The sequence below is a fragment of the Megalobrama amblycephala genome, linkage group LG11, assembly GCF_018812025.1.
Source record: "Megalobrama amblycephala isolate DHTTF-2021 linkage group LG11, ASM1881202v1, whole genome shotgun sequence".
In the NCBI taxonomy this organism is placed as follows: domain Eukaryota; kingdom Metazoa; phylum Chordata; class Actinopteri; order Cypriniformes; family Xenocyprididae; genus Megalobrama; species Megalobrama amblycephala.
This window is the reverse complement of record NC_063054.1, coordinates 25,422,465-25,566,643: the sequence shown is the minus strand read 5'-3', so window position 1 is coordinate 25,566,643 and position 144,179 is coordinate 25,422,465. Positions and strand designations below refer to the sequence as shown.

The window sequence follows — 144,179 nt, the reverse complement described above, 5'->3', positions numbered from 1 at the left end:
GATCGTTGCCCCGTACCTATGAGAAAAACATAGGGTTTATGGTCAACATTTAATTCAATAAATGGCAAAACAGTTGACACATTCGGATAACTCAAAGAAATCAATGAAAAATTATCAGAAGAGGGCTCAGTCGAACTCAGTCATTGTTGCCAGGAAATGGGATACACTGGATTTTGTCTGTCAGTCTTTGCAGAAGGGAGCGCAAGTGGGGGCTTTTGCTTCAAGCCACCACCAGAGCCCTTCTTCTTCTGCTTTTCTGACCTCTGCCTCAAATCCCAAGCCTTTTTCCTACAGTCACGTTCCAGATGTCCTGGCTTGCCACAATAAAAACAGCGTCTCACATTTCCAAATTGTTGGGGATTCACAGCACCATTCACTTGAAGCATTGCAGGAGTTTTGCCCCTGGAGACATCAAAAGCTCCAGCAGAGGAAAGCTCACGCAAGCGCCGTCCCAATTCATCAACAGAAATGGTAGTAATATTCGGAGTTGTTATACGAATTAACTGCGCAGTGTCTTTGTTCATATTATTTAGGAACGTATTTAAGAACAATGGACAATTTTGTTCAATAGGAATCGCAGATTCCTCAACCCATGCATGTTTAAATCTGTTAAAGAATGCAACAGGGCTTTCACCAGTTCTCTGTTTGGTATTGGCTGCATGCGAGATGTCTTGTTTAGCAGAAGACACTTTTAACAAAAAAGCAGTCAATTGCTTGAAAAAATCTTTAAGTTTACCTGAGCTGGCCCAAATCCAATCATATTCCTCTTCTTCATCCTCCGAATCAGTAATTAGAAGCACTCGTGAAGGTTTAGACAAATCAAGGGGCTTAGAATCTCCTGCTTTCTGAGATACAACACGACGAACAGGCGGTGTATCGTAGATGGGGGTTAAGTAATAAACTTCTTCAATCATTTCCTCCTCTGTGATTTCCGCAGGCAGTGTTTTAGTCAAAATAAAACGATAATCTCGTCCCGTCAATTGACTGTAGGCAGTTAACCGTTGCAGCACTGCCACAAATTGATGTGGTGACCTAGCCGGATCAGGCAGATCTTTGCAAATAGCCACTGCCTCCGTAACACTCAGAGGAGTAATTTTGTAACCATCTGGAAGCTGTACAAATGGAAACACTTCAGTTGTGGACGGCAACTGCGGATACAATCGATTGGTCAAGGGCTTTGGAATTTCAGCAGAAACAACACATTCATATGGGGGAAGAGACGCATCAGGTTTCAGCTGAGACTGAGAGAGAGAGCTGTCTTGTTTTTTCAACTCTGGACCCTTATCCCAATAAGTTTTCATCTTCATCCAAACTTTATACGCATCTTTCATATAATCAATTGGCCATCCTGGGTCACCCCAAGAACCAAAGATCATATCTTTTGCAGCACGCATATCTTCATCTTTAAAAGAACCATCGCGGGGAAACGGATCTAATTGTATTTTCCCTTCTGACCATCCCACGAGATTAGAGAGATAGGGTTCTGTAAAAAACGCTTTATTATTGCGATTCATGAAATCCCTCGGGGTTTCCCCCATCAACGGTCGACTAATCGTTTCACCCATTTAAAACAGCCAACAAAGATCTCTCCTTTGCTTAAAGAAAAGCCTTACAATTTCAGAAAATGGCCAAACAAAATACAAATTAAAGTCTGCAGCTTTATATTAACTTTTTAGTATTTTTGGCAAAAAGAAAAATTTTAAATTCAGTATTATTCATTCAACTGCCAACAAGGACCTGAGGATATCATCATGAAATGGACTAAGAGAGAGAGAAAAATTTTCAACTCAAACTCATCTATTCCCTTCCCACGTATATAATCCGTGAGGATAACACCAAAAAATGAAAGGGTGATCAATCCTCTTTCACTCTTCCCGCATTTATCAAAATACGAGGATATCCACTTTTAACAAATATGAAAAAGTGCGGCACAAAAATACAAGGATCAATTTCTCAACAGACAGTAAGATGCATTTAAGCATTTTATTTCTTACCTGTCTGGAGAAATCCCGACGAGCCCCCAAATTGTTAGGTTTTTGCTCCTAATTCGTGCCTCATCCCAGACCTCTTATTTGGCAATTGAATGAGCAATCACTCAGCGCTGAGGGAGAATATAGTCTCATTTTATTGATAAGAAAAGAGAGAATATATAGAAAGAGTACAAGGGGTGTAGTATAGTTTCAGCCAATGAGAAAGAGAATACATCATATAGATCATGGTATAGGAATGTGATACATATAGAAAAACAAGTCTAAATATGGTCATCTATTGGTCAGGTACCCATGAGGTCCCTTAAAATCCCAAGGACCTTCTCCTATTCTGGTGATGCAGAAAAGCAGGGACCATTCCCTGTTTCACATTCACTCCTAGTAGAGCCTTATATGGAAATGGTTCTGGTACATAGAAAACCATATGTTAAAACATAGTATACAACTTTGACAGAGGAAAAAAAAGGAGCCTCAGTCCACATACTTTCAATGCTGAGACCAACATAAAATTTATCAATGGCTTTGCTACTTAAGGGGAAAACTTAATTTTATTAAAATTACATAAATCACTTTTGTGTTTTGTTTTTGGGTTTGATGGATCTGAATTTGCTTGATTCATGCAACCCAGTATAGAACTGTGTAATGTGTATTATGTACTATGAAAAAAGGCTCATTCTGAATGCTTAAAAAAAACAACAACAAAAAACATTTTATTTCATTTTTATGAGCATTTGAAAAAAAAAAAATTATAAACTTTACTAGATGTAGTTAGTTATTGCACCATCACAGTATTTGAAAAGAAACGTGAGGAGAGTCAATTGCTGCATGAGGAAAGTGAGTCGCCGGCTGCCTGAGTAAAGTGAGTCATCCGCTGTGTGAGGAAAGTGAGTCGCCAGCTGAGGAAAGTGAGTCGTCTGCTGTGTGAGGAAAGTGAGTCACCAGCTGAGGAAAGTGAGTCGTCTGCTGTGTGAGGAAAGTGAGTCGCCAGCTGAGGAAAGTGAGTCGTTCGCTGCGTGAGGAAAGTGAGTCGTCCACTGTGTGAGGAAAGTGAGTCGCCAGCTGAGGAAAGTGAGTCGTTCGCTGCGTGATGAAAGTGAGTCGTCCGCTGTGTGAGGAAAGTTAGTCGCCGGCTGAGGAAAGTGAGTCGTCCGCTGTGTGAGGAAAGTGAGTCGTTCGCTGCGTGAGGAAAGTGAGTCGTCCGCTGTGTGAGGAAAGTTAGTCGTCCGCTGTGTGAGGAAAGTTAGTCGCCAGCTGAGGAAAGTGAGTCGTTCGCTGCGTGAGGAAAGTGAGTCGTCTGCTGTGTGAGGAAAGTGAGTCGCCAGCTGAGGAGAGTCAGTGGTAAGCTGTGTGAGGAAAGTGAGTCGTTCGCTGCGTGTGGAGAGTGTGTATACAGATGCACCGCCGGCCTATCAGTGGTAAACTCAGTGGCTACTGTCAATTATATAGTGAATTCCCGCGACAAGTCGGTAGCCATATTTTTGGACCTTCCGGTCCGCCATACACCCCCAGCCCATTACAGACCTCCTGGTTCCAACCATCTTCGCTTCAGAACCTGTCTTTGAATTCCTCCCAGATGTTATTGAGTCCTTTTCAGAGTCCATCTCAGAATCAACCCCAGTATGGCTGTCCACTCCAAAATCCACTCCAGAATTTAATCCAGTTTCTAAGCCCTGTTCAGAACCTGCTCAACTCTTTGAGCTTAGTCAAAGATGTACATTTACCTCTTCTCAAAGGAGATGGTTGAGGAAGAAGAAACCGTCCTCAGCACACCCTGCCCATGAGCCTGTTCCTGTATGTTCCTCTGAGGCCATCCCTAAGCCTTGTCGCAAGATGGCCGCCACTCCAGAGCCTCATCGCAAGATGGCCGCCACTCCAGAGTCTCGTCGCAAGATGGCCACCACTCCAGAGCCTCATCGCAAGATGGCACGCCGCCAGAATGAGACTCTTTCCAAAATGGCCGCCCTGCCTGAGTCCTCTCCATAGCTAATGGAGGGCTTATGGCTGATTGACTTCTGGTCAGAACCTGTACCAGTCCCTAACCAGAGTCCAGTGATGGCTCCAGCCCCTGAATCCACTCCAGTGTCTTCTCCAGCCCCTGAATCCACTCCAGTGTCTTCACCAGCCCCTGAATCTGCTCCAGTGTCTTCTCCTCCCCCTGAGTTCACTTCAGTGTCTTCTCCAGCCCCTGAATCTGCTCCAGTGTCTGCTTCAGGCTGTGACCAGAGTCCAGTACTGGCTTCAGCCCCCGACCAGAGTATAGTGTCAGCTCCAGACTCTGCTCCAGTCCCCGAGTCATCTCCAGCTCACAAGCCTGCTCCAGTCCTTGAACTCAGCCCAGTACATGCTCCTATACCAGAGAGCATTGCAGTGTCCCTAATGGAACTAGCAATTGTGTGTGGCCACACATACAATCGCTCCAGCCCCTGAGCTCGCTCCAGTCCCTGGGCCCTCTCCAGCCCCTGAGTCCACCCCAGTGGCATATACCCATGGCCCTAGTGGCCGAGCCTAGGGTCCAGACCAAGGCTACGGAGGCTGAAGGCCAAGGCGCCCTGAACTACCTGATCCGCCATGGCCCCTGAACGGTCGGTACCACCCTGGAGGCATCCTACCTGTATGCACCTGCCCATGGACTCTTTCTGACGCGAGGTCGCGCCATCCGGGAGGGGGGAGTAATGTCACATGTCTGTCTGTTTTTCACTATGTTCTTGTCACATGTCTCCCTTTGTTCAGTTTCCCGCCTTTAGTTAGTTGCCTTGGTTACTCATTTGATTAGTGTCCTTGTTTCAGGTGTGTCTTGTTTATTATCTCATTAGTTCCTGTATAAGTACTCCTTGGTTTGTTCACTCTTTGTCCTGTTACTGTTATGTCTTGGATGTGTATTGCCTACCTTTTGAGTATTTTGGAAACCTGCTTCTCCTGCTTTCTTCTGCCTGTGGTCACATACCGTTACAAATACATCTATTTTTGTCTTAATTTCTAAATATTTTATATGTATCAATATATAGCCATACATGGCCAATGCACATATTGCAGTATCGAAAAAATATATGCACTAGTTTCCCATATATGGAACTGTATTATGTAATATATCGCATTATATTTTGCAGTATATTCGCATATATTTTTGTTCCATAAGAGAGGGCCTTGAGGGAGCTGGTATAAGGATTTCAAATTGGTCTGCAACCAAATCAGAGGTTCAATAAAATTTGCCTTTTCCATGCCACTCCAAATTAATCGTTCCCAAAGCACAATCCACAAATCAATGTGGAGATTCCCAAAATTTAAAAAATCCTCTATTATACCATGAACTAGGTGATTCACAAATACATAATAAATAAAATTTGATTTGCACATAAAATATAAGACATTTTTATAAATACAACATTTGACTTGCATTTGTGGATCACAGCATGCATTTGTGGATCACTTCTTTCCTGTGCATTTGCGAATCACCTTTGTGGATTTAGAAACATTTAGTGTCAAGACATGCACACAAGCTGAACTCCTTATGACGATGTAGCTTTAATTTTGTATTATAAATTTAATTTTGGTGAATCTCTTTACATTAATTTGTGTATCATAATCTGTTTATTTTAAAATATGCAAGAAATCTAAACCAGTTTTGCATATCTCTATATCCTTATCAATCATTAATAATCCATGCACTGTGTTATAAACATAAGAGAGATCTGGATGTTGTGCAGCTAATTTGAAATACAAATGGCCAAAGATGTTCTTATACTGTAGCTTACCAACAACATCCAATCTGTGATAATTGCCAGTTCAATATATTAATTACATTTTATTTGAAATGAAATTATGGCTGTGTGTTTAGACTCTGTCAATAGAGATCATCTTCAAGCTCTAAAGGAACAGTCTGCTTATGTAGGACTCTTCTGTACCTACCTCAGTCCAGCTGGCGTCCTGCAAGTCTAAAATGACCCCAAAATGATTTCTCTAGAGTCTTGATGTCTCTATCCAACGAATTCCCTAAGGTGTTACATAAAAATGTAACAGCAGTGCTCTGGTGCATTGTGATTCTCTCATGAGAATGACATCTCACATATTCATAGGCCCATTTCAAACAAACAGTGTATACACTGTAAAAAGTCATTCTGTGGGTTTGTAGATTTCATGAAATGTAATAAGTAAACTTTATTTAACAAAATTAATTTTTTGGACAGTTTTTTTGTTTTAAAATTAATTAAAATTGTCTTTAACAAAATCTACTCAATTTTGATGTTAAGGATTTATCTATTCTTATTGAGTAAATCCAAACAGAGAGAATATTGAATAAATCCAACATGATGGAAATGAGTTGTTTTCAATTGACAAGCATTTCCGATTGCAGTGCGTGCTTTTAAGAGTTTCACGCAGCAGACAGTGTCTATTAAATCAGTGGTTTCTAATGGCACTCTTTTCGGGGGCTTTGCTTAGTTTTGTGTTAATATTAACAAAGAAGGCTAAATAAGCAGCTATAAGCCTATTGAGTACTGCTATTGAATGGTTTATGTTCACGAGGCCTGGCTTTAATGGATTCCCGCTGACAATGTGGAGGCTGATGACGATGATGATCTGACAATGCTATTTTTCAGCTAATTCTTTGAAAAAGGTAAGGAAGATAATTTAATTTATTCCTTAAAAACTGTTGTTAATTATCCAGGTTGTGTGTTATTACCACCAACAAAGTAGGAAGTCGTGTTTTAGACCGATTAATGGCTAAAGCAGGTAGGCTAAAATTATTAACCTATCGCTACATTTCAACAGTGTATGCTTTTCCAGCCCTTATAATTATCATTTCAACATTTTGTTTAACTCTTACAACAAACTATGAACATAGATACATTTGGTTGCACAGTATAATTAGGTATTAGAGTCACAAAAATGATTTACAGTGCAGTTAACTGTTAAAACGTCTAAATGTGTTGTTGTTTTTTTCTCTCGTGTTTTTTAATAGTTGCAACATAATGAGATGGCGGTGTAAAATCTGCAGATAGCAACAATGGGTGATCTTTTACATTACAGACTATAACACCAGTCATCTGAAAATTGGGCATTTGTATTGCCCAATTTTCTGGTAAATAAAGAGTTCTTAAACTTTGACGTCTGTCTCTTATTTATACTTAAAATCTGATTTAATTCATTAAAATACATTTAAATAATACACTTAATGTTATTAATAATATTAACTTAATTTTGTGTAATGTCAAAATAATTTAATTAAGTAATATTCATTAATATATTCTTTTATCCAATGAACTCAATACTTTTGTTTAAATTTTACTTAATTTTTTTGTGTGCTATTACAGTTACTTATTTTAAATGGTTCACTTTTAAGGAGCTCATTTGATTAATTTTAACTCAATTCTTAATTTTATTGAATTTAATTAATAATATTGCTTGTAATCTGTTGCCACAATTATTATTGAGTAGTATTATTTTTTACGGTGTATATCGGTATATGGTGGAGGTCCACTGTTACTACAAAGCGTTCGGAGATCCAGAGAGAAAGCATTTGAATTTGCCGCAGTATTAATAACAGTTCAGTAAGATAGAAGAACAATGGTACATTTAATAAGAGTAGAATATTTAAATTTTACCTTTAACAAAATTTAATATGGAAAGATTCGTTCCAGCTAAATATATCAAAAGCCCTTGTGCAATGGTGTAAATTAAATAAATTTTGTAGCTTTAAATCTTTTTTATGCATTTTTGAATGAATCACAATAACAGAGGCAGATTTAGCATGAATACATGAGTGAGCCTATTTTCTTTTCTTTTTTTTCTTTTCTTTTTTTTTATTAGAAATACATGACATAGGGGTATAACATCAGAAATACATATATTCTGTTGGGCAGCATAACACAAGCCAAATATACATGGCCTCTTGTTCTGCATGCAAACAACATCAAAAAAATAAATAAATACAAAGTATTCACTGTAACATGACATTTTTAAGCATTTGCCTCAGTAAATGACCAACTGCCACCAGGAAAAAAAAAAAGGTAACACTTTATTTAAAGGTGACATAGTTACACATTACATGTACTTTCTATAGTAATAACAGTAAATTATGCATAATTATATGTAACTAACCCTAAACCAAACCCTAACCCCAACCGTAAATCTATAGTAATGAAGTTAATATTAATCAGTACATACTCGAGTATGTACAATGTAACTACTACTACTACTATTACTACTACTTTATTATTATTATTATTATTATTATTATTATTATTATATTGTCTGTCTTTATTACTGATATGACATAAAGTGATAGGAGAGGAGAGAGGGGAACATGATCAGGAATCAGTGACTTGAACTTGGGTTACCCAAACGGCTGTTGCACTAGATGTTGGAGAGCTGCCAACAAGGCTATGGCTCTGACACCAAATTGGTGTTTGTTTAAGCCATGTGACTGTGACTGTGACAGTGGCAGTGATCCCCACATTCTAAATCCAGCTGCCAACTTTATAAAAGAGTTTGCTGAGGAAGTATGAACTAAGCATAAGACTTTTTAAGCCCACTAAGCAAATTAGAATGTTCTGAATTTAAATTAATGTCACAAAGCCTCATGAATTTAAATTTGTAGACAACAAATTTGATGTTAAGATCTTTTTTAATCATACAGGGCAATTTTCTATATTTCTCTTTCAGCATATATATATATATATATATATATATATATATATATATATATATATATATATATATATATATATATATATATATTCTGTATATTAAATCAGTGGTTCTCAACTGGTGGATAAACACCCAAGGTTGCATGTTTGTTCTGACCTACAGGTTACAGCTTAATACATAGATAAACAGAATTTGTGCAGACCACAAAATTACTACAGTTCCTGAAAGGGTCCTGAAGGAAAACCAGCTGAGAATGAGTGTATTAAAACTATTGTTGCTAATTTTAAAGTAGAGAAACAATTATAATCAACAAAAATATTGAGCAAATGGGAAATTTAAAAAACAAATTAATTTAAACACCTATCCATTTTAAGCATGTAAACACAGAGTGTGGGACATTTCGGAAAGCTGTAGACTTGGAAAGTCTCAGAGTAAATAGTGGTAGTGAGATTGATGGCATTTTATTTGCACCTGCAAGATCTGACAATATTCCAAAATGTCTGGCCAGCCATTCAGTAAATGCAACAGACCAAACATTTACATTCTGCTCAGGGCAGTTGAAAGCATCACTGTGCCCAAGGCAAAAGAGAATTATTGTTAAAGTTATTATGAAAATGAGATTTACACAAAACTAAAGTAGCATTCACACATCTTTAAAAAACAAAACAAAAAAAAAAAACAACTAAATCCATTTACAGGACATGAATAATGCATTCTGGAGCAAAATCTTGAAAAAATCCTGAAAATTGATTCTTATTTTCTTAATACTCACTATCTGCAGATTAGTGCAGATGAACTTTCCAAATACATAATCCTTCAAATATGTTAGTCAGGTGTTAATAAACACCTCAGTCCTTGCAATCACAATTGTTCTGCAACCCTTCTCCATTTTAAACCATCCCAGTGTCCTAAACAGACATACAGGGAAAGTTTATGTAAAGAATTAAAACACAAAAATTCCAGTTACATAAAGCCAGCTGCAGTCTTCATATTACATTTAAAGATTTTACACTTTACGATGTTGAAAGATTACATATATAGAACATAATAATATAAAGAATGAAAATGCTTGGCTAATTGCTGGCATGATTTTGGTGTGTTACACACCTATATTTTTCAGTGCCAGTTTGCAGGGGGGAAAGGAAGTTGCTGAGCTAATTTATGACCTCTGCTTGTCAAGCTCTCACTTTGTATCAAAGAGGTCAAGGTAAACTGTGAGTCAATGGTTTACCTGCTGACATCTGGTGTCATTGCTCTATATCTGTTCAGGCTCAGCATCCATGCAGGTTTCCCATGGATTTCTAGGCATCTGTGGCATGGAGACGAGCAGCAGACCAATTCCACTGAGGAGGAGCAGGACAAAACCCGTGCACGCACAGGCAAAAGACCAGGAATAGTAATACTCGATCCAGATAGTAAACTCACTTTCTATCATCCTCTTGACTGACTGCCGCATTACCTCTACTGAGATGATAGCACACAGACCTGAGGACAGAGAAGATATGAAAAGGTTTTATTAAAGATTTCCCTATAGCTTTTTCCACTAATGTAAAAAGTTGTAGAATCATAGAATTGATCTAGAAAAACAATGTCTATCTATCTATCTATTTTTGTTTCAGATAAGGCAAAGAAAGCTGATTAGATGTTCCATCATACCTGCAAAAGCAAAGAACATGCCAGCAGGCTTGTACAGATAGTCCTTTCCCTTTCTGAGGGAACCCAACACACACAATGTGCCCAGAATCATGAAGGCAAGACTGAAGATGGCTATGGCAGCTGCTGAGATGTTGTATTCTGAGTAAAGAAGTTAGGAAATAAATAAATAATTAAATAAATAAATAAGAAAGAAAGAAAGAAAGAAAGAAAGAAAGAAAGAAAGAAAGAAAGAAAGAAAGAAAGAAAGAAAGAAAGAAAGAAAGAAAGAAAGAAAGAAAGAATCAGCAAGAGCTACATGTTGATTTCAAATATGACAGTGAATCAAATGTCTATGACAATGACTTTCAAATATGATATGACTCATGCTTTCCCTAAGCCTTTATGAACAGTTTCTATACTCTGCACACTCTGGTGTTTCCTCCAGAAACGGGGTAACTGTCCACTATACCTGTGATGCTTTCCCATTTCATCATTCATATGTTCCTTCCACTGCTTCCCCCTTACAATACATACCGCATAAGATATTAATGTGCACAAAAGCATTCTTCAACCAATAAAGTATAAAGTCAGTCCAGGCTAGTATTGGTTTCACTGAACTTACCTCTCTGAGTTTTAACTTCAAAGATTTCAGAATCTTCCCCGGGTGTGAAGTGTCTGAAGTAAGAGCAGTTGATTTCTGAAAAGAAAAAGAAAAAGCATTATTATTATTAACTTAATTGAAATTATACATACAAAAAAACAACAACAACAACAACAACAACAAAAAAAAACAAAAAAAAAAAAACAAAGAAATGTTCAAAGGGAAATTTATTTTTCATTTGGTGACTACTTTTGATGATATGTGTATAATTAGACTTGGGTTAATCATACTCTCACAATAATTCTTGTGAGTTATTGCTGAGTTATTTGACAACTGTAAATGACAGTTGGCTCCTTGAGGCTGCCAGTATGACAAAGACTGTGTCGTCAAAGCATATCAATCTTTGCCATCTGCCTAATGTGTTCAATCACTATTTAAAAAAGAGAAAACAGATTAAAAACAAAATCTTACAATCTGATGCTGTTTACCTGGAATTGTATTGTTTTATTTACAGAAATGACTTATGAAGTCTGGTTTCACAACTACTTACAGCTATAGTTCTGAGTGGCATGTTGAGCTACCCTTACAGTGAGTGCCACTAAACAAGCAGTATTAAATGAATAAATGAAATGAAAGTTGAAAGTTGATACTACAATGTTGCAGTCTCATTTCTAATATTTTTTACAAAATCCCTGAAACTGTCATGGATCTAAGTTAAAAGTGATGGAGTGTATAATGTCATGTCTTACAGCAGATGTGATTGTACATGTTTCCAAAGTAACCCTGTAATTTTAAGTCAAATCTAACTGTCTGTTGTTAGTTACACTAATGCTCTCATGTTTAAATAAAAACAAAGCTTCTTTTTGAACTGTTTTGCAAATAGCGCAAGCTTAGGTAAAGAAGGGGAGGAAGAACAAAATCTTGATATGTTTTCAAAAACATGTCACCATAAGTTTCTGGTTACCCTGTTACCAAACAAGGTACCAAGGTAACCATAAGTTTCTGGTTACCCTGTTACCAAACAGGGTACCAAGTTTTAATTTTGCCCTATAGGGTCAGTCAGAGGGGTATTATTTGAGGGCCAATACTGCTCTCTCAGATGTGACCATCAGTCATATAAATGGAATTGCACCACACTTAATTTAAGAGTGTCTCCTATCTTGGGACAGCTGACTATTTACACAGCCTATTTATAAATTTTACTGACTGCATTTACAAGACCAGTCACACACGTACTCACAAAGCTGGTTATGTTTTAGCTTGTGTTAAAAACAATAAAATTAAGTGTTTAAATTCAGCCTTTTTTAATAGTTTTTTTTAGGAAACATGTCTTAAAAGGATTTGATATAAATCAAGCTCAGAGCAGAGTCTGGGATCAAAAACTATTATTATTTAGAATTTACACTTAGTAGCCTTGTTGGCAAAAGATATTTACACTACATCCATCCACCATTGTCTGGTTGAGACAACAAAATTAAAAAAAAAAAAAAAAAAAACAGAAGCAGTGAACAGTAAGGATAGTGGATATAGCTTTTGACATGACTGACACAAGTTCAAAACCACCTTATTCCAGTCATCCTTTCTCCCCTTTCCCATTGCATATCAGAGCGGCTGAAAAAAATAAATTAAATAGATAAAATTGCAAAACAATCCTGTCTTGTAACAGTGAAAGAGCAAAGCAATGAAGAGTAAAGGTAGTGGACATAGCTTTTTACATGACTGACACAAGTTTGAATCGACTTTTCTCATACTTTCTTCCTTCCAGCTCGGAGAAGCATTTATTTAAGACAAGTTTAAATAAAGTGCCTAACTGGTAATTAACAGGCATATAATTGAAATTGGATGTGGTGTCCTCATGATAACTTGACAAGGTGACATGTCGACTGTGTACAGCTCATATTGTGAACATATTCAAAACCATGGTTGCTTTCCTGGACCTTTGAGGACATTTTTACAAATCAGCAGGTTTAATATGATTAGGGTTAAATTTAGATGTAGGTGTATGCCTGGACTTTAGGGATAGGGTCCAAAAAAAAGCAGCATTATTGTTATTTTGTTAAAAATGTGTTAAAATGTGTTATGGTATTATAGCTGTAGGGCATGGCATTGTCACTTCTTGTCTTTCAGATTAAGAGTCACTGATAGTCCACACCTGGTAGGTACTTCCTGTCATTCTGCTTAACAGTGATCTCCATAAAAGAGCTCTCATACCACCTAAAACGTCACACAGACAGAGAATGGGCCTGACTGAGGGCCAGATAAATATATGGAACTCACTCTGTAAAGACACTGAAAACCTCGGATTATCTCTTGGTTTTATAATTACAGTGGATATGCATTTTTAGAAGAACAATTTTTTGTGAACAATATATATACTCAGTCAAAGGTTTGGGCATAGCTAATGCCTAGATTACAGCTCGAAACAATCTAGACATTTATTTTTTTTTTTTTTTTTTTTTTTACAAACTTAATTATCTAATGCTTTAAGGTGGCTTTAAAACAGTGCCTTCCATTTGTAATGTGCAAAGGACTTCCCATAATGCTGGGTTAAAAACAACCCATATGGGTTAAATATGGACAAACTCAGCAGGTTGGGTTAAAGGGCACCTATTATGCCTTCTTTCACAAGATGTAATATAAGTCTCTGGTCTGGTCAAGTTTCAGCTTAAAATACCCCACAAATTTACCCCTATTTGGGGGTGAGCAAAAACATTCTTTTTACTATATTACTATATTGCTGGCTAAAAAAATAAATCCAAAATTGGTTGAAAAAAAATGGCTGGGTGAAAACAACCCAATCCCTGGGTTTGTCCATATTTAACCCAGCATTTTTTAGAGTGTGTATGCTAGGCACTCTATCTGTGCCTTTTCATCCATGTAAAAACAGACCTTTAGATAAACATTTTTTAAGATAAGGGGCCCTATAATACACCCGGCGCAATCCGATGCAAGGCGCAGCGCAAGTGTGCTTGCTAGTTTGCGTCCGGCGCCGTTCGCGTTTTCCCGTTCAGCGCCACGTCCTTAAATTAGTAAATGCATTTGCGCCAGTTAGTGTGCCCACGTGCTGGTCTAAAAAAGAGGTGTGTTCAGGCGCATTGCTGGCGCATTGCTATTTTAAGGAGCTGAAAATAGACTGCGCCATAGACCAACTCAAACCTGGTCTAAAGTCTAAAGTCAATGGCGCAATGTTTTTTTGTTAGAGTGCGTTGGTAGAAACTGCGCCTCTGGGCGCGTCCACAGTGCGCATTGACTTTGCTTATTACACACAGGGATGCGCATCACACAAACATGCCAAATATTAAAAACAAAAGGATTACAGTGTAAAAGAATATTATTGTGTAGGCTACATAAATATAAAAATGTAACTTCGTTTAACTTCTAACTAAACGTTTAACTTTGCGCACGAGCAGATCGGTTTCTTCGCTTGAAAAGCGTTCAGCTTTTCCGCCAACAAATTCCGCCATGTAAATAGCAATCCGCCATGGCGCGAGCGCATCTCGCTCTTAAAGGGAATGGGAGATGACACTCTGATTGGTTTATTGAAAGTTGCGCCCATTACTCATTAAGAGAATAGGGACAACCCATTTCAAAAATGCGCCCCGGCGCACGGACCATTTTTCCGTCGTTAAAATAGCAAAAGTGGATTTGGACACGCCCTGAGTGCACCTGCGCCGTGCGCTTTACACTTTGTGTTTAGATCGTTAAAATAGGGCCCAATGAGTAACAAGCCTAATCCTGTGCAGACCCTGCATTTCAACCCTAATCCTGTGCGGATCCTGCATAAATATTGTATAATTCTTGTGTAACAGTTTGATAAATAACATAACATCAATAACATTAACAAACATAATCATAATACAAAGAATACAAAATACAAATACATAATACATAATACAAAGAATTAGAAATGTAATTAACTTATATACTTAACTTATAATAACTAATAATAACTATATACTTATATTATAATATTATATTCATATAGAAATGTACATGTATATATTGTGATTTGTTACATTATATATAAAATTATAATATATAAATAATATAAATAATATATGCTAATAAATGACAGTTTTACCTTTTTTCTAGCAATACAGTGGTAGAGCATTATATTTTACACTGTGTTGTAAAATAAAAAATCAATTTCACACTTTACAGATTTGGGGATAGGGACTATATACCAATTAAAAACAACCAGATAGATTAAGAATTAACCTTTTTTTTATGCTGGAAAATTCAGCTTAAAGCAATTCACCTTATGTCCTGCACATACAGGAGTAAAACAAATTTTAAGTCTATGTTAAGATATGCTCTCCAACATTTAACCTTCAAATACACCTTAAAACACTGAGATTTACTTTAACTAGCTTTAAATGCTTTAAAAATAATTTCACCTCATATAGTGAATGCAAAGGGAAAAAATAACAAATAAAAAACAACAAATAAAACTATTAAATAAACTTTATGCAGGATAAAGGTTATTGGACCAGATATTCAGTGAGGCCTGTATATCTGATCAACATTTCTCATTTTGTCACTTACCCCCTGGTAAGCTGATAGGTCCACAGCCTTTACCAACAAGTTCCGCATCCTCAATATAGATGAATTTCTTACAAAGTCTCCAAAGGCCAAAGTGGGCTGCCTCACATGTTGTGTTTACGTTCTCCACTCGAGGACTCAACACAGCCCAGTGGTCTGTCACCACTGCTGTTAACATGGACACTGAGCCAACTAATATTATAAAAAACAAGATTTTTGTCTTGGTTTCCTTCTTCATTTTGTCCTGTATCCAATGCTAATCAACAGATAAAACGAAAAATGACACGAGAGCAATTCTTTCAGTGAAGAAATCACTGAATATATGGACAGTATAGAACAGAGACCTGGTCCAGTTCTTGATTCTTAAAGGCTCAGTGCAGAACTTGTGCATGGATAAAAGAGGCTAAATGGCACTGTCCTAGTATTTATGCTGAGAGGCCAGGCTCAAGTCGCAGCTGTTGGGGCTCGTCAGGAAAGTTGATGACCAAACTGGCTTGTCTGACAAGAGGTCTGTGGGGGATAAGTTGGGCTTCTATAAATGTGTGTTGTGAGTCTAATGTCTGGCTGTTGACATATCATTTACCACCTGCCATAACTAGGGCGTGTCCATTCCATGACAAGTTGAATTATAGCATTAGGTATAAGTGGTATTGAATATAATATGAGAGACAAGATAGACTAAATTTATAAACTATTAAATTTCATTAAAGTGATTATTGAAGTATCTTTAAAATGTAGGACAACTGATTTGATTCTGCCCTTTGCTCCAAACAGAAAAGTAGTCAAATATGAAGTACTGTGGTAAATAGACATTAAAATGTATGAATAAGAGCTTTCAAAATAGTATCAGTTGTTGTACACTGAAATAAAAAATTTTGTCCAAAAACTAAAATTCTGATTTTTTTTTCTTTTCAAAAACAGCCAAATCTACTAGATCTTCCTCAAAGTTATGGGGAGTTGGGTAACTAGAGCATTTGCAGCCACAATAAACCACACCATCAGCATATGATGAAGTGTAAAGACTTCTGACCAGACATTCAGGAGAATGATGTTTGTAAATTTGTGCATTTTACATGGTTTTGTTGTGTGCGCAGACTGTCTACATGCAGTACAAATATATAGCTCAGTCATGAAACTCTTCCGAGCAGCTGATTGGTTCAATTAAAGACAATGGGTCATCTAATCGTTCCATTTTGTCTATCTACATAACCTATTTATTCCTTGTGATGATATTTGATTGTTGTTACTTAAGAAAGCCACTAGATGGCACTGTGTTAAGTTATGTGTGGAGTACTATACAATTAAAATAAAAGAGAAGAAACCTAGCACATGTAAAAGCAAGAAATAAAAAGACAGACATGTTGTGACTGCACAGAAGACTCTTTATTAACAATGTCAAACAGAACATGGTACCAGGAGTGATGAGAACTGGAGCAAAAAGGCTACAGTTATGCAAGAAGTAGCTCCAAGATCTTATACGGTGAAAACAGATGATGGACAAATCCTCAGACGTAACAGACGTGATCTGCTAAAGACTGAGAAAGAAGTAGAAGACTTGGATCAAAGCAATGCTGTGTCTGACTCAACTGCGCTGTCCAAAACAACTGACCGCAAAACTGATTTGCACACAGATACTCAAACATCAAACAGTCACACAGTTGCACTTAGAAGATCTACAAGACATATTAAAAAACCTGATAGATTGAACCTGTAAGAAATTGCTTTAAATATAGGAGGAAATGTTATTATTTTTTTTTAGTTTATAAGTTTCATTAGCTGTTTAATAAGTGCAAGTTTGAATGTGTTATATAAATACATTAAGTTTATTTTTTGATGTTTTCTTTAAAGAAAGGGGGATGTGATGATATTTGATTGTTGTTACTTAAGAAAGCCACTAGATGGCACTGTGTTAAGTTATGTGTGGAGTACTATACAATTAAAATAAAAGAGAAGAAACCTAGCACATGTAAAAGCAAGAAATAAAAAGACAGACATGTTGTGACTGCACAGAAGACTCTTTATTAACAATGTCAAACAGAACATTCCTGACTTCAAATTGGATCAGTTCATTGCAGCACAACATGGGATTTCACTTGCCCTCCACCTTCCCCAGCACCACCTGCCTAGATCTGCTCTGGGGGTTCTCCCTAGGTTTCCTTGCAGCAGCCTAAATTCACTTCAATGTTTTCATGTGCATTTTAGATGTATTCTCACTCATCCAACAGCAGCAGCAGTGTAGCAGATCTAGTCCGCCAAGACCAAACCTATGTACATTCCATGTATATTAATAAATGCTGTTTAAATACATTCCGAGAGTTGTCATGATTGAATTATTATATACGGAACTCACATAGCTTTCATAGGCTACTAAATTAGAAATTGTGTTCATTCCCTTAAAAATGTGACCAGTTTGAACTGGAGCTTAATCCCCTTTATAAATTGACTCTATAAATGTACTCCTCTTCCTAACAAGACTCTGGGGCCGCTGGGAGTTTTATGGGAGTACTTTTTATAGGAGTATTTTTACCTTACTTCATCTGTTCTTTGTCAGAGTATTTTTATTTTGGGAAACTTTTACTTCACTACATTCCAAAACATAATTGTTTGTTGTTTGTCTGTGTGCAAGGATTATGTGATTGCTGCTATTGTAACAAATATTATTTTCTGTGAAGGATTAATAAAGTATCTATCTATCTATACTATATTACTTTTTACTCCACTACATTCCATAAAAACATGTCATTCCTCATTATGTTGAACTGAAGAAATCATTAATAGTGGTGTCCAATTCGTGAGCTGATTTTCAATGAACCTGCTAAATTGGTTCACAAATCCCACTGAACAATACATCAGTGAACTGGACCGATCCAATTGCACTCATTGATTCAAATGACCTGGTCAGAGTGAGACTTCAGTTAACAATTCTGTTGGAGTCAAAATGAGCCAAGAACGGGAGATCCTTGGAGCATGAGTGAGAGCGCGATTGATGGTGCAAAAAGTAGGCCTAAGCTACTAATGCCAAATTTTAGGATTTATTATTGTAAATAAAAATCATATTTAGGTCATGACTCCCAGTTGTTTATAAACTATATATGCTATAAAAGGGAGATCTGATTAAGCACATATGAAATACTTGTGTATTACCATCAGAACGGGGTAAGTTTTAGGTAAAAACTAAACATATTCAAAATATGCAAATTAGTGTCCAAGCATCTTCCCCAAAGAAAACATTTTGCCACCCCCGAATTTGTATACTTCATTGACCACTGGGACTTTGAGATGGACAAGAGGCTTGCCATACAGCTCATGACCCTTATAAACCCCTAAATCTAACAGCAATTGACGGCAGTCCTCTAGGTTCAGGACGGGTCAGTCAATGTAGCCCATCTCTCCATCTACACGTGGGGGAATACCAGGAACAGATACAGCTCTTCTTGATTCATTCTCCAAAGCTCCCTTTAATCCTCAGCTTCCCATGGCTGACTGTTCACAACCTGCACACTGACTGGTCAGGAGGGTTTGTTAAAACATGGGGAACTAACTGCCCGGTCTCGGACATTGCCTTCTGTCATTCTCCTGAGTTACTAGAGACATTCCTAGAACCTTTGCCAGAAATCCTCAGGTGGAGCTCTGTCTCTGTGCCAGAGACCCCATCCATGGATATCATGGCTGTTCCCAAGTTGGAGCCAGCCACAACCAAGTCTCTAGCTCATCCTCCCTAGTTATCCAGATTTGTCTAGCAATACACAAGATTTCAGTGTGTGGACCTCCATGAAGTCTTCAGTACAGCCCAAACTGTCACACTGACTCCTAGATATTATGACTGCACTATTGAACTGCTGCCTGGTACTTGCCCACCTCATGGAAGGCTCTATTCTCTCTCTCCAGCCACGAGAGATTAGCCATGTACAAATACCTCAAAGAAACCCTGGACAGCGGGTACATCTGTCCTTTCACCTCATTGGCAAAGGCCGTTTTTTCTTCTTTGAAAAGAAGGCCTCCAACATAGACTACTGGGGTTTAAACAGTATTACCATCAAGAACCAATACCCTCTTCCTCTCAGGACCACGGCTTTCGTGATTCTGCAGGGTGCCACCATCTTTACTAAACTGGATTTTCATAACACATACCATATATTCAGGATTTGTGAGGTAGACAAGTGGAAGTCGCCATTCAACACCCCGATGGGCCACTACAAATACCAGGTAATGCCATTTGGCCTGGTCAATGCCCCAGCCATATTCCAGGCCTTTATTAATGATGTTCTCTGAGGGATGCTGAATACATTTGTATTAATTTATCTGGATGACATTCTGATATTCTCCCACGACTACCAAGAATACGTTCAGCATTTCCGTCAGGTCCTGACTTAGCTACTGAGGAATAAGCCCTTCATGAGACTGAAGAAGAGTGAGTTTCATGTTCTAGCAGTCTCTTTCCTCAGCTTCTGTTTGTTCAAGGGCAGCTTCCAGAGGGATCCTGGCAAGATCCAGGCAGTCTTGGATTGGCCCCGTCAGACTTTGTTTCTGGGCTGTTTCAATTTTTATTGTCAGTTTATAAGAAACTTCAGTTCTGTTGCAGAGCCTCTCTCCACACTAACAAGTCTGCCAGGCTGTTTGTGTGGACAGGCAGAGCTAACCAAGCCTTCAACAGATTGAAGCGACTCTTTATGTCCACCCCAATCCTAACTATCCCTGACCCAGAGCTGCCCTTTGTGTTGGAAGTAACACCTCAGACATGGGGGTAGGAGCTGTCTTTTCACAGAAAAGTAAGAGAAATATCAAGCTTCACCCATGTACATTCTTCTCTCACTGGAATCTCAAGAATCTCAGTTTAAACCACCACAGGGTGAGTCCTGTTTGAGTGCCAATATGGCTTTCCTCTCCCTCTGTTTCCTGGACAGGAGTCAGAGGATGACATCCCAGCCACCACACACCAGGTAAAAACCAGGACCAGACACTGAAAGAGGGCTTGTGCATATTGTAAGTGCTATTCATGATTGCAGGTAAATGAGTGACAGATGCACATGATTATGGTCCTGGGAGAACACACGCTGAATAAGAAACTACATACTTTATAGTAGGTACAACTAGGGATGCACCGATACCATTTTTCAAGGACCGAGGTCGAGTACCAACACTTTTTTTCTGGTACACGCTGATACCGATATCGATGCCTATACATTTATTAATTCGGTAACACTTTACAATAAGGTTGTATTAGTTAACATTAGTTAATGCATTAGTTAACGTTAACTAACCATGAACAACACCTCTGTTCAGCATTAGTTAATGTTTGTTAACGTTAACTCACGCATGTATTAATGCATCTATTCATGTTAACAGCGCAATTAGTTAACATTAGTTAATGCATTAGTTAACATTAACTAACCATGAACAACACCTCTGTTCAGCATTAGTTAAACTTTGTTAACGTTAACACGCATATATTAACGCATGTATTCACGTTGACAGTGCAAGTCGTTAACATTAGTTAATGCATTAATTAACATTAACAACACCTCTGTTCAGCATTAGTTAATGTTTATTAACGTTAACTCACGGATATATTAATGCATGTATTCATGTTAACTGCACAATTAGTTAACATTAGTTAATTCAATTAGTTAACATTACCTAACCAACAACACCTAGCTGTTCAACATTAGTTAATCATTGTTAACGTTAACTCACACATATATTAATGCATCTATTCATGTTAACAGTGTTAAGTAGTTAACATTAGGTAATGCATTAGATAATATGAAATAATGGGCAATGTCTGTAAATAGCCTTAATGTTTTAAGGTTAACTTACTGTGCATATTTACATTAGTTTATGTAGCGGTTGACACACTAAGAGTGATCATTTTTAACTCGTCTACGCTAAAGGTAAAAATGCCATTGTGTCTATATTAACAGCACAAGTAGTTAACATTAGTTAATGCATTAGATAACATGAACTAATCATGAACAATGCCTCTTATTTAGCCTTAATGTTTTAAGGTTAACTTACTGTACTTACATTAGTTTATGTAGCAGTTGACACATTTCTAACTCTCCACTCACTCACACTAAATTAAGGTAAAAAATACCATTGTGTACCTTATCAGCATTATTTATTAACACGGCATTGATTTGGGCTGTAAATATAATTCTGAAGTGCAAACCATCTGAACATTAACATGAACGTTCATGTTTATATGCATTTTACTATCATTACTTACATTCAACAATGCATTTATTAATGGAATATGTGAACCTTATTGTAAAGTGTACACTATTTCAACATTAACTGATGTGTTACTAACATTTGTTGACCCTTTATTAACATGAATTACCATTAACAAAGCATTCATTAATGGAATTTGTGAACCTTATTGTAAAGTGTACACTATTTCATCATTAACTGATGTGTTACTAACATTTGTAGATCCTTTATTAACATGACTTACCATTAACAAAGCATTTAAATGAAAAATAAAATGTCTGTAATTGTTTACCCATTTTGTAATATTTAGTTTGTTTGCTGTGAGGCGTTTTCTCCTATGCAGTGACTGACAATGCATAAGACACACCAAAGCACAACATAAATTCACAAATCACATCAACTTTTTTGTTCGCTGTACTCCAAATCTTTATAATCCATATGTTTGTAAGGAACATATCCAAATTCTGCATTTTTTCCGTCGTTCTTCATCTTCATTCTCAGCAGCGACCGTCATAGTCAAAGCCCGCACTCGCTATGATTCAAATTTTAAAAAGTCGCGCGCGCCCACGAGATCCGTTACGGCATGGTTTACGGCACTGATATCAAACGCTCATTGGTTCTCACCTGCTTCGTCACAGATTGCGACATGCCGTGTTTCAGTGGATTGACATTTGAGTGCGCGCCTTCACGGAGAGAAGCCGGATTCATCATATTTTCATGGATTATTATCTTAAATTCTGCTCTGTACCCTATTAAAACTATTACCGCCAGAGAGGACTGCGACTGCAACTCATCATCATTTGAACTAACGTACTTTCGGTACAACTTTTGACATTTTTGCAAAAAAATAAATTATTGTGATTACGCTTGTCTCTTATTCTTTTATTTATAACTGTACGGAGATTTAAGAAATGGTTATGGGTAGGTTTATGGGTAGGTGTGGATTATTGGCTCAAAATATCGTTTAATTTCATTAATGAATGCTTTGTTAAGGGTAAGTCATGTTAATAAAGGATCTACAAATGTTAGTAACACATCAGTTAATGATGAAATAGTGTACACTTTAAAATAAGGTTCACAAATTCCATTAATGAATGCTTTTTTAATGGTAAGTCATGTTAATAAAGTGTCTACAAATGTTGGTAACTCATCAGTTAATGATGAAATAGTGTACACTTTACAATAAGGTTCACATATTCCATTAAGAAATGCTTTGTTGAATGTAAGTAATGATAGTAAAATGCATATAAACATGAACAACATATCTGTTAATGTTCAGATGGTTTGCACTTCGTAATTATATTTACAGCCCAAATCAATGCCTTGGTAATAAATAATGCTGATAAGGTACACAATGGTATTTTTTACCTTATTTTAGTGTAAGTGAGTGGAGAGTTAGAAATGTGTCAACTGCTACATAAACTAATGTAAGTACAGTAAGTTAACCTTAAAACATTAAGGCTAAATAAGAGGCATTGTTCATGATTAGTTAATGTTATCTAATGCATTAACTAATGTTAACTACTTGCGCTGTTAATATGAATAGATTCATTAATATATGCATGATTTAATGTTAACAATGATTAACTAATGCATTAACTAATGTTAACTACTTGCGCTGTTAACATGAATAGATGCATTAATACATGCGTGAGTTAACGTTAACAAACATTAACTAATGCTGAACAGAGGTGTTGTTCATGGTTAGTTAACGTTAACTAATGCATTAACTAATGTTAACTAATACAACCTTATTGTAAAGTGTTACCATTAATTCCTCTCTCTCTCTCTCTCTTTTGGGGGGTGATGTTGCAGTTTTCCAAGCACAACACAGTAAGACTAATGACTAATGTTGGACAGCTTCTTTATTATTACTCTAATGAAAAAAGTAATAATTTTTATCTGCTTGTCACAAACTTAAAGAACAAAAAATTCACAGTGTCCAATAACCTTCAAAGGGCATAATTACCAATATATATAATTGTTGTTATATAAAAAGAAAATTACAAACAAATTACAAACAATACAACAAATACTATAGAGATAAAAAATTAAATAAATTTGTTTTTCAGATACAGTAGGCTTCTTTACCATGTATCCATTTATTTAACATCTTTAGTTGTTTTATTAACATTAATGACAAATAGGCTATGGTCCCTTTAAGACCAAATCCATGGATACTGACACATATCCTGTTTTCACCCAAATGTTTACGTCCACTTAAGCCATAACGTCTAGGTTACTAGTGTAACCCCCGTTCCCAGAAGGAGGGAACGGAGACGTTACGTCGATACTGACGTAATGGGGTCTCGCCAGGGAGCCCAATCACCTCCAAGGATACAAAACAAGCCAATGGGAATTGGCCTGTGAGATTTACATGCCGGGCCCCTCCCCCGACATCCGGGTATAAATAGGGCCAGCATACTCACCTTCATTCATATTTTTGCTGAGGAGCCGAGATGGTATCCGGCCGCTCAGCGGTGACCCAAAGCTATGGCAGGGGAACGTAACTAATGTAACCCCCGTTCCCAGAAGGAGGGAACGGGGGTTACACTAGTAACCTAGACGTTCCCATTCAGTCAGTCACGTTCGACGTTACGTCGATACTGACGTAATGGGGTCCCGTGGAAAGCGCCATAGCAACTGAACCATGTTACGAGTTTTAGGGAGGCAGGTGCTGGCAGGCTGAGGCGTGCCAATGCAAGTGCAGCCCATACTTGCAACCCTCCAGCGCCCAGAGTAAGCCCAGGAATGTCTTCCATACCGGTGGGATGGAGAGGACGGGGCGTTACCGTGGAGAAGCTGCTGTTCCTACCCACGGGGAAGAGTGCTTCGGAACTCGATCCCACGTTTTTCAGCAACGACAAAAACGCCAGGAAAGCGTTCCCCGAGGAGGGGAAAGCTACGGAGACCACACCCTGCCCGAAGGGAGATAATGTGTGGAAAACACATATGGACTGGTCTGAGAACAGTAACGCATATGGAAGATCTCTGATGTAGGTCTTACCTTCCGGGAGGAACGACTAGCAATCAGAGATAGGGCAAAACGAAGCCGCCCAGGGAAAGACACGGGTTTACCAACAGGGAAACCTTACCATGGACAAACACATATGGGATTACCCTAGGGGAATCACAGCATATGGGCATCTAGCCCAGTACAAGGGCAGACCAGCTGGGCATACACACGAGTACTGGACCTAGCGCCGGACGCCTCCGCCACGTCTGGCTGCCGCAGGATGCAGGAGGAACTCCCCAGGGTTCGCCGTTACGGGGAACTGAACTGAGGAGCGGGAAAAGTGCTCGCATTCCCTCTCCCGAGGGAAATGGCACAGCAAGAGAACACCCATGGCTATCTACGAGTAGAAAGCACACGGGTGGACACCGGTTCCACTCTGAGATTATAATACCTCGTGAATGTGTTCGGTGTCGCCCAGCCTGCAGCTCTGCAGATGTCTGCAACAGAGGCGCCGTGCGCCAACGCCCAGGAAGAAGCAACACCCCGAGTGGAGTGAGCTCGCAACCCGAGGGGGCACGGCTCGCCTTGGGACTGGTACGCCAAGGCGATGGCATCCACTATCCAGTGGGCCAACCTCTGTTTGGAGACAGCCTTTCCCTTCTGCTGACCTCCAAAACAGACAAAGAGCTGCTCAGAGCTTCTGAAGCTCTGCGTGCGGTCCACGTAAACGTGCAGAGCACGAACGGGACACAGCAACGCAAGGGCTGGGTCTGCCTCCTCCGGGGGCAGTGCTTGCAGGTTCACCTCTGGCCGAAGTGATGGTGTCAACTACCGCGGGCGGTAGGGCACTCAAGTCTGCCGCGTCCCGTCCAGGAACCACACATTGAGGTTCCAGAGATCGGGACGCGGGTGCCATATGGTGCCCTGCCCCTGAGAAAGGAGGTGGGATGGGCTGTCGCGAGGAGCATGAGTTCCGGGAACCAGGTCCGGTTGGGCCAATATGGCGCAACTAGCAAGACCTGCTCCTCATCCTCCCTGACCTTGCACAGTGTCTGTGCAAGGAGGCTCACTGGGGGAAACACATATTTGCGTAGGCCCCGGGGCCAGCTGTGTGCCAGTGCATCCGTGCCGAGGGTCCCCTCGGTCAGCGAATAAAACAACTGGCAATGGGCGGATTCCTGAGAGGCGAACAGGTCCACCTGTGCCTCCCCGAACCGGTTCCATATCAGCTGGACCACCTGGGGGTGGAGTCTCCATTCCCCTGGGAGCGTGAGCTGTCGTGAGAGCGCGTCGGCCGCACGATTGAGCTCGCCCGGGATGTAGGAGGCGCGCAGCGACCTGAGTCGGCGCTGACTCCACACGAGGAGATGGCGGGCGAGTTGCGACATGTGATGGGAGCGTAGACCACCCTGGTGGTTGATGTACGCTACAGTCGATGTGTTGTCCGTCCGGACCAGTACATGCTTGCCCTGCAACAGCGGTCGAAACCGGCGCAGCGCAAGGAGTACTGCCAGCAACTCGAGGCAGTTGATATGCCAATGGCGATGGGGTCCTGTCCAGGAGCCAGACGCCGACTGGCCACTGCATATGGCACCCCAGCCGGTGGTGGAGGCATCTGTTGTGACAACAACATGCCTGGACACTTGTACTAGGGGCACACCGGCCCGTAGAAAAGCAAGGTCAGAGCGGCGTGACCGCGGCTGCGGATGCCATATGCCCCAGGAGCCTCTGAAATTGTTTCAGTGGGACCGCTGTTTTCCACGAGAACGAATTCAGGCAGTTCAGCACCGACTGTGCACGCTCGTTGGTGAGACGTGCTGTCATGTTGACCGAGTCCAGCTCCACACCGAGAAAAGAGATGCTCTGCACGGGGCAGAGCTTGCTCTTTTCCCAGTTGACCCGAAGCCCCAACTGGCTGAGGTGACTGAGCACCAGGTCCCTGTGTTCGCACAACTGCTCTCGGGACTGGGCCAGAATGAGCCAGTCGTTGAACGCCCACTTCCCTGAGCGGGGCAAGGGCCCCCTCTACGACTTTGGTAAAGACGCGAGGAGACAGGGACAGCCCGAAGGGTAGGACCTTGTACTGATATTCCCGCCCCTCGAACGCAAAGCGTAGGAAGTATGCGTCCTTCAGGTCTATTGCTGCAAACCAATCCTGGGCGTGAACGCACGTGAGAATGCGTTTCACCGTGAGCATCTTGAACGGGAGCTTGTGAAGGGCCCGATTCAAGACACGCAGATCCAGGATTGGTCGTAACCCCCCGCCTTTCTTGGGTACTATGAAGTAAGGGCTGTAAAACCCAGACTTCATCTCGGCTTGAGGGACAGGCTCTATTGCGTCCTTCGCCAAAAGAACCGCAATCTCCGTCCGCAGGACAGAGGCGTTGGGACCTGTCACCGAGGTGAACAGAACGCCACTGAACCTGGGGGGACGCCTGGCGAACTGAATTGCGTAGCCGAGTCTGATTGTCCGAATGAGCCAACGGGACGGGTTGGGAAGGCGTAGCCACGCCCCCAAACTCCGTACGAGTGGAACCATCCGGACAACAGAAGTACCCACGGGACTGGGCGGGGGGCGTCGCCTTCCTGCGGGTGGCTCAAGGAGGATGGGAGGGTTCCGATCTCACAGGAGCCGGAGCCGCAGGAGGACGCCCTCGGCAAGGAACAGACGAAGGCACAGCCCGTGGCGGATTGGTGGCATCATCACGCCTGAGCAGGATGTGCTTGATGGCCTCCGTCTGCTTCTGCTGAGCGAAGTCCTCGACAGTGTTGCCGAAGAGGCCGGCCTGGGAGATGGGGGCGTCAAGAAAGCGAGCTTTGTCAACACCCCTCATCTCAGCCAGGTCCAACCAAAGATGCCGTTCCTGGACCACCAGGGTGGACATCGTTTGACCCAGGGCGCGCGCCGTGACCTTCGTCGCCCGGAGGGCGAGGTCGGTCGCCGTGCGTAGCTCTTGCAGCAACCCTGGCTCAGCACTACCCTCGTGCAGCTCTTTCAGAGCTTTCGCCTGATGGACCTGCAAGATGGCCATGGCGTGCAGGGCAGAAGCCGCCTGTCCAGCGGCGGAGTAAGCCTTGGCCGCGAGAGCGGCCGTGGTCTTACCTGCCTTGGACGGGAGACGCGGACAGTTCCGCCAGGTGGCCGCGGACTGCGGGCACAAGTGCACCGCAATCGCACGTTCCACCTGCGGGATGTCCACGTACCCCCTGGCGGCTCCCCCATCGAGGGTAGTGAGAGTGGAGGAGGCAGAGGACCGTAGTCTGGCAGTGTGAGGTGCCAACCAGGTCTTCTGGAGCTCCTCATGCACCTCCGGGAAGAACGGCACTGGGGCGGGACGCGGCTGAGCACCGCGCCCCGACCCCAGAAACCAGTCATCCAACCACGAGCGCTCGGGACACGGTGGAGGGTTCCACTCGAGACCGATGCCCGCGGCGGCCCGGGCAAGCATGGCTGTTAGTTCAGAGTCCGCCTCCGACTGAGCAGCCACCCCAGAGGGCGGAAGCTCGGAGTCATCGTCGCTCCCTGAACCATTCAGCCCACTCCCCGATGCAGCGATCGACATCCGATCCTCCTCCGGAGCGCCGAAAGTGACGTGGGGCACCCCCGAGGAGGGCCCCGCGACAGCAGGCGGCAGCTCGACGGCACATGGTGTTGTGGAGGAGTGGGAGGTTCGTGGGGATGGGCTCGACGAAGTGGCTCCCACTGTGATCCTCAGATCTCCCAGAGCACTAACCGGACCGGCGGCCGCTACAGCCGCCGGCGCTGGGGTAGCGACAGAGGGGACTCTCACTTCTGTGTTAAAGAAGGAAAGTCGCGATCTCAACACCAACATGGACATGCCCTCGCAGTGAGGGCATGTACCATCCACGAGCGCTGACTCAGCGTGCGGTCTACCCAGACACGTGAGACAGTGGTCGTGGCCATCAGAGGAGGTCAGGAAACGACCGCATCCAGAAACACACGGACGAAAAGACATCTTGAAAAAGACGCTGATCGCCCGTGCTTGCTCTTTCAGAAAACCTCACCAGCCACCGGAACAAAAAGACGATAGCAATTAAAATGGCTGTTTTTCAGGATGATCCTGTAGCAATTATAATTGCTGTTTGCTCTTTCAAAGAAATTTGCTCTCTTTTAAGAGGTGAAAGATGACCGAACTGATCAGCTCCGAAGCAAAAGTATGAATGAAGGTGAGTATGTCGGCCCTATTTATACCCGGATGTCGGGGGAGGGGCCCGGCATGTAAATCTCCCAGGCCAATTCCCATTGGCTTGTTTTGTATCCTTGGAGGTGATTGGGCTCCCTGGCGAGACCCCATTACGTCAGTATCGACGTAACGTTGAACGTGACTGACTGAATGGGAACCGACTGTATTTACGTGAGATACTCCACACGATGGACAATTTGACAACTATTTGTGCATTTGACCAATCAGGAACAAGGAGAACTGATCACGCGCTGTCTGAGAGAACTGTGATTGCGCGCAAGAAAGAGAGAGAGCGCGTGTGAGAGAGAGAGCACTTCTGGTCTGTGTCATTCAGCGCGATTCCGCCTATCCCGCTTTCACTAAAGGCCCCGATATACTTCAAACGAAATCGAAGAATGAACTGATGTGACATCATTTCGAACAAAATCAGGGCGAAATTAAGTTTGTTTTGTGTTCTTTTTGGAAGTTCGAAACGGCTTACCAAAGCAAACTTTCCGGAAAAGTTCGTTTGAGCTGCAAAACACCTTCAGCTGCAAAACACCTAGCTTTCATTAAAAATGCTTGCAGTTTTCTCATTTTTGTTGTGTTTATTTTGTTACTGAGAAGAAAGCGTACAGCACGTATTTACATAATCATCTAACCATCGCTCTCAGCAGTGTGGGCGGAATCAGATGTTCGATTACAGTATATCGCTGGTCACGCATTTCGAACTTCGTTTTACTCCTAAACGAAGAACGAAAAAGAACTTAGTTTGAAGTACATCGGGGCCTTAATCGATAACGAATTCCATACCTCTGAGGCTGACATTGTTTATGTTGCTGCCGCCGGTGTCTGTGCACGGAAAATTCTGTCGGTTATGTAACATAAGGTATTGGTCTTTGGTATCAGGGGTATATTTATGAGCTTTACAAGTACACAAGCTTGGTATGGGGCCCGATACCGATACTGGTATCAGTATCGGTGCATCCCTAGGTACAACATTTGGTTTGAAACTTTCTTTGCTACCTTTAAAAAAAGTATGTTCTAGATAGCATGAATGTGTGTAGTATGAAAGAAATTTGAACATACTACATCTGTCTCTGTCATGTGACTTATGTCATCAGTAGTGTTGCTTAACAGCCATTCACAACTCCTCTCATGGGATATTGTAGTGTTCAAAGGATGCACTCATCAGAAACAGAAGGTCATCTGGGTAAATTTCACCTACTGTGTTATGAATACTATGAATTCAGACATGTTACTTTAAGGGACACAAGTATATTTAGCTTAAACGGAATTATTAATTTATTTATATGGAATTTTAAGAGTCACTTATTTTACGACCGAGCAAATGAATCATCCAGCGTTCAGTTGAACGGGCCATAACTATAAGCTCTTTTGTGGATATGAATATCCAAACTATCGTGAAAACACTATTAGCAAGGTAACATTGGCAGTTTAAGACATTAAATTCGTAAGCACATAACACAAGACAGTCCTCTTTAAAAATACAAATGAGACTTTTTTTTTATTATTCTAACACATGAACTAAAATCTAACACAAACCTTGTCTCTTAATTTCCCTGCTATTAGCAGAGAGTACAGTTTAGACATGATTTCTATAAAAAGAATACGATACATTTTACTCAGATTTCATTCAAGCCAAAATTTGAATTATGAATAGAGATTTAGAGATTCATACCAAACAAGGCACACTTTCAATAAACCATATGTATAGTGTGTAGACAAGATATAGAATTATGCAGTGGAACGGTGTTTGATTACAAATCCATCTAGCATTGTTTTGGAACAATTTGATGCAGTTCATATAAAAATATATCTGTGGGTTTTTCTGTGGATTTCAACTCTGTGTCACTCAGAGGTCACTCAGAAGAAGAAGGTCTGTATCTATGTTTCAGGATCACACAACCTCTGGCGTTATCTTCGTGGGGCTCAAGCTGTGAGTTTCAATGTGTTGTCTTTTCGAATATTAGTCTTGGGTTTACTGTCCCAAGTTGACAATGTTCTTCCTTAGTTAGGATGCGTGCATGACCATAAAGTACTTAGCTGAGGGTTCCTAGACTGAATGGAATATCCTCTGATTTAGGGTCCTGAGTGTTGATTCAGAATTCTATTAAATATTCTGTTTGAATGGATCATCTGCAAGATTAATTTGTGTCTGGTTCGCCCTCAAATCCTACACTACTCAGCTCACATATTTTTTTAATGGAAGTAGGCTGGATAAATGGATATTTGGACACAGGGGCAGAGTGGAGATGGTTGGGAAGAGCTTGGTGACAGTGTGAATTTTTAAAACAACCTTAAAAAATAGTTCACAAAAAACTAAACCAAATGAATACAACATTTGGGGAACATTCTGCATTTGCAAGAAACTAGGGCAGTATTAGTCTATACATTTATTTTATTTTTAGGCTTTTATGATATAAAATAACAGAAAAAAACAGAAGAGTTAAAAATAGAAGCAGCCTTTTTTGTTGTTGATTTGAGACATTTCTGGGGTTAGTGATGGTACTGTTATGGTACCATAGCAAAGTAACTGTATCCAGATAGTAGTACCATGGAATTTTCATACTACCATACTAAATGATAACCATATTCAGGTACCATGAAATGTATTTTCACTCTTGTTACAGACAAATTTTATTCAAATTAGTGGACGTTGTGTGTTGAAAAATAACATTTCAAATAAAAACTAACAAATTCTATGTTGCAGTCTCTTTTGTAATTATACAAAGATGAATGTGATGTATAAGTACATTCATTGTGACAACACTGAAAACAAAGCACACACTTTACATATTAAATGACCACAAAATGATTTTACATTATAAAAAAATGATGGTGAGGTGCTTGCTACTTAAACGGGTTAATAGATGGACAAATACATTAAGTTTTATCAATGTCAATTTTACATTTGTAAAACAAAATTGTAAAATTGCTGTAAAAAGCAATGAAACTTCATGAGTACTGAGTGCTTCATGAGTATATGAGGACTTAAATACAGAACTAAGGGTAAGCACATGACAGAAACAACTAATGACAAAACAGTTGTGGAGGTGGGTCTAGAACATGGCATGGTGGCATACCTGGGCCGTGAAGCAGAGGCAGGTCTGGACTGTGGAGCAGAGGACAAGATCATGTAGAGTCAGTTTCCATGGCCACAGCAGAAGAGGCATGGGTGGCCACCTTGAATATAAGATGGCAGTAACCATCACCGGAAGCACTGAAGTCAGGCCAAGGACCTCTGGGACCACCAGACTTGGGGAAACTACCAGACTTGGGACGCTGGCGTGGCAGCTTTGATGGGAGAAGACTCTGGCGTGGTGGCCTTGACCTAAGAAGATTCTGGTGTGGTGGGTAGTATGAAATAATCTGCAATTCCCACAGTAAACAAGGAACTGCTCAGCAGCAGGGCATAGTCAATATTAGGCTAGAGCCATAACAACACTCTCAGGCATCAAGTAGTTTTACAAGTCATTTAAGCAATTCCGAACACTGTCTTACAAAGCCACATCATTAAATCACACCTGGTAGAACACTCCACAAAACTCGTCCACATAATCCTCATTGGGACTAATTACTGATGTAGATGTAGTAAAGCAACTGCTGGGTTCATGGTGGGCTGGTTGTGTATTCTGTAATGCAGCTGGCATGAAGCAAATGAAGATGAGGGTGTAGAGAACTCAACTGCAGTTTTATTTTCAATGGTGATGATCCAAAAACATAAACTATGAACTTAATCTAAGATGTGAAACAAAAAACTGAACAATGAGCTAGACAATAAATAATATGGAACAGTGTAGCATACTTCAATACACAACAAACAGCCTCCTTGCACCTCAGAAACTTCGCTAAGCTATGGAACATGTTATCTGTTTCTGATGCAGAAAAGTTAGTTCATGCATTTATGACCTCTAGACTTACTAGATTAGATTACTGTAGTGCATTACTAGCTGGTTGTCCTGCATCCTCAATAAACAAGCAACAATTAGACCAAAAGGTCAAGAAAGTATGATCATATAACACCAATTTTATCATCTCTACACTGGTTACCTATTAAGTTCCGTATCAATTGTAAAGTACTGCTACTGACCTATAAGGCCCTAAATAGTTTAGCTCCTGTGTAATTAACTGATCTTCTATAGCCCTACAATCCATCAAGCTCTTTAAGATCACAAAACTCTGGGCTTCTAATAGTAACTAGGATATATCCAAGTCCACCAAATGAGAGAGAAACTCTGGAATAGCCTGATAATGTTCAAGGTTCAGACTAAATCTAGAGACACATCTCTTTTGCCAAGCAGTCACATAATGTATCACATATCCTTGTACTCCAGTTATATCAGATCAAATGCACATGATTATCTTTGCTTAATGTTATGAACAGCAGCTACGCTAATTATTCTCCATTTGGTTTTCTGTTTTATGCCCATCTCGAGGTAACTAGAGAGTATGTCAGCTCCAGTTTGGATCCAGCCTTTTATGAAGACTTCAGATGCCTCAACACTTGTGAAGAGATGTCACCAACTCCTGCGAGGACTTCAGATGATGTAAACTCTGGATCACCATGCACCATTCAACATTTTGCTATATATCCATTGACAACGTTTACGTGTGCACTAATAATGCAATTATTTCCCAGAATCAGAGTAAGGTCTTAATCACAGTAAGATGTTTACATGACAAGAGAGAGAACAAGAGAACTCTTCACTCCAGTTTACATGCACTTTTCAATACTCTGATTATTTGCTAATAAGTATGGTTATACCACACTCAAATAGGCATACAGTATGCATGTTACTGGCCATTGTTTTCATCTACTCGCATCAAATTCAAAATACATTTTTATGGACATACTGGATATTATTTGGAGCCGTGATGAACATCGCAATGCCGGGTTTGCCTGTGCTTCCGTCATGGCTGTCTGGATGAAGATACGGAGCAGAGACTGTGCAGTGAGTTGTGTTGACAGAATTTAGTGATTTGCTGAAGAAAAAAATTCAGAATAATGTTACAGAGTTCATTCATAAAGTTGTGTGAATAACACACGGCATCTGAGCACGTGCACACTTTGGTCAGAGCGATAATAATGAGATTAAGGTGTTTACATGCCTGTTTATTGCAATTAAAATCGGCATACACCACCAAGTTTAATGCGATTATGGTTACTACGATTAAGAGCTTAATTGCATTCGTTTGATTGAAGCATTGCGTTTACATGAGGTGAAGTTTAACTGCAATATTGTCAAAATCCCATTATAATCACATTATGAGGGTGCATGTAAACACACTCATTGTTTAAATTACTACATTGTTAGCTAACTGCGTGATTTGTATATGTATATTTCTGAAATTACATAACTTGGACACACCTCTGATAACAGATTAGGCCTACTCTAAATTGTAATGCTGACATGCATTTTCTATATAAAGCTGCTTTGAAAGATATGTATTGTGAAAAGCCCCTTACAAATAAATGTGAATTGAATTGAATTGAATTGAATTGAATGAAACATGGCAAACATGAGTGCTTAAATACAGGACTGTGGGTAAGCACATAACTAAAACAACCAATGACAAAAATGAACTGCTAAACAAGATAAAAAAACAATGAACCAATTAAAACATGACATGTGAAACAAGCAGGAAAAACATCACAACATGAAACCATGAACAAGACAGTTATTTTAAAATAAAAGACATGACTAGAAAAACATGAACTGAAAACATGAAACATGAACAAAAATCTAGACCAGGGGTGTCCAGTCCTGAACCTGTACAGCTAATCAGGGTCTTTGTTATCACCAGAAGCTTCCAGGCAAGTGGGTTGGAGCAGGTTGCAGATCAGTTCTGCAGGACATTGGCCCTACAGGAGCAGGATGGACACCCCTAATCTCCCTGTTGAAAAAAAAAAAACAGCATATGCTTGTTAGGTATGTTTTGAAGCATGACAGCTGGTTTGAGCTGGTTTAAGATGATCCTGAGCTGGAGCTAGTAGCTTAGGACCAGCTTAGGACCAGCATTTGACCTGCTTAAACCAGCTAATGACCAGCTAAGGGCCAACTAAGGAGCAGCTTAAACCAGCTCAAACCATACAAAGCCATGCTTCAAAACATACATAACCAGCATATGCTGGGTTTTTTTTTTTTTCTTTTTCTTCTTTTTTTTTTCAACATGGCTAGCAGTTGTGACAATCATCAATTCAGTGAATTTGAATACGTTAAAGTGAATGAGAGTTGGGAACTAGAGAATCCATCATGCTTCTCTTACAAGACCTCAGTGAAGTAAATATAAATCTGAACATGTTGTTTTAATGTTGCCTTTACATTATAAAATGAATACTTATGATGCAAGTCATCCATGACACATTAGGAACCAAATGAACAAGTTAACTATATGTGACAAAGATTGTTTTCCTAAGGATTTATTTTTAATTTTTTTCATGATGAACAATAATAAAAAAATAAAAAAAAAATCCAAAGCAAAAAATCCAAAGCAAAATTTCAATCCATTATAGCAGTATTGTTACTGTTTTTAAGCTTCTTTAATAGATGCTAAAAAGAAAAAAGATGGCTTATTCAAAATCCTAATAAATCAACTGAATTGCCTCAAAAAAGTCTGTCCCGTGTAATAAATTCTATATTACAGTTTTTATTAATTGCTTTGGAACGTTTTCTTAAACAGTCTTGGTTACACTTCATTTTAAGTCTTAACATTCATATTAACATTCTCTAAACTATAAGTGCAATTGTCACAACTGTTTTATTTGAATATCACAACTTTTTCACAATATCACAAGTTTTTAATTTTTTTATCATAACGTGAGCCTTACTGGTCAAAATGTTTAGATTGTAGATAACCCTAGGAATGTTTGTTACATACAAATTTAAATTTTGTCCTACTTCTTTTTTGACACTGACTGTCCGATTTGTCTAACTTTTTAGATCCAGTTTTCAACAATAGGTAAATGTTTACTGGGAAAAGTCAATACTGTATGTAGGAACAAATCAGCTCAAATGAAATAATTAATTTATAGGGAATTATAAAGAGTCATTTAGTTTACAACCGAGCAACTGAATCGTCCAGCGTTCATTTGCTCGGGTCGTAATAAGCTCTTGTTGCGGATATGAATATCCAACTATTGTGAAAACACTAATTAATAGCTCTGTAACAAGATCGACAGTTTAAGACATTAAATTTACAAGCACAAACACAAGAAGCTTTCTTTTAAAATCTACAGGAGGCTTTATTGATTATTAACACAAACTAATCTAACACAAACATTCACACACACATAAACATTCATACATGTTGCAGAAAGAAAGGAAATGAGAGAAAAATAGTTTTAAGAGAGGTAATGAAATGATGAGCATTTCTAGCAAAATATACATTTTGTAAGACCTGACTTGAACAAACCATGAATCACAGTAATTTAATGCTCCAGTTCAGCTTTAGAATCTGGAGGTACTTGCTTGTCGACTTTAAAATGGGGATCTCCTTGTCAGCGTCCTTGGCTTGGAGAAAAGTGTTTTTCCGAGACAATGATTTGTTGCAGGATCTTTCAGGTCCAGATTGTGGTTAGGTAAAACCCAATCACGTTTGAGCGTGCTGCAATTAAATGAAGTCTCTTGTAGTGGCTGGAGTTTAAAGTTGAGGCGGCAAAAGTCGTTGGTTAAACTTTGCAGCAAAACTTAACTTAGAACCTGCTTAGAACACGAGACTCTCAATGGAAAAGAAAGTAAAAAAAAAAAGAAAGTGAGTAAAAGTTGGATGGCTTGAATGAGCTGCTTGTCTGTCCTTTGTCTTAAGCCAAATTCTTCTTTGTTCAAGGATTAGTTACTTCTCTGGTCCCAGTCTTCATCTTAGTTTTGTCTTAGTCTTCTATTGTCTTGTGATATGACTATTTAAACTTAGGTGTTTGTCCCACCTCTTTGAGGAGTTATGACCAATCAGGTATCGTCTTGTTTCAAAGGTGGCTTTTCTCCGCCCCAATCATAAACTGTGTTACCTCGGGCCTCTGGAATTGCCGGCCTCGGCAGAGAGTACCATTTAAACATGATTTCTATTAAATGGAATATGATACATTTTACACAGATTTCATTCAAACCATGATTTGAGTGGAAAATAGAGATTTAAATACATATCAAACAAGAAATACTTTCATTCAACCATTCAATAGTTATACAGTTACATGAGTTGTGGGTGTTCTAAAACATAACTGGTCACATGTAGCATATGATATAAAATTTATGCAATTAAAAGATGTTTGATAAGTCCGTTTCAAATTGTTTGGAACAATTTGATACAGTTTGTGTCTTTGTGGGTTCTCCTGTGACATTCAGAGGTCACTCAGAGAACAGGTCTGCAATGTCTCAGTCTCTTTTGATCTGGAGATCAGAGACTCTTTATCCTCTTGGGCTTAAATTGTGTTGTCTTTTCGACCATTTGGTTTCTACAAATGGCTTAAAAGTTTGCCACCTTTCCTTGAGTCAGGAAGCATGGGTGCCATAAAAGTACCTAGCAGGAGGTTGTTCTGTAGATGGACTGGAGCTGAAAATTTGGTTCTCTGAGCTTGGGTTTCTGGAATTATGTTTTGAAAGAATCATCTCAACGATTAACTTGTCTGGTTCATGAACGGTTCCCACATGTAGTACACAGAAAAAAAATATGCACAGTTGTAGCAATCCATTACATGTAAACCAAAAACATTCAATGTTGTATATATTTATGTGAAATACATGTATATCTGATACATTTTGATAATTAAATGGATTATGCTGGCTCATATGATGAAAAAGAAGTTGTGAGGAGTGTGACAATTTCAATAAATCAACTCATCAGTTTTGATCAGCAAACCATGTGTATTTAGTTATTGTGCATATTGTAGACAATTGTACCTATGTGCCAAAAATGCATGGAATTTGGTTAAATGAATTAGAAATTCACATCTGGCGTGAATAAGAAACTAGAGAGAGAAAAAAATGAGTATTGAGCCAAAAACAATTGCGAAAAATGGTAAATGCGTGACATAACTGCATTTTTTACACAGGAGTTATCTTGTGATTCAAACTGTCCTTATCCTTAGGGATGTTGTTGTGGGCTTGCAAAAAGTTAGGATGTGAAAGATCAGTGTAATAAGAGGCCAGAGCACCTGCCTTGAATGGATGTTCTCTCCCCAGCATATACATTGAAATGTCCCCCAAAGGTAGTGAGGAGCTGGTGACCCTAAGTATGGCAGGGGAAGTGCTTTTAGATGCATCTGTGGATTGAGAACAGGACTGGGACCATTGTTTTCTGTAATGGTAACTTGGAATGCTGGTGTAGAGGGAGGGTGAGGGGGGAGGGGCAGTTTTAATAAACTCAAAGTGCTTGAAATTAACCTCTTTGTTCTTTTCAATGTAGATGTTAACTACCAACACACCTATGGCCTCAGCCACAATGAAGGAGAGTACACCTGAGTAGAAGGACCATCCATAGCTGTATAAGTTTTTCTTATCTTCTCCTTTCTTGTCACTAGGGTCTCCGGCATTACTAGAGATGAAAACGATGATGCCGATGATATTGCTGAGACCTGATGAAAGGTAATAATAATAAGCTTCTAATTAGATAATCCACATTGCCATCACCTGGTCAAGTCATAACTAAATGTTTTCTCAATTCCAAGTTGAGAATCATTAATTCTTTTCTACTTGAGAATCATCAATTCTCTTCTGAAAATGTCTCCTACAATCATGCAAAAGATCCGTTTTGAAAATCCATCATTGTAAAATTTTAGTGAATTAATGTAATACAAAAGTATGACAAATTAATGGAGCATAGCATTAACCAATCAAGTTGAGAAGTGCATGTTATTGTAACATTTAGTCCTCAGGATGAAGATAGAAGAAGTAATTTGAAGTAAATAGATACAATGTTTATTAATCCAAGAGACAAAGATAATCCAATAGTGAAGAAACTCAAATGACACAGCAATGTAAAACACAACAATACTGGACAATGAATGGGAACTAAAGAGAGGAACATAAATACACAGTGATGAACTCAAAGACTAAAAGTTGATCAAATTAATGAGTAACCATGGTGACAAATGACTGGCAGAAACAAAGAAACACAGGAAACAGGTAACAAAATAAGCAAACTAAAAGTTCTTGAAAATGAAACTAAGACAGACTAAACTGAATGTAATTGTGACAGAACGCCCCCCTCCAAGAAGGCGCGGCCTTACGCCATAATATGATTTTAGAGGTGGTTCAGTAGTAGCCAGGATAAAAGCCCACAGTGGAGTCAACAGAGGGAGGAGCCATGGTGGAAACTTTGCTGACAACACCCGGGATTAGAAGCTGATGGTAGTGGAGCCCTGGGTGCAGACAGAGAGTAGATGGGATCAGGTGACATGATGGCCCAGGAGGCCGAGGCGGAGCCGTATTGATGAGCGACTGAGGTGGAGCCAGAGTGGCTGAGGGCCAAGCGGAGCCGGAGGGAAGTTGGAGCCCGGTGCAGCCGAAGGGGTGGAGAGACGGAGCGGGAACGAGGGAACCCGGTGGAGCTGGAAGGACGATGGTATCTGGTGGAGCTGAGAGAGGGAGGAACCAAGGTGGAGCCGACAGGTCGATGGACCAAGGTGGAATAACGGGATTACTGGCTTGAGGCGGAGCTAAGGATCCACCTGCCTGAGCAACGCTGGAGACCGGAAGACCTGAGGCTTATCCACACAACAGAATGGTGTTAGAGGAGAAGTCAATGGGCTGAAGGGAACCAGCGGTGGAGGGGTTGACAGACTGAATCAGGATGTGGTGGCAAGGGAAGGGAGGCTGGGTGGGATCAATGACAGTGACATAGACTTGATACAGGGCAACAAACCAGACTTTATGCTGGGCAGGACCAGCGGCAATGAAGACACAGATGATTTCGATCTGGGCGGGACCAGCGGCGACGATGAAGACTCAGGAATCTTGGTGGACCAGTGACGATGACAATACCGCTTAGTGCTGGGTGGGACAGGAGACTCAGGATAACATCCGTATCTAAATGATCATAATAATTATATTCCATACCCTCCTATTCCACTAAAAATCCCACTGCGATGCACGGTGGCGGCTCATACACTTGGTCAGACTCAAATTGGGGCGCGGGCTCTGTCCTTGTTTCAGAAGGCAGTCTGGCGGAAACTAGATATTTTACTTAATAACTTGTTAAATATTGACATTTTTTTACAAAACACATTGCTTTGCTTCACTTCAGAAGCCCTTTATTAACCCCCGGAGCCATGTGGAGTACACGTTTATGATGGATGGATGTAGATGGAAGCACTTTCTTCAGCTCATACTCGTGACCCGTTCACTGCCATTATAAAGCTTGAATGCATCAGGACATTTATTAAAATATCTCCGATTGTGTTCATCAGAAAGAAGAAAGTCATATACACCTAGGATGGCTTGAGGGTGAGTAAAGCTTGGGGTAATTTTCATTTGAAAGAAATGTCCGTGCTAGGGGTTGATGGCTGGCTGGGCTATGGATTCAGCTGTGTGAGGTCCACTGGAGGATTTTGAGCAGGCAGGGTTGGGATTATTATAGCTGGTTTGGAGCAGGCTTCCTCCTTTACAATAAGTGGAGAACCAGCCACACACAGGGCATACTCGATATATAGAAATAATGAGCAGTTGTCGTTCCCCACAAGCATTATTTGGAGCACTTCATCATTAAGCCTGCTCCAAAAATGCATTTTTTAAGTGCACTCGTCCCAACATACCTGATAGCATAGTTCAAGGAATTCATCCACAAAATCCTCCAATAGCCGTGCTCCTTGATATAAGGACTGGAGTTGCTCCACTGCATAATCCATTTTCTTTTTTGATCCAGTATTCTGTAACGTTTAGTCCACAGGATGAAGAAGATAGACTAAGTAATTCAAATAGAAATTATGTTTATTAATCCAAGAGACACAGGTAATCCAAGAGTGAAGAAACTCAAATGGCACACCGTGTAAAACACAACAACACAACAATACCGGACAATGAATGGGAACTGAAGAGGAACATAAATATTAGGGCTGCACGATTAATCGCATGAGATTGTCATGCGTGTCTCATCAGTAAAGCCGGTTCTGTGATTAGCGGTAAATGTCCATCACCTGCTTTCAAATGGAGCGGCACTTAATATACAGAGCCGTAGTTCGCGGACAAGCTACGCAATATCGCGTTCATAATCGCAGATGAATCGGCTTCGATTATGAACGCGATATTGCGTAGCTTGTCTGCGAACTACGGCTCTGTATATTAAGTGCCGCTCCATTTGAAAGCAGGTGATGGACATTTACCGCTAATCACAGAACCGGCTTTACTGATGAGACACGCATGACAATCTCATGCGATTAATCGTGCAGCCCTAATAAATATACAGTGATGATGAACTCAAAGACTAAAAGGTGATCTAATTATTGAGTAACCATGGTGACAAATGACTAGCAGGCACAAAGAAACAAAGAATCAGGTAGCACAAGATGAGCAAACTAAAAGTCCTTGAAAATGAAACTAAGACAGACTAAACTGAATGTAAATGTGACAGTTACAGGTATGTATATATTTTTGATCATCACAACATATGCAGAAAATGAAACTGGAAAAAATGATTAAAACTAAAATTGGCAAAATATGTTTTACAACATTATAGCATTCATGGCAACACTGCTTTTTCAATTAAAATACATAAATATGCTTTGCTAAAATTATGATTTGTGTTTGGAGACTCATCAGGGATTCTCTTCTGAAACAATAGAACTGGCTGAATGTTAAGGTTACTGGCAAGCATTGTACCTGCAGATACAAAAAGGATTCCTGCACTCAGAGTAATGTTATTTCTGCTGCTGTAAACGTGGCCCACCCCGACACAAAGTCCCCCCAAGAGAAGCAGGATGGTACTCAGGATGGGGAAGAGACTGGATGCCCGCACCAATCCTGCAACACACAAAGGCATCTTACTTTATGTAAACAGACTTTTAACCTGAAATGTGCCACCAGCTTCTCATTGTAGATATGCCTAAAATGAAAGCAAAGTTTCATATATGTACATACACTAGCCAACATTATTATAGAAATGTCATATTGAAACAACTGGGCTAAAAAATAATAATATATATGACATATATAATCATAATTTAATCTTTGGTGGAATTTAATCAAGTGGTGGAATATTATTTTGAATCGTTCTTTGAATGTTATAAAGAAAATGAACTCACGGAGGATGTACTCTGAACTGTCGGTGTCATAGTCATTATCCACAGAAAAATGATTGATCCAGTAGCAGCTCCCATTGTTGATCCCTGTGCCAAACATAAGTGCTGCTGAATTTTATATAAAGATTGCATTACCTTATAAGATCAATTTTAAGTTAATTTTCTTCCTCGTTTTTTTTTTTTTTTCTTCAGAATTAATATTCAAAAGCTTAAACTAACTTCCTTCCTTCAGTACTAAGAATATATTATATATTTTATGTGCTTTCTCTTTTGCTTGACCTTACTCTAAAATATCCCTTAATGTATGCAAATTTACATGTAACTGATAAATATCTGTACCACAGGTATAGTCTTGTTGAGGTCTTTAAACCATCATGTTTTATCATCCATTGCTCATGCTTGTGACATTCTTTAACCCTTTGAGCAGTACGGTCCCACATATGGGATTTTTATTTCTGTGCCCCTGGGCGTACGGTCCCACATATGGGATTTCGAACGTTCAGCGACGTCACATAACTGCCAGATTCAAACTGTGCTTTCGCGCTCTGGCTGCGAGACGGACGCGCGCAGCTCTTGTCATATATCACAGCTATGCAGCGTTTTCAGCCACATAATGTTTCTTTTAAGGTTTCAGACATTTAAATATGCATAAGCACCATTAAAACAATACATTAAGAGTTTTATAAAATACACACTGATGTCCGACATCAGTGGAAGCAGCAATAACAAATATAATTTGCCGACATTTATTCATATCAGACGCACATAATGGGCCTAAGTAACTATAAAGTTTACTCTATTATTCTTCCAGTTCACCAGCCACTTACTTGCATATATTTCGGGAGAAATTGATGAATTCACCTGCTGTAAATCTGACTGACAGGACTCTGTGAACTGCAGCGCAAACTAAGATGGCGGCGCCCATCTCGCATTATAGATCAAGATAAAGATCATTTATAAAGGTTTTAAAACGACAAAGCACACTCACTTACACATATTTGAGAATCGGAATATCATATAGTTGATGACATGGTAAGCAATTTTGCGAATATTTTAAATATAAAAGAAAAAACTAAATAATAGCGATCCATCTGTCATACAGTGTTATTGTTGCTGCGTTCAGCGCTCGTGACACGCAAGACGCGTCGCCATGGAAACATTAAAGGCAAACGTTCTAAAATAACGGTCGCCTTAAAAAAACTCACTCTGGGGGGACAGTTAGAATATTTTAAACTCACGATCGAAAGGGTTAAAGGCTCATGAATAGACAGATATATTAAAAATTAACAATCTTTACAGAACAGAATTAAAATTTTCAAATAAACAACCAATATTATGGGGGTGAAATACAAATTATTCCTTGGAATATTCATCTCAGTATCTTGCAGAAAATGTAATCTATTTGTTTGTCAATGTTTTGAAAAGGATCCTTGTAAAGGCAAATGAAAGAGCCTCTGGTGCAATCTAGCCTTCTAGAATAGAGTCTCCTTAATGCACAAGAGAAAGATTTTGAGAGTATTTGAGGTTAGTTTTTTTTTTTTTTTTTTTTTTTTTAAAGGATTTGAACTTCAAATGCACCAGCATTATAAGGAAGGCAGGATTTAAATATTTCTATTTTTGATGCAGCACTTTCAATAGTACTGCTAGTGAGTACATAGTTTATTATATGAATGTATTACTATATTAGTAACTATATTTATTGACATTATTTAGTTATTAACATAAAATGTTAAAATATTAACATTATTTAGTTATTAACATAATGTAATGTAACAATGCATCTATTAACCATATTTAGAGATTGTAGTGACTTGGCAGAATGTATTCGATACATTCTTCATGAATAGTGCGTCTCAAATTACTTAAACAAGAAATCATTGAAAAGCATTTAATAAGACCAATTAACTATTATAGAGAAATATTTTTTGACAAATAACAAAAAAGTTCTAATAAGAAAAAAGTTCAATCTAGTATTATAATATTAAAATCTGCCCGTCCATTTACCTTCGATACAGCAGACCCTCCAAAGTCCAGAATGCGTGAGATCTCCTCGTGTTTTCTTTGGCTGCAGCAAGGTTTGGGTTTCATCTGTTGCGTTTCTGGTCGTGTTACAGATGTGTGCTCTAGAGTAGAGCCAGTAGTTGGTCCCGATAGCGACGGACATCAGGCTGATCGCTGCGAACGCGCCCAGGCTCGTCAAAACAATTTGAACTCCACGATCACGCCAAGCCATGACATCGTATGCTAGACTGAAATGAGAGCATCAAGAGAACTTCACAGTACATTTAACCTATCTCTGTTGCGTGTTCAAATTCAGCCACGCATGGTTAATCACATTTTTTTGGATGGAAACTACGACACGGGGGAAAAAAGAAGCTGCGACTTCTAACACAAAGTGTTCACATCTCGTGTTCCTCGACCTTTTGAGAGAATTTACCTGTTGCATCCAGCTTAAGGTGACTGACTTGCTGAAATTAATGTTCTTTTTGGGTTTTATTTTTAAAACCTTTAAATAACGTCAGTAAGGTTATGGAAGTTTATTAATGCCAAATATTTTTGAAATAAAAAGCTTGTAGAATTGCACTAATTAAAAAAAGTGCATTGCATTGCTTGCATTTTAATGCATTGTATTTTTAGGGCTTGCATTTTTATGGGCTGAAATTCAACGTGGTCATAGCTGTGAATATTTCACTTCAAAACATTTCACACACATATTTATTATTAAAAAATATTCATATTCACCTTTCAGATTTAACTTCCAACATATTCAGTCTGTTTAAAAATACAACCTATAATACTCAACTGGCAATTTTCGGTCCATTTTATTTCGCTTTACAAATTCGGTTCCACAAATTCAATGGTTCAAATTCGACAGAAATTCAACATCGGACATCCAGGAACTGCAGGAATAGCATTTAGATTGCCGATGCATGATCTCCACCTGCTGTTGATCTCCATCTGCTGTTAATCGGCCTCACCAGCAGATGCCGATATCTTATTCAAATTTATGTATTGATAAAATGTAAGAATATGAAACGAAAGATGAGAGGCTGCATTTAATAAGGCTAGGGGGAAAAAATTGGTTAAAACGCCACGAGAATCATTTTAAGGGACCATATACAAATATGCTGATTTAAGTAACAGAAAACTGACAGGAAAATTGCTTCAGAATAAATGACAACACAATTACAACACATTTACAACACAAAAAATATAAACTTTACTAGATATACAATGTTAGTTATTGTGTCATCATCACAGTATTTGAAAAGTGAGTCGCCAGCTGCTTTACAACCTCAATTCCAGAAAAGTTAGGACATTTAGTAAAATGCAATAAAATGTATAATCTGTGACTTGTTTATTCTCTTTAACATTTATTTAACTGACAAAAGTGTAAAGAAAAGATTTCCAATGTTTTCACTGAACAACTTTATTGTATTTTGTAAGTATAAAAATTTTTAAATTTTTATGGCTGCAACACTCCAAAAAAGTTGGGACACAAGCATGTTTCACACTGTGACACATCACCTTTCCTTTTAATTACAATTTTTAATCATTTGGGAATTAAAAATACTAATTGTTCCAATTTTGCTAGTGTTTTTTATTATTATTATTATTTTACCCAATCTCACCTGATATAAGACATCTGATCAACAGTCTGTTGTTGTCATTGTCTGATTCTCCTTTTCATGGTGGGCCATACAAGAGACAGACCTGGACTGCAGACAGGCAGTCAGGCACATCTACAATATGGTGTAGAGTTTCTAGAAACCACTCTGATGTAGCTATCATGTGCAGAATGAAGCCTGGCATTGTCTTGCTTCCCAGAAAAGATATCATTTTAATGGCAGTTTATGTCTCTGTACAATCCAAATATATGCCTCCACGTCAATGGTACCTGCACACATATGCAAGTCACTCATGCCGTTTACACTGATGCACCCCCATACCATGACAGATGTTTGCTTTTGCACTTGTTACTGATGAAAATCTGGATGGTCCCTTTCATCTAACTCGAAGTCCATTTTTTTCCAAAAACAAGCTTAAACATGAACTCGTCTGACCACAGCACACATTTCCACTGCCTTCTGGACCACCTGAGATGAGCTTGGGCCCAAAGAACTCAGCAGCATCTCTGCATTGAATAGATGTGTAGCTTTCTCCTTGTGTAAAAAGATATTTGAGTTGCATTTCTTGATGCAGTGTCAAACTGTGTTAAGTGACAAAGGTTTTCCAAAGTACTCCTGAGCACATGTGGCTGTATTTAATAAAGTAGCATGATGGTTTCTCATGCAGTGCCATCTGTGGGCTCAAAGGTCATGCACTAAGGAGGGCCGGAAAGTTCAAAAATAAGACTAATGACTTGTCATTGGAAGTCACTATACTATTGCCAGTGGCTACTGCGTTTCCCACTGATAGGCCAGCGGTGGACATGTATACTCACTTTCCACACATAGCGGGCGACTCACTTTCCTCACACGGGGGACGACTTGCTCTCCTCAGCTGGCAACTCACTCTCCTCAAGTACATTGACCAAATATTAAAATCTATCCCCTTTTCAAATACTGTGATGACACAATAACTAACATCGTACATCTAGTAAAGTGTATATTTTTTGTGTTGTAAATGTAATTTATTCTGAAGCAATATTCCCGTCAGTTTTCTGTTACTTAAATCAGCATATTTGTATATGGACCCTTAAATTGATTCTTGTGGCACTTAGATGTATTTACACACACACATTATATATATATCATACCTGCAAAATGCCAGGAGTTATTTTTGACCATTCTACATTAGGGGATACAAAGCAATCTCAAAGTGTTTAGGCATTGTTGTGACTTAGATGAGGATCAGATCACATTTTATGACATATTACTGCAGAAAACCAGTTAATTCCAAGGGGTTAACATACCTTTTCTTGCCACTGTATATATGAAATGTATATTTAAAATACTTATAAATATCAAACTAAACCGCCAGTAGGTGGCGGCAAGTGACTGTCTTTATGAGTGAGTCACTGAGTCATTCATTCAGCTGAATCGTTCCAACAGCTAATTCATTCAAGAATAAAATAAGTGAATCCCTGCATGATGCATCCCAATGTACATACTATCCACCCTATCCGCCCTAAATAGTACTGAATATTACTAATGTCACATACTATTTAGGATGGACAGTATGCACATTGAGACACAGACAGAGTATAAAGGGTAACTGAATCAATGAATCAGTCAAAACAAAGCTGTGTGTTGCTCGGAGATGCACAAAGGTTATTTTATGATCTTTGTTTAGAACTATTTTTGTTGGCCAGAAACAGACAATATTGCATCAAAAATGTAAGTCGCTTATATTAACTAACAAACGTGCTATTTGTGAAAGTGGTGTGTGATGATGTTTAACTATATCATCATTTGTTGTCATAATAATAAACTTTATTTACAGCACATTTTATGAAAGGAATGCTGCTCAAAGTGCTTTACAATAAAAAGCATTAGGGCCTACAATATGCATAAAGTACTTCACATTAAAAGAAGTAAAAATACCAACTATAAGATTAAAATGAAACCCCCTTTATGATAATAAAAGATAAAATTATTATACATAAAAATGAATGGTAAAAATAATACATTATTAAAAGACATCATGCTCTCAGAAAGAAAAAAAAAAGGAACAAAAACTGTCACTGGGGTAATACCCTTTCAAAAGAGGTATACACGCGACCTTTGTATCTAACAAGTGCATATTTGTACCTCAAACATAGGCCTACATATTGGTACCGGGGCTGCGTTCCAGTTCGGTTTTTAAATGCCCTTCCCTCGCTAACTTCCCTCGGTCTCGTTGACTCGGATGTACGTCATTGCTTACGTTGCACGAGTGCCCACTTCTGCCGGAACCTTTGCAATGGGCTGAACTGGAACGTCCTAAGCCCTTGATCACTTGGAATCCGCAATGGAGCTGATTTATTATTTATTTTTTCCCCTTACAAATTTGTTTAATACAGCATTCTATATGCATATATGTGTGTTTTAAATGTTTAAAAAAAATAATTAATATATCATAGAATTGTTTGTGGTAGGGTAAATTAAACGCGATATGCGGTGACGTCATAATCGTGTTGCATTGTGGGTTATGGAGCTGCCTGAAGTGTACATGTGAAGTAGACTCGCTCCCTCGGTTAAAATCGAGGGAGCGAGGGTCTGTCCATGTAAACTTCCCTCGTCCACTTCACGAAGTGGAACGCACTTCAAAATGGCGGCAGGGATTCCCCCGAGGGGAAGTGTGTAGGGAAATTCGCGAGTGCGTGTCTAAAACTGGAGTGGAACGCAGCCCGGGTGTGTCTCATACGTCCTGAAAAGTGAAGCCGCGGGCTCTTTGATCGCCCCCTGGAGGCTGGATGCAGTACAGGTCATAAACCCCGCCCTCTCAATGCAGTCGAATGAGACTTCAGTGAAAACTTAAAAATAAATTCTGCTTCAAATAAAACTTTCTGAAAGATGGTTCTGGTCATTTAAGGTAGTTGTTATCACGCTGATATATATTCAATTGTTCGTTTTTGTGATGATTTAGATTTTAGCTAGCAATTTGATGCTATAAAAACGGGGCGTGTCGTCGTGATTCGAAGTTGATTGACAGCTTGTCTGAGGACTGTCGGAGCTTCGAGGGGAGATTGAAGATGTATTAACTAACTGTTAATTTTCGATTTCTTTGTTATTTAACACCAACAAAATGAGTTGTTCAGCAGTAAACTGTACTAACTGACCTACAGGATCTGACGGATCACTGAACTTTTTTCTGTAACATTAAATGTGGGCGTTATAAGCTAATTAATAAATGTTATTAGTTAAGATAACACACCTAATGTTAACCATGTCGGGAAAAAGCAGGTGATCGTTATCTGGCAGTTACTTATTATTTTTATGGGTATAAAATAATAATTAGCAGGACAAAACTAATGATAGCTTACTCTAATTACAGCAATCGATCTCCTGTAACGTTAGTTGAACTTGATTTAAAATGGCAGGACCGTTTCTGGCGATTTAGAGTTGTTTCTAGTGGCATATTATATTGATTTTATCTACTGAATTTGCTGTTTCAAAAAATATTATTGCTCTAGAAACAGAATAGCCTATTATTTTATAGGTAGACTTTTAAATTGTGTATAATTTTTATAGTCTATTTAAAATACATGAATGATGACGCAGTCGCCTGGGCGGAAGTTTGATATCGCGACTCCGCCTCCGGCTCCACGACGATTCCTTCTGCGCATGCCCAGGCTCCAAACTTTTTTTTTTCTGACGTATTGCGTAACGTGTCAGCGCCCCATTCATCAGCCCATTTTGGCTTCAGTTCAATACAATGGAAGGAAGCGGCGTCGCGTCGTCCATCTTTTTTTACAGTCTATGATTGGTACCAAAAGTGTTCATATTAGTAGGCCTACCTAAATTGTAGGCTACATGCAGTGACAGCTTTTGTACCATTTTTTTCTGAGAGTGCATTGCATACCTAGAATACTTCAGAAAAAAATCATTTGCTAGCTTGAGTAAAAAGATATTTTTAGGTTTCTTGAAAAAAATATTTAGCAAGCTGGCTTCACTGATATCTCTTGGTAATGTGCTCCATAGTTTTGTCAAGAAATGCAGTGGCTTTACGGGAGTGAAGAGGAATGGGATTTATTGAAAATATTTTAAGCGCTTTACTAATAACTGGCACTTCTATCATGTATATGTTGCTTGACTAGTCAATTTGTCGCCAGCTGAGGAGAGTCAGTCGCCCACCGTGTGAGGATAGTATACCACCACTGGCCTATCAGTGGGAAACGCTGTAGCCACTGGCGATAGTATAATGACTTCCCGCGACAACTCATTAGCCTTATTTTTGGACGTCCTGGCCCGCTATAATGCACAACAGAAACAGTTTAACTTGGATATTATATAATCTTTTCACTTTTATTTTGCCTCTGTCCCAACTTTTTAGAGTGTGTTGCAGCCATCAAAATCAAAATTTGTTTATATTTACAAAATACAATTATGTTGGTCAGAGGAAACATCAGAAATCTTTTCTTTGTACTTTTCTCAGTTAAAAAAAGATTCAAGAGAATTAACAAATCACAGATTGTGGTTTATAAAATGTCCCAACTTTTCTGGAATTGGGTAATTGTAGGAACATCAGTTGCCTGCTGCATGAGAATAGTGACTATATAGCTCCCCCGCTGGCCTATCAGTGGGAAACGCAGTAGCCACTGGCGATAGTATAGTGACTTCCCGCGACAAGTCATTAGTCTTCACCTTCCAGCCCGCCATATGTCGGGACAGGATATCAGCGATGTACAATACTGGTCATTGTCAACTAAGTATGAAATTACATATTGTCTGTAAAACGTACCTATACGGCTGTATAATATTTGTATTTATACCATTTCTTCTCTTCCGTCTAGTTACTTCCTCTACACAGCTAGCACAACACTGACTCTAGGTAAATGAGAAGTCTAAATTTTCATAGATGGAAAACTTTTTCATTGATGTAGATATTTCTGCCTCCATTTCTGTTCGTCATAAAAGCCATAAAAGATGAGCGTTTAGGACAAATAGAATTTAGACAAATGAATAAAGATTTATGCCACAATGTTTCAGACAATCATGTGCTGTTAAGTGGTCAAGCTGGAAGTGCAGAACAGTGGGTCTCCACAACCTGGTGAGTATGATGCATTCAGTGGTTACAACTGTATAGTTAGGGCCCAAGCGAAAATTCGCGCAGGGCCCTCTTGTTTTTCTAAGGATTATTATTAGGGCCCAAGCGAAAATTCGCGCAGGGCCCTCTTGTTCTTCTAAGGATTATTATTATTTTTTTTTATTTTTTTTTTTTTTTTTTTTTTTCCGTCTTCCGGGGCTTTTTGGGGGCCTTAACATGCTCAAAAACTCTTGAAAATTGGCACACACATTGGAATCCGCGGCCATTAGGACGCCGGAGAGGCTGGTACCCGGGCGTGGCAGGGGGGCTCGACAGCGCCCCCTTGAAAAAAGTCTGAAAATTTGGTCCATATATTAAACACGCTTGCACGTATTAGTATGAAACTCAGTACACATATAGACCTCATCGGGCCGAACAACTTTCGTGCTCTAAGTTAAACACCACGCCAACAGGAAGTCAGCTATTAAGGGTTGTTTGAAAAACGCATGCTCTGGAATTTGATATACTCCTCCTAGACGATTAATCCGATCGCCACCAAACTCGGTCAGCATGAAGTCAAGACACTGATGATTAAAAATTGCCAGGGGATTTTTGATATCTCGAACGGTTTGGCCGTGGCGAGGCAACAAATTTATGGCGAGAAAAAGGAAACAGGAAATGTGTTATAACGTCTGCATACATATATTGATCTTTATGAAACTTCACGAGTGTGTTCGTTATAGGAGTCTGATCACATGGATGTGACTATTGTGAGTCAAAGTTATAGCGCCACCAACTGGCAGCAGGAAGTGTATCACTTTTTGAAATGTTTTGAGATCACCCTCTTATTTTTACCTGATTTGCTTCAAACTTCATCAGTGTAATGTCAATACACAGCAGATGTAGACCTATGACAGGATTTTTGATATTTGAAATATTGTTGCCATGGCAACAGGTCAAACTGTAATAATATTCTTGAGTGTTTTTGAGGCTCTTAACATGCTTCAAATTGCATGAAACTCGACACACACATCAATATTGTCAACCAGTAGACATGGACAAAGCCATAGAAATGGGCGTGGTGGAGGGGCTCAGTAGCGCCACCTTTTGACAAAAGTGGGGGGGTTAGTTTTTCCTACAATCACCAAACTCGGTACACATATTGTTCTCATCAAGCCGGACAATTTTCTAATTTACATTCATTAGCTCCGACCAACAGGAAGTCAGCTATTTTGGTTTGAATGTTAATTTTTTGAAAAAACAGGCTATGAATTTTATACTACTGCTCCTACAGGGTTTATCCAATTTACACCAAACTTTTTTTAACTTGTTGCTAACACATTGAAGTTGTTTAATTGCAAACGGATTTTGGATATCTCAAACGGTTTGGCCGTGGCGAGGCAACGAATTTATGGCAAGAAAAGGGAAACAAAGTGTTATAACTTCTGCATACATTAATTGATTTTGATGAAACTTCGGCTTAGTCTTCGTTGTACAAGGCTGATCACATGGATGTGACTATTGTGATTCAAAGTAATAGCGCCACCAACTGGAAGCAGAAAATGTGTCACTTTCAGCATACATTGAGATCACCCTCTTATTTTTACCTGATTTGCTTCAAAATTCATCAGAATAATGTTAAAACTTGGCACATGTAATCCTTTGAAAATGGGCAGGGAGGAGGGGCTCTATAGTGGCACCTTGTAGTGCAGTAAATGTGGAGTGAATTTGACATAGTCCTTTGATGTTTAACCGTTTTAAGTGCCTATTGCCCGCTGTGCACAGTTGCCCTGAAGCCACCGGGGTGGCGGTGCCACCGGGCTTGGGCCCGCCATCGCTGCTCGCAGCTATATTTATTTTTTTTTTTTTTTTTTTATTATTATTTTTTTTTTTTTTTTCCGTCTTCCGGGGCTTTTTGGGGCCTTAACATACTCAAAAACTCTTGAAAATTGGCACACACATTGGAATCCGCGGCCAACAGGGCCGGGCAGAAGCTGGTACCCGGGCGTGGCAGGGGGGCTCAACAGCGCCCCCTTGAAAAAGGTCTGAAAATTTGGTCCATATATTAACACGCTTGCACGTATTAGTCTGAAACTCGGTACACATATAGACCTCATCGGGCCGAACAACTTTCGTGCTCTAAGTTAAACGTCACGCCAACAGGAAGTCAGCTATTAAGGGTTGTTTGAAAAACGCATGCTCTGGAATTTGATATACTCCTCCTAGACGATTAATCCGATCGCCACCAAACTCGGTCAGCATGAAGTCAAGACACTGATGATTAAAAATTGCCAGGGGATTTTTGATATCTCGAACGGTTTGTCCGTGGCGAGGCAACGAATTTATGGCGAGAAAAAGGAAACAGGAAATGTGTTATAACGTCTGCATACATATATTGATCTTTATGAAACTTCACAAGTGTGTTCGTTATAGGAGTCTGATCACATGTATGTGACTATTGTGAGTCAAAGTTATAGCGCCACCAACTGGCAGCAGGAAGTGTATCACTTTTTGAAATGTTTTGAGATCACCCTCTTATTTTTACCTGATTTGCTTCAAACTTCATCAGTGTAATGTCAATACACAGCAGATGTAGACCTATGACAGGATTTTTGATATTTGAAATATTGTTGCCATGGCAACAGGTCAAACTGTAATAATATTCTTGAGTGTTTTTGAGGCTCTTAACATGCTTCAAATTGCATGAAACTCGACACACACATCAATATTGTCAACCAGTAGACATGGACAAAGCCATAGAAATGGGCGTGGTGGAGGGGCTCAGTAGCGCCACCTTTTGACAAAAGTGGGGGGGTTTGTTTTTCCTACAGTCACCAAACTTGGTACACATATTGTTCTCATCAAGCCGGACAATTTTCTAATTTACATTCATTAGCTCCGACCAACAGGAAGTCAGCTATTTTGGTTTGAATGTTAATTTTTTGAAAAAACAGGCTATGAATTTTATACTACTACTCCTACAGGGTTTATCCAATTTACACCAAGCTTTTTTTAACTTGTTGCTAACACATTGAAGTTGTTTAATTGCAAACGGATTTTGGATATCTCAAACGGTTTGGCCGTGGCGAGGCAACGAATTTATGGCAAGAAAAGGGAAACAAAGTGTTATAACTTCTGCATACATTAATTGATTTTGATGAAACTTCGGCTTAGTCTTCGTTGTACAAGGCTGATCACATGGATGTGACTATTGTGATTCAAAGTCATAGCGCCACCAACTGGAAGCAGAAAATGTGTCACTTTCAGCATACATTGAGATCACCCTCTTATTTTTACCTGATTTGCTTCAAAATTCATCAGAATAATGTTAAAACTTGGCACATGTAATCCTTTGAAAATGGGCAGGGAGGAGGGGCTCTATAGTGGCACCTTGTAGTGCAGTAAATGTGGAGTGAATTTGACATAGTCCTTTGATGTTTAACCGTTTTAAGTGCCTATTGCCCGCTGTGCACAGTTGCCCTGAAGCCACCGGGGTGGCGGTGCCACCGGGCTTGGGCCCGCCATCGCTGCTCGCAGCTATATTTAATTTTTTTTTTTTTAAAATCTATTGGAATGACTTTAAAGGATTATTTGCAAAACCAAATAAACTTAATATATAATCTTTGTGTCTGGTGGACGTCAAAACATGCTCAGTAGGAATACTATGTAAATCAGGAATTATTATTGTATTAATAAACTGTATGTTGCCTGTATATTCCCTGAATGGTAAATGAACAAACCCAGAATTATTTCCCAAAAAAAAAAAAAAAAAGTTTATTGTACATGCTGAAGCAACATTTGAATGCATCTTCTTATGCTTTTTTTCTATAAATGCCTGAAAGGAATACAAGGCATTTATTTAATACAAAGGGGAATGGGGTGTCACGGAGGTTGGGAGGCTTCACATGGAGTTGAGTGATTTTCTCTGGACATTAACTATAGTTAAACACAAAACACAGTAAGTTTTAGTGCAGTGTAAAACTCATGACGGAAACTAACATTGTTCTCTGTCATCTCAGTCAATAACAATTTAAACAGAAGCAATGACAGCAAATGGTGAAGAAAAAAAAAAAAAGAAAAAAGTGTACCAAGGCCTGCCTGACTGGCTCTACTGGAGGTTGTGGATCATCTCTTCTTTGGCAATGAGATGAGTGGTTTTGTTGACCAGAGACATGAGAGAGTTCAGTTTTTGAGACCAATCATTCAGAAGATCGTTAGGGTCTTTAGGCCTCTGGAAATTAATGATACCAGCGAGGCGGTCCACTTTCGCATAGATGGTCTTGTTGACCACCAGGTTTGATAAGAACTCCTCTGATTCCTACAACAACAAACAAACATGCAAGTTGAATATTACAACATTTATTGAAATTTTGAAATGCTTTAAATTCTGTTGAGTTATTAAAAAGAGCGGGGTGAGGGAGGGACATTACAGCATTAAAAAAAAAAAAAAAAAAAAGTAGTACACTATTAAATCCATTTTTGACAAAATTCCCCCAAAGCAAGCAGAAAGAAGCATAAAAAATAAAATTATAAAAGTTATATTTTATTTCATGACAGAACTCACATCAATAGAGAGGTCGAGCAGTGCTGCCATTCTCCCCATTGTGATACTTGTGTAATACTTTGCCATTATTCTGATGTTCTGGTAATGACAAACAAATATCAATTAGCAATTGTATGACAATGACACCACAAATCATAGCTCAAAATAAACACAAAACAAAACTAGATTAGTTCACTCATTTGTTCACCATATATTAATCATATAAACAACTCTTGTAATACAGAGGGTGAACAAACATACAGTTCAATGCATGCAGAAGACCATGAGATCATACCTGTTTCCCTTTTTTTTAAACCATAAATTGATTACATTGCAAGGGCAAAACTACTTGAGATTAAAACTCAGTTCACAACCTATCATGTCTTGGCATAATGTTAACCAAATTTGATGACAATAACTTGCCTAAACTAGAAGTTCACCACATTCAAAACCTCCAAAATGTCATCTGAGCAAAGCTAATAAAAGTCATTGTAAAAACTGTTTGGCTGAATGAGAACAATGTGTGTACCAATTTATATACATATCAGTACATGTAACAAAATATATATGCAGTGCACCAAGTTAAACTGCAGCACTGTGTTCGTTTACGTGCACAGAGCTCATGATCACAGTGCTTTTGATGTCTTAGAGTGACTCAGTTTGCCAAAAATGCAGAGATGGATTTTGTGTGGAGCAGAATCTACTCCGAGTTTGGATCACTTTTTCGTACATTTGGGAATGCATTGTGCACCACCCACTTCACCAGATTTATAATGAGAAGCCCAAAAAAGAAGACGCTTTAAGTCTAGTATGTTTAATCTTGTTCCTGAAGATCCACCTTTCTATTTAAGATATTCAGGAACACTTGATAATTACAAACAGGTGTGTTGGAGTAGGGTTGTAACTGAACTGCTTTAAAGGCTCCTGGCGGTTTTCTGTCAAAATAAAAGCTTGATAGTTTAACATGAAAATGAACTAATTAAGATGCTTTAGGTTTTTCAGGAAGATGCACTAACAGTATTGTATTCAGATAATAGACGACAGAAATTGAATAATATGTAAAATAACACTACTGTATACATTAAATATAGACTAAACCTTATTAAAACTTCAAAAGTTATTCATTCAAGAGCAGTGAGTTATTTTATCTGTCTTTTGTTGTTTAATTAACATTAAAGTCGGCATGAAATCAAAATTGACAATTCTTATTTTTTTATGGAATATTGTAGTATTTATTATCAATAATTTATCCATGAACTTCATTATTTTTTTTAAAATTCATGTGCCCTCATAATCTTTAATCAAAATCATTAACCTCCTATCCCCCTTCAAAACGATTCATCGTCTCTTCCTGTCACATGCTATGGCGCAAGGGTGGAGCTATCTGGAATTGCAGTGACGTATGGGGTAAATGCTGTGCTTCACCTTATAGAGATTAATGCATTAACCACCGCTGATGCCAGTCATTGGGGTGTACAGTAAACATGGAAAGGAACCTGCGACACGCTCAGTCAGTCAGGCTGCGTGTCCACTGAAGCAGAGCAAGCGACCAGATCATTTTTAGATTCATTCTTATGGAAGTTGAGCGTCACTTAACTTACACGCGGCTCAACTTCCATAGGAATGAACCAAAAACACTCGCTCTTTTAACTGCTCGCTCCGCGCCAACGGACACACACCATCAGTCAGTCAGTCAGTCAGTCAGTCTCTCTCGCTGTTTAGTGCCGTTAACCGTCCTCGTCATCCTCAATAAAGCTCTTACAGTAACGTGAGTGCTCGGAGTGAGTAATTCATATCTGCCTCCATTTTGTTAGCAACGGCCAACTTCCAATCAATTCCCGAAAGACGAAATCAAGTCCTGCCCTCTCTTTTCAGATGCTGTTTCACTTGGATAGACGTCACAGTACAGAAGAAAAGACAATCGCAACTTCTGTTTCATGCTGACTTTAATGACTGCAGCAGATTTATTAGGCTGCCATCACTTCAAGTGCATTTCGCTCTGTCTCAGACTGCACGCACAGAAACCTGCCTAGGGAACATCACCTCTTTTAAGGTTTAATGCACTTTTAATAACAATAATATTAAGCATGTACTGCAGTTTAGCAACAGTAGACTGCATTTTACAACACTCACTTTTTACACTCACTCGGCTGATTTTGATATTAAGTTTAGCTTAGCACATATAGCCCCTTTAAAGTAATAATATTAATATAAATTTACTTTATTTTACAAACTTTTAAAATAAATGCATCATCATACAGAGCTACGGCATGGCATCAGATGATTTATGCGGAGTACATTAGTCCACCTTTATGATACTTTGCGTCCTTATTGAAGCTTAAATACCATGGGTTTTGAACAGCAACAACAACAACAATTAATGAAAATGTTCCTTTGGAGTGAATGATTCTTTTAAGAGAGTCACAAGATCAGATATAAACAATTTTTTAATAAAGTAAAACTTGGCCTCCCATATCAGCAAAAATAAGCCTCACTCACATGTTCTACCACTCTGTTCTTCAGATCCTTCCATCTCTTTTCTCCCTCTTCTGAGTAGGTGAAGACATCAGTGTCAGGAGTTCCCATGGAACCCTCCCTCAGTTCCTTTCCATAATCCTCCACTACAGATGACCAGCGCATCAGCTCCATGGTGGTGAATTGTTTCAGGAGATCCCTACCAGGGAAGAATGAGAAAGATAAACATCTCCACCTGAACATACTATTATGTTTGTGGCTGATTGACTGCTGAGCCATATTTCTGAACCCTTGCAGAAAACTTCCAATACGTTTTGGCTCATTTACCTGTATTTGGGTATTTCCTCCAGTTTCTTGTCAGTGCTGATTCTATGAACTAAATCAGACTGTTCATTGTCATAAGGAGCCAAAATCACGTAGAGCACCACACTCTTGAGAGCCTGAAAGATACACAAGACCTTTTCAGTTTTAAAAAGCACTAGACTGCAAATGAAGTGACTAACTATGTTTCCATCCAAAGTTGGGAATTTAACTTGTGCACAAAATTTGAATGTTGCATAAATCATCTGCAAATAAAACAGTATTTCCATCCCATGTATTCAAGAGAACAATTTCAACCAATTACCTGGGAAATTGGTGCAAAATATCTGGAATAAAAATGGAAATTGTTGCAATCTGGGAAGCCGCTGTGGCTCCTTTTTCCTACATCATGATAAATGACTTGCGTCGCAGAGCGCACAGACGAAATGCAACAAACACTGTCATGCTATCTTGCGTTCAGATGTTTGGGAATACAATCATGTGAGAGACTTCTGGGAGGCCATTATACCAAATCATTCTGATGAAAGACTTTCAGAATGATCAAACCAACATTTGAGATGCTATGCAATGAAAGTGCCACTAGTAAGTCCAGTTATCCAATCACATCCACTGTTGAGTCATGCAAATTATTTTGCACATTGAGGTATTTATGTGGTAAATGTGTTTCCATCGTAGTTTGTGTGCTTTTCTTCTTATTGGATAATAAAAAAAATAAAAATTAAATAAAAATAAAAAAAAGTATCCACCTCAATTGAGCGCATACGTTTTTTTATGCACATTTTTAGAATTCATGCGCATAATGGCGTTTCCATCCAGGTTTTTATGCGATATCCCAAAATGCGGATAAAAATAGGTGGATGGAAACGTAGCTAACATTTCTTTGTATTACTAAGGTGAACAGCAAAGCTGAAAAGAAAAGTCAAAAGACAAGACACGGTACCTGCTGCCATTTGGATGCGTCTTCTAGTATACAAGGAGTGTCATATATGGCTCGGTAATGTTTGCATATGGACAAGTAGGAGCCCTCGTGCAGATCAACTTGAATCATCAGATTATAATATTTCAGTTTCAAGTCCTAGACAAGCAAGAAAAGCAAGTGGTTATGTAAATGGGAAAACTGAACGCACCTCCCACCAAGATTAAAAAAACTGAAAATCAGAGAAATACAAGATAAGAAAAGAAGTTTCCACAAAAAGAGGATCAAACCTCAGTGCCCTCATCCTGGAAAAACTTAGTGTTGATCTTTTTGCTAATGATCTGTGTGCGAATGTAGTCCTTGACAGCAATGCACAGCCTCATCTGCTCCAGAATGAACTCTGCCTTCTCCTTCTTTTCCATTGAGCCATATGTTTCCACCTGCAGAGAGCAAGAGAGCATGAGGTGTGAACAAGTGTGAATGCTTCAGGTTAAATGGTTTTGTACATTATGAAAAACATCATATCATTGTGTTTTGGGTGAATGCCTTTAAAATTGTCAAGTATTGAATCTTCAAAAATTCCATTAACTTTTGAAGTACTTAATTTGAGTTTAATACCCACAAACAATACAGCAACAGATTACCAATATTTGTTTAACTTAGTTGCTTATAAGAAAACTGGTTATAGTCAGTGGCACCAATGATACATGAATTTATTTAAGTTATTTTGCTATAACATTTCAACAAAAATGTTCAATCAATGTTGTTTAAAATGGATTGAAATATTACTACCCTTTATGTATCCTCTCGCTCTTTTTATTGTAATTATTTTTCTCTTTTTTCCCCCTTTTGATTTATTGATCTTGTTTTAGTTTCTTGTTTGGTAAAATGAATGCAAAAGTAATGATGAATTAGAAAATTCTTTATTATAGATTGCTATGTGCTGAATTGTACAGCAACAGGTGTCCATCCTAACACTGAATATTCCAGTTAGTTTGAGGCCTTAAAGGCACAGCATGTAATTTTCACCACTAGAGGTTGCATATTCAAAACAATAAAGGAGTAGCTTGATGATGGTGTGAAGGAGGATGGAAATCCGATGGAAATCAATCCGACGGGACTCACAAAAAAATCATGTTCATGGATGAGGTAATGAAATTAAGTTTTATAACCATTATGTTGATTCACATGATTTTATTTCATTTTGAATGAATTAGCCAGAAGTAACGTAATGTTTAAGGCTACTCATACATGTCACTTTATTTGTCGAATTAAATGGTGGGGTAACGCAGCCCAGTTTTACATGTTCAAAACAATCATACTTTAAGTACATTTGAACTTACCCACAGCATTTGCAAAAAGGCTGACTTATAATTTATATATAACACATACCGTATTTAATTACACTGCCATAGATTGTTCACCACAATTGTTAAACAGTGTTAAGAAATGCGACACTGAAATTGATCCTCGTTTTATTTCTCCTTGTCCAATTTGATTCACCCGTGCGCAGGGCTTAAAGGATTAGTCCACTTTTATATAAACTTTTCCTGAATTTACTCACCCCCATGCCATCCAAGATGTTCATGTCTTTCTTTCGTGAGTCGAAAAGAAATTAAGGTTTTTGATGAAAACATTCCAGGATTATTCTCCTTTTAGTGGACTTCAATGGCCTCCAGACTGTTGAAGGTCAAAATTACAGTTTCAGTGTAGCTTCAAAGGGCTTTAAATGATACCAGACGAGGAATAAGGGTCTTATCTAGTGAAACGATCGGCCATTTTCGAAAAAAATACAACTGTATATGCTTTATAAACAAAATATTGCCTTGAACGTACTTCCGCTTTTCACATTCTTCAAAACGCTTACACCGTATGTCCTACGCCTGTCCTATTCTACTTACGGAACGAACGCGGCGCCAGTTTTGTTTTTTTCCGTAAGTAGAATAGGGAAGGAGTAGGACATACAGCATAAGCTGCATAAGTTTTGAAGAATGCGGAAAGCAGAAGTACGTTTAAGGCGATATTTTGTGGAAATATGTATATGTGGAGCATATACAGTTGTATTTTTTTCGAAAATGACCGATTGTTTTGCTAGATAAGATCTCGTCTGGTATCGTTTAAAGCCCTTTGAAGCTGCACTGAAACTGTAATTTTGACGTTCAACCGTCTGGAGGCCATTGAAGTCCACTGTAAGGAGAATAATCCTGGAATGTTTTCATCAAAAATCTTAATTTCTTTTCGACTGATGAAAGAAAGACATGAACATTTTGGATGACATGGGGGTGAGTAAATTATCAGGAAAAGTTTATTTAAAAATGGACTAATCCTTTAACATTAACATTAGCTACTGTGGCTAGTGGTTTTCCAGTTACTAGCCACTCAGCATTTTCAAATGGCCACAATTTTGTCATCAATATCATGGGGAAAAACAGCCATTTAGATATTTTTAATGTTATCTCATAATTTGGCAGCAGGTATTTTAGGCTGCTGTCACTTTAAGTCCTGACGCATGGATCCATTATTCTGTTACATGTGCTTTCTTTCTCAACTGTTTACATTCACTTAAAATTTGTTTATGTAAAGACCAGCATTTTTACATTATTTTGTGTGTATTTGACAGTTTAAGCGCAATAAGCAGAGAAAAAGAACTCAATTTAGTACTTTGGGTGTGTGCACAAAATCTGTAATACGCGTAATCCCAAGTCGAAATTCAAACCCTTGTAACACCAACAATATTGATCCAGAACAAATGAAACGAGTGAGTGAGGGAAGGTGAGTTTGTGTGTCAACTCGCTATTGGAGAGGAGAGAGAGCGAGAAAGCATAGCTGGTATCGTGTATCTATTCTGCGGAAATTGAGATTTGGAAGCATTTCAGATATTTCAGTATCGATATGTATCGAAAAATCTATATTTTTGACAAGTGAACAAAACATATAACACTGTGCTCGTGATTTTTGGGTATTTTAATGAAAAAAAATTTGCCTTTAACAGTATGATGATGATGAGGCAGATGTGCAAATCTCTTAAGACTCACCTGCAGTTCCTGCAGAATGGATGCAGCCTCTTTCACCTCTCCATTTTGCTCTTTGATACAGGCCAATGTTTTAGTCAGCCTGGCACGCTCAATCTCCACATATATCTACAAAAACATTGATATACAGCATGAATAAAGCTGAGCATTACAATGGAGTAGAGTGATCCAGCTTATAAGAAATAGATCTGATATACACAATAATAACAGAAGGAATTGAGACCTTTCCAGCAGTGACTGTGCGTAGCGTGTCGATGAGTCTGAGTTTGATTGACAGGTCACTCTCAGCATCGACATATGTATAACATTCCTGTACCATCTTTGCAACAGCCTGTAATGGTAAAATATGAGAATGTTGTAACCATATTTTTCATTCTGGGAAATCAATGATTAAACATCTACACATATTAGAGAGCAATAATATAATAATAATCAATAATAGAATTTGTAGTAAAGTATTAGTAATATCAGTAACTAAACAGATCCCCCCCCCCCCCCCCCCCCCCCCCCCCCCATTTACTACCATAGTAGGAAAAATAAATACTATGGTAGTCGAAATCTGTTTAGTTACTGACATTCTTCTAAATATCTTCCTTTGTGATTTTTACTAGTGGGTGCAGGACACCATAGTTAATTTATGTAAGTGAGGATAGCAAAATAAAGTGAACAGTGACATATTATACCCAAAAATTCTTCATACAGTGAACTACCAGTAAAATTGATAACAATTTGGAACCAAAAATAATTTAGACACTTTGACGTAACCACGTTTTGCTTAAGTGTTATCTGACATAAGATTTTTTTTCTGACACAGTTTAACTCTGAGATCTTGTCATATTTTATTACCATCTTTTAAACTATAGTGAATAAACTGTATTAATGAATGCAATTTTCAAAGTGTCTGAATAAATTTTGGTTTGACTAATTATATTTAGAATGTTTAGACTGACAGACTGGTACAGTTGGTCGAAAAACATTTTTATTTGGCATATTGACCTTAATCACTGGCTCCATGATGTTCATAGCAGAATCCCTACCTGCTTCAACTGACTTCTTCTCTTAGACAGTAGCATGATGTTTTCGTTCAAGGCATCCCAGTCTTTGGCTTCATAGCATATCTGAACTATACCCACCAAGATCCTGGAGGTGGACACCATATCTGAAGCCTGGACAGGAGTGGCACAAATGCAAACAAAAAGCAGGGCATTTTAGAGCTAAGAATATTGAACCTACATTTAAACAGAGCACAGTGAGACACTTACAGTTCTTGTTTGCTTCTCTAGTGACAGCAGACTCTCGATGGCCTCCTGTAGTCTGCCATCCTTAAAAACAAAAACAGATTATGTTAGAGTTTCTCTTTCGCATGTTTTTTGCTGAAACTAATATCATTGTGTATACCGCAGTAATTGTTTATGAAAAGTGAAATATGAGGTATGATCAGTGAAATATCTCTGGCTAAAAACCTAATCAGATGCCTATTTTGACAGCAATTTCCCGGAAGGTTTATGTCTGCATACGAAAAGCAATCGTTTTACATTAAACGCGCAAGAGTGGTTTATATTAAACAAACCAATCATACAGTTTAATGCTTAAATGATTTGATGAACGTTAGCTTTAGCACGCAGCATGACTCAGCCGCTCATTCACACTTACTCTGGCCATTTTCTCACACTCAGGCAGACGTTGATCTACAGTGACACTGTAGTCAACCTCCATCTTTACTATCCGTCCATCTGATCGTTCAACTCTGTCCTCAGCCATTGCTGCAGCTTATAAAAGGAAGAATTCGCAGTGAATCTGATAACTACAACCCGAACACCTCGATGTAAATCTTCTTCTGTTTCTTCGTACAGAGTTTGTTTGGCGTTGGGCAGACCAGCTATTCGTGCATTACCGCCTCCAACTGGACAGGAGTTTGAAGCGGAGGAGAGGGAAAATATCTTTATCACGTAGGATAGGCAATGTTTTTCATAAACACTTTTTGTTATACTGATTGAAACTCTTTTCATATCCTGATAGAAAATAGAATAATAGAAGTGGTCTAAATATAAAAAAATGTGTATATATATATATATATATATATATATATATATATATATATATATATATATATATATATATATATATATATATATATATATATATATATGTGGAAGGCTGCATCCAAATCATACCCTGCTATATAAAGGCAAACAGTATGTGACAAAAGAAGTATGTCCAAATTTACATTACTTATAAAACAGTAGGCAAAAAGTACCCAGATGACCTACTTCATCCGGCGAGATTCTGAAGTGTGCATATGATGGACACTTTACTATTCCATTAGGTCACAGGAGAGGATTTGTGAAGCAACACAAATGATGCAGGTAGGTCACATGATAATGACAACATGACGAATGTAGTACATTCAGATTACATTCATACTACACACATTCATACTATATAGAACATACTTTTTTAGCGGTCATGAAGAAATTCAAAATAAGTAGGCTACCTAAGAGAGTATGTGATTTCAGAAGCAGCCAAAGTCTTACGACCAAAAAATGTTCGTCCAATCATTGCATTCGGTCCGTAGAAATGAATCTGCAGCAGTCAGGTGATACAAGTGAGCAGTCTTTAAGTTGGTTACGTTCAATATTATTGTAATGGTATGTGTAATGGTATACTCTTTATTTTACGTGGTGTGGGTCCGCATGGGGGCTGACATGTAAAGATCACATGGCTATGAATACCACTTATCTCAGAATGAAGAACCGTAGTGACAGCTAACATATTTAACTTTTGTGCAAGGCTGCATCCTCTCTACTTGTTATAAGACGATTTTCATATTAGCCAAGGCTGTTTCCAAAATGCTTATAATCCCAAGTAGATTCTAGAAACCATTGGCACAAATGGTCTTTATGATCTACTTACAATGCCTTTGGGAAATGCAGCCCTGCACAACATAAAAAGTTATACATGTTTAATACATTTTGCTGGAATTATGCCTCAAATATCTTATGAGGTACAGTGTCAGTATCTTTGAGTGAATGAAAAACCCTGAAAGAAGCATGTCATGGTCATGTGTGATCATTTCTATTCAGACACTTTTATTTTGAAGTTTTTCAATTCACATTTATTTGTATAGCGCTTTTCACAATATATATCATTTCAAAGCAGTTTTACAGAGAATGGATGTCAAAATTACAATTTAAAGAATGCAGTTAGCAAATAATGCAATCATTTAGGCAATTAATTTACAATCACTGTTAGCAGTTTAACTGAAGGTAGAAGCAATGAGCTTCTGGAAAAATGAATTACATATTAACAATAATTAGGATATATAGAAATTTGGGAATGTGCATGTTGATCCAGATGATTGCGTCTTCTGAAGTCAGGAGTTGGCGCCGTCTCTTCATAGGTGTTGGTCATCTGAGGTCTTCTTAAGAGGCTGGATCCAAACTGAAGCTGATGTCCTCTCTAGTAAAACAGAAAAGCAAATGGAGAATAATTAGCTGCTGTTCATAACATTAAGTAAAGATAGTCATGTGCAAAGTTTTTCTATTTCTATCATTTCTGAGTTTGAGTCCTGTGTTTATTTCCTGTTTCCTTTGTTTCCATGGTGTCTAGTATGCCTCATCATAGTTACCCATTGAGTTCACCTGTCTAGTTAAGTTGTTTGTTTCCTTTGTATATTTATACTCTCAGTTTCCTCTGTTTTTGTTGGTTATTGTCTTTGTTTAGCTGTGTATTGTTTTTCCTCATGCCTGATATTTGTGTATTTAGCAACTTCAAACAAATCTCAAATCTTCCTTTCTTAGGCAAGATCATTGAAAAAGTTGTTTTCAGTCAGTTGAACAAATTCAAACAAACCCAAATAGATATTTGTATATCTTTAAGCAAATATCATTATGAGCACCATCTTAACCAAATGATTCAGGCAAAATATCAGTACTGATATTAATATATTTTAGTGTTGCCTTTCACACTGTCAACATATAACTGGAAAACTGGGTAGTTTGTCGTATAAATCTTGTATGATCTTTTCAGTAGACATGTCAAAACAATAACTAAATCTGCTTACTATTATCTGCATATAATCTCAAAATTAGATGTTCTATATCCATTCAAGAGAAACTAGTAAGGTGGATTCCTCATAGTCCTTCCCCAGAAGACCAGCAGCTCATGCAAAATGCTGCTGCTAGGATTCTGACCAAAACCAAAAAATAAAATTAAATTAAATTAAATTAAATTCTGAGCACTCTTATCCTCCGGTCTTTACACTTGCTTCCAGTTACAATTAGAATTTATTTTAAAAGTACTCTTATTTTATAAATTACTCACTATATTCACTAAATGGTCATTGAACATAGACCTAACAGACCACTCAGATCATTAGGATGATCAATGTTCACTTAAAACAAAATCAGACGTGTTCCAACATAGCCACATTCAATTTCGGACAAAAAAGACCCCCTGCATACTATACATTTACTGACTGTGCTGCATCCTTCTGATTGCACTCTATTTCTGTATTTTCTTTCCTTCTTATTTCTTTTAATGTTTAAAATAATTTTATGTGTCATTGTTGTTTCTTATGTAGGCCTACCTGTATGTAAAGCACTTTGAATTATCATTGTGTATGAAATGTGCTAGGCCTATATAAATAATCTTGCCTATTATTATATTTACACCAAGTGCATTATTTATAAAAATAATATCACTTTTATTTTATTTATATTATTTTTATTTATCTCACTTATACTTTATTTATAAAAGTGTTGCATCCATACTTTAAAATGAAAAGTAATAGGCCTACAATAGTTATGAATAAATTATGTTTTAGGCTATGCATGTCTACTATAATGTAATGGAATACATTTTAAACGCGGTTCATTTTGACTGGCTGCAGTGTCCAACAAACATGCTTTTTGACATTGAGTGGTGTCACATGCTGTTAAGTTATTTCTGCGTCTTGCAGCACGTCAGCGGCTGTCATTCCATGATCATGTAGTGCGCTCAACTAACTTTTGAAAAATCTTTTCTAGGCACAAGACCACAGGACAAAACGGACGAGTGAGCCTCAGACGTCACGCCCCCAGTGACTGCCCGCACTTTGGTTCTGCATTCACTGAACGTCTGATAGGCTACTGGAGTCTGGCTACGTGATAGAGGACTGACGGGTGTGGAAATATTTTTTAGTAAAATCTATACGTAATTTTCACTCAGTTAATGTTAAAATATTTTTTCTTATTTTACTCTGTTTATACCATCACAGTTTAAAACACGTAATATATATATATATATATATATATATATATATATCATAATTCGTTTTTGATTAACCATAATTTAAGAATAAAAAGTCGTGATAAAACGATTTTATTATATTATTGCTGCTCTGTAAATAAGAATAAAAACCGCAGAACACCCATCAAGCCAGACTAGTTTTATAAGATTTGCTTTGCATCAAATCGGACATGACTTTTATTTTGACAATTAAACTCTTGCCATACGAGTCTAAACGCGTCTGCACACCAAATTCGTCAGTACACGTTACGCCTAAAAGAGTATTTAACTGTTAGGCCTACTTTATCCCGCTGTCTTACTATGTACCGTTTTTGAAATTAAATGCTGAGGTACTGAAGTATCATTTACTCTTTGGAAGACGGACAGTCAAGCCTATAACTGAAGTTGGAGTTTGACTCCAGTCGAGTGTTGATTTTTTTTGGATTAAACACAGTCCGGTCAAAGCTCTACTGCTCGTTGTCCATACTGCTTACTTTGACCGAATTGAATCGGCGAGATTTCAGACAGCAGGATCTAACTGTACCGGACAGAGACATGTGGAAATGGGTTTCTCATGAACTCTTGGGTCTTTATGTGCATTTTAAGATCCGGACCAGGCTATAAGTGTGGATTTGGGATTGAACCTCGACCATGGGCTCTCTAAAAGCTTTGCAGGACTGGTGCAGGAACCAGTGTGAAAGTTACAATGATGTGAACATTACAAACATGTCTTCATCCTTCAGAGATGGACTGGCCTTCTGTGCCATCATCCACAGACACAGACCTGATCTCATGTGAGCATCTTATTGACACTCCATCTTTCATTTGTTTGTATTTTCTCTGAAGATGACATACCTCCTGAAATATCATCATCTTAAATAAGAAAGGGTATCTTTAACAGATGGAAACATTGTTTCCTTATATGATTTATGGAGATGTAGCTTGTATTGTGCTATTGTTAGGTGTGACTTGAAATAAACAGGAAGTGACACGCTGTCTGGTTCACATTAGGAATAGTTCAACCAAAGTGGAAATTTTGTCATCATGCCATTACAAACTGATTTTCTTTCTTCTGTGAAACAAAAAAAGTATGTTTAGTTGGTTTTGTGCAATACAGTGACATTTATCGTGGTGCAAAAGTTGTTGCTTAAAATTAAAACAGTTAAGTAAAATTAAAAGATTAGGTCTACTACTACAATCAACATAATGAATGAATTTAAACCATTTTACAGCAAGAGAAAACACTGCTGCTGTATAAATGTGTGTTTGAGTGTATATATATAGGTCCACAATGAGGTACAATTTTAAAAACTAAAAAAAAAAACCTTTGTGTTAATTAAACATGTATAATAAAGAGCTTAACATAATTTAATTACTGTTGTTAAATGTTACTTCAACTCGGCAGCAGATAAATACAAAATAATTAATAATAATTAAAAAAATACTGAAGAATGCATAATGTTTACAATCATCAGGTTATTTAGTGTGGCTTTTAAAGAGATTTAATTTACACATCACATCACAGGTAAAAGTAAATTGCATTTGAATTTCACGCCAATTTAATTAAAATAATTTTTGTTACTTTTAGTCAGTCGAATTAGTTTTATCTGTGTTCTAGTGTAATTGTAAATGCTGACAATATCAGCTTTTATATGCAAAATCAGCTTTTAGACAAGAACATTAACATAAGTCACACACAAAAAAAGCCAAATCATTTGTGTTACTTATTGGAGTGAATTAGCATCTATTCCTATATATTTTAAATAAACATTGGGATGTTTGTGATTCATGACTTTGCACTTTTGATATTGCTAAACAAATTTTTGTTTCTTTGTCCCCTAGAGATTTTGACTCCCTCTCAAAAGAAAATGTCTTTGAAAACAACCGTTTGGTGAGTATCACACAAACAGCTGACCAAAAATAATGAGAGAGGGAGGCTATAATAATGACGACTTATACTGTTGATGTGTGTCATTATGCAGAATCAACAGCTAGCTGTTGGTTTTTCAGAACAGCTCTAGAAAGAGGAAGTGGTTGCAGCAAAGCACCTATATGTTTGTCACATGATAGAGTAAATTTACTTGTCATAAATCATCTGTTTAGTCCATTATGACTTTGCATAAACAGTGATGTAAAAGTGTACACTGAATAAAGTCATACTAAAACCTTTTTTTTTTTTTTTTGTACAGATGTCTGTTTATTTTACTGTGTACATATAAATGCATTTTCCTTAAAGTGTTTTAAATGAATTGTTCATAAAACCATTTTAAATGTAAATCGACATTGGCTATGGTTAACTGTAAACTGTTGAACCAGATACTTACACCTAGTGTAGATATTGGTAGATAAGTGTTTTGTTATAACGTCATGTGGTTGTTGCTATTAGTAAAATAGCATTTTGATCACACAAAGCTATTCTGAAAAGCTTTCTAAGCATATGGACAACATCATTATTGGACAAAACATGCTAAATACTTCTAAAACAAGACATTTATGACTGGTGTATGGCTTTGAAAAACTCAGTGTTTTTTTTTTTTTAGCCCAACAGCTTTTTTATTACCGTATTACATTTATTTATTATGACAATATGTGCCATAACAAAGTTTGGTAACACTTTATTTTACAGTGTCCTTGCAAAGATTACATGCAACTAACACTAAACCAAACTTAAAGGTGTCGTAGGACGTGTTCTCAAAATACCCCATAGATTTTTTTTTTATTATTAATTTTTTTAACTGTCTATTTTTGGGCATCATTAAATATGCACCGATTCAGGCTGCGGCCCCTTTAAATTCTCGTGCTCCCCGCCCATGAAGCTCGCGCTTGCCTTAAACAGCATAAACAAAGTTCACACAGCCAATATATACCCTCAAAATGGATCTTTACAAAGTGTTCGTCATGCAGCATGTCTAATCGCGTAAGTATGGTATTTATTTGGATGTTTACATTTGATTCTGAATGAGTTAGATAGTATGCTCCATGGCTAAAGCTAACATTACACACTGTTGGAGAGATTTATAAAGAATTGAAAATGTATAGATTTATAAAGTTGTTTATGAATTATACAGACTGCAAGTGTTTAAAAAATGAAAATAACGACAGTCTCTTGCTTCCGTGAATACAGCAAGAAACGATGGTAACTTTAACCACATTTAACAGTACATTAGCAACATGCTAACGAAACATTTAGAAAGACAATTTACAAATATCACTAAAAATATCTTGATATCATGGATCATGTCAGTTATTATTGCTCCATCTGCCATTTTTCGCTATTGTCCTTGCTTGCTTACCTAGTCTGATGATTCAGCTGTGCACATCCAGACGTCCTGCCCTTGTATAATGCCTTGAACATGAGCTGGTATATGCAAATATTGGGGGCGTACATATTAATGATCCCGACTGTTGCGTAACAGTCGGTGTTATGTTGAAATTCGCCTGTTCTTCGGAGGTCTTTTAAACGAATGAGATTTATATAAGAAGGAGGAAACAATGGTGTTTGAGACTCACTGTATGTCATTTCCATGTACTGAACTCTTGTTATTTAACTATGCCAAGGTAAATTCAATTTTTAATTCTAGGGCACCTTTAATACTATCTCCAACCCTATAGTAAGTACATGTAGTTAATTATTATTACTTGCTACTTAAATGTACACTCTAACAAGGACACCTAAAAATAAAGTGTAACCCAAAGTTTTTTGTGTGTGCCGTTTTTGGTTGTTCATACTCTGCTGTTATGCAACCTTTCTTTTTTCTTTTCAAAGGCATTTGAGGTTGCTGAGAGTGAGTTGGGTATTCCAGCCCTGTTGGATCCGGAAGACATGGTGTCCATGAGAGTGCCTGACAGATTAAGCATCATTACCTATGTATCTCAGTATTATAACTACTTCACCAACAAATCTCAAAGTGAGTACTGAACACCGCAAAAAGATATGCTGACTTGTACCAATATTTTATTTACATACAAGTGAGACAAGTGCATGTCCAAGTGCTCTGTGTGTGCTTACATGACAGTGAAAATGCCCTTAGGGCATTTATTTATTAGGGCAGTTATTGCAACGTTGCCACAAGTAAACCTACTGCTGTTAATGAGAAAACGCATGGGAATTTTATCATCATGCAATTAAGTGGTGGGGTATAATTTTGTCATCATGATGTTTTCAGTTTGAATGACCATAATTAAGCCACAATAATTTTACATTACATATTTTTTTACATATATTTTTGTTACGATAGTCAAGATATTTTTTCGATTATGACTCCTTGTCAAATCTTGTCATGATGTGGACAAGAAACATGTCAGACAACATGTTGCTACCTGACCATTCATCGCTTGCCGTCTTTAACGACATGCCATCGAGTAGGCAGGACTATCGACCGACAGGTGCCGTGAGCATAAACAAACAATAGCTAGCAGCATGCATCATAATGCACGCTGAACATCATAAATGCAGGAGTATTGTTTCACACATGTGACGGAATTTGTCGTGGATGACCAAAAAAAAAATTAAACGCTAGTCTTTCTGTCGTGAAGCATTGCAGACGTGGCATCGTTTGTCGTCCACTATGACACACTACACAAGCTAAAACGATTGAATCTTGCGTCCCGACACCCATTGTCGTTTACGGATCTCCACGACACATTACATTAAGCAAATCGTGGCAAAATCAGGCTAAAATCATGTAGTGTGAATTGGCCTTATCTGATCCAAATATTACAGGTCTTGAAGTCTTGACTAACAAGCTGATGAGTTGAATCAGGTGTGTTTGATTAGGAAGAGTTTGAAAATGTGTAGTTTTGGTGTGCCTCCAGGAACAGGGTTGGGAAACACTGATGTACTGTGTAGATAATTGTCTACTAACCTCGCCCCATTACTTAACCACTTCTCAACAATTTAGAAGTAACACGCAGACAAAGTCACAATAGTCACAATAGTCACAGTGCACAGTCACAATAAGTCTTCCTAGGGCAAATGATCACTTTGCAGGAGGAAAAATAAATCATTGTCCCCAAATTGCGCACACATCTAAAAATTGCCACTTGAAGAAGTGTTATGCAAAATAAAATTAAAAAGTTGCCATTATTTTTAATTGTAAATTTAAATTAAAGTGCATTTTTTGTCCGAATTAAATTTTACAAGATTAAAAACTTCTAGCCAGCTGCATGCAACATATAGGACTACCAGTCTGATTCATGAACAAATTACTTCATTGTATTGATTCTTTTTAATGAATCAAATACTTACAGCACATCCAGTGTGTTTTTTCATTTGCATACAAATGACTTTTATAAACCGATCCAACGTGATTTAGCATTAATGGTTAACTGGGGCATATTTCAGTTATAATGTCAGTTGTAATGACCAATCCATCCATTCTCCAAACCGCTTATCCTCTGTAGTGTCATGAGATTCATGAATTTGAAAAGTTTGCTACAAGTTTGCTCAATCTATGCAGTTTAATTGATATTTAAGAGATACAAATTTCAACACAACCAAACCCTCTGTAGATACCACATTTCTCGTTCAAATCGATGTGAACTAACTGCATTGCTTTCTGCAACATATTTCTGTATGCAACAAGTGGATGTGATGTCACAGACACAGGACACCGCAAGTGTGACTGAAATTTCGAGTCTGACTGAAGTCTTACATTGCATTAAACAGCCTAAATGGAAAGGGGACTTTATAAGTTTGTAAGTACACCAAAAAGAGATCTAAGGCCACTTGGACAATGAAAAACAGAAAGAACTAGGGTCTTTTCCACTCTGTTTATTTTTTAGACTGTTTTAAAAAGTCAGAATTTTAGTTATTTTAAAGAGAAATCTAGATTTGTGATTAAATAAAATAAATAAATAAAATAAGTGATGATAAATAAAATAAGTGATTTTTATGCTGGAAAAATACAAATTGGGCTGATTATTCTCCACCCACTGTGCCTGTTGGCCAAAAAATATCTCACCCTGATTGTATTGAATAAGAATTTTCCGATAATTTAACATGGCGTGGTTGAAATTGGTTATGCCACACTAACCATTGGGTGGTGCAAGCAAACAAACCAGCTTTGCTGTTTGCACAAATAACTCATCCATGCTGCACAGATTTTATGTCTAGGTGTATAAACTTGAGTTGCATTTTAGTAGTTAGTACAGTTAATGTAGAAAAAATGCTGGACGCATGCTACTGAATAACCTGTTTTTATCCTCTATTCAGCAGTCCCCCCATGCATAAAGATCCCTGGTGGTCCTGGCCACATTAAACCAGCCATAAAGAGACCATTTGCTCCACTAGAGGACCGTGACGCTCAGACTGAGGTAAAGAAGACAGACTTTTTCTTGTTCTATTTCTTTTTTAAATCTTATTCTCTGGGTAGCCGTATACTTAACAATAGTATTTTGTTGGTTCTGTATATATTTATACAGTACAATGTATTAACAAAGTAGAAAAAATAAGCAATGTGGTTCCAAATAGACATCAATGGATCTTACCATCCTTCCTCCTACCTCTCCCTGTTTTTCTACCTTCCATCCTTGTCCTGGAACTTGGTGCTACGCAGTCGGGTGCAGATAGCCAATCAAAACGCAGTACTCTGAGCAGCACCTGTTCAGTATGTGGAAAGCATGTTCACCTGGTTCAGAGGATCCTCATTGATGGCAAACTTTATCATCGGAACTGCTTCAGGTGACTGGTCGACTACCTAGCATCATATCTGCATCAGACGCACAGTTGTTTCTTTTGTCTCTTGATGTAATGCCACCTAGATTTCCTCTCAGGATAATGTTCTAAATTTGGATTCTTGAAACAAGAATAAATTATGGAATTATCTTTTAAAGCTTATAGTGCAAAAAATAACATTAGTCATTCCTTCTGTTGTCATCACTTTTTTGAGTGAGATTTTCTGCTTTAATTTCAGATGTAGGGAATGCAGCAGAACTTTACTGCCTGGATCTTACAAGTTCACAGAGGATCCTGGATCATTAGTTTGCACACACCACTTCACCAGATCTGTCTCCAACAATAAGAATGGTCATTCAGATATGAGTAATCGACTAGTCACATTAACCTCAACAAGCCCAAAAGATACACACAGTAAAAGTTTAGAATCTAAAGCATCACACAGCGATGTTGAGATCACCCAAGAGAGAAAAGAAAAGGAAATAAGTGAAATAGAAGAAGCAGTAAGAGAGGAGTCAGATAGCAGTTCAAATGTCGAGACAGAGCACAGAGAACCGCGTTCTTCTAGTCCACCAAATCCTTTTGATGAATCTGAAGAGGAGGATCAAGACACCCAAAAAGAAGACCAAAAGCTAGCCGATAATGTGGCAAATGGCGACAGGCCAACAACCAAAGTGAAGGGTACAGCAGCAGAGGGTCGACCAGTACCAGCGCCTAGAAGGGTATTTGAGGCCACCCCTGCCCCTCGCCCTGTCCCGAGGCAACGCCCACCCAGACCCTCTGAAAATCCTACTGTCAGTGGTGAGCAAAAACGTCTAACATAAAATTGGCCACAATTTCATGAGTTATTTACATGTTTTACATCTGTAAAATGTTTTCATCTGTTAATTGTGAAACTAGAAGCTGCTGACATTCAAATTTCTCAAGTTCCTGTGCCAAGAGAAAGATTGCACTCACCTGTCCGGTAAGATAATTCCTGACATTTCCTCTGCTATATCTCTTATTGTGCACTTGTGTCTTTGATTGTTGTTCAGGTTTTGTTTCTTTTTCATGTACACTACCGTCGAAAAGTTTGTTTGTATCGAAATCAATCAAAAATACAGTAAAAACAGTAATTGTGAAACTTTATTACAATTTAAAAGAACTTGTTTATATTTTAATACATTTTAAAATGTAATTGGTTTATTCCTGTGATGCCAAAGCTGAATTTTCAGAAATCATTACTTGAATCATTACTGTGCTGATATGGTGCTCAGTTATTAATAATAGTTCCTATTATTATCAATGTAGAAAAGAGTTTTGCTGATTAATATATTTGTGAAAACTGTGATACATTATTTTTCTTTGATGAATAGAAAATAAAACAAATGGCATTTATTTGAAATAGAAATCATGTGTAACTTTATAAATGTCTTTACTGTCACATTTGAGCAATTTAATGCAGCATTGCTGAATAAAAGTATGCATCTCTTTCTTTCTTAAATCGTACTTATCCCCACAATTTTGAATGGTAGTGTATCACAGTTTCCACAAAAATGCATCCTTGATGAGCATAAGAGACTTCTTTTAAAAACATTAATAGAACTTAGTGATTTCCTGAGTGATTTACACTCAGTGGTTGTAATGCATTAATTTCCCAGCTCTAGCAAGGCGAGTGACACTCCTAAACCAAAAGACCCACCCTGGCTGGCACTGGTGCAGTCAGAAACAAAGAAGAAACCAGCACCTCGCCCACCCACAGGTATAGCCCCTCCCTGCACTGGTTCATCTCCTTCCCTAAAAGAGGAGGGATCAAGACCATCCACTCCTCCAAATCCCTTTGAAGATGAGAAGGAAGAGGAGCCAGAAACAGGTCTTGAAGATCCCCCTGGTCCTGTAGTGGCTAGTCATCCCTGGTATAGCATCACTCAGGCTGCTGAAGTCGCAGGTGGGAACACAAGAAGACAAAGTCCCGCCCCTTCAGAAAGTCCTGTTAGTGTCAGAAGAAAGAAGAGACCAGCACCCAAAGCTCCAAATTCTTCTACTTCAGGTTAGTTTCTTACAGTGTCTTGACACCATACATTTTGCTTTACAGGCAAGACTGAATTTTAATTGTAGCCATGTCTAATAAACCAAACACTTTGCCATGCTTGTCATAGTGAGCTGATGCTACAACAGTGGTTCTTAAACTTTTTGTCTCAAAATAGGTTTATGGTATTTCTGATTTAATATGACAGTAGATTAAAAAAACTAATTAAAGGGATAGTTCACTCAAAAATGAAAATTCTGTCATAATTTACTCACCCTCAAGTTGTTCCGACCTGTATGAATTTCTTTCTTCTGCTGAATACAAAAGAAGATATTTTGAAGTATATGGGTAACCAAACAGTTGATGGTCCCCATTAAGGCTTTTCACACTGTGCTTAATCCCAGGTTATTGTCGTTCCAAACACCGCTTTTAACCCTGAGTAAAGGAACATTTCTCACTTGTAATTTAGAAGCGGGGTTAGCATCGCTTTTTACCCGGGTTTATGAAACCCTGCTCTGGAGCAGGGTTAGTACTGCTTTTGCGGTGTTAACCCTGCATTGTGGTGTTTCACAGAAACACTGTGCATTGTATATAAACAGTAAATTCAGCGTTTGAGAGGAAAAATGTCAAATGCTGATAGAAAATGTGACAATTTGAGTGTAGACCGTTTCATTCTTGCCTTTTATATAGTCCAAAATGTCCATTCAGTATAAACTCAGTAGTACAGTTGACAATACAGGATATGCAATGCTAGAGCTATGTAGGTCACGTGCTGCATTTATCCAATCAATGAGACTGACTCTGCAAATATGCAAATAAGAACGTTAACCCAGGGTTTAGGAATGTACAATGTGAAATGTCAGCTTATGAATACCCAGGATAAATTGGTAACCCGGGTAAATTATAAGCAGCATGAAAGGTAAAGTAAGATAACCCAGGATTCCATTTAGAATGACCCAGGGTTAACTATTTCAAGTGTGAAAAGTTGACTTCCATAGTATGAAAAAAAAAAAAAAAAAAAACATACTATGGAAGTCAGTGGGGCAACTGTTTGGTTACTGACATTCTTCAAAATATCATCTTTTGCGTTCAGCAGAAGAAAGAAAATTCATACAGGTTTGGAACAACTTGAGGATTTTCATTTGTTTTTTTTTGTTAACTATCCCTTTAACAGGTATTATAGTATTTATATATTAAAATTAACCAACCATGATTCATTTAGTGATTCCTGAAGTTCTTCTTCAATAAAAACAATAGTTATTGAAGGGTAAAAATAAGAAAAATTATAGTTTTCATGCAGTGACACTATAGTGCCATATTGCAGCCCACAGAAATATAGTATTAAAGGGATAGTTCACTCAAAATGAAAATTCTGTCATCATTTACTCACCCTCAAGTGATTCCAAACCTGTATGAATTTCTTTCTTCTGCTGAACACAAAGAAATATATTTGGAAGAATGTCAGTAACCAAACAGATCTCTCCTCATATTGACTAATGACTACCATAGTAGGAAAATAAATAAATACTATGTTAGTCAATGAGGGGCAGTATCTGTTTGGTTACTGACATTCTTCCAAATATCTTCCTTTGTGTTCAGCAGAACAAAGAAATTCATACAGGTTTGGAACTTGAGGGTGAATAAATGATGACAATTTTCATTTTTAGCTGAACTATCCCTTTAAGCATTTTAATTTTAGAATATTTTAATATACAACTATACTTTTAAGTCATCTTGTGACCACCCCCCCCCCCCCCCACACACACACACAAAAATGTTTGCTGAGGCCCCGCCCCCTTGTGGGATCTGGCCCCTGTTTGAGAACCACTTTGTTACATGATATTGAAGTTGTCTAACTACTCATGTCTGTATTTTCTGTTATATATCTTTTTCCTGGGTTGTCTCTTTAATGCTGTTCTTTAGCTTTTCCTTCATCTCAGACTTCCTCTCCTGCTTCTTCTCTAGCTCTGAGCACAGAGAGCCTTTCCTCCTCTTCCTCAGACTACAGTGCAGTCCCCCAGCAACCTGCTGCTAACGAACAGGACCATTTGTTCACCAAGAGTGTGTCTGAACCATCAATCAACACTCCTACTTCTGCCCTGTCCCCAACAACTGAGCTTCAGCCTCACTGTTCTCCAAACCTGTCTCCTCCACCACCACCTACCAATACCAGCTCAGCACCCGCCACCCCACAAACCAATCGCAGCATGAGAACACCTCCATCCTGCCTCTCTGCAGGACTAAAACTTTCACCCTCTTCACAGACACCCAGCACTCCAGGCAAGGTTAGATTTACTGTCAAGACTGTACACTGCTGTTCAAAAGTTTCAAATCAATCAAGACATTTTTGTGTTCTTGAAACAAAACTTAACATAGTGTACTTGATCACAAATATAGTCAATTAAAATGATCAGTTATTCCGTTTATACCAGTTACCACATCAAGAATTTTTTTTTTTTGTCCCAAAAATGCAGCTCTTATGTGTAGAGCCACTTTCTTATGCCACAGATTCAACATCCGAAAAATGATTATTACTAATACAAAAGCATTGAAAGTGGTACATTAGAACTAATAACGCACACTTGGCTTGTTTTTATGCAGTTATTGGACAGTGGCTAAGATAGGAAGTGTAATTTACCTTTGTTTGTTGTGACTCTCTAAAGTGTTGGCCAGTGATGACACTTTTAACTGCTTTAAAATTAGCTGAGAAATGTAAAAGATTTTTAGTAGCAAAAATATTTCATTAAGAAATGGGGCAGTACAGAAAACAAGGGTGTGTCAGATTTGATTACAACTTTTCACATCTTTGATCCAAGAAATCCTCCTGAATGCAGGAGCTTTCCTTTCTTAATTCTTTGTTTTATGCTCTCTCATCATTGTCATCTTCAGCGCACTTGTAAAGAGAATCCATTTAATCGGAAGACGACCACCTCTGTCAGCTCTTTTGTACCCAGACCCCCGAGAGGGCCACGTCCTGCAAGACCTCCTGCTCCTGGACATGGATTTCCTCTCATTAAACGCAAAGTGAGGCACAAGAGACATCCTCTTGCTTTTTTTTGTAGTTTAGCATCATGAATTTGTTGGGATTTTGTTTTGACTATTTTAAGAAAGGAATCACTGTATAACTGTGGCATATATAATTTATAATTACTTGTCCTGTCATCGTATTTGGTAGGTTCAGTCAGACCAATATATCCCAGTAGAAGATATCCATGTTGAGATGAGTGATCTGGAGAAACGGTTGGATGAACTGGAGCAGAGAGGGGTGGATCTGGAGAAGAGCTTACGAGAATGTTCAAATGGTAAGAGAATTGTGATTTGTCCATGGTGTATTATTGAATTCTTTGTCGGTGTACTTATTACCATCTTTCATACTGTGAACAGTAACTGCACTCAGCCAGGTTATGTAAAGGTTTCTTACTTGTAGCTCACCTAAAGAGAGAAGCAGTTTGTGTGGTTTATAGAGGCTGATCAGCTTGAGACTGAGCCCCAGACTAAGAACTTAAAACTTGGGCTACTCTTCATAAAAATCCACTCTGTTCTGGCTGTGTTTTTATTGATTTTATTTTCTGTATTTTATTTTCTGATTTTATTTTCTGTATTTCAGATGATGAGGAGGAACATCTACTTGTTGACTGGTTCACTTTGATTCATGAGAAGCACTTACTGGTACGGAGAGAGGCTGAGCTGGTCTACACGTAAGTGCACTGTTGGCATTTATTTAATTTGCTACAACATCAATAATATGCTACATTAACATACTATAGCACAGTGGCTCTTAATTTTTTTCAGTGTGAGGCCACCCTTGTATGTCATGTATGTCATGGTATCCATTAGCAAATTGTATGATGCAAAAATCTCCAATTTACATTTATAACTGAATAGTACACATATCATTAAAATTAACCTATACAATGCTAGAAAATCAATTTAACAACACTATGCACACAGTTAGACCTAGAGAGAAGGGTGAGAATGTCTTTCTTTGCAGAACCTTTTTCTGGAAAAAAAGGTTTTCTGGAAACTTTTTCTGTTTCAACAAATGAGAAATCCCTTTTGCACTAGGCTCCTCTATTATTTAATTTTTTTAACTAAGAGACTATCTTCTCTTAAACACTTAGATGCTCTCAAATGTTCTGTCAGTGTATATTTAGCAATGTATCTGATGTCTCTGTTCAGTGACATTTCAGCTAAGACTTTTCAGTCGCCTTATTAATACAAGCTAGTCAAAGCTAATCAAAAACTTTTGAACTCTCACTGCACACGATTGAAGCAGCAACACACTGCTGGTTGGGAGATTTATGTAAATTTATTTACTACTGTGATGTAAATTTGATCTTCATCCTCATGTACATAAGATTCCATGATGATCAAGTTTGTAATGACTCTCAATTTCCATCTATCAAAACAACTTGATACATTTTTCACAGTGTGAAACAGACATTAGAATGCAGGATAGCACTGAAATTGCCAGTAAGGTGATGAAGTGCTGACTTCAGTACCTTGCTATGGCAGCGGTTCTTAAAGTTCCTGTCCACAGAGCTGTCAATATAATAATAATAATAATAATAATGTAACACCTTGGAAGATGGAAGTTTGGGTAGAGTTAAATATGAAACGAGAACAAATCTGTGTCTGATGATTGTCTGGATTTTAGAGCTAAGCAGCAGAACCTGGAAGAGAGGCAGGCCGATGTGGAATATGAGCTTAGATGCTTACTTAACAAGCCAGGTATGAAACAATGTGAAAACAGTGAGATTGATTGACCTCTCCTTGTCACTAAATCCTCCTCCTTTCTCCAAATAACTACATTCCTTTTTCTATCCCTCCTTTATCTCTGTCCCGACTGCTTACGTCTCTGATAGAGAAAGAATGGACGGAAGAAGACAAAGACAGGGAAAAGCAATTGATGGCAGAACTTGTCACTATAATTGAGCAGAGGAACCAGATTGTTAACAACATGGATATGGACAGACAGAGGTAATCGGTCAATGCACATAAACTCTGATTCAGACTGAACCTGAGCTTAAAGGGTTAGTTCACCCAAAAATGTAAATTATGTCATTAATGACTCACCCTCATGTCGTTCCAAACCTGTAAGACCTCCTTTCATCTTCGGAACACAGTTTAAGATATTTTAGATTTAGTCAGAGAGATTTCTGTCCATCCATTGAAAGTGTTTGTACGGTAGACTGTCCATGTCCAGAAACGTAATAAAAACGTTATCAAAGTAGTCCATGTGACATCAGTGGGTTAGTTAGAAGATTTTGAAGCATCTAAAATACATTTTGGTCCAAAAATAACAAAAACTACGACTTTATTCAGCATTGTATTCTCTTCCGGAATCCTTTCCATTGAATTGATTCCATTGAATTGATTCCACTGAATTGATTCCATTGAATCCTTTCATCTGTCGGCGTTGGTAATGCACTTGGCGATTAAGACATCCGCGACATGCACACTTACGCACCATTTTAAAAAATATAGCAATACCAAAATACAAACAATGTAGAATAGCTTGAATACAGCGTGCGTCTCCCTCAGACTGTAAACGAAGCTCGGGCGCACCGGATAACACGTCAGCAGCGTCACTGAGAGAGTCGTGAACCCGGATGAACAACAGACCCGGAAGAGAATACAATGCTGAATAAAGTCGTAGTTTTTGTTATTTTTGGACCAAAATGTATTTTCGATGCTTCAAAAATTTCTAACTAACCCACTGATGTCACATGGACTACTTTGATGACGTTGTTATTATCTTTCTGGACATGGAGAGTATACCGTACATACACTTTCAATGAAGGGACAGAAAGCTCTCAGACTAAATCTAAAATATCTTAAACTGTGTTTCGAAGATGAAAGGAGGTCTTACGGGTTTGGAACGACATGAGGGTGAGTCATTAATGACATAATTTTCATTTTTGGGTGAACTAACCCTTTTCTTAGCTGTTTTTCTGTAAATTTCATATGAAATAGAAAGTTACTTTGTTATTAGTATCAAGTTTGCATGCTGTTTTGAGGAGTTCCATAATTTCTTCTTTAGGGAAGAGGAGGAAGACAAACTAGTTGCTGCTATGCTAAAGAAAAAAGGTCAGTTGTATTTCACTTCTCTCTGACTTTCTCACTTTACACCTCATTCATACTAATACATCATGCATTGATTCTTTTTTTTTTTTTTTTGGTCAGAGTTTCATGGACAGGGTGAGCAGAAGAAGAAAGCAGGGAAATTTAAGCCCATGAAGGTTTTGAAACGACTGAGCACCAAGAATGAAGGAGTAAAGGACATCAGTCCCCGGAAAGAGAACAGTTGAAGGATGGACTGACCGACTGACTGAGAGAGTATCTAAAAGATTTATTAAATGTAAAAGATTTACTTATGTCTAATTAATGTTAAATTTATGTTAATGTTAAATTTGCCTTTGAGGTAGTAGCAGCTGAACTGATATACTGCACTACTGCGTATTTAAGAGTAAAAACTTAACAAGTTTTTGACTTAAAAAAAAAATCTCCTGAAAGGCTCAGCCACTATATAATCTTATTATATTATCTGTACAATTTGCAGTAACAGAAAACTGATACTGAATGTGATTGAGAAAATATTGAGAGTCCAAAATAACACATAATTCACAGTTTCACACATAATACCTTTCTTTTAAACTCATTGTAACAGTCAGAGGAAACTCAACAGTTTTTAATCCTAATTTAATCAGGTTCTCTGAGTTTTTATGTATTTCTAATTTGCATAGAGGTACTGCTACTTGTATTTATGTGCACAATGAAGAGTGAAAAAAAAACTGTAGTTGTGAAAATTTTCAGGCCCAATCCAGCCCTTTCATCAATTATTATAGAAGTATTGCTGAGTTGAAAGCAGAAATGAATTACTAATCTTTCAGTTTATAATAGTGCTGGGGAAAATTATATTATGATTTTGTGATCAGTGCTTAAACAACAAATTACATGAATTAAATCCAGATGTTGGAACAAAACATATATTCCCTTTTAATAATCGCTGGGATCAAGTTGTTTATACAAGATGCCAGATAGGACACTCAAGACTAGCACATACATTTTTACTTTCATAAGAAAATTATCCAAAGTGTCCATCTTGCCTGAATCCACTGTCCATTAAACATATTTTACTGGACTGTAACACTTTTTAAGAAAATTGTTTTATTCTGTTGATTCTTTTGAAGAGGTTTTTAACCAAGTAAATCCAAATTTAGTTCTAAGGTTTTTAGAAAAAAATGAATCTTAACTAAGCCTCTCTCGCCTAAACTCATGGCGTTAAGAAAAGAAAAAAAAAAAAGAAAGAAAAAAAAAAATACACATATATATATATATATATATATATATATATATATATATATATATATATATATATATATATATATATATATATATATATATGATTTTGTGAGAAACGGATTCAGAATGGCGTATCAGATTTTTATCTGCCTGGGTCAGGTTGCACCAGCTGTGCCTAAAAAAAAAAAATAATAATAATAATTAGGGCTGCACGATATATCGCATGAGATTGTCACGCGCATTTCGTCAGTAAAGCCGGTTCCCTGATTACCGCTAAATCGCCATCACCTGCTTTCAAATGGAGCGGCATTTAATAGACAGAGCCGTAGATCACTGAAAAGCCACGCAATATCGTGTTCATATCGCAGATGAATCGCCTTCGATAATGAACGCGATATTGCGTGGCTTTTCAGTGAACTACGGCTCTGTCTATTAAATGCCGCTCCATTTGAAAGCAGGTGATGGCGATTTAGCGGTAATCAGGGAACCGGCTTTACTGACGAAATGCGCGTGACAATCTCATGCGATATATCGTGCAGCCCTAATAATAATTAGTTGTAAATAGGCACTATTTGCATGGTATTAAATATTTGAGCATTGCAACATTAAATGTAACTGTACATTTGTTTGTAATTTTTAGTACACTAAAATGTGTGAAAGCCTCCAACCAGGAGTAACAATTGGAACAAAATAGCAGATTGATTGAATTGCATCAATAAGCTCATGTTTTATCTGACATAATGCAATCCTTTAGACATATAAGATTGTTGATGTTTACGTTTGTTTACACTTTTAAAAAATAAATAAATTACTTGGCGCTCTCCAACATGAACCTGATTTAAACAGCGCACCTCTGTGTGTATCACTCTGTGCCAAAATAAAAGTCATTTGTGTTTTTTTTTTGTTTTTTTTGTTTTTTTGTTTTTTTGCATTAGTATTTATTTATCGCTTCTTATTAATTTGTTATTTGTATTTACAAATTTTTATTTTGTTATAATATTATTTACGTAAAAACAAAAACAAAAAAAATTGTATTTCAATAGAAACAACTTTACCATTAGTTACTTAGGACAAAAGAAGTTAGACTCCACTTAAAGATGATAAACTGATATGCACTATTGGAACATTGAAAGTAATTTTCATATTGTGTGACTATGCATTACTTTACGACTAGCTTACGACTTACTGTCTCCATGCTTTCAGAACAAAATTACAAAAAGTACAGGGTTAGTTACAAACTAACTAGTAGTTACTAAGCCTCTAGTGTGAAATTTATGTTCCAATTTCAGTAAGAACTTACTAACAGCTGGTGCAACCCTACCCCGGACAACATTTTTATATACACATTAATTTTAGTAGTATGATTAATACTGATTCATAGACTGACTGGCTAAAAAAAAGTATTTTGTGGGTCAGCCTTTAGATTTGATTACAGCCTACATTCGTCATGGCATTGTTTCGACAACATTATACAACATCACAACATTTATTTCCATTAAGAAATGCATTAATTTTTGGCTGAGGTTGTGTATTGACAGTCAAAACACTGTACACCCTCTACTCCAGCACATCCCAAAGGCTTTCAATGAGGTTAAGGTCAGGACTCTGTGCTGGCCACTTCATTTGTGAAAATGATTCCTCATGCTCCCTGAACCACTCTTTCACAGTTTGAGCCCAATAATTATTGCCATTGTCATCCTGGAATATAGATACATCTTCCGACATGGTTGTTTAAGAAATGAAAAGCTACACCGCATCAGTTACGAGTTATATATTGAAATATACATATTGAAATATACATATTGAAATATATCGATCACTGCAATAATGATCTAATCCTAGATGTTTTTGGTCAGGCACTGTATTTAGTATGATTAATATTTAACAGATTAATATTGAAATAATTAACATTGCAATGATTGTTAAAAGATATTGTTATAACACTAAATTTTAATGGTAATTACTGACAGAATACTAGTTCTTAGCAGAAATTCAGAAACATGTTTTGGATTTCAGTGCAAATTTTAGGTCAACGTACTATACCTACCTAAAGTGTAAGAAATCATCAAACTTGTACCTAATGACCCTCTGAAATGTCATTAAGTTTGTTACATAGTGACCAGACAGCTGTGCACCAAGAAGTATCGATGACAGAAAAATGTTCAAATGAGAGAGAACATTAAAATGAGTCTAAACCCTTTTAATAAAAGAACAAAAAAAGACTGTAACTCACATAAACGGTAACTGTAGGCACGTTTTTGATGTTATACAATAATAGATGTTCCTTACTCTTTAAAGACTCTGACATGAAGAGATTATGCAATATTAAGTTTTAGTTCATTTTAATTTTTTTTACTGTAGAATGTCGCATGCTGTGTGTTGGGCCTTAATCTCTGTAAACCCAAGTAGGAGTGTATTTCTGAAGGAGTGCCTTTAATCTGTTTAAGTTATGTATATGTCCTCTCATTGGTTGTTGAGTGTCTTTAAATATTTTGTTGACATTTTAGTTTGTGTCTCATCTGCAAGTATTTGAGTGTTTGTGTATTTATCAGATTTCAGTATTGTTTGTTTGTTTAGAGTGTACCTGATCAACTCCAAGGGCTTTTTGTTGTCTCTAAAACAGTCAGTGCTTTTAGGATGGTGGACATCAAAAATAAAATTACTTCATGAAACCAAAACCTTCCAAAGTTTTAATGCTCATATTTGTCTAACACTACCCTATGTTATCACCTTCTCTTTCTCCATCCCTCTATTTGCTTTGTAGTTCCTCTTTTTCGTTTAGATTGAGGGTCCTTAGTTCTTCACTGCGTTTCCTGTCAATCTCTTCAAGTTCACAGATTTTCTGGTAGAAAATATAATACAATTGATATTATGTCTGCATCCACTAGACATTTTAGAACAAAGTAGCTTTAGTTTAAGACTAAGAAAAAGCTAAGAGCTAACACACAAAAATGTAAAGATACATAAAAAAATGTGATTAAAAAACAGGACATTTCACTCTGGTCCCATAAAACATTAATATATAACTTCTTAATTTCTCAGGTTTTTAGACTGAAACTGTGGGAGGAGTTGCATTTAAAAACTGATGATGGCTGGTGACGTTTCATGATAGTATTGGCTGTTAAGAGCTTATGTATTTGTATCTTCACCTGGGAAATCTCTGTGTTGATGAGGTGTTGATATTGGTGACCTTTTCCCAATGCCATCATCTCCTCTAAAAACTGCCTCCTGTCTTCAATCTCATCCAGAACTGTTGGTAGGAAATGACATTTAATAATAGTTTTCATGTTACCATGAGATGCTGATACTACTGAGCTTATTTAATTACCTTATCAAGGTAATTAAAGTGTCTCCCTCTAAATTATGATTAATAAATAGAAATAAAAATGTAAATAACTACAATAAAAAAAAAAAATCAATACGCAATCAGTATGATTGAAATATTCATATATTCAGATCACTAAGACTAGATGAATTCTAATGAACAGAAACTGCCTATCTCACCCTCTTGGAATCTGTCTATCTCTTGCTCTCTTCTTTCTGTGAAGTCTCTTTGGGAGTGAGTTGTCCCAGCATCCTTTTGACCAGTAGAAAGAACATTTTGTAGCCTTCTCTTCTCTTTCTCTAGATCCCCTAGAAAGAGAGAAGAATCAGCAGAGGAGGATGGAAAGGCACAGGTTGGATGAATTCATATAGGCCTAAATATGTTCTGTATACAGACATTAAAGTACACTTGATAGCTCACACTGATGATGACCATGGATACTGTATTGCAAACCAAAACAAAGACTATCTTTATAGTTCTTAATTATACAAGGGTGACATTAAAAAGCATGAAGTTCGATCCCTATTACAAACATGAATTTCCTTAAATGGTTACAAATTGCTACTAAATTTAGTAATTTATTTATTTTGGGCTCCTAAGTTTGTCACACTGAACTGCTGTGGCAGAGCTCAATTCCTAACCACAGACAGGAAAAGCAATAATAAGGAAAATGGCAAATAATAAATCAATGAACCTCTCACCTAAGATAGTAAGCATAAGACTTGCTTAAGAATCCTGCATATTAAAAAAAGCTTCAAAAGAGATCAAAACATTTATTAGCTATGTTTTTTTTTTTTTTTATTCTTAGTCACTTATTTTAAAATCTGTTGGTATTGCATTCACTGTTTTATGTAAGCCTGATGAAGGTGAATGACCGAATATATTTTACCAGCATACTGGTAAAGTAGGGCTCTATATCAAGTTGTTTAAGAATAGTTAATTTCTGTAATAATTGAAATAATAAGTGACAGTGAAATTCAGTTCAATGCAAATGTGTGTTTACACGAGTAGTGTAGAACACAGTGCTGCATATACATGCAATGAAATGCATTTCAAAATCTAATAGCAAAAAATGACAGCAGCAAGGAAGACTAAAGAACAAAAGAACAGAAGGAAGATTAAAGGGGACCTATAATGCCCCTTTTACAAGATGTAATATAAGTCTCTGGTGTCCCCAGAATGTGTCTGTGAAGTTTCAGCTCAAAATACCCCACAGACAATTTATTGCTTGTCAAATTTGCCCCTTTTTGGGTGCAAGCAAAAACACGCCGTTTTTGTGTGTGGCCTGCTTCAAGTATGGTTCTCTGCGGCTGCAGTGGACATCCAACTCCGCCCACATACACGTGTGACGTCAGAAGCCACGCCTGTGCCCAATACGTCACATTATGACTCCCCATAGTACATATTTACATTTACATTTATTCATTTAACATACACTTTTATCCAAAGCAACAAGTTAGGAATACAGCAAGTGCTTTTTCATGAAGTGGCAAATAAACACAATAAGTGCTCACAATACAAGTTTCAGACATTGCTTAGAGTAGCATAAACTAGAATAGGGAGGGATTAAAGGGATAGTTCATCCAAAAATGAAAATTGTCATCATTTACTCACCCTCAAGTTGTTCCAAACCTGCATACATTTTTGCATAAATTCTTTGTTTTGCTGTACACAAAGAAAGATATTTGGAAGAATGTTTGTAACCAAGCAGATCTCACCCCCCATTGACTACCATAGTGGGGGAAAAAAAAATACTATGGTAGTCAATGGGGGTGGGGCGAGATCTGCTTGGTTACAAACATTCTTCCAAATATCTTTCTTTGTTTACAGCAGAACAAAGAATTTTATGCAGGTATGGAACAACAGCCACTTTTCCAGCATTGGGCCGAACGGTTCTCATTGCGTAACCATTCTGTGCCAATCCGGACCAGCTGGTACGGTTACGGTTTCATTTTACACTGTGGGGCTGATAACGGCCACTCTTTGGAATGTAATATAAAAATGTCAGTCATTGCCTTGGTAACACAACGGTTTAGACAACCGTACCGAGAATTCTGGGCCGAGAACGGATTGTAATCGTGCCATGCCGTACCAGGCTCCAGTGGAAACAAAACTGGAACTGTTACTTACCATTCTAAGAACCGTTCTGCCTGACGGTGGAAAAGCGGCTAACTTGAGGGTTAGTAAATGATGACAGAATTTTCATTTTTGGGTGAACTATCCCTATAAGTGAGGATAGATTTTTTTTTATGATGAGGTTAAGTGCTCACAAAAGAGATGCCTTTTCAGCTGTCTTTTGAATGTTGCCAGATGCACTGAATGTTGCCGGATTCTGCATTCCATATCTATGGTAACTCCTCATCCCCGTGTTGCCCCCGGAAACCTGATTTGTTGTATGTTGCTTTCCGATTGAAAGGATTTTTAGGCATAAGGGTAGGTTTTGAATGTATTTCAGTCGTAAGGGTAGGTTTTAGGTGGATTTCAGTGCAGTCTGTCAAAAAGACGAATATAAGAAGCAAATGATAAAGAATTAGGTGTGAGGGTTAAGTCTTCTTGATGCTCAAAGTTAATGATGACGCGTGATTTTCCCCCCAAACCACTTCACCAAAAATCCCGCCCTGCATTAACATTGGTTACAGTGACGGGTAGGTTTTTGGTGTGGGCAATCAGTACTGAGATTGACATGACCAATAAATCGGCTGCAGGGTGGCATTGGCCTGGCTTCTGATGTCACACTTGGATGTGGGCCGGGCTGGATGTCCACCGCTGGCTGCAGCGAGACGCTTCTCGCCCACTTTCCAAAAGAGGGCGGAGCTTTAACAGCTCGCACTTCGGTTGCTCAACAACAAAGCTGGAGAATCTTACAGAGCCAAAATGACAATTGACAGTAACAGTGTTCAGCCTTACATTGTTCAAACCAGTGTTGGACACTGATGGAGAGACTCAGGAAGAAATTACAACTTTTAGCAATTTTAATGGAACTGGATGTTTCTGAATGGTTAGTGGATAAATTTAAAAATAAATTTATGTGGAGTTGATTCAGTTCATCATCGACTAGCATGTGCTGTCATGTTAACCAAATCCAGCGTTTAATTGAGCCTTGTTTGTGAAGCAGTCCGGCGTAAAATGACGGCATGGCAACAACACACTACTACAACAACTTTTCCTCTTCTCTACAGCAGCCCAACATGTCTTTTTGTATCAAAATACTTTAGTGTTTTGTATTTTTGTAGGTTTAAAATACTGTAAAATACTTAAGAAGTCTACATGATGACATCATAAAAATGCAACCTCTGATTGGTGCTTACTCAGTGGTTTGCCCAGACTTGTTGAGTTCAGAACAGATGTTAAGTTTTGGTGTTCGTTTTAGTAGCCTAGGCTAAATAGTTTACCAATTTACATAATGTTCTTGAAAACTATTATACTGAGGAGCAGCCCTCTATATTTATGATTAACAATCAATTGATTAATTAGTTATAAACTAGTTGCTATGAATACAGGAGCCATCAGTTGTCTTCTTATGAATGACTTGTTTGTCATTGGGTCAGTGTTGCTGATGCAAAGTAGGCCCTTTGTTACCAAACATCAAGTAACTAAATTAGGATACAATTATAAGTCATTCGCAAACTGTTAAAATTAAACTGTTGGTTACTTTAAAACTAACCTTCATCCGGGAGATCACAGGGGCATGTGAATATTTGATCTGTTAAATCCACAATATGTAAATGTTTGCCGCTAGAGGTTCCTTATTCAGTCGCTTATCCTTGGTTTTGTGAAATCATGGGATGTGTTGTTTTCACGTCTACAGACAGTGGAAAAGAATCGGGACAGGATTCGGGCAGAAATCATGTTCATGGATGAGATTATTAACGTTACTGTAGAATGAAGCAGAGCAGGGCGAGTGATGTTGGAGCTGAACGAGACCGCTGGAGAGATTGCTAATGAGAGATGAGCGCGACATGTCTTGAGAGCAGCGGAACTTTTATTATGCCACAGTCGCCGCTTCCGCTTTTTTTGGTCTAGCGTATGTGGGGTAATGCGGTTTGTTTATCATATCAGATACATTTGTGTGTTGAAAGTTGTTATAATGCTACTCTATGTGTTCGCTTGGCAGCTGCTATAAGACACTTGTTGCAGACTGCAGTAAGCTAGATCAATATTAGTCATGGTAAAACATGGTACTCGTGGTAAATCAAGAAAACGAGATTTAAACAAGAAGCTATATAACATGATTAGTTTTCAGTCGATGAATGAATCCAAACAGTTGTTTTATTAGACAGATGAGGAATATAATGCATCTTTGGTGTTTCCATGGTTTCTACAAAAAAAAAAAATGCGGGTATGATGTCATTGATAGGCGACGCATGGACACGGCCCATGTCCTGGTTAAAATTGCATATTTCTCTGGATTTCAAACATTCTTGGAAACTTTTCGGATAATGTAAGTACACAAGTCAACAAAATATATAACATTGTTCTAGTGGTTTTTGGATATTTTAATCCAAAAATTCTACATATTGTGTCTTTAACTGGTTTCATATGTCAGATTTATTGCATGACTCGGGCAAAGAAAAGCTGTTGCTATCAAACATTGTTTACTTAATCAACTGAGTCAGTGTAATGGTGAAGGGATCGATCAAATAAATTGATGGAAGGTTTGTGAAGAAATTTCATGCTATCTTGTAAAAGTATTTTTTAGTTTTTTTTTAAATACAAAAATACAGTAGTTTATTTTGATACATGGTGTGGCTGCTGTATTTTGTAGTTTATTTTGATATACTTAAAATTAAGGTATTTGGTATTTTATTTTAAAAAAGTGAAATCATACTCAACCACCCCTTTAGGAAATAAACAAATTTAAAATCAATTTAGTGTGTGGAGACGATGAAACTGGTGATAAAGAATATAATATATGTAAATGTAATTTTTTGCACTCACGTGTTGCACTAGGCTGAAACTGTTCTCTTTTGTAATTATCTCCAGCACTACATCTTTCTGCACTGCGCCTCTGTTGATGACCAATCAATAAGGTCAATCTTGAGACTCTGGGCTCTGGCTGCACTTTTTTCTGCTCAAGTGGGGTAAAGGTTAGTGGAAGAGCGCCCCCATCTGATCAAACAAAAAAAGACAGTGTTAATAGGCATAAAACAGTCAGGACAGTTGTAGGGTATTATAAAATCTGTCACCTGAACTCACTTTTCAGCTGATTATTGATTTGTCTCTGTTGAAAGTCCGTTAGACGAGACTCTTGCATCATTACTACAATGAAACAAAACAAACCCATAGATGGAGCCAAAGACCAGATATAAACAAGATATGCATGATTGTTGGCACGCGCGCACACACACACACACACACACACATTGTATTAATTGTCGTGTCTCTGTTCTGTAGTTAGTGACTCTGGACTCGTTATATTTTGATCCGCTGGCCATCATTCCTGCAAAACAAAAACTCTTTACTTTTCTGCCATAGACAAATAGAGCTGGTATTTTGGATGTCAAATGGTTACTCACCTCACATAAACAAGATTTTGTTTGAAATAAGCAGCAAACGCAAACGCAGCAAAGCGGTTCCTATGGTAACACACGCAAAACATAAGACCAGAGATAATCCAGCAAAGCAGAGACCAGTCTCACAGAGAGCTGAACAAACTCGTGTTTTAGAGTGTTTAGAATTGCTTTCGGGATGACAAATCCAAATGATTTAGATCTGGTTCACTGGTTTAAAAGGCTCCCTATAAACGTTCTCCGTCACTCCGGTGGTTTCGATCCTGAGTTGAGTTCACAAAGTGTGACGTTTCCAGCGAACATCCAATCGCGTGAAGCAAGCAAGACAGTCTAATTCAGAGAGAGAGAAAAAAACATTGACTGAGAAAAAAAGCTAGAATTATAACTTAAATTTTAGTCTTTTTTTTTTATTACAAAAAGTTATTAGCCTATACAGCTTTAGGAGACTTGACACAACTCAGTCGTGGACTCATATATGGTAGCCTACTTTTTTGGAGCTCAACAGAATACTCATCCATTTTTACATAAATTGTTACCTTGAATTGAATGAGACCAGTGTACATAAAAATGGATTTGTGAATGATTTACACATTTTTTTTCTGCTTGTGTTTCATGCAATGAAAATGAACGGTGACTGGGGTTGCCTTATGCCTGAGATCTGCTTTTGGGCTCCAGACACCAAGTCAAACAGGTTTGGAATGTCACAAGGGTGAGGAAATTACTTTGATTTCCACAACTATCTATTTAATGACATTACCAACAGTAAATTTTGTACTTTGCAGGGATCTTGGCATAGTATGCAGAAAGTTGGAACAGGAATGAAAACCTCTTGTAGTCCTGAAAATCAGTGTGGCAAGAGGACCACCTACCAGAAAAGAGGGAAAAAAAGAAGCCTGGCAGAAGATGAAGCTGCTGCACCTTTTCACATTTCTGACTCATTAATTACCTCAAATGTCCCTTGTGAATATTTTATTTATATTGATTCCATTATAATTTGTTACAAAGGTGCAGTCACATTTGCGAAATTTCAGTGAAATTACGGGGCAAAAAGGTCCATTGTCAATGATGTAGCGAGTCACGATGCAATGTATGAAGCACAGCTCACACAGAAGTCACTTTAAAGCAGCTTTCTGTTGGTCAATGCAGTGAATTTTGAGTGACCAGCTTGGACCCATAGTGATTTTTTTTTGTGAATTCCTATTGAAATGACTGGAATTCACCTGTAAAAATTTGCAGAACAGCAAATGTGACTACACCTAAACTGTTATAGGGGAAAACATTATCCACTTGTCTTGACATAAGGAATATATTTCTGGGTTGAAGCCTCTACTTGTTTCTAGTGAAAATACTCAACTGCCATTTATGAACACTATTGATTCATGTCATACATTTAAGCTAAGATTTTCAAAAGTCAAGGTGTACACTACTTTTTTAAGTATCATGGCATCCCAGACTTCAATTGTAAAGAATTGTTCGGCTCTTAGGTGCCAATTAATACCCGGTGGCAACCACCAAATAGTGTCCGATCAGAACAATTAAGTGTTGTCCATTTAGAAGGAGCTAGATGCACACACCACTCATAGACCACCCATTGCAAACTTGAACAGTCTTTAATAAAGTGTGGTTCTAGAAAAAGAAACAACAATAAAGTATAAATATACACTAATAAAACATCAATATGCAAATGAATAATATTCACATTTGTTATGACATTAACACTGAAAATACGTCTGTACAGCGATCGTGTAATAAGATTAGCTTACAGACACATGTGCTTGGCAGACGCGATAAGCACGTCTTTAAGGACAAATTCGCGATCAAATGTAAACAGTATAAAGAACGACTTACTCTTTGATGCACGCACACATGCGATTACTCAGTATCGCGGCAGAACGGCATTATCATCACCGTTAGTATCGTCTCGCGGCAGCAATAATAAAGACGATAATAAATGAATTCTAAACTGCGTCAGCATACGGGTCCTTTCCACCTTCTGGGTCCTAACTATAGGCGAGTGACTGATGCCTGACTAAATAACACGAGCAAATTAACCATTACACGTACAAAGAATGAATGAACATATTAATCACTGGCCCTCAGTTTAGTACAGCCGCCCCCAAATGTGCTTGCAGATTTGTATCTTGGGCCAGAACTCACAATCATTCAGGGAGTGAAGGGAGTTTAATCAGTCTGACAACAGGTCTGATGTAGGTTCTGTCTTTGACCTGGATTTCTGCAGCTCTTACTTTGTTATCAGCTCCGGTATGGACAGCTTTCACAGTCCCAATGGGCCAGAATGCTCTAGGGAATTGCGGATCAGCAATCATAACCACTGTCCCTACTGTCAGGTTGTCTTTCTCTTGTTGCCACTTATGGCGAGACTGGAGTCCAGGTAGGTAGTTGCGCAGGTAACAGCTCCAGAACTGGTCTGCCAGTATCTGGCTGTGTCTCCAGCGTTTGCGGCTGAGCAGCTCAGATGCAGGGTAAATTACCTGAGGCAGGGCAGAGTCTGACCGGCCCATTAAGAGTGAATTAGGGGTTATTGGGTCCGGATCAGCTACATCCGAGGAAACATATCCCAACGGCTTTGAATTTAAAATCCCCTCAATTTCAATAAGGACAGTCCTGAGCACTTCCTCTGTGACAGTTTGTGCACCAATGGTGGTGTATAGTGCAGCTTTAACAGATCTGATTTCCCTTTCCCAGGATCCTCCGAAATGTGGGGAGTTTGGTGGATTGTATTGAAAATCAATTTGTTGCTTGGCAAGTTCTCTTTGCAACTGAGGGTGAATATTGTTGAAGGATTCCTTAAGCTCACGATCTCCACCTTTGAAATTGGTACCCTGATCAGAGCACAACTCATGAGGCTTTCCCCTACGGGAGATGAATCGGCGTAGAGACATAAGGAAAGAATCTGTGTCGGCTTGAGAGAGAAGGTCGATGTACACTGCCTTTGTGGTCAAACATTTATAAATGATACCCCAGCGTTTTTCGTTTCGTCGCCCAATTTTGATGGTAAATGGGCCGAAGCAGTCCATGCCCGTGGAGTAAAAGGCTGGCTGGAAGAGTCTTAAACTGGAAGGGGGTAAGTCAGCCATTTTAGGTATGTTGGGCTTACCTCGCCACCTCTGACACTCAGTACATTGATATTGAATTGATCGAATAGCTTGACGACCTCTCAAGATCCAGAAGCGTCTTCTAATTTCAGCAAAGACCCTTTCAGTACCAGGGTGATGGAGCTGTGCATCGTACTGCCTAATAAGTAGTTTAGTCACTGAGTGGATTGGGTCTAGGACAATTGGGTGAAGAATGTCAGGGCTCAGCAAGCGACATCTTCGGAGTCGTCCACCCACTCTGATCAGCTGCGTTTCAGAATCAAATTCGGGAGATAAAGTCTTTAGACGACTGTTTGAGGAGATAGGTTTCCCTGCTTGAAGCTGAGCATATTCGTCAGGAAAACTATCCATCTGAGACTGTTGAATAATTCTGAGCTCGGCTTTCTTATATGTATCAGCAGTGACAGTGTCTGTGGGACTGGCCGCCCCGTGAAGGGTTCTGGCTGTTGCATCTACAAGCTCTTGAAAGTTGTCATATTGAGAAGCACTGACTGAATGCTGGTCAGCCTCAGTTATTAGAAGATGGAAAGATACTGGTTTACGCAGTTCTTTTGAAGTGTCAGCTGGCACTAGATTGGGCAGTTTGGGCCAAGATGATGGAGGTTTCTGCAGAAATTCTGGGCCATTCTTCCAGCGGGTAGGTTTGGCTAGCTGAGCCAGTGACATGCCGCGAGTAATATCGTCGGCAGGGTTGTCTTGTGAGTGCACGTATACCCATGATTTTGAATCAGTTAGCTCTTGAATCTCCGCAACTCTAGTTCCTACAAACACTTTAAAGTGACATGAGTCTGATTGAAGCCAGTTGAGAACGGTTGTAGAATCAGTCCAGTATCTGAAACTGCTGATGTCTAGTGAGAGCTCTGTTTTCAGAACTGCTGCCAATTGTGCTCCAGTTAGAGCAGCACATAGCTCAAGTCGGGGAATTGTCTGCTGCTTCTTTGGAGCTACTCGTGATCTAGCTGCCAAGAAGGACACCTCTACTTGTCCTTTGCTATCTTCAGTGCGGAGATAGGCTACAGCACCGTATGCTCGCTCTGAGGCATCACAGAATGTGTGCACACTTCTTGAGCTGATCAAGGGATCTACCTTTGTAGTGTAGCATCTGGGCAGTGTGACACAGGAAAGTTGTGGAAGCTCATCTTCCCATGTGAGCCATGCATTCCTGAGATCTGTGGGCAATTCAGGGTCATCCCATTCTCTTTTTTTGTCCCAGAGCCTCTGGACTATGATCTTAGCTCTAGTGGTAAATGGGGTGATGAATCCCAATGGATCGTACTGACTGGAAAGGATGCTATATATGTGTCGCATAGTGGGCTGAGATTTTACGACATGACCATGTTTATAACCAAGGGTGTCGGATCTACATTGCCACCTAAGTCCTAATGTACGCTCCTGGGGGTCGGCCCTGTCGGAACTAAACCAAAGCTCATGGTTCTCTGACCTGATTTGCTGCGGTAGGTGTTGTAGCAGTTGGGGTGTGTTAGTAGCCCATTGGCGCAGTTCAAATCCACCCTCGGCCAGCAGATGTCGCATATCATCTACTAATTGTCTGGCAGTCTCAAGAGAGGGAAAACTTTGCAACCAGTTGTCCACATAGAAACAACGATCTACTGATGCTCGTACCTCACTGTCTGGTTGGCTGTGATCAGCAACATGTTTCCGAAGAGCAAAGGTTGCACAGCACGGACTGCACGTGGTGCCAAATGGTAAAACTGACCACTGGTAGACATCAGGTGCGTTGGTTGGTTTCAGATCTCGCCACAGGAATCGTAAGAATGCTTTATCTTCTGGCAGGAGACGCACCTGATGAAACATCCCCTTTATGTCGCTGCTAATGGCTACTGCATACTCACGGAAACGGAGAAGTACTCCCAGCAAGGTCGCACCCAGAGTTGGCCCAGGAAGAAGATATTCATTTAAGCTCAGCCCTTGGAAGTTGAAAGAACAATTGAATACAATCCTGTGCTTTCCGTTGTGATGGACCATGTGGTGTGGAATGTACCACCCTGGAGTCTGTACAGCTGTGGATTGGGGAATTTTCTTCACATAGCCTGCTTCTAGCAGCTTGTTCATCTCAGACTTGTACACTTGAGATTTCTCAGAGCTCTGTGCCAGTTGATTTTCAGTCCTTCGCAAATGAGGCAGTACTGCTTCCTTTGGAGCGGCTAGAGGTGGAGGACTGATTTTCCATAGGAGGGGGGTAGCATATCTTTGCACACCTTCAACATCAACCCTCATTGTTTTCTCCTCCAGCAAGCGAATAGCTTCAGCATCTTGCTTTGACCTTGTCACAAGCCGTTCATTTTGGTAGGGCAAGATGTCCATCTGCCACAACCGCTCAACTTGACTGAACAGATCATTGGGCGCAAGGCTTACAGCTGTGAACAAGCACTGTTGTATGTGTGGGATGTGCTCGAGGAACTTTGATGGACCTTGGAGTGTCCATCCCAGACGAGTTTTCACAGCTGCTGGACCTCCAGGGGGTCCCAACCGAACTGGCTCAACGGGGGTGATCAGTTGTGGGTAATCTGACCCAATGAGTAATAATGGCCGTGCATGGTCAATTGACTGAAGAGGTAGGCCTCTGAGATGGCGATATCTCTTTTGGAGTGTTTCAATTGGGTAGGAATGAGGTGCTAATCCAAGCTCCTCAGCTGTAAAGGCTCTCTTGATTGCAAAGTTGCGATCTGGTTGTGTCGCAGGACTCACTGAGAATGATACGGTGGAGCCATGAATAATGCGGACGTCTTGGCGCACTGTGCGAAGAGACAGGTCTTCAGGCTTACCGTGGAGGTTGAGTTGCTGAGCTGCCTCATGGAGAAGTATGGTGCGCTCTGAACCATCATCTAGCAGTGCATATGTATCAAGTGAAAAGTCTCCATTGCGTATGATGACTCTGCACAATTTCAGTAACACTCTACTGCTTCCAGTTGGTCGATTGACGTATAGAGTTTCTATTGTGGTGCTGGTGGACTGGGTGATCTCTCCTCTTTCTTTGATATTAGTAGTACTTGTTTCATTGTTGGCCTCATGCAGAATTTCTAAATGTCTCCTTTGACACTTCTTGCATTTTGCCTTTAGAGTACACTGACCTGCTTGATGATCACGCCCACATTTCCAGCATCTCTGATTGGATCTGATCCAAGTCACAATCTGCTCTTTGGTCAGTAGCTTGAAGTTTGAACACTGATTTAGATAGTGTTGAGTTGTATTACAAAAGGGGCAGTATTTCTTTGGTTTCTCTAGTGTTCTCACCTCAGACACTGTTTTCTGGCGAACCGATTCGGTCTTGGAAACTGGACTTTGCTCGCTTCCATGGAAGATGGCAGTAGATTTGTGTGATAATTTTGGCACTCTTTGCTGGTCTTTGCGGAAACTCTGTCTCTCTCTACTGGAGTCAATACTGAACTGAGTACCGTCTTCCTGCACCCTCACCTCATACTCCAGCCACTCTGCAAATTCAGTCAAGGTAGGAATAGGTGTCTTGAGTGGATTGACATACCTCTTAAAGTTTGCTCGGAGGTCGTGAGGTAGTTTAGCAAGGAGGCGGGAGACGTGAGACCCACAAGTCAGTTCTGTATGTCCAGGACTTCCTAGTTGATCCAGCATTCCAACCAGGGCCCGTACCTTCAGTGCAAAAAGCCTGAATGCTCTGGTGTCACCACTTCTTATGCTGGGTCCATCCATCAGAACAGCAATGCGTTTAAGTGCAAGTTGATGGGGTTGCCCATAGAGTTCTGTTAGAGCCTGCATAGTATGACTGTAAGGATACCGGCTGTTACTGTAGGAGTCAGCAATGAGCAATGCTTCTTCAAACTTCAAGTGATCCATCAATATTTGGAATTTAAAGCGCTCTGTTACATCAGCAGGCAGGAGATTGTCAAGAGCTACTTTTAACCTGGTGAACTCCCGTGGATCCTCTTTGGTAAAGTTAGGAATGGTTGGGGTTGGACCACGATAAGTGTTCTCTTGACTGGGTGGCGATGACGAACGATGTGGCATGAATGGTCTCTGTCGCCTGGAGCTAGGGCTGTAATAGTGTGTGGATAGCTGCCTTGGCTGGTGGTAGCATTCATCAGCACGCTCGGCCCTCTGGGGTGCACGCTCTGGTGATGGCGAAGTTGATCTGAATTGCTTGGAACTCACTTTCATCCTCTGAAGCTCAAGAATGATCTCATCAATTCTGTCACGTTGACGTTCTGCATGCAAATTATCCTCACTGTGTTTCACTGACCTTTCTCTTTCATAACGTGGATCTCTTTGATCTCTTGTTGACGTTACTTTGTGATGTGGCGGTGAAGTTCGATCCTCCATATTGCGTGTCAAGTGTCTAGGTGAACAAAATAGTTGAGATGGAGACAATGACCTTGGAGTGTGAGGTGCAGACTGTTCACTGAGGTTGCGTCTGAGCTGACGGTTCTCCTCCTCCAGATCCTTCAAGCGCATCTGCAGTGCTTCAGGAGAGAAGTGTGGATTCCCTTCATAGGCAGGAAAGTGATCAATGCCAGCAACCAGGGTGTTGTGAGGTGGTAATGGACCTCCTGTAGCCCCTATTAGCTGTTCTCCTTCATTGGAGTGGTTTGAGGGTGTGTGTGCTGATCGCTGCTCTGGTACATAATCCACCTCATAATCTTCAAGATACCTTGGCATCTGCGTTCGGCGACGTGAGCGAACTGTAACATCTCTATTCTCCTCACTATGTATGGACATTATATTAATTCAGAAGTTGCCCAATCCGGCTCGAAGGACCATGTAAAGAATTGTTCGGCTCTTAGGTGCCAATTAATACCCGGTGGCAACCACCAAATAGTGTCCGATCAGAACAATTAAGTGTTGTCCATTTAGAAGGAGCTAGATGCACACACCACTCATAGACCACCCATTGCAAACTTGAACAGTCTTTAATAAAGTGTGGTTCTAGAAAAAGAAACAACAATAAAGTATAAATATACACTAATAAAACATCAATATGCAAATGAATAATATTCACATTTGTTATGACATTAACACTGAAAATACGTCTGTACAGCGATCGTGTAATAAGATTAGCTTACAGACACATGTGCTTGGCAGACGCGATAAGCACGTCTTTAAGGACAAATTCGCGATCAAATGTAAACAGTATAAAGAACGACTTACTCTTTGATGCACGCACACATGCGATTACTCAGTATCGCGGCAGAACGGCATTATCATCACCGTTAGTATCGTCTCGCGGCAGCAATAATAAAGACGATAATAAATGAATTCTAAACTGCGTCAGCATACGGGTCCTTTCCACCTTCTGGGTCCTAACTATAGGCGAGTGACTGATGCCTGACTAAATAACACGAGCAAATTAACCATTACACGTACAAAGAATGAATGAACATATTAATCACTGGCCCTCAGTTTAGTACATCAATATTTTAATGATTTAAAAAAGCTGAATAACTGACCATCTGAGATTTTGGTATACAGCACACTGTGAGTGTATATTAGCACTGTTTTTTGTTTGCTTTTGACATCTGATGGAGCTCTGGACCCAGAAACATCAGACTTAACAAGTGAATTGAGACGTTACATGTTTTAAACTTAAGTACACACACAAAAAAAAAAAAAAATTGATGATGCACTTTTAATTAGTGTAGTCAAGATGTTAACGGGCATTTTTTAAATGTATTACATGGAACATATTTGTGTACATGCATTTTCTTGTATAGCCTATTCATGTTGTGTATTATACTCGTTATTCTGTATTCATTGTTATTTATCTTATTACTAGCTTTTTTTCAAGTGCATTTACAGTTTTGTTTTTTTAATTGCTTTGGTGCAATTTTCACAAGCAACTGGAAAATTTTCAAAACTCTTAGTACTAATATCACAACAGCAACAGATCATCAAAAGTGCACTTTTTTCAAACGTTTCAGCATATTTTCAATTGTGTTAGTACACAAAATCACAAAGTATCCTTTTCACTACACAAAATAAGTGTTTCATCTGTTTAAATGTTTCATTCATCTGTTTAAATGTTTCAAGTAACTGCCTTTCATAATGCTATTACTATCAAACTTTTGATTTGCATCTCTTCTCCTTCAGTTTAATACATTTGTCTATTATTTAATCCAACTGGACTTAATGATTAATCAATAGATTATTTGGTACACCTATAGATTTCTATAGATATTGATTCTATAGGCATAGTTTCTATAGAAACTGTTTGCATTTTCCGATATGGATTACCAAATGTAATGAATTCTTTTTACATTATAAGCAATTTATCTTAGATGATGACCACAATTGTCAAAGTGAGTGTGTGGGGTCATGGTAAACCCTGCGCTGTGAACCAAATGTCCCCACAAGGTTTAAAATTACTGGTATTACCATCCTTTTGGTTTGGACATTTGGTTCACAATGCAGGGTTTACCATGACTTTTTTTTTGGTCCCCATGAGGAAAACAGCTTATAAATCATACAAAATTATATTTTTATAAAATGTAAAAGGGGATATAATATATAGTTATGGGGGTGTTGAAATTTGTGAACAGAGCGGGATAGAGTGACTGTATAACTGACTGTAAGGACTGACTGTATAACATCAGACTGATTAGAGGCATTACCATGGTATAGAGAGACTGCCTCATTATTTTAACTCACCCTTCATCTGTAAAGATCAACTACAGTATAAATTCAATAATATGGTACAGTTAGAACATTTACTGTATTGCCAGCAGACTCTGTTCTGTATGTATAGGCAAGGCAAGGCAAGGCAATTTTATTTGTATAGCACATTTCATACACAATGGTAATTCAAAGTGCTTTACATAAAGAATAATAATAAAAATAGAACATAAGGAATAGAAATAACAGTAAAAACAGAGAATTTTACCGCAATATTTAAAATGCTTTAAAAGTCAGAATCAAGATGATAAAATACATTAAAAATGAAATAAAAACAGGAAAAGGAATTTAAAGAATAAAAAGATAATACGTATAAAATAAAGTGCAAACAGTTCGGACATAGCACAGTGCTCAATCAGCAAATGCATAGATAAAAAGATGTGTTTTGAGTCTGGATTTGAATGTGGCTACTGTAGGAGCACACCTGATCTCTTCTGGAAGCTGGTTCCAGCTGCGGCTGGCGTAACAGCTAAAAGCAGACTCTCCCTGCTTTGAGTGAACCCTTGGTATTTTTAAGTGTGTTGATCCTGATGATCTGAGTGATCTGTTAGGTTTATATTCTATGAGCATATCTGCAATGTATTGAGGTCCTAGGCCATTGAGTGATTTATAAACGAGTAACAGTACTTTAAAATCAATTCTAAATGCAACTGGAAGCCAGTGCAAGGACCTGAGGACTGGTGTGATGTGTTCATGTTTTCGGGTTCTGCTCAGTATCCTGGCAGCAGCATTCTGTACGAGCTGCAGTTGTCTTATGGTCTTTTTGGGAAGGCCAGTGAGGAGCCCATTACAGTAATCCACCCTGCTGGTGATGAAAGCATGAACAAGTTTCTCTAAGTCTTGACTGGAGACAAAGCATCTAATTCTTGCAATATTTTTGAGATGATAATATGCTGATTTAGTTATTGTCTTTACATGGCTACTGAAACTCAGGTCTGACTCCAGAATCACACCAAGAGTCCTGAATTGATTTTTAGTTGTTTGACCCCTAGAGTAAAGGTACGTGTTCACTTTGAGAACTTCGTCTTTGTTTCCAAATGCAATGACTTCAGTTTTGTCTTTGTTTAACTGAAGGAAGTTTAGGCACATCCAATTTTTAATTTCATCAATGCATTGGCACAGGGAGTCAATGGGGCTGTAGTCGTTAGGTGAGAGGGCTAGGTAAATCTGGGTGTCATCTGCATAGCTCTGATATGCAATTTGGTTCTTTCTCATTATTTGGCTCAGTGGCAGAATATATAGGTTGAACAGGAGGGGTGCAAGTATTGAACCTTGAGGGACTCCGCATGTCATGGATGTCCACTCAGACTTATAGTCACCGATACTCACATAATAACCTCTCCCTTCTAAGTATGACCTGAACCATTTAAGGACCATCCCAGAAAGCCCAACCCAGTTTTCGAGCCTGTCAAGAAGAATGTTGTGATCAACAGTGTCAAACGCAGCACTGAGGTCGAGTAAAACCAGCACTGATAATTTACCTGAATCTGTGTTTAGGCAAATATCATTTATTATCTTTATGAGTGCTGTCTCTGTGCTGTGATGCGGTTGGAAACCAGATTGAAAGTTGTCAAAGTATCCATTCAAGCTTAAGAACTTGTTCAGCTGATTGAAAACAACTTTTTCAATGATCTTGCCTATGAAAGGAAGATTTGAGATTGGCCTGTAGTTGCTCAATATGGTGTTATCCAGATTGCTCTTTTTCAGGAGGGGCTTAACAACTGCAGTTTTCAGGGATTTTGGAAAAGTCCCAGAGAGAAGTGAGGCATTTACCACTTCTAGGAGATCTGCTTCTAAACAGTTAAACACTCTTTTGAAAAAAGATGTGGGAAGTGTGTCAAGGGCGCAGGTTGATGTTTTAAGGTGCTGTACTGTTTCTTCCAAAATTTTACCATCAATTGCTTCGAAATCAGACATAATAGCTACTTTCTGAGGTTGTGATCTGATCTGTTTTACCCCAGTGCAGCTCAAGGATGTGCTGATCGCCTTTCTGATATTATTAATTTTCTCAGAGAAGAAGGAAGCAAACTCACAACATTTGCTGTCTGAGAGCATTTCACTAGGAATCTGACTTGGGGGGTTTGTTAGTCTCTCTACAGTAGCAAAAAGAGTGCGGGTGTTGTTTAAGTTTCTGTTTATTATATTTGAGAAGAAGGTCTGTCTAGCTTTGCCTAATTCCACATTGAAAGCATGAAGAATATCTTTATAGATGTTATAATGAATTTCAAGTTTTGTCTTTCGCCACATGCGCTCAGCTTTTCTGCATTGTCTTTTCATATTTTGCACTGCTGTTGAGTTTCTCCACGGTGCTTTTTGTCTGCCACTTTTCTTCCTGACTTTCACAGGAGCAATGTTATCAATAACATTCTGTACTTTTGAGTTAAAAGAATCAAGGAGAAAATCAACAGAGTCTGCAGATATGCTTGGTGTTAAAGATATAGCCTTCATAAACAGTGCACTAGTATTCTCATTTAAGCATCGCTTTTTGCCCGAGACAGATCTGGCTTCAACAGTCGGACAGATCAATATTTCAAAGAAAATACAGAAATGATCAGATAGCGCTACATCCTTAATGACAATGGATGAAATGTTTAGACCCTTACTAATAATTAAATCTAGAGTGTGTCCACGATTGTGTGTAGGTCCATGTACATGCTGAGTCAGATCAAAAGTATTCAGAACAGTTATGATTTCTTTTGCCATATTGGATTCTGCATTGTCTATGTGGATGTTAAAGTCCCCAGTAATAACAAAACAGTCAAACTCTGAGGAAATTGCTGATAACAGTTCTGTAAAATCCTCCACAAAGGCTGGAGAGTATTTTGGAGGCCTGTAAATAACTATAAGTAGAATGCGAGGAGCACCTTTTAACACAATACCTAAATATTCGAAAGACAAGTAATCCCCAAATGACACTTGCTTGCATTGATAGACATCTTTAAATAGAGCAGCAACACCTCCACCTTTCCTAACAGCTCTGCAGACACTCATAAAAGTAAAGTTAGGAGGGGCTGTTTCATTCAGGATTGTTGCACTGCAGCTGTCTTCAAGCCATGTTTCATTTAGAAGCATAAAATCTAGGTTGTTTGTGGTTATTAAGTCATTGACTAGAAGTGATTTATTTTTAAGTGAGTGGATGTTTAAAAGTGCTAACTTAACAGTCTTACTTTCTGTCTCTACAGTAATCTTAGTTTGACGTGTAATAGGTAGCAGATTAAATGGGTTTGCCAAACGGTTTGAAAAGGCCTTAGGCTTTCTATAACGTAATAAAACAGAAATAGAGAAAGCTACAGGCACACTGGGTTCCCGCTTGTTCTGTAAACAATTGATAAAGTCACTGTTATCGTAGTGGGGACCCGACACACATCACTGAGAGCTGTTATCGGTTGTTTTTGATTCAACTAGAACAGATGGAGGAGGGTGAGGGCCCTGGCGTTGTGGCAGGGGCCAAAGAGCTCTCGCAGGAGGAGGGGGTGGCCGAGCTGGGCCCACAGGCTTTGGTGGTTTCGGGGCTTGACGCTTTTTTGTTGATATCTGGGGGCTCGCAGCAAAAGAGTGGGAGAGTTTGGTTCCAGCATACACCAGTTCCTCCATTTTCTCTGAAAAGCACAGAAGAGGGGATGCTGGAGAGAGGGATAACGTGTCCGGTGAGAGGGGCTGTTGCTCTGGTGTTACTGGAGGCTGTAATATGCTGTCCTGGCTTCCCTGGCTGTTTTCCCAAAAGTCGTCCTTGGGTGCTGAATCTTGGAGCAGTTCTAACACGTCACTGTCTCTCGGTGAGCTCTGTGGGCAGGGCTCAGTTAGGATTGTGTTCATGAGCAGTGGTTGTTGTGGCTGCGTGGTGTTATCATTGACCTTGTGGGAAGTGTCAACCGCATGTCCATTCAGCTGCTGAAGTGAAGTCCTGTGGTCAGTTGTACTCTGTCCAGGTGTGTTTGTGCCATTCAGGTTGAGTGGATTTGCACACACTGCTGAAGGATGATGGAGGCAGAAGTAGATATTGTCCTTTAGCACTCTTGAGCCCAGTTTGTTTGGGTGCAGGCCATCATGAGTGAACAATTGTCTCTGACTCCAGAACAGATTGAAGTTGTCAATGAAGTTCAGTCCTTTTAAGTTGCAGGTTTTTTGCAGCCATGTGTTAAGTCCAAGCAACCGTGTAAATCTATTTGTTCCTCTTGCTGGGAGTGGTCCACTGATGAACGACTGAACTTTTAGTCTTTTAAGCATTTCAAAAAGTTCATTGAAATCCCTCTTAAGGAGTTCTGACTGCTCCTTCCGAATATCATTCTTCCCCACATGAATGATTAGTCAATTTGCAGTCTTATATTTCATCAGAATGCTCTTAAGTTCCCTGTTTACATCAGAAACTGTTGCTTGTGGAAGGCAGCATGTAGTTGTATCCCTGCTGCTAATGTTTCTGATAATAGAGTCACCCACTATCAGAGTCCTGGGCTCGGCTGCTCTAAGAGCTGTGCCGCTGACTGTTCAACCTTGAGCGGCAGTTAGCATCGGTGTTAGCTGCTGGCTGATTTGAACGGTGTCCGATCATGTTTGGGGATTCCTCACCCACATTCATCAAGTCTGGAGATTCCTCACCCACATTCATTAACACTTCAAATCTGTTCTCCAGATGTATTGGCGGTGGTAGGGAGCTAGAGTTTGGGGTAGAGGATGCTACTGCATTAATATGTGATACTCGTGACAATCTAATGTCTTGAGTGCCTTTGGGTCTCGCTCCCTGTGTGAGCCATCGATTAATGTGCTGATCAGTTCCGGCACTCAGTACGGTCTGTTTAGGGGCATTAGATTCATGGGACTCACCGGCTTTGTGCTGAGGACGTCCATGACGAAGCTCTGTTTTGTGTTCCTTCTGGTTTGGTAGTCCCGCAAGTAACTTTGTTTCAAGAACTGCAATCCTTTGTAGAAGTCTGTGGCAGTTTGTGCAGCAGGTAGATTCTTCAACCAGAGGAGGCATATTATTTCTAATCCTTTTGGATGTAGGCAGCTGTGTTTTCCCTTCTCCGGAATGTAAGCTGATGGCGGTCAGTGGGAGGCTGGTTGGATAAAAATTCCCCTTTTTTTGTAGCAATTCTTCCAGTTAAAAGGATTGTTGTTGCCAAGATTTGTCGTTTGAGCACTGTGCCGATTTGCTGTAGTTAAAATTAGGAGATAAAATATAAAAGCAATAGAGCAAAGCGCGGAGCTGTAAGCAAGAGCGTCCGAACAGTAGCGAAGCAGGAAGTATGTATAAAATGCAATAAACAATTCTTATTTTGTAATTTGTTCAATTTTTCAATTGGTTTATTATAATACAATAGATAATATAATAATTAATAGTAACTGTATACCAATAAATAAAATAAAATAAAATAAGAATTTGGTTCCTGGAGTCACAAAATGCAGTTCCACACAATGTTTCATATAAGAGTTTCTCAAAAAAAACTTGGGTGGCTCCTCAGAGAACTGTCCCTTTTGAAAGGGTTCTTAGAGGTTGTACAGAGGGTTCCACTGGTGTGGCAAAGTGAATAACCCCAAAAGGTTCCTCCAGGATCCTTTCATTTTTACAGTGTAGGTTTCAATATGCAATAAGAATGTAAATCACAATTAAACAAAAGAAGAAAAAAATATGGTGCGCCTCTTCTTGGTGTCCATTTCCATGGTGTGTTCACCATACTCTGGTTTGACTGAACTTACTACCAGCCACGTTTTTGCAACCGACAGAAGAGTTCAAGGTTTATAAGGTGGTATGTTAACCTTGCTTTCTGGAACACACCCCAGGGCTCTTCAGTTGGTCCTGGAGGTCCACTGTGTCCTGCAGAGTTTAGTTCCAACCCTAATTTTGCAGCCATTATGCACCATTGATGCACACGTCTGGCACTACCGGGATGTTGTCAAATTCTTATCTTGTCCTCGAAGCAAAACATATAAACAGCAATTCAGCCTTTCATCATCAACATCTCTTATGACTGGGTAACCTCACTGTATTTTCTATTAAGAACAACCTACTTGACAACAACCATAGCAGTTTCATAAGCTTATATTCCACATCCTGCTGTGTCTATAGATAAAACTCTGAGGCTAGAGTTTACCATTGTGAAATCACAAGATTCTCCAGTTCACCCACTCCACTTTTACAGGAGAAATATAGAATGTTTTTTTTTTTTTTTTTTTTTTTTTTCCCACTGCAGAATCTCAAGCAGTAAAAAAGAAAGCCAGAAGGAAGGTAGGAAGCAGATGTGAAAGCTACTATCGTAAAATCAACTTGAATTTGATATTGTAAAATCAATTTGATATCATACTATCAATTTTTTTTAAAGTTCAACTCAAAGATTAAGTTTTTAAATTTTGCTTTTGTACTTCACAAGCATGTTAATTGCAGTTTTACTGAAATATTGGCTTGAAACTGCAAGCTAGTAAAAGCACACTTGTATGTGCTAATGTAACTATCAAAAAGACACTACAGACTTGTATGTACACAATTAAGCATCAATTTTCTTACCATTTTGCAGCCTGTCTTTGACCTAAATACAGGCTCAACTCTTCACCACAATGAAGGAATAAGAGAGAATGGAATAAGACAGAAAGTAGGAGGACTGTGCTGGAAATAACCATTGCCGTGGTTAACTTGTCAATGCATATTGAGACTGCACTTCAGTACAGAGGCATGTCTGTTGGACAGGATGAATGCGAGAGAGATTCAGGGGAAATTCTAGGGTTGCATCTGAAATCTCCTACTAGTAAGGAAGCATGTGAAGATCAGTATGTGACAAAAGTATGTCCAAATTCACAGTACTCATAAAAAAAGTAAGCAAAATATACCCAGATGACCTGCTAGAGATTCTGAAGTGTGAATACAATGGACACTTTACTATCCAAAGGGAGAAAATTTGTGAATGGCAGTGAAGCGACACAACTGACACTGGTAGGTCACATGATGACAACATGGCGAATGTAGTACGTCCAGATTACATTCATACAACACACATTCATATTATATAGAGTGTATTTTTTTAGCGGTTGTGAAGTAATTATTGAAAACAAGTTCCTACTCAAGAGAGTATGCGATTTCAGATGCAGCCAAGTGTCATTAGTATAGTCTTTGGTTACATATTTCATTATGTATTTGTTTGATATTGTTTTGATTTCTCTTGGTGACTGTTAGTCCCTGTTAAGTCCCTGTTAAGTAAAAGCTCCATGACTTGAAATGGGTACATCCAAACATCCAAAGGGTGAAATCCAAATGCCATTTTTGCACATTGGGAGCACAGAGGGAAAGGGGTGCATGCCCTTTGTAAGTGTTGTTCCATATAAAAGTGAGCAAATTATCCCCTTCATAAAGTGCCCTCTCTCCTCTTAGCACCACTTATTTCTGCAGTAGCAATAGCAATTAGTAAATCATGACTCATCGTTGAGTTTCAAGAGGCTTATGTCCCACTCCAACTTCCTGTTTCAATACTGAAACACATGAACACTGTTTGTAATAGGACTTAGTTAAGCCTGGTATGAAATTGCCCTGTGATGTTCCCAGTAAGAATTTAATTAGTCATACTCTATATTTTCACATGGAACCACACATTTGTCAACTACTTACATCTCATTTAATTTTTCTACCACTGCCACTACTGGGAAATCAAACCTTTAAAATTATGTCTAGCAAGCAGCCATTTATTTACGCAAGAGCTAAAAGCAATGGTGCATAGACCACTTTAATGGTTGTTACACAACCATTTGCATTGATATTTATTGGTCAGAGAAAGTAACTGACTCCATCCTTTTTAACAAAGCAACAGATATATATAAGGCACATTTTTGGCAAAATACACTTGCTGGATGAACAAATGCTTAAGTTCTGAAAGCAATAATTTTAGGGAAAAAAACAAATAAACAGTGGTAAACTTTAAAAAGCTTTGACCTATGGCGCCAGTTTGGTTTAGGACAAAACTCATAGTCACAGTACAAAACACTTTGTGTCTCTTCCTAGTAAAAAGAGATTACACCACTGGCAGAACACAACAGCATCAAAATTCACCATATATAATATATTCATAAATATGCAATAATAGAGAAATAGATTCATACTAATGCCTGTTTGGTCCAAAGAACAGTAGTCAGCTAAAGTACAGTGTTAATCCAGATACATACTGAGAAAAAGACACACAACCCCAAGATCTTCTACTGTCTCACAAGAGACCCCTGAGCAATGTTGTTACTGTTTGGCACATTTTTTTTCTCTTACCATTACAAGAAATATTAAAATAATTTTTAAGCTAAAATGATGACGGCATTGGCAAGCTAACTTTGCCATGACATTAAAAAGCTCAGTTTAAACATTTGTTTAGTTTGATAACACTGCAATTTCAGTAATAAGCCTTTAACAAATATTAGATCATGCTTAACAGATCAGTACTTTAAGTACATTCAAAATATGAATGCATATCAAAATATATAAATTAAAATTTAATTTCTATTTCAATGTACATTAATCTGATCTCTTAACATTACAGATCTATTATCTGTAATATTATATCATTTTTGTTATTAATGAACTATATTCTATTCTATATTCTGTATATCATAAACTCTTGATTTATCTATCTTTGCAGGTTTCTAGAGGTACCTGCTGAAAGGCAAAGATTTTGCAATGGTAGATGTCTTTAAGTGAAACTGAACAGTAAACCTGAACTGAAACTTCAAAGCATTAATAACATTGTCATCAGTGCAGCCCAGTGTAATAAGGGTACAATAAGGGTGTGAACTAAATTAGTGAGATGGCTAGTCTGCAGAATTCTAAGAAACATTAAAGCTATGATCTTAATCTGTGCTATTAATGAAAAGCAGCAAGCACATTGCGCAAAAGAAATCAATAACATTACAAAAGACACAAGGGCACCCTGAATCAGCTCAAAACCACAATCTAGAGCAGCTGAACAGCAGATGGACTTGAGTTCTAGAGTTGTTGAGAATTCCAGTTTTGATGGATCTAGAGTGGCAGCTAAACAAGGCCTTACATATGTACATATCAATTTGAAGAACAGTAGTTCAACCACCCCAGGCAGAGGCATATGTCCCAGAGATGAGAGGGAGAAAGAAAAATGCTGTGCAGTTCTTTGGGCAGACAGTGGCACAGCAAGTTTCCCAAGGAATTCAGGAAAACAATGCAAAAAGCCCAAAGGTTCATTTCGACAGCTTACTAATGACACGAATGAGAGCTGCATTTTCATCCTTCAGTCTCTGGTTATCAGCACGCAAATCCACAAGCACCTAGAAAGGGGGGGGGGGGGGGGGCAGAGAGTAAGATGAGAAAGCTCTGCAGATTTGGCATAACCATCATTTCACAAATTCTACAGAGCCTCTTGTATGTTCATATTAAGTTGTTTGGATAATTTTGTTTAGCTGTTTTTGTTTACAAATTTGTTTAGCAAATTTGACCATGTTTAAATCTATTCTTCTCAGATTTTTAGATAATAATAGATAATGGAATCATCAACTAAATATCACTAAAAGTCAGACTAATTTGCATAATTAGGAGTATCCTGACAAATTTAAAAACTTAAGTTCTTACTTTGAGCTCATCTTCTAACTCAGATGCTCTCCGCTGAAGAAGTTTCTTTTCCTGTGTGGAGAGTAGAGGAAAAGAATAAAAAACACTGTACAACAAGGTTTAATTCGTTTACATTTGTGCATTAGGTGAACTAACAATGTTAGTAACAATACTTTTACAGAATTTATTAATCTAGGTTAATGTTATTTACAACATGTACTAATATATTTTAACATTTCAAGTCATATAAATTACATGAATGTATTTCAAAATACATTTAACTAATAGATGTAAAGTAAAAATTGAGTAAAAAAAACAAAATAATTATTGTTAGTTCATGACACCAGTGCATTAACTAATGTTAACATTTGGCATGGAATTGTGCACTGTAAAAAATACTGAGAAACTGAGAAAACTTAAAAATCCAAGGCAACTTGATGCATTCAGATTTTCTCTCAACTACTATCTTAATAAATGTACGAAGTAAAACTACCTTATTTTGTCAATTTAAATTTGTTCATTCACTCATTCAGCTAATAAATTTGTCGAGACAACAAATTTTCATTTAGTAACATATTAATTTATTGTTATGATAGCCATATACAGTATATAGTCTTAGGATACTTAATATGTAAACTATGCTATCTTTGTGGAACAATTGAAGGTACTAAAAACATATCTAAATCAGTTCATGTGAGTACAGTGGTTCAATATTAATATTATAAAGCGACGAGAATGTTTTTGGTGCGCCAAAAAACAAAAAACAAAATAACAACTTATATAGTGATGGCCGATTTCAAAACACTGCTTCAGGAAGCATTGGAGCACAATGAATCAGTGTATTGAATCATGATTCGGATCATGTGTCAAACTGCCAAATGGCTGAAATCACGTGACGCTCCAAACAGCAGATTTGACACGCTGATTCATTTATGCTCCGATGTTTCCTGAAGCAGTGTTTTGAATTCGGCCATCACTATATAAGTTTGTTTATAAACTATAACAAAATATATAATACTATTTTGTTTTTTTTGGCGCACCAAAAATATTCTTGTTGCTTTATAATATTAATTTTGAATGACTGTACTCACATGAACTGATTTAAATGAGTTTTTAGTATCTTTATGAATCTTGAGAGAGGAAATGTCATTGCTCCCTATGAAGGCCACACAGAGCCATGAGATTTCAACAAAAATATCTTAATTTGTGTTCCAAAGATTAACGAAGGTCTTACGGGTGTGGAACGGCATGAGGGTATATGTTATTGTAATATATGACAGAATTTTCATTTTTGGGTGAACTAACCCTTTAGGACAAAACTCAAGAATGGTGACTATCAACAAATGTAAAAAGATGAGCTCTTAACATGAAAACACAACAAATAACTAACAGTACTGAAAAAATAACAACAAGAAGTCATCAAACAGCAAAAAATAGTCTTATAACAGTAACTGCATAATTTATTTATGCTGCAATGCATGCTGGGAACTCACAAACCTAATCACCGTAGTTCTATAAGATGTAAAAATATGAATTATCCATTGGTCATACATTTCACTGATTTTAATCATCCTATTTCTTCATTACGTTACATAGGAATCGAGAGAATATCTTCACAGAGGAAAGGTGGTGATATGGACCAAATTCTACTCAACGGGAGTCTTTCTGGATTTATAAACTAAAAAGCTCGACTCCACATGGTTTAAATGCTGATTTTGATTTAAGTTGTTTTTTGTAGCCCTCTGTGATTACTTTATTTCTATATATTTTTTCATGTCAGTATTTCATTTGTAATTGGTTAACCATTTGATGTTTTGGTAATTATTCTGATGTGGTTTTGTTTTTCAGCTATTTTTTGTGGATGTTATAAGTTTATTTTTGTTTGATTGTCATTTCATTTGTTCAATTTGTTGAGGTTGTTACTTTTCATGTTAAAACCCATGTTGTTAATTAGTCACTCATTGGATGCTCTGATCTCATTGCTCTCAACTGTGTGCAATTACCATCTTTACTTATACTATTCTCCATTCTTGTGAAACTATACCTTGACAAAGGCTACTAACCGAAATGTTGGTGAATAAATATTCAGCATATACTTCAGTGAGTGTGCAGTTGTTTTCCTTTTACTATAACTCACAAACCCTTAACAATTCAACAATATGAAATTATTTGTTCAGACAACATTTGGGACAGTTTTGTTAGTCTAACATATGTACTTTATGTAGTTTCAAGAAAATTGCATTTCTAAATTTTTAAGACTCAGAAGATATTGTAAACTGGAAAATACATAGTTGCCTTTTTTCCCTTTTTTTTCTCTTTTCTTTTTTTTTTTTTTTTACAGTGTGAGAACTTACAAATCTCTCCAACTCTAGTAGGGCTGGTCTGTCTGATCCATTCTCTTGATTCTGATTACATGCAAACAGAACAGACAAAAGAATTCTCTCAATTTAGTGGTTCAACATATCTCTTCCTCCAATCTCAGGACAAGATAAAAACACCTCTCACCTGTTTGAGTTTCTCCAGATGAACTTTACTCTCATTTAGCTGCAGTTGAGTTTCCTGCAGTTTCTCTTTTAGATCTCCATTCTCTTGCAACACCTGCAGATACAACTGAGAAAACACATAACAACACACAAGGGTATTATATTACTCATCCGTATCTTTAATGTTTATTGTGTGTAAAAAAAAATAAATAAATAAAAAGTAATCATTACCTTTCTATAATCCAGAGAAGAGTGTCTAGAATAATCTAACCGAGAATCACTACAAAAACAAACAACAAAAAAAATATCATTGCAAAAGCCTCAATATTACTTTCTCAATGTGAGCTTATAAGCAGCTTATTTAAAACTGCACTAATTAATCCACCAATTCCGACAGGCAATTCGGAATGCCAAAACTAAGTAGAAAGATGTCACAAGCAGAACGATAAACAAAAAAAGCAATCATTACACACATAGTACATGCAGGACGTACCACTCAATATAGCTATACACCAAGAGATGAACAAAAAAAAAAAAAAAACACACACAAACCTTGTGCTCTTGTCTTGTTCAGCGTCTTCATTTGCATCCATATCATCTGTCTGAACAGGAGTAACATGCCAATAAAAGTCAGTCATTTTACATTTTTGAAGTAAGGAATTTCTTTGCCACTAGTGACACCAAACACAACTGCAAAAATAATAACAGTAGGGGTGTAAAAAATTTCTCACTGTATAAAGCAATCAGCCTAGCAACAAGATGAACATTGCAACAAGAATAATATCAATTCTGAAGTCCTCTATGGTCATTTTCAATACAATCAATAATTAAGATGGCACAACTAATGGTGCCACTAATGGTGACACTTGCATTTGTATGAAACGAAAAAGTGAGATTGCAATGTGATGCGAAAGACACAAAAGTAGCACCAGATTCAGTTACCCAGTTGTTTCTTCTGATATACCAGTTTTGGGACTTTGTCAGGGTTAGAAATTAACTTTTCCATCCAGGGGCAATATTTGCCCACTGGAATTGATTTACAGAAGCCTTTTTTACATTTTAAGGGCAGGTTTTTTGAATTACCTTGTTAAATTTATCTGTGTTGTCTTTTGTAAAATACTTCAAATTTATCCAATTATTTCAATGGAACAGATGGAACAGAATTTGCATCTGACATGGCGTTTGGGTGTATTTACACAGACTTCAATTCTGCTCAAAGGTGGCAAACATGTATTTATACAACTGCATAATTTCGATACAACAATTACAATATTATTCCAGATGATATATATCGCACACTCCTAGGGGAACATTAGCTTAAAACGAAGGCACAGATGCACACTTCCAAAATCTATTGGAAATAGCATCCGGACACCAAAGAGACAAAGCTACTAATTAGATTCTAATTATTATTTTTTGTAATATTCTGGTGAGAAACTGCAAAAAGCATACTTTTAAAGTATATTTATATTGAAAATGCACTGGGAGTGAGAATGCACTGGGGTTTTTATGAATGTTTGTAGCTCACCTCTTCAGCAAGCTGAACAATGCCAGTTGAGCGTCTCTCTTTCCTCCCTTTCCTGCGATCTCTCACTCCAAGTCTTGTCTGTGCCTCTTCAGATTCCTTTACTGGCTCTGTGTCTAGTGCAGAGAAAAAAAACTCTAAATATCCATACGGAACTCAAATTGAATAGAAAAGATCAAAGAATCAATACTCTGAACTGAAAGAATGTCCTTCACACAAACTTGATAGTAATAAGACTCACCTCTCTCAGCTGGTGTTACTGTGATGTTGGGGCTCACAGGCTGAACACTGAGGTACTGAGGTTCATTGCTCTTAACAATACTCCGTTCTGCTTCCTTAAGATCTGTCAGTGTTACTCCCTAGAAAAATAATGAATAATCATGAAAAATAAGCATTTTGCACAGTGTGCACAGTGTCTGTGATTAGGGTTGTGAACACACACCTGTGTTGATCGTCGTGACTGCCGCATAAGACGCGAACGAGCTTTCCTCTGAAACTCTGATTCCTCGTCTCTCACTGGAGCCTGAAACCTGAAAAACAATTTAATCATTATTCATGAACAGAGCTTAAAACAGTAACATTTATTTACATTCTACTTTTACATACTGCTTAGTAACTTTAGTAAATTTCGGTAGTCTGTACCAATATTAGTGAAATCTCAATACCAACTTCGATACAAAAGATAAAAAAAGCTACTAAAACACTAATTTCAACCGTCTAACTGCTATAGAGATACATTTATAAAAAAAAAAATTCTCTGCTGTAGAGAAAGAATTACTATAAATTTAAATTATTTAATTATAAAAGTATTCTTTAAAACCAAAAACAAAAATTATAATAAATTGAAACTATGATCTATGTAGTCAAGAACTAAAAATAGCTTCAAAACAAACAAGTAAATAGTAATAAAGAAAAGCAATAAGCATCATAACATTACAAGCAACAAACTAAATGTGCTTTCGGCATTTAGCAGTTGAGGGCTTTATTAAGTTACTGAAGTTTACACTGTCATATAAAATTTTATTTTAATATTGACTTGGCAGTAGTGGTACTTTTTGACATCACTAGCAGCACTGCCTAATCTTCAAGAATTTGCACTTCAAATATAAGTGGTAACACTTTACAATAAGGTTCTATTTGTTAACATTAGTTATAACATGAATTAAAAATTAAAACTAAAGCATTTTTTAAATCTTATTATTCTTATTTATCTTATAATCTTAGCTGTTAATTTCAACAAATTACTAATACATTATTAAAATCAAAAGTTGTATCTGTTAATATTATTTATTGGACCTGAACTAACACAAACTAATAATGAGCTGTTGTATTTTCATTAACTAATGTTAACAAATATTAATAAATACTGTAACAAATGTATTGCTCACTGTTTATGGACCTTATTTTAAAGCGTTACCTATAAGATTTGTACAGCGGTAACACAAAAGCATGAAAATGAAAAGAAGTGTTCTTGTAAAGCATTTATTTCTTTGGCTCAAGCGATCTTACTTCTTTCCATCACTAGAGGCGTTACTGGGGCTCTCAGCAGGTGACTCTCGCCTCTGAGGGGTGGGCTGCACAACTGCTGTACGACTCGCTCTATCCTGATCATTCACCTTCACATCTTTATCCTCAATGGTCTGAAAAACACAAACATACAGTGATTAATCATTCTGACAGTAGCTATGTTTCCATCCAAAGTTGTGAATTTAACTGATGCGCAAAACTGGAATATTGCAAAAAATATTTGCGAATAAAGCAGCGTTTCCATTCTATGTGTTCAAGAGAACAAAATCTGACGTACATTATGCGCATGTTTTCAATTGAGCACATACGTTTTTAATGCACATTTTTAGAATTTATGAGCATCTTGGCGTTTCCATTTTTTTTTTATGCAATATCCCAAAATGCACATAAAAACATAGCTAGTGAAAGCTAGCAGATTGTGTGTCTTACCCCTGAAGAAGGAACAATGCTCTCTGGAGATGATACTGTTGAACTTTCTAGAACAGAGAACAAAACAAACATCTTCAAACAGATTGTACTTTTGTACAGGTATGTTTCATGTATGTAAAGATGATAATGCTCCTGTATGTCTTTGAGAGAGAGTGACAAACCTGGGCTGCTTTCTCTCACATCGTTTATTTCCAGGCCACCTGAGACCCCTCGTTCTTTAGATTGGTCCTGTACACTCATTTTGTCCCTGCTGCTCATCCGGCACACAGAGGTCCTAAGCAGAGAGAGAGACATGAGTGAAGATGCACGTGACAGACATAGACTGAAAGATATATCATCTTTCTCACCTGCGTTTCTTGCTTGCAGTGCTGGCATTTGATAACTGTGAATTTTGTTGCTCAATAAGTGCCTGTTCAGTCCTCCACTAAAATAAACAGACACAAAAATTCACACTTCATTAATACTGGATCTAAATAGACAAGATCTAATTCATGTTCTGATTAAATATCATGGTAATGAGCTTAATGAGTGATATATTTCACTAGGGTTGAGCCTGCACCAAAATTCTGGCTTAGGTACAAAAAACAAACAAACTAATAAACAGCCACACATGACTCATTAAATGAAATTATCATTAAATGAAATATCTTTAAATAATATCCTTAATTAAGAAAAAACGAGAAAAATAATGACTGAGCAATATGCTGATTTACAGAAATTAAACAAATTCTAATTGTAGTCCATTGGAATAATTCTGTGGATATTATACAGTCGAACAGATTGCAAGACTGCAAGTGTCTGTTCTCTTTCATACTGCAAGAGCAAAGAAAAAGAAAGCAGAGCACTTGTAAGACAAAAAACAAAAAAGTTTTTTGTGTTATTGATGTAACAAAACACTGGGGTGTTAAGAGTCTTTCAGCAAATAACAGTACAAATATAAATATGATATTTTTTAGTCTAAGAGGAATAACTGACAACCTTTTCAAATAGACTGGATTCTGCTATATTACATGCAATATGCTGTGAATTTCTTCCTTTTGTCTATCTAAAGTGACTGACTGGTTTAGATAGAGTTGTGTGTCTGAGTGTGTTCTCACATTAGCCTGTCTCTGAGACAGCTCTTCTAGTAAAGATACAACACTCTCGTCCGCCACATCAAATGGAGTCTGACCCTTAAAAACAAAACAAAAAAATGTTCAGTTATTATCATTTCCCAAACATGCACGCCCACACACACATTATGAAACAGAATTATGGCTAACTGCAGTGCTGCTGCTGGCTGCAGAACTGTGTGGTGCATTTTGACACAGAACCTCCACACTTCCTCTTCCTTTAAGAATGCATGAGCCCCTTTGCAATTTTTTCTTGCTATTTCTATTCTATTGCTTTTACTTTCCCCATTAACTATGGTACATTTCTGTTTTTTTATGATTACAGTATATTGGCTATTGTTACCATATTTCTTGATTTTAAACGAGTATAATATAGTATAATATGTGTATACAAATAGGAATAGATCAAATAAGATAAAACTGTCCTGACATACAAATGTGGCCCAATGGAGGATATTACTTTTGGCGCTTTTCCACTGCATGGTACGGTTCGGTACAGCTCATTTTGGCTCACTTTTTGGTGCTTTTCCACTGCATGTGACGACTCGGTACGAAACGGTACGGCTCGATTAAATAGTACTACCTCAGTGGAGTTTCCAAGCATGCCGTACTAATAGTAAATGTGACATATAAACACTGAAAATCACTGAATCGTCAATACCAGCATCACTGGATTTGAATCACGAGACACCAAACCCGCTAGATTAAAATAGTAACAGCCACCGCAGTATCATTTGTTCACGAAACGACTCGCTTTAAATGACTGTCGCACACAACATGAAAAAAGAAATGGCTGTATTGTGGTCAGTAGACGAGGTGCAGACTCGGTAGACGAGGAGCGGATCCACGGCAGTAGAGGCGGCACAACTACAGTGGGTACGGAAAGTATTCAGACCCCCTTAAATTTTTCACTCTTTGTTATATTGCAGCCATTTGCTAAAATCATTTAAGTTCATTTTTTTACTCATTAATGTACACACAGCACCCCATATTGACAGAAAAACACAGATTTGTTGACATTTTTGTAGATTTATTAAAAAAGAAAAACTGAAATATCACATGGTCCTAAGTATTCAGACCCTTTGCTGTGACACTCATATATTTAACTCAGGTGCTGTCCATTTCTTCTGATCATACTTGAGATGGTTCTACGCCTTCATTTGAGTCCAGTTGTGTTTGATTATACTGATTGGACTTGATTAGGAAAGCCACACACCTGTCTATATAAGACCTAACAGCTCACAGTGCATGTCAGAGCAAATGAGAATCATGAGGTCAAAGGAACTGCCTGAAGAGCTCAGAGACAGAATTGTGGCAAGGCACAGATCTGGCCAAGGTTACAAAAAAATTCTGCTGCACTTGAGGTTCCTAAGAGCACAGTGGCCTCCATAATCCTTAAATGGAAGACGTTTGGGATGACCAGAACCCTTCCTAGAGCTGGCCGTCCGGCCAAACTGAGCTATCGGGGGAGAAGAGCCTTGGTGAGAGAGGTAAAGAAGAACCCAAAGATCACTGTGGCTGAGCTCCAGAGATGCAGTCGGGAGATGGGAGAAAGTTGTAGAAAGTCAACCATCACTGCAGCCCTCCACTAGTCGGGGCTTTATGGCAGAGTGGCCCGACGGAAGCCTCTCCTCAGTGCAAGACACATGAAAGCCTGCATGGAGTTTGCTAAAAAACACCTGAAGGACTCCAAGATGGTGAGAAATAAGATTCTCTGGTCTGATGAGACCAAGATAGAACTTTTTGGCCTTAATTCTAAGCGGTATGTGTGGAGAAAACCAGGCGCTGCTCATCACCTGTCCAATACAGTCCCAACAGTGAAGCATGGTGGTGGCAGCATCATGCTGTGGGGGTGTTTTTCAGCTGCAGGGACAGGACGACTGGTTGCAATCGAGGGAAAGATGAATGCGGCCAAGTACAGGGATATCCTGGACGAAAACCTTCTCCAGAGTGCTCAGGACCTCAGACTGGGCCGAAGGTTTACCTTCCAACAAGACAATGACCCTAAGCACACAGCTAAAATAACGAAGGAGTGGCTTCACAACAACTCCGTGACTGTTCTTGAATGGCCCAGCCAGAGCCCTGACTTAAACCCAATTGAGCATCTCTGGAGAGACCTAAAAATGGCTGTCCACCAATGTTTACCATCCAACCTGACAGAACCGGAGAGGATCTGCAAGGAGGAATGGCAGAGGATCCCCAAATCCAGGTGTGAAAAACTTGTTGCATCTTTCCCAAAAATACACATGGCTGTATTAGATCAAAAGGGTGCTTCTACTAAATACTGAGCAAAGGGTCTGAATACTTAGGACCATGTGATATTTCAGTTTTTCTTTTTTAATAAATCTGCAAAAATGTCAACAATTCTGTGTTTTTCTGTCAATATGGGGTGCTGTGTGTACATTAATGAGGAAAAAAAATGAACTTAAATGATTTTAGCAAATGGCTGCAATATAACAGAGTGAAAAATGTAAGGGGGTCTGAATACTTTCTGTACCCACTGTATACGATCAGTCTATAATCCCACCCACTTTGAAGCGGTACTAAACTGCAGTGGAAAAGCAAACTGAAAGTAAGCGAGCTGAGCCGAGCTGTGCCGTGCCGTACTAAGCCGAGTAGTACCACACAGTGGAAAAGCGCCATTTGTTCCCGGTGAACACACGCCTGAGGAGGACAGCTTTGTTTCTCATAGACAACAATCAGAATATGCAGCCAACTGGTTTTGCACAATTTTTCTCAATCAGTGCACTCAATTCCTCTAACACTCACCCCATTACTATGGGCCTCCATGTCACACAGCTGCTCAGCAAGCAGACGGCAGGCCTCACTCTGACCCCAGTGAGCCGCAGCATGGAGAGGAGTCCAGCCATCATAGTCTTTAGCACTGACATCCAGACCACACTGACACAACAATCTGAGAGAGAGAGAGAAAATGAAAGAAGCTGTATGAAGTCAACTGTTTGTTCAACATGTGAAGACACAAGCTCTGTTCCAAAACCTAGAGAGCATTTTAAAGGCAGTGTTTGAAAGATAATGAAACATTTAAACACATTTTTTAGTTAACATATGCACAGTATGCATTGCACATAACTGAAAACAATATCACTCAATGAATATTAAAAGGAAAGTGGGGTTTTTTTTAGTTATTTTGATCCATGGCATTCTTCCAGGTTAATAACCAAAGCAATGGCACAGACGTATTAGTGTTAAATCTAAATTGTGATGGGTAGAAATAGCTGCTGAGAACAGTGGTGCTTCCTGAAATGCCCCCTCAGATTTGTGGATTTTGCAGGCAACTTCCAAATTAAAAAACAAAAAAGGTACATTTGATCATCACATTATTACTAAGTAAAATATTATTAGTGCAGAAAACTCATTGCTGTTTTGAATCCAAAATATATGTGATTTGTGCAGAACCACAATTTTTGAGGAGTGGTGAGGAAATCAGTCCAAAATTTTATAAAAATCACCACTGAAGACTTTAGAGACATTAGAGATACTTATTAAAAATCCACATAAATTTCAAAATTCTTATGTGAAAATGCCTTTTTTTCTCAGCTACAGTAGCTTAGAGCAGTGCAAGAACAAGAATTTGCACTCAGGGAACCTGTGTCTAACACCTAAAAAATGTTTTTGGAAGACACACAGATGACAACAGATAACGGCCTCTGATTTACAAATCTCGCTGTTTGACTCCAAGGCCCCAAGGCACATAGAAGGCCACTTCAGAACAGTCCAATGTTTTGTTTTTAGCCATTCTTGGGTGCTTTTATCTGTATATTTTGGGTCATTATCCTGTTAGAGGACCCATGAGCTCCAGTTTTGTCTCATCTGTCCAGGGGACATTCTCCCAAAAGCATTGTGGGTTGTCAATATACATTTTAGCAAAATCTAGTCTTGCTTTTTTATGTTTTTTTTTTTTTCTTAACAGTGGAGTCCTCCTGGGTCTTCTTCCATGGAGCCCACTGTTGCTCAAAAAGCGCAGGATGCTGCGATCGGACAATGATGTACCCTGACCTTGGAGTTCTGCTTGTATCTCTTTGGAAGTTTTCCTTGGCTCTTTGTCTACCATTCGCATCTTTCTCTTCATTCTGGGGTTGATTTTCCTCTTGCTGTCATGCCCAGGGAGGTTAGCTACAGTCCCATGGACCTTAAACTTTCTAAAATTACTTAATAATGTCTATGATTTTCTTTCTGATTTTCTCAATTATCTCCTTTGCTTTCTCTGGTGCATGTTCTGTATGGTGTACACAATTACCATACCACACCTACCAAACAGCAGAGTGACTACTTTGCTTAAAAGGTTAAAGATGTATGATGTATGATACTAATTAAGCAAAACATTTAGTTTGAATCACCATTATAATACAATTATTTGTTTTTGTTTTCTGGGGGTACCAACAAACCTGTTCAGACCATTCTGGAAAATCTTCATAGAATAATATTTTCACACTTTCTTTGTATTACTCTATGACATACCAAAGGCATGCAGATATACATAAGACATTTTCTTTTCATTTAATCAGTTTTGAGGAGAAATTAAGCAATTCTTTTTCAATGAGCTGTAAATGTACCAACAAATTTGTCCACGTCTGTATATCCAGGTTTTCCAGCACAATGCAAATGAGAGGAATATATTAACATGCGTATATCCTGTCAAGTCATCTTGAGGCACCTTGGAAGTTTACTGAGGCCCTCTAGAGGGCCCTGTTCCCTGGTTGGGAATCACTGGTATAAATGACCAGACTAATTGTAACTGTGGTGAAAGTTTATCTATTCCCCAAACAAGTTATTAAAGTAAATTATACCCTCGACATTTTTGTCTCATGAATAATATCAACACTTTTGTAAAGTTGGAATGAAAACGTAGGCCGGGACTTAATGTTGTCTATTTGACATTTTGATTTCATGGTGACTTTAAAGTTAATTTATCTCAATAGTGAGTGTGTTGTAGGTTTGCCTTCCTCCCAATGCTTTCTCCTCCCTTCTTCCCATCCTCTACCCTCCCACCTTTCCACAGCTTTCCACATCCATTTCTTGAGCTGTTTACAAATCAGGAGAGAATGACCTGTGATAAAATGGGGGGGTGGGATTACTCTTTAAAGGGCAGCTGCTATATTAGGCAGAAGAGGCAGCACACTTGCAGACAACCTAGGGCTGGACAATAATTCAATATCAATATATATCGCGATATAATTTTTTTCGATAACGGTGATATGATTTTTAAACACATTTCCGGTATTTCGATATATACATTACAGCATCACTGACTTGAGGCACAGCCGTTAGAAAGAGCAGAACGCGATTAGCTATTTGCGTGATGACGTACACCACAGAGACATTAACCAGCAGCCAGTGCTCAACAGTTGTACGCTAAGATCAAACGCGGCAAGTTTTACAAAATGAGTACACCTGTTGCAAATGCGATGGAACAAGCTTCCACAACTTGATGAAAATATGTGTGCATAACTACACCGTGCTGGTTAATGTTTGGTGCAGGAGAATGTGTGAAATAAAAACTTTAAACATGGATACTTTATTCTGTATGAGCTATGTGTCACGTGGCTAGTGTTATTAAACTCATCGCGGAGCTCCGCGCTGAAACCGAGTATATGCGCGCTCCGCCTGTATATCATAATAACAATCGTATTTTTCATGTGTTCGTATTCAAACTCCAGTTCTGACCGCATCGCGAGCAAAATACAAACAACACACGTGCTGTGCTGAGGTAAACAGCCTACGGCTTGGGTATTTGAACGCAGCTAGAGCAGACAGAGGTGAATGAACAGCACTTTTGTGACATTTAAATTCTCCGTTGTAATGCGATCTCATGCGAACACATTTTCCATTTGTGCTGGTAGATTACAGCAAAACAATCCACTTCCGAGAGATGCTTCCTCATGCATAATACTGCAATTATAATCTTATGCATACTACAGCGCAGTGATTGGATTAAATGAGCTTTATGTCATGAATATATATGTCGAGATTCGCTCGAAGCGGTCTACGTCAGCATGTTCGACCATGCCCATACTTGGGCCGAAAGTACACGATTACGTCAGATTTTGTGACGTTGCTCCGACTCAGCTTTTCAAACAGGAAGACAGAAATCGCTATGAAAAATGCAAAAATAACTATTTTTCACTTATGAATAACATTGAGTACCTTTAGTGTTTTCAATGATGTGCAGCCTATACATATCTGTTTACATCTCAAAAAAAGTGTTTTGGGGTTTCATGACCCTTTAAGAATAATAAAATCAGCCTACGTTATAGTTTAATGTTAAAGATATTAATATTACTAAAGTGAGTGAGTCTTATGTTTATTTTTATGTTTGTATGAAGGCTAAATACAAATAAAAGCTGAACATAAATTTATTTGTACTGTTTTTATTTCTAAAATATTATATAGTTTTATAGGAAGAGATTTCATAGATTTGGCAAATTCATTTTTCAGACGTTTGTAGGTACAGACATCCATTGTGGCCGTTCTTGGCAGTTTTTCTGAGGCTATTATATAGATCATATCGATATCGGAATTATATCGTATCGACCGAAATTAAGAATTATATCGTGATATAAATTTTGGCCATATCGTCCAGCCCTAAGACAACCCCACAACTTGCAACAATCTCTAAAAAATGACTAATTATTTCTTTTTCCATTTTTTTTCCAGCCAAGTTTTAAGATATCATGCAGTGTAGAGGAAGCTGATGTGACTTCTGCTCTAAACAGCCCAATGTAATGGAAACAGTGCTGGAAGCCTCCACTTCTACTACGCTTTGCACAGAGACAGGAAATAAACAATGGATATTCTGTGAGACAGAACAGAGAACAGAGAACCGCCCAATGGCGTGGTGGAACACCCTGCATGAGTATGGGGCGTTAAACTGGTCAAATAAGGATTGGTCCCTAGGGTCTAAGACATGCCAAACACTACATAATTTATCAATCACTGAGATACTAGTAGACTAAGGTAAAACTCTCTACTGAGAATAAAACTATTTAAAAAAAATGATTTGCACTATACCATGTTACCATCAGTTGAGTGAAAATTTTACAATGCCAAGATATTTTACAAGGAATTTTTTTTTCTCCCACATTTCCCTGTTTGCATTCACACTTACTTAATGGCCTCCAAATATCCTTTAGCTGCTGCTACATGTAAGGGAGTAGCACCAGTCCGGGGGTGGCAAATATTAGCAGGTAGCCCATCTGTGAGCCAATGGCGGGCATCGTGCATGATCCACTCCTCTTCTGCCCGCTTAGCTGCTTCCACATCCATGCCTGATGGGAGATGGACTGATTATAATTGTATCTCATACACTTCTGCATGAAACAACAAAAAATGCAAGATTCTCTGAGGAGAATTATCTACTGAATTTGAGTCCATTGTTTATATTATTATTATTATTATTCATATCATCAGCTGATGTTGGTTTGGAAAAATGAATTAAAGGTGCCCTAGAATTGAAAATTGAATTTACCTCGGCATAGTTAAATAATTAGAGTTCTGTACATGGAAATGACATACAGTGAGGGATCATTAATATGTACGCCCCCAACTTTTACATATGCCAGCCCAAGTTCAAGGCATTAAACAAGCCAGTATTAACGTCTGGAGCAGATGTTATGCAGGTAAGCAAGCAAGGACAATAGCGAAAAATGGCAGACGGAGCAATAATTACTGACATGATCCATGATATCATGATATTTTCAGTGATATTTGTAAGTTGTCTTTCTAAATGTTTCATTAGCATGTTGCTAATGTACTGTTAAATGTGGTTAAAGTTACCATCGTTTATTACTGTATTCACGGAGACAAGAGCCATTGTTATTTTCATTATTAAACACTTGCAGTCTGTATAATTCATAAACACAACTTCATTCTTTATAAATCTGTCCAACAGTGTAGCATTAGCCGTTAGCCACGGAACACTATCAAACTCATTCAGAATCAAATGTAAACATCCAAATAAATACCATACTTCCATGATCTGATATGCTGCATGACGAACACTTTGTAAAGATCCATTTTGAGGGTTATATTAGCTGTGTGAACTTTGTTTATGCAATGTATTATAGAGTCACGAGCTTGGGGACAGGGAGCACGAGCATTTAAAGGGGACACACAGAGAATCGGCGCATATTTAATTATGCCCCAAAATAGGCAGTTAAAAAATTGAATAATAAAAAATCTATGGGGTATTTTAAGCTGAAACTTCACAGACACATTCAGGGGACACCTTAGACTTATATTACATCTTGTGAAAAAGCGTTCTAGGGCATCTTTAAATGTAAATGTACTAATCTGTGTATTTCTAGAAACATTTACAATATTTATAAAAATGGAAATTTTGTCAATTTTTTTTTTTTTTTTTGGTGAATGAATATAGGGTAAAAATACAAAGTTAAACAATACCAAAAATTTTGAAAATTCTGTCATCATATACTTACCCTCATGTCATTCTAAATCTGTATGCATTTCTCTCTTCTGTGGAACTCAAAAGAAGATATTATGAAAATGTTGGTAAACAAATGGTTTTAGTTACCACTGACTTCCAATGTACAAAAATACCCTGAGAAATTTCTCAAAATATATTTTTTGTTTCACAGAAGAAAGTCATACCATTTTGGAAGGACATAAAAGTGAGTAAATCAGACAAAAATTTCATTTTTGGGTAAACTATCTCTTAAAGGGTTAGTTTACCCAAAAATAAAAATTCTGTCAATAATTACTCACCCTCATGTCATTCCACACCCATAAGACCTTCATTCGTCTTTGGAACACAAATTAAGATATTTTTGATGAAATCCGAGAGGTATAGCTGCCGTTCTGACGCAGAACCTGGAAGCGCTTAACGTAAACGGTGTACGAAAATGACACAGAAGAGAAGATATTGTTGAATAAAGTCGTTATTTTAGTTTTGTTTTTGCACACAAAAAATATTCTCATCACTTCATAACATTAAGATTGAACCACTGCAGTCATGTCAACTATTTTAACAATGTCTTTAGTATCCTTGAAAGTGGAGGTTAAATTGTTGTCTATGGACAAGTCATAAACCTCTCGGATTTCATCAAAAATATCTTAGTTTGTGTTCTGAAGATGAACGAAGGTCTTACAGGTGTGGAATGACATGACAGTAAGTAATAAATGACAGAATTTTCATTTTTGGGTGAACTAACCCTTTAATGTTATTGATCCAATAACATTCAGGTCTTCGTCAGGTGACTTTTTGACTCTTAGAGGTTGTTGAATAAAATGTACAGACATTTGTGCTTTTATTTTACAATACATTTTGTGTTTTGCACCTGTACTCCAATCAATATGGACTGGACAATTATACTTAATGAATATGTCAGGCTTTAATTTCTGCTGCCTCTACGATTGATTTTTATATAATTAGCTTCATGATGTGACATCTCATATGTTGTGTTGTCTAACCCTTTGTTAATGTGTGTTCCTGCAGCAGTGTCTCTGTGGCCTCATCCTCTGCAATGTCCAGTGGTACATCACCATCACAGTTCACTGAGCAAAGAGATGCACCCTGCTGGAGCAGAAATCTGAAACACAAATGTATTCTTACATTTTGAACTCTGGAATGAGCCTGAACATTTATAGCAGTCAGAAAAGTTTATAGTTCACTATAAACTACAGTCAAGTCTCAAGACAACTGCATACACAACAACCAAGTTCTACAATGTCTGAGTGACAGTACCAGTAAATAAGCACAGTATAATAAATGCTTCATTGCTTTAGTTTATAAAGTTTTATATGGATATTTTTCTTACAAAAACCCATTGCTTCACTTCAGGAGGTATTTATTAAACCACGAGTTGTATGGATTACTTTTATGCCTCAAAACTCAGGACATCCATTCAATGCCATTACAAAGCTGGTAAGAGCCAGGATATTATTTAATATAACTCTGATTGTGTTCGGCTGAAAGAAGAAAGGGTGAGTAAATTATGGAATAATTTTCATTTCATTCTTTAATAAAATTAATGTAGGATTCGTTTTTTCCCCCCACTTCCTGTGGATGGTGTTGTTTGCTCATACTATTTCCAGGCAGCTCTTCCCCAGCCCCACCATGCAAACCTTTCCAGGGAGTGCAGCTGCCTGAGGATGACCGACACATACTCCATTACTGGGCACACTTAACCCCGCATCCACCTCCTATGAAGGCCGGGGAGCACAAAACCCACATTTAGGACACCCACTCATTGCAGTCTCTGTCTGGCTACCTGGTTGATTCTGCCAGTAACATGTGTATATCTCAGATATTAAGCCAGGCAGGTTTTCGGTACAAGTGAAACTGCGATTGGCTCATTAAATCATATTGAGAGGAGTGGTACTCGCATAAAAAACATAGATACGCTGTTTTTATCTTACCATGAAAATTGCAAATGTAAAACGCTTTAATTATTTAATATTTATACTACCTTTATGCTGATTCTATGCTGATCTATATTAATTAGGCCTACAATTTTTTTCTATATTAATTACACTTTTTTATTTAATTAGAATATTTTTTACAAAATTACAAATTTAAATAAAAAATTTTAATGACTACACATTTTAATATTAATTGCATTTAATCATGACTCATCACAGAATGCTGTGCAATAGTTAAAAGTCAGATTAACTGATTCATTGTCATAGTAATAATGATATAATAAAAGTAATAAGGGCCTTGAGGCTGTGCTAGTTTGTGAATATATTAATCTCATAACATATTTCAATCCCACTCAACATCTCAAAGCAATCTCAAAGCTAGCTCATCACTAAACATAATAGAAAACCTTGAGACAGACTCATTAATCTAAACGCATATTCATTAAATTCAGTCATAACATACTCTGTTATCTCCAGGTTTCCACAGGATGCAGCCACATGAAGAGGAGTCCAACCCTCACTGTCCACCTGGTTAACATTGGCACCCTGAGACAGAAGAAATGCCACCATCTCCATACTGCCATCAATACAGGCCTGGGAAAGAACACCATGTACAGTCCATCAGATTTTTACAGAAATGCACCAACATTAAAGTCAGCATAAAACAGAAGTTGCAATAGTATATTCCTCCCTATTTTGACGTATATCTGACTGAGACGGCTTCTCGCACAAAAAATTTAACTTGATTTTGTCCATTGGGAATGGATTGGAGCGTTGTGGTTTGTTATTGCTCTGATTTCATGCAAGTGACAAGGTTGTCATGCCCACGCGCAGATAAACACATCAACATAGAAGAGATGTAGTTGCAAGAGGGAGGGAAAATTAATTTGATTAAAGATAATAAGGGGACATGAATTTAAAAACATAATGATCTGCATGGATAAATCATTTCAATAAATACTGCAATATTCCGTAGAAAGATAGGAATGGCCAATTTTGATTTCATGGTGACTATAAAAGTATAATTATTTATATGCTATTTACAGCCGATAACCAATCCAATCAGTTGTTCGGAGCACGTATAAAAACTTCCAAAGTCACGTGAACCATTGAAATTTCGAAACACTTATGACATAACGAAGCCTCGTTTACTGAAATCACATGAATTTGGAGCTCCGAACCACTGATTCAAAACAAAAGATTTGTAAAGCTTCGAAGCTTCATGAAGTAGTGTTTTGATATCGTCAATCACTAGATATTGTTGAATAAAGTCATTATTTTGTATTTTGGCGCACAAAAAGTATTCTCGTCGCTTCATAACATTAAGGTTGAATCACTGTAGTCACATGAACTGTTTTAAATATAACTTTAGTACCTTTCTGGGCATTTGAATGTGTAAATTAACTTGCTTTCCATGCAGGCCGCACTGAGCCATCAGGTTTTACGAGTGTGGAATGACATGAGGGTGAGTAATTAATGACATAATTTTCATTTTTGGGTGAACTAACCCTTTAAGAAAAGGTCCTAAAACTATTGTAGCAAATAGCACTGCAGCCTGGATATGGAGCTATCAGGCAAATTATCTTTTCTCTTTAACAAGACAATAAAATGGCTTAAAATGCAGTCAATTCTGACCTGGTGTAAAGCTGTTATTCCATCTGCATTGGCACAGTTGACCACATCATCATCTCCATTTATTATTCGTACTTCTTTCAGCATCTCTTTTGCCTCCTCTGTGTCACCACCAGCGCACACTGCTAGGAACTCTGCAGTCTTCTCAAATCTTACCCGCAACCTGAGAAGGAAGAGACAGGCTATCTGGATTCTGGAATGATACTGGCATCATTGTGAAACCTCAAAAACTATACAGTATTACACTATTACACTGTTACTGGACTTGACAAATATTGTGTAATTCAGGTTTCTACACTGGGTATCTACAACTGCAAGCTTTAGCTTCAGCAACCATCAGCTCTGAGAACAATATTTTAAAATTGTGCTGGTTCTTTGATCTATTAAAAATTGACTAATCAGGAAACACATTCTAACAGGATAGTAATCCAATGCATGGCAGATGGTCCTTGACACCCAAAATAGCAAAGTAAATCTGGAGATCTTCATTAAAGAGTTAAGCTGAGAAAGACAGAAACAGATTTATTCGGAAATGCTTGTTTACATCGAGGAAGTATATTACTAATTAATAGTAATATGTTCTCTTTGTTCTGGTTTTGTCATTATTGTGGTGATGAATCTCCAAACCTGTTTTTTTTCTGCTGCTCATTGGTGTCTGTTCTGCCTCCATCAGGAGCTCCGGTGCTAATCTCTCCTCTCCAGCGACTCCGCGGCACCGCAGGTTCTCTATCTGTACTGGAGCCCGACCAACGCGTCAGCTGCTCCCGACGCTTCGCCACCGCCGCGTCTCCCATAATCCAGCACTAAAGACACATATTTTAAAAAGAAATCCCCATGATCACAGCTATAGGAACATATATGACACAGACACGCCCTCCATGCGCGCTGTTTACACTTCCTCATCACACACACAGGAAGTTACAAAAAAAAAAACATCTACTGTAACATTCATTAACGCTCGCTTCTGTCCCACTAAAATACCTGCCGATCGGAGATGTCGACGACCAGTAATAAAGTTCAAGAACCAGAAAAAGATTTTATGTAATTGCCATGACGTTTAAGGCTTCAGGTCAGAGATCAAAACTACAGTTCCACCTCCAGACTGCAGAGGGCATAGGAGAGCTCATTGCCAGCTTCCGGTAAGTATAGGTCTCTGCCTTTACTGTCTATGGTCTCTGCGGAACAAAAGAGGGCGTCTCCCAATTTTGGGGTGTTTTCTAACCCTGTGTCTCAATCAGCTCCCTAGCTCCCTAGGTCGTGAATCAGTATATAATGAAAGTGAATGTGGCTGATACCCTGATCAGTACCCTGACTACTGATCTAGGGAGCTGATTGAGACACACGCTAACTGAGAGAGGTGTTTATAACCATAGACATATAGGCTGCGTCCGAAAACTGGAAAATGCTGCCTTCTGAGGACACATTTCAAGGTAGTAAGGCATCAAGGCACGTCCGAATCCAATGTTAGCTTCACTTCCTGTCTCATGAGATACCTTCCTCAGATGGATTTTTGAAGGAAGCATAGATGTATCCTTAGCTGCCTTTGATATCCCACAATCCTGTGCTTTCCATTCTGTGACAGTTGAGCTAGAAAAATAAAGATGGCGTCCGAAAGTTGCGTTTGCTGCTCAGTTTGTGTATAAATGTACGATTTTGACCAACATATTTCAATTTTGATATCATTTCTATCGAGAAATTACTACTGTAGTAATTAAATCTTTGTTTAGTTCTCACCAAAGCTCGCGCTATATTGCTGTAGATCATTAAACTGTTACACTGCCTCAGAAGTCTGTCCGAAATCAGTTTCGTGAGGTGCCTTCATGCACAAACGCTGCCGTACAAGTCATTCTCTTATAAGACAGCGAGGCAGCAAGACAGCTACCTAGGTTTTCGGACGCAGCCATGATATATGTCTATGTTTATAACGATCCAACCAAAAAAGTACGGAAGCCGGGATATGCGTTTTTTTAAAGTACGAAAGGCCATTCATTATTATTTTATTTTTTGTCTTGTTTTCTTATGATTACAACTACTTTTTTAATGTTTAGAGATAATGAAAAATAAATAAAATATTGCTGCATGCTTGACTTCCGTAACAGGGAAACTATGCGTTTTTCCCGAGTGCCTGCCTAGATATATGGAAACATTTTACTATAATATTCATTTATTTTGAAGAGTATGAACTATTTTACAGGACCTGTAGCTTATAGCTCGAGAGGGCGAAATATATGATTTATGCAAATTTTATTAGCCTACTCCGTTTTTTTAGTGCTAGTTATTTATTTATTTTATTATTATTTTGCATAAACTAGCCAACGAATTATAATGACACGGGATGTAATTTTGTCACAATGGCTATATATTTTACATAGACAAATAGTCATTTGTCTGAACTTATCTAATCAGCGTCATTTGGTTGGACATGGGGTGTAAAAATACTATAGTAATTGATAGTAAATAGTGTTTTTGAACCAGTAAATTGTAGTATACTGTATAGTATTTACAACACTTTGTTAATGAATGCTACAGCATAGGCTGTAGACAGTACTTTAGTTTTTACTACAGTTAACTGCGTGTATTGTAGTATAATATAGTTTAAAGAAAACTTAGTACAGTAACGTAATTTGTTTATATTACTATAGTTGTTATATTACCACAGCAATAATTACCACAACAAATTAATTCAAGTATGGTTCAAAAACACTATAGTATTTACTATAAATTACTACGGTATTTTTTCACCTCAAATAGTTTCTTAAGGCTAGATCCTTCTTGTGCTACAAATCTTGTTTAATAATTGATGCTCTTCAATATGAATAACGCAGAAGAGCAGGCACGCGATCAACAGCCTATTTTATTTAATCTCTCGCATGCCAAATTTCACGTGCATAGTGTAAACCTTCGTCATAAAAGCTATATAGTATTCTATATATTATATATATATATAATATTAAAATGACATAACCACTGCACCATATCAACAGACAAGCAGAGAGAATACGTAGGCTAGACAGTGCTTGTGATATAATTAACTTTAATTTTAAGTGTTTGTTTTTTATAGGCTATCAACCACAGAAACACATGACTGCCTCAGCGTATATTGTATAAGTATAAGCTTTATATGCATTAATAAGACTACTGACTTACTGAACTTGTGTAAACTTTTAAAAATTTGTTAACCTGAAATGATGACTCTGAAGACTTTAAACTTTATAATCATTTTATTGACCACAGACACTGTAGCCACAACCTAATGGCAAAACTAAAACAAATCAAGTGACTAACAGATACATCAAATAGAATAGCGAATGTTAGCTAATAATAGTTATCGCTAGAAGTGAGTGGAAGATTGCTTGGAGCTATTTACAACGAGCTAGCAAGCATATTCACATAAAAGAAACGTTAAACAACTGTTAAATAACTTAAACAATACACTTACATTCATATACAATACATATCTCTTATTGTTTTTCCGGAAATATCCCACTCGATTTGAGCAAATCAGGTAAAGAGGTTGAAAAACACCTATTCCCGTGTGACAACACCCCAAAGTTGGGAACCGCCCCTTTTTGTTCCGCAGAGACCTCCTTCTCGCTTCCGGGGGTTGTGTACGATGTGTAAGTTATATTTTTTTTATTATTCTCCAAAATGTCGTTTTAGCATTCCCTTTTATTCATATTTTACATTTCTATGAATACGCTGCAGTTCAATGTGATGCATAGTGCAGAGAATAACAAGTTCTGTGTTAGATGAGGTGTTGATGCTTTTCGTTTTTCCTTTTTAAATTTCTTTTTAACTATATCATGAGCTATCTGATATATTCCGTTTGTCAAATATGTGTAAGTGACGTTTTAAACACCTTTATAGTGTAGGTATTGAGAACTAAAGCCTCGTGCAGCTCTGAGGGTTTTCCCCATAGACATATAAAATGCATAGACGCCCCATTGGTCGCTGGATCCTACATCAACGGCGCCGCCATATTGCTCCGGGCAACTTGCCGTAACTCTCATAAGTGGACAGAAGAAAAGATGCCTGACTATTTTGAGGTTTTACAAACCGTTGCACAATCCAAACCAGATCTCGGGGAATTACCTTTCACATGTAAGTCTGAACAGTTGTTTCTGGTTGTATTTGGTCATTATAACATTATTTTGACAGCTAGTTGGCCACCAAAGCCAGACTATTAACAGCTAGCGATAAGGCTAGTTAGCTATGAAAACTGAGACTTTATCTCCTGGTTTCACAGACAAGGCTTAAGCTACTCCTAGACTAAAATGCATGTTTGAGCTGTTTTAAATGAAAGAAACTTGCACTGACAGATCTTAAAATATGTCACTGCCATTGTTTTGTCTCAAGATGCACACAAGTAATGTTTTTTTCTAGGGTTTTTTCTTAGCCTAAGTCCTGTCTGTGAAACTGGCCCTATAAGAAATATTATAAAGTTTACATGATTCTTCTTATTAAGTCTGAGATTATATTATAGTTTATATTATGAACTAAATTGCTAATGAGTGTTCCGTGTAATGAAGCCAGAGGACTTCGAAAGGACAGCTCAGGCTATCAGAATTACAGACAGAGCTAAACTGAGAAATCTCCAAAAAACAGGTAATTTGATCGCTTGTCATCTAATCATGGCTCATTTATATTTTTTCCCATTTTAGCCAGTGGCAACCAGGTGGACACAAATCTCGGGGAAGGCTGAAGAAAGCCTGTCAGTGGACTGTTCTCCGCATTTCCATTGAGACCTCGTCTACCTATTATATTATTATACACTGATCAGGCATAACATTATGACCACCTTCCTAATATTGTGTTGGTCCCCCTTTTGCTGCCAAAACAGCCCTGACCCATTGAGGCATGGATTTCACTAGACCCCTGAAGGTGTGCTGTGGTACCCCACAAGAGCTGCAGTTTTGGAGATGCTCTGACCCAGTCGTCTAGCCATCACAATTTGGCCCTTGACAAACTCACTCAAACCTTTATGCTTGCCCATTTTTCCTGCTTTAACACATCAACTTTGAGGACAAAATGTTCACTTGCTGCCTAATATATCCCACCCACTATCAGGTGCCATGATGAAGAGAATCAGTGTTATTCACTTAACCTGTCAGTGGTCATAATGTTATACCTAATCGGTGTATATACTATTTGCTGACTCATCCGACTGTATATAGACAGCAGTATTTGGACATATGAAGTCAATTCCCTTTTCACTTACCTATTACAGATGATTCGAAGGTGGAAAGCAGTGTAACTACAGCAATGGTGACTGGACATCAACATTATGGAATCCATATTCCAAAACAGTGCTCAATTTTCATGGCTGAAGCACGTGCTTTGCTTTTAGCTTTGGAATATGTTGAAAATGCATAACACAATGATTTTCTACAATTTTTACAGATTCCAAATCATGCCTTTAAGCAATGGTCACTTTAAAAATCATCCTTTAGTAGACTGCATTTTATCTAAAGTGGATCATCTATAGAATTAGTTGTTCAGTATTATCTTCTGCTGGGTTCCAGGCCATGTTGGACTTTTATGAAATGTGTGAGCTGATGCAGCTGCAAAAGGAAGCTTTTAATCAGGTAAATGAATGTCAAATTCCTCCCTCAGATATCAGAACTATTATTAATCGTTTATATATTCAATAAATAATAAATTACATGAAATCCTCAAACAGATCTCAAACAGACTTTTAATCTCACCTAAAACCAGATTTGATCAAGTGGTCTTTACCAGATGTCGTATAGGTCATACAAGACTGACTCATGCATTTTTGCTTAAAGGTAAAGACCCAACCTTATGCATGTTCTGCAAGACTCCCCTTTCTATTAAACATATTCTATTGGACTGTCCTGGTTTTAATGCAAGTAGAAAGCTTTTTTTATGAAGTTAGTTCACTTAAGGACTTATTTAGTAAGATTTTTTGAATTTTTATGTTAATTTAAAAAATCTTGTATAATATTACTTGCTTTGTTTGTTTGTTTGCTTGGTTTTTATTTTATTTATGTGATATTTGTATTTTTGTAATTGAGTTTTTGCTATGGTATGTTAGTATCTTTAGGTATTGGTCAACCTCTATTATTGCATCGGCTGTGGCATTTTGGCTTTGTTTATGTGGTCCATGGGACTATCTAGCATGTGCCATAAGGTGAAATGATGGTTACGACTGAACTTGAAACCATATTTTTCTTCAGGAAACACACCCCAATTGTGCCAACTACAGGCCTTAAAGGATTAGTTCACTTTCATATGAAAATTTGCCCAAGCTTTACTCACCCTTAAGCTATAGGTGTATATGACTTTCTCGTTCCTGATGAACATAATCGAAGAAATATTAATAAATATCCTGACGCATCCGGGTTAATGGCAGTGATAGGGTTCAATGAGTATGAGCTAAAGAAAAAGCTTCAATCCACATCCATCCATCATAAATATGTGCTCCACATGGCTCCGGAGTTAGAAAGTGTAAAACTCTTGCAGTTCACAAAGCTTACGCTACGTCATGCACCTTCCCCATTCAACTTACGGAAAAAGCTTAACTGACGTGACGCCAGTTTACACTTTCTTCTTAACCTGTATATGGAAGGCGGTCTGGCGGTAGCTCGATATTTGACTTCATAATTAATTAAATATGGATATTTTTTTTTACACAAATGCATCGTTTCGCTTCAGAAGGCCTTTATTAACACCCCGGAGCCATGTGGAATACATATTTATGATGGGTGCATGTGGATGGAGGCACTTTCCTCAGCTCATACTCATTGAACCCTATCACTGCCATTATAAAGCTGATGCATCAGGATATTTATTAATATTTCTGCAATGATGTTCATCAAAAAGAAGAAAGACATATATACATAGGATGGCTTGAGGATGAGTAAAGCTTTGGCTAATTTTAATTTCAAAGTGAACTAATCCTTTAAGGTATGGATTTGACATGCAAAACAAAGCACACACGATTGTTCATGTGATTCTGTGAAAACAATATAAGCCTCAAAACGGAACTTCATCAGATATTGCGCTGCATACTCGATACACACATTGGATTCCTGGTCTCATACTTAACATCACTATTATAATGATCAGGGCTGCATCCAAAAATTTAGGCAGCTCACTTGTTGCCTCACTGCCTGGTCAGGCAATGACTTTACAGGCAGCGTTTGTGCATGAAAATACCTCACGATTTCTAACAGACTTCTGAGGCAGCGTTTCAGTTTAATGATTTACAGCAAAATAGAGCGAGCTTTGGTAATATGTAAAGCAAATATTTAATTACTACAATAGTAATTTCTCTCTAGAAATGACATGAGAAGTGGAAAACGTTGGTCAAAAATGTAAATTTACACAAACTGACCACTAACTGCACCTTTCAGATGCCATCTTTATTTTTTTAGCTTAACTTTCACAGAAGGGAAAGCACAGGATTATGGGATATCAAAGGCAGCAAAGGTACATCTATGCTGCCTTCAAAAATCGATCAGATGAAGGTATCTCAAGAGACAGGAAATGAAGTTAACATTAGATTTGGATGTGCCTTGATGCATTTCCTACCTTGGAATGCAGCCTCTGAAGGCAGCATTTTCAAGTTTCCTTTTGAGTTCGGTTCACTTGACATTGTGTAGCTGACGCTATGGGGAACACTATAATCCGAGAATACTGAAGCCATTTGAAATCTCACATGCAAGAATTTACCTGCCAATGGCATTGAAACCCATGAAATACAGGCGTGCTCCTCCGCACAGATTGCTCCTGCTCCTTACTCATTCAGATGATACAAGCAGATCCCCACCTCAGGCAGTGCTTGCATGTGTTTCAAAGCCTTGCCGGTTAAACATTTAATTCATTTCATTATGACATGCGCTTTTTCTGAGTGCATACACCCGAAGTGATAAAAAGCGAAACTGGCGGTTCGTTCCATAAGTTGAATAGGGAAGGCGTAGGACATACAGCGTAAGCGTTTTGAAGAATGTGGAAAGCAGAAGCATGTGCAAGGTGATCATTTGTGTTTATAAAGCATATACAGTTGTATTTTTTTAGAATAAGATAAGATTTTAGATAAGACCCTTATTCCTCGTCTGGTATCGATTAAAGCCCTTTGAAGCTGCACTGAAACTGTAATTTTGACCTTCAACTGTCTGGAGGCCATTGAAGTCCACTATAAGGAGAATAATCCTGGAATGTTTTCATCAAAAACCTTAATTTCTTTTCGACTGACGAAAGAAAGACGTGAACATCTTGGATGACATGGGGGTGAGTAAATTATCAGGAAAAGTTTATTTGAAAGTGAACTAATCCTTTAACGTTATCTAGTGTGATCCAAAAACAATGACGAAATTCACATTTATGCTAAATTTTCAGTCCCTGTCTATCACCAATACAGATCAGAAATTCTGATGACATCATTCTACACTTTAGAGTCAAATGCTCCTTAGAATCTCAAGAGTCCTGCCCCCTACATGATAATAAGATGCTAAAGCTGTGTCTGAGATTGGTCACTTGTTCACACATTTACTGTTTTCTATATTCTGAATAGCACATGCAATATATAGGATAGTAAATGATCCAGACAGTGTAAATATGCTTTTCTTCACAGCGCATACACACAGTGTGCTCTGGTCCAGAGGCACGATAGCACAGAGTGGATCATATGCGTGTGTTGCCACAGACTACAAAACATATCGGATCCATTTGAATTCTGCACAGAATGCTGTATTTGTAAGTTCTATGGAGGAGATCAGACATCACACTGCCTTGGCATTATAAACAACACTGACTGCAGTATCAGTTTCATTTTAAAGGGAGGATCTATTAGACTTATTTTTTAATACAACTGTGGCTGTCACAAGCTGTCAAATGCAGCTTTGCCAGTATATGATACAAACAAAACACTATATTGACTATTTTTAAAAAATTATCAATGCGTGCTCAATGATCTACAACCTTGGAGACTGTACCAGCAATATAAGATGTGCATTGTGCATATAGTGTCTTGTGCTATTCAAGTTTCTTTAGTAACCACTCACCAGTGGTGTGCGGTGGTGTTTTAAAATGAGGAGGCAAAATCCTTCTCAGAGGAAATACCCTTGCCACTCACATATTGTAAATGGCCTTCCTGGTCTGAACCAGTTATTTTACTGCTCTTATAATCTTGTGGAGAGTGTTGATGTTAGAATTGCTCATTCCACTAAACATAGCTGTTAGGTTAAAGTTAAGGACTGATTTGATGAAACACTAGAAGGCTTTTAGGACTGATTGATGAACCCACATTTTTGAAGAAAGTAGAGAAACTATTGGCATTTGGGAAATCTTCTTACTATTTGGTTTGAAGGTGAGTTTTGATCGATGGTGGTTCCCAGATATTTATATTCTTGCACCATCTCTGTTTCCTGACTGCTGACATCTAATGCTTCGATGGTAGAACTTTCCCTATGGAAATCAATGACCATCTCCTCCATTGCATTCAGTTCCAGATAATTCACCCTGCTCCACTTGGGGAACGCATCCGCCTATCTGAGTTTGTATAATCAATGATGACTGTGTTGATTCCTCACTTCTACAGTCTTAATACCAGATGAACAACACAGGGAACACCAGAATAGATTCAGGCATTGGACTGCATTTTACACTTGTAAATAAATTCTATATCCATGAACAAATGCTTTGATAAATGTTGCAAGTTCAGCAGCAAGAAAAGACCTTGCCTGACATGGTATTTTACGATATAAAAACTGTGGATGTATACTCTTCGCCAAACCAAATGCAAAGAGATGCAGTTTTAAAGAGTTGTTTCCCATTTTGTGGGCCTTATGCACAGTCCGTGCACTGTAAAAAACATTGTATGAGCTATTTACTTAAAATATGGTAACACTATTACACATGATATTTTTGAGTAGTTTTTAAGGTTTGATTCTTTAATGGAAACTACCTGAATAAATCATGTAAAATCTCTTAAATTATTTAGTCTATGACACAATTAATTTAATAGCTTTAGTGAAATGTCCTTTTTTATTTTAAGTTGACTCTCAAAAGTCTGTAATTTAGAGTGAATGGAAATTACCTGTTTATATTTGACTTTGAGTTATGTTGTACAATTAAAAGACTGTATTTTAGTAACACAGCACAAGAAAGAACAAACCTGTTACTGCACTGACAATAGCAAAGTTATTGCTCCTTGAACAAAGCAACATGCTTCAAAGTATTAATACATGCAGTTATCCACAACCTAACCATGAGCTCTACTCTTCTCCACAATGGTAACGATCAAATCTTCAACATTACAGAAACTCTTTCTAATGTCAAACATAACTGAACATTAAACATCAACAGATATTTCTCTTCACTCAAAAACACATAAAATAACACTTCAATTTCAATATTTACTTTCCATTTCCAGCCATATACAAAGCATGCTCGGAACTAACAATGAGGTCTCTAAATAAAACCACATAATTTAGCTAATTCTCTTCAAATTAATAGGTAGCCATCTTTCCTTAAAGATTTTTGAAGTTCCCTTAAAAAAAATTAGGAAAATGTATTTCTTTGTTTCATTAGTGAAATGTTCTCAATATTTTCTATAAAACACTGAACCACAATTTTAGTAATAAAACATACCCACTATTTTTAATTATCACCTTAATTTTTTTAATGAAAATTACATGACCGATGATTCATTTTTTACAGCGTGGGGGTGACGTCTGAGGCTGAGACTAAGGACCAAGTAACCTGACACCATTTCAACCAAAACATTTTGAAACTACAACATTACTTTTTCAACTTTCTTTAGTGTGTAATGTTGCTGTTTGTGCATGAAAAAGACCTCCAAAGTTACAAAGCACAAAGTCCATTACAAAGGAAATTATTCTCAATAAGCACTGTTTCTAAACTCCCTGAAATGCCTGAATTGTAGTCTTGCGTTTTACTCAGTGGCGGCTGGTGAAAAAAATATTTGGGGGGGCACAAAAAAAACAAAAACAAAAAACAATTTAGAAATGCAGGAATGAATAGGCATTTAACAAGTGATATAATAATATATCTATCTAAAACATGAGAAATTCAGTATTTAAAGCATGCCATAGGGCTGAGATCTAAAAAAATTCTGTATTTAATTAAAAAAATTTTTTATTTAAGATCCTGCCCAATATTGTCCTAGAAACAATGTTCATACTGAAGGCTATAAAAACAAACATGAATGTAACTGTAGTATATGCTATAAATTCTGTGCAAAAAAGGGGTCAAATCACATTAGGCCTAGGCTACATTCTAAAATTGTACCTGTATCTAAAAACAAAATGTTTTTTGAAGCAGAAATTAAATACACTAAACTAAAAACGAAAATAAATAAAAACAAAAGAACAGACTAATAATTATTATTATTTTGATTACCCTACAATAGTCACTTTACACAGTTACTGCTATCGTACAAATACACTTAGTTGTAGGTTCGAAATTCTACATATGACAAATTTTCAACAAATATCTTGAGCAAAATGTATTTTACTCAGATTGAACTCCGTCTGTTCGGCGCGCGGCGGCGCTCGTTCACGGAAGTTTGTGCTTGCTGAAGGCTCGTCCACGCCTGAGTGCAAAATGGAAATATTTTCTCGACTTTCTTTTACAGATGGAGAATATGTCTGTGAAATGTAAATTATGCACTGAGGAAATGATTAAATGTCACTTCAGCTTAATATATATATATATATATATATATATATATATATATATATATATATATATATTAATAGAGGTATGTTTGTTTCCACCAATCGCTGCACAAATTAAGGTTACGTATGATGACGAAAGCACGTTAGTGCGAGCCCTCCCGGAACCCATAGAGATTGCATTGCAGCGCCTGCAGTTCGAAAAAATAAAATCTTTGACTGGAAGTCTATGGGAGCAGTCGGGGCAAATCTCCGCCAGACTGAAATGCCCAAAAAGAGGCGGTACACCACAGAGCGTGACTCGACGCTGATTGGACTATATCCAGAGGCAGAACAAACAGCTAGCAGTGACAGCTCTGTGGTTGAATGTGATTGAAAAATCCGCCCCTTTCTCACTTTGGTGGTGCGTCGCCCTAATGTCCTAATGAAGAAACCGCCCCTGGTTTTACTCCCTGAAATGCCTCAATTGTAGTCTTGCGTTTTCTTCCTGAAATGTACGTCACAATATTCCTATTTAAATAATTCATGCACAAAAAGGGAGTGAGGCCTTGTTAAGTTGTGTTAGTGTGTTGTCACCATGTCCAAGAGACACTGTTTTTTCCACCCCGAATCCAACCCCCCTTTTTATGGCCTACCTAAAGCAGTAGAATTAGAAAACTGTGGTTAAAATGTATTTAACACTATTCATCAGCAGTATTCAACCACAATCTTTTATTGTGCTCTTACCATTTTTCTACTGACTGCTTTCTGAACTCTACATGTTAACTCGGGTTCACACCGCAAGCGGCAGCAGAGCTAGCCTGGGTGCCAGCCCGAACCCCGCCCACAACATTTTTTGGACGGGAAGTTCGGTCTGGACTCGATCCATTGTGGAGTAATTATGTTCGGCTCCCAGAAGGCCGAGCCAATCAAATTGCCAGGGCGGGCTTTAATCGATGATGGACAGGCTATCTGCGGTTACGTAACCACCCACGTCATCAAAGAGCGCTTGGGTTGAATTGGTTTTCACCAACGATGACTGCAGCTGGAGAAGTAAGATGTTTAGATTCCACTATCACGTCTGTAATAAAAGAAATCGACAGCGCATTAATTTTAAAAGATGAACAAAGAACCGCAATCAAGGCATATGTCGATGGGAAAGATGTGTTTGCCGTCCTTACAACGGGATTCGGCAAAAGTTTAAGTACAAGTTCAACATACGTCACTTACTGCGTTGCTCTGATTGGTTGTAGGTCTATCCAATTGAGTGCAGAGTTTGTTTTTTACTGGTTCGGTTAAGACGCCCCATAATTCAAGTGCAATGGATGCCTAGAAACAGATATTAAGAAAGCTCAGGTTAATAAAGAATCAGTCATAGCAGTTTTTTTCGATGTCAAAAAAGCATATGACATGGTTTGGAAAGAGGGGTTAATGATTAAACTTGATACGATAGGAATAACAGGTAGAATTTATAATTGGATTAAAGATTTTTTGTTTGATAGATTTATTCAAGTCAGAATTGGGAAGGCTTTATCTGGAAGATATATGGTGGAAAATGGTACCCCCCAGGGCAGCATCATTAGTCCAGTACTCTTTTCAATCATGATAAATGATGTATTTTCTCAAGTACAAGGGGATATTGGGCGATCATTGTTTGCTGATGATGGGGCATTGTGGAAGCGGGGAAAGAATATTAATCATATTACCAGGAAAATACAAGAGGCAATTGAAGAAGTAGAAAGATGGTCATATTTCAGTAGATAAAACAAAAACAATCATGTTTACTAGGAAAAGAGGCATTGACACACAGATAAAGATGTATGGGCAAACTATTGAGCAAGTTAAAGTTTTTAAGTTTCTGGGTGTGTGGTTTGATGCTAAATTATCATGGAAAGAACATATTCAAAAGACAGATACTAAATGTAAAAAGATTTTAAATGTGATGAGATGCCTAAGAGGATCAGAATGGGGAGCGAGTAGAGCGGCAATGAAAAATATCTATATAGCATTGGTTAGATCAGTTTTAGATTATGGAAGTATTGTTTATGACTCAGC

General features: G+C 38.1%; 7 protein-coding genes and 1 long non-coding RNA gene across 13 annotated transcripts; 2 read left to right on the top strand and 6 right to left on the bottom strand.

The window, feature by feature from the left end:
- Positions 1-7,728: 7,728 nt before the first annotated feature.
- On the bottom strand, positions 7,729-15,915 carry cacng1a (calcium channel, voltage-dependent, gamma subunit 1a). Its single transcript, XM_048206966.1, has 5 exons — positions 15,415-15,915; positions 10,891-10,965; positions 10,290-10,427; positions 9,865-10,118; positions 7,729-9,541 (listed from the first exon to the last, which is right to left on the bottom strand). The coding sequence occupies exons 1-4, from the start codon at positions 15,647-15,649 to the stop codon at positions 9,889-9,891; spliced, it is 678 nt and encodes a 225-aa protein (XP_048062923.1). The 5' UTR covers positions 15,650-15,915; the 3' UTR covers positions 7,729-9,541; positions 9,865-9,888.
- A 19,916-nt stretch (positions 15,916-35,831) lies between these two features.
- Positions 35,832-44,686, bottom strand: cacng4a (calcium channel, voltage-dependent, gamma subunit 4a). The gene is made up of 4 exons (XM_048206965.1): positions 44,018-44,686; positions 42,017-42,100; positions 41,595-41,735; positions 35,832-38,353 (listed from the first exon to the last, which is right to left on the bottom strand). The coding sequence occupies exons 1-4, from the start codon at positions 44,244-44,246 to the stop codon at positions 37,824-37,826; spliced, it is 984 nt and encodes a 327-aa protein (XP_048062922.1). The 5' UTR covers positions 44,247-44,686; the 3' UTR covers positions 35,832-37,823.
- Positions 44,687-54,429: 9,743 nt separating this feature from the next.
- Positions 54,430-63,838, bottom strand: psmd12 (proteasome 26S subunit, non-ATPase 12). 2 transcript variants are annotated; one of them, XM_048206964.1, is made up of 12 exons: positions 63,624-63,838; positions 63,233-63,292; positions 63,008-63,136; positions 62,194-62,301; positions 61,974-62,078; positions 59,229-59,378; positions 58,963-59,097; positions 58,029-58,141; positions 57,726-57,900; positions 55,248-55,325; positions 54,772-55,001; positions 54,430-54,619 (listed from the first exon to the last, which is right to left on the bottom strand). In XM_048206964.1, exons 1-11 carry the CDS (start codon positions 63,729-63,731, stop codon positions 54,792-54,794), a joined length of 1,371 nt encoding a protein of 456 aa, XP_048062921.1. In that variant the 5' UTR covers positions 63,732-63,838; the 3' UTR covers positions 54,430-54,619; positions 54,772-54,791. The 2 variants fall into 2 exon arrangements, with proteins under 2 accessions (XP_048062921.1, XP_048062920.1); XM_048206963.1 differs by having other exon boundaries at positions 54,430-55,001.
- A 3,603-nt stretch (positions 63,839-67,441) lies between these two features.
- On the top strand, positions 67,442-83,072 carry micall1a (MICAL-like 1a). 4 transcript variants are annotated; one of them, XM_048206961.1, is made up of 16 exons: positions 67,442-68,032; positions 69,081-69,129; positions 71,005-71,146; positions 73,453-73,553; positions 73,796-73,920; positions 74,153-74,715; positions 74,818-74,878; positions 75,555-75,943; positions 77,846-78,207; positions 78,812-78,946; positions 79,098-79,224; positions 79,530-79,620; positions 80,580-80,653; positions 80,788-80,902; positions 81,966-82,012; positions 82,109-83,072. In XM_048206961.1, the coding sequence occupies exons 1-16, from the start codon at positions 67,890-67,892 to the stop codon at positions 82,231-82,233; spliced, it is 2,649 nt and encodes an 882-aa protein (XP_048062918.1). In that variant the 5' UTR covers positions 67,442-67,889; the 3' UTR covers positions 82,234-83,072. The 4 variants fall into 4 exon arrangements, with proteins under 4 accessions (XP_048062918.1, XP_048062917.1, XP_048062916.1 ...); XM_048206960.1 differs by having other exon boundaries at positions 67,444-68,032; positions 73,456-73,553; positions 74,815-74,878; XM_048206959.1 differs by having other exon boundaries at positions 67,444-68,032; positions 74,815-74,878.
- A 1,590-nt stretch (positions 83,073-84,662) lies between these two features.
- Positions 84,663-92,307, bottom strand: lg11h22orf23 (linkage group 11 C22orf23 homolog). The gene is made up of 7 exons (XM_048206957.1): positions 92,069-92,307; positions 91,915-91,992; positions 91,749-91,811; positions 91,491-91,661; positions 86,732-86,860; positions 86,377-86,477; positions 84,663-86,069 (listed from the first exon to the last, which is right to left on the bottom strand). Exons 2-7 carry the CDS (start codon positions 91,988-91,990, stop codon positions 85,977-85,979), a joined length of 633 nt encoding a protein of 210 aa, XP_048062914.1. The 5' UTR covers positions 91,991-91,992; positions 92,069-92,307; the 3' UTR covers positions 84,663-85,976.
- Positions 92,308-92,509: 202 nt separating this feature from the next.
- LOC125278803 lies at positions 92,510-100,979 on the bottom strand. Its single transcript, XM_048208139.1, has 3 exons — positions 100,318-100,979; positions 93,911-100,095; positions 92,510-93,688 (listed from the first exon to the last, which is right to left on the bottom strand). The coding sequence occupies exon 2, from the start codon at positions 99,886-99,888 to the stop codon at positions 94,222-94,224; it is 5,667 nt and encodes a 1,888-aa protein (XP_048064096.1). The 5' UTR covers positions 99,889-100,095; positions 100,318-100,979; the 3' UTR covers positions 92,510-93,688; positions 93,911-94,221.
- An 8,564-nt stretch (positions 100,980-109,543) lies between these two features.
- Positions 109,544-134,048, bottom strand: ppp1r12c (protein phosphatase 1, regulatory subunit 12C). Of its 2 annotated transcripts, none has more exons than XM_048206955.1 (21): positions 133,925-134,048; positions 131,113-131,288; positions 130,489-130,648; positions 129,317-129,447; positions 127,903-128,021; positions 125,582-125,741; positions 121,225-121,369; positions 118,441-118,515; positions 117,691-117,767; positions 117,505-117,617; positions 117,344-117,390; positions 116,897-117,027; positions 115,830-115,917; positions 115,629-115,746; positions 115,391-115,503; positions 114,415-114,464; positions 114,094-114,142; positions 113,885-113,989; positions 113,734-113,784; positions 111,401-111,451; positions 109,544-111,099 (listed from the first exon to the last, which is right to left on the bottom strand). In XM_048206955.1, exons 1-21 carry the CDS (start codon positions 133,928-133,930, stop codon positions 111,013-111,015), a joined length of 2,052 nt encoding a protein of 683 aa, XP_048062912.1. In that variant the 5' UTR covers positions 133,931-134,048; the 3' UTR covers positions 109,544-111,012. The 2 variants fall into 2 exon arrangements, with proteins under 2 accessions (XP_048062912.1, XP_048062913.1); XM_048206956.1 differs by lacking the exon at positions 133,925-134,048 and adding an exon at positions 131,467-131,638.
- Positions 134,049-134,066: 18 nt separating this feature from the next.
- On the top strand, positions 134,067-136,799 carry LOC125278123. The gene is made up of 3 exons (XR_007187056.1): positions 134,067-134,102; positions 134,353-134,586; positions 135,147-136,799. It is a non-coding gene; the product is annotated as an uncharacterized LOC125278123 (long non-coding RNA).
- Positions 136,800-144,179: the final 7,380 nt, after the last annotated feature.

Coding starts and splice junctions, on each gene's coding strand:
- psmd12 (XM_048206963.1), bottom strand. CDS start 63,731: ATGGCTGAGGACAGAGTTGAACGATCAGATGGACGGATAGTAAAGATG. Junction 63,137..63,232: donor TAGAGAAGCAAACAAGAACT/GTAAGTGTCTCA, acceptor ACTCCTGTCCAG/GCTTCAGATATGGTGTCCAC. Junction 55,002..55,247: donor TGCTCGACCTCTCTATTGAT/GTGAGTTCTGTC, acceptor TTGTTGTTGTAG/GAATCAGAGGAGTTCTTATC.
- lg11h22orf23 (XM_048206957.1), bottom strand. CDS start 91,990: ATGATGGCCAGCGGATCAAAATATAACGAGTCCAGAGTCACTAACTAC. Junction 91,662..91,748: donor AATCAATAATCAGCTGAAAA/GTGAGTTCAGGT, acceptor TTGTTTGATCAG/ATGGGGGCGCTCTTCCACTA. Junction 86,478..86,731: donor GATAGACAGATTCCAAGAGG/GTGAGATAGGCA, acceptor TCCTACCAACAG/TTCTGGATGAGATTGAAGAC.
- LOC125278803 (XM_048208139.1), bottom strand. CDS start 99,888: ATGTCCATACATAGTGAGGAGAATAGAGATGTTACAGTTCGCTCACGT.
- micall1a (XM_048206959.1), top strand. CDS start 67,890: ATGGGCTCTCTAAAAGCTTTGCAGGACTGGTGCAGGAACCAGTGTGAA. Junction 68,033..69,080: donor AGACACAGACCTGATCTCAT/GTGAGCATCTTA, acceptor TTTGTCCCCTAG/AGATTTTGACTCCCTCTCAA. Junction 79,621..80,579: donor GAGGCTGAGCTGGTCTACAC/GTAAGTGCACTG, acceptor TCTGGATTTTAG/AGCTAAGCAGCAGAACCTGG.
- ppp1r12c (XM_048206955.1), bottom strand. Junction 115,918..116,896: donor GCCTCTAGTGATGGAAAGAA/GTAAGATCGCTT, acceptor ATTGTTTTTCAG/GTTTCAGGCTCCAGTGAGAG. Junction 115,504..115,628: donor AGTAACACCAGCTGAGAGAG/GTGAGTCTTATT, acceptor TCTCTGCACTAG/ACACAGAGCCAGTAAAGGAA.
- cacng4a (XM_048206965.1), bottom strand. CDS start 44,246: ATGGCTTGGCGTGATCGTGGAGTTCAAATTGTTTTGACGAGCCTGGGC. Junction 41,736..42,016: donor CAGTTCAGAGTACATCCTCC/GTGAGTTCATTT, acceptor TGTGTGTTGCAG/GATTGGTGCGGGCATCCAGT. Junction 38,354..41,594: donor AATCCTTTTTGTATCTGCAG/GTACAATGCTTG, acceptor ACCTTTCATCAG/GTCTCAGCAATATCATCGGC.
- cacng1a (XM_048206966.1), bottom strand. CDS start 15,649: ATGAAGAAGGAAACCAAGACAAAAATCTTGTTTTTTATAATATTAGTT. Junction 10,428..10,890: donor TGAAGTTAAAACTCAGAGAG/GTAAGTTCAGTG, acceptor TTCTTTACTCAG/AATACAACATCTCAGCAGCT. Junction 10,119..10,289: donor CATGTTCTTTGCTTTTGCAG/GTATGATGGAAC, acceptor CTCTGTCCTCAG/GTCTGTGTGCTATCATCTCA.